This window comes from Schistocerca nitens, chromosome 12 (assembly GCF_023898315.1).
Source record: "Schistocerca nitens isolate TAMUIC-IGC-003100 chromosome 12, iqSchNite1.1, whole genome shotgun sequence".
NCBI classification, from domain to species: domain Eukaryota; kingdom Metazoa; phylum Arthropoda; class Insecta; order Orthoptera; family Acrididae; genus Schistocerca; species Schistocerca nitens.
In genome coordinates, this window is record NC_064625.1 from 35163702 (window position 1) to 35285597 (window position 121896).

General features: G+C 40.6%; 1 protein-coding gene across 5 annotated transcripts; it reads right to left on the minus strand.

Annotated features, from left to right (window-relative positions):
- Positions 1 to 21897: 21897 nt before the first annotated feature.
- LOC126214844 (uncharacterized) lies at positions 21898 to 121643 on the minus strand. 5 transcript variants are annotated; one of them, XR_007542071.1, is made up of 10 exons: positions 121520 to 121643; positions 112075 to 112558; positions 90473 to 90641; positions 75915 to 76219; positions 64734 to 64961; positions 44118 to 44297; positions 38433 to 38657; positions 33495 to 33582; positions 33119 to 33339; positions 22353 to 22491 (listed from the first exon to the last, which is right to left on the minus strand). XR_007542071.1 is itself a non-coding variant. In XM_049941475.1 (9 exons), exons 3-9 carry the CDS (start codon positions 112527 to 112529, stop codon positions 22236 to 22238), a joined length of 1818 nt encoding a protein of 605 aa, XP_049797432.1. In that variant the 5' UTR covers positions 112530 to 112558; positions 121174 to 121408; positions 121520 to 121611; the 3' UTR covers positions 21898 to 22235. The 5 variants fall into 5 exon arrangements, 4 of the variants coding, with proteins under 4 accessions (XP_049797432.1, XP_049797431.1, XP_049797434.1 ...); XM_049941475.1 differs by lacking the exons at positions 33119 to 33339; positions 33495 to 33582 and adding an exon at positions 121174 to 121408 and having other exon boundaries at positions 21898 to 22491; positions 121520 to 121611; XM_049941476.1 differs by lacking the exon at positions 33119 to 33339 and having other exon boundaries at positions 22325 to 22491.
- Between the last annotated feature and the right edge of the window lie 253 nt (positions 121644 to 121896).

Genomic DNA, 121896 nt, shown 5'->3' on the forward strand with positions numbered 1-121896 from the left:
GAAAGTGTCGCTAAAAGACAAGGTAGAAAAATGGAAATGAGAATAAATCAGGGTAAACCTTCCAAAATTTAATTTTCTGGTTCTAATGGCATCAATCCCAGGGTTCAAGGACAACTTGCTCAACAACTAACCCCTTTACATATGTACAGAAAAATGGTTCTTTGCTCTTTCTAGGAGGCTATAGCAGTAGAAACAAATAGATATGCAACAGATAACTATAAAAAATGTCCTACTTCAAAATCAAACTGTGCTTTGTTTCCTGCCATATCGGATGAAATTAAAGATATGTTTTGCTGTATTAATTCTAATGGCAGAGCTGAAGTAGCCAACATTTCAGACATACTGGTGATATATTAAAAAAAGCCATTCTTTTCTGACGTCTTGCCATGTAGAAGGTTCATACGTACTGCCAGGTTCCTACTGTTTGTAAATGATGAAAACGCTATCCTGGAAACTGTCTGAACAAATTGCAACCTTTTGTTGGCCATTTCAAACAAAATTTCCAAAGTGCTTATTATCCTGAAGAAGACATAGCAATTGATGAAAGCCTAGAAATTCAGAGGTAGACTCTGATACATACAATTCAATCCCCAAAAAAGGGAACATTTCAGAATGAAGGTCTTCAAACTTTGTGAGTCAAATAACAACTACTGTTCAGGATTTGATATGTATACAGGAAAAAACTGAGCCAAGCAATAAAGAAATCCCAATTAGTTAAGCAGTTATGCAATTTTATTTGGACAATTGCCATATAGTGTATTTTGACAACTGGTACACTTCATCGTTGTAAGGCTCAGCTGAAAGGGGCACAAATGCTGTAGGGACAGTTAGATCCATAAGGCGAAATATGCCAGACCAGTTCCAAGAACCTAAACTAAAAAAAGGAGACATGTTGTTTTCACACATGCTCCTGGCTCTGAAGTGGATGGATAAAAAAGAAGTAACTGTTCTATCCAGTATCCATACAGATATCAGTATGAGAGCTGAGGAAAAAGTGATAGGAAATCCAAAAGCTCAGTCCAGAAGCTGATCGACATCGGGATTTTCAATTCATGTAAACTACTAAACAAAGTGACAGCAATAAAATATTATTTCAATCAGTTTAGAATTCGGCTGACTGAGGATATAATAGTGGGTCACTCTTCCAAACAACCCTGGATGTGGGCAACCCTAACCTGGAATATCCCGTTAGACTGCAGGCAGCAAATTGGGCACATGCTGTTAGGGCTCTTCCCCTCCCCCTCCCCAAATCCCACGAAGAAAACACCCTACAGAAATTTTATACAGTGCAAAGCAAGGAAGAAGAAAAGTGACACACTATATGAGTGTGAGAAATGTCTAGTGGTGCTGCATGTGCCCGAATGTTTCCAGGTATACCAAACCAACAAGAACTTCTAAAACAATGTTATCTTTGCTCCTCAACACTTCAATAAATAGTAGGTAAGATTTATAAAGAATTCTTATCAAAAAATTTTATAATTTTGAGAAAATTGTGTAAGACAAAATATGCTGATTCTCATAAATGTAAATTGTAAGCATAGGGTCAACTGTGAGGCAAGTATTGGTAAGCCAACGGGTTAATAGGGCTCGGTTAGAGCGAAGAATGAGTTTTATACACTATACTATTTCAGTTTTGTGGTATGTTCAGAAATCAGATGGAAGCATAAATGACAGTGAAAGTTTGAATCAGGACCTTAAGCATCCTGATGGTAAAGACAACTGCTCCGAATAAGCAGGAATTCCAGAGTAGAGTATCGACCTGGTACAAGTTTCAAATTGTCTCTACATACCCATTAAACCAAGTCTTTTGTGTACCTGTGTACTGTTATTGTTTGTTAGAAACACAGTCAAGTCTAAATATCAAGGCAGCGCCTTCAGTGAACTACATGTTTTTTCTCCACTTGTTTGCAGCCAGAACATAACTGACCATCTAGATGGGGCTGCAGCTAATTATAAAAACATAGAACATTTGTGAATATACACACATTACAAACATGATATTGCAAGGATCTTCCAGAAATGGATACTAAGAAAGGGAGTGTCCATTAATTACATGAGGCAGTTTTGGCAGTTTTTCAAACCACCTCCTTCAGTGAGATGTTGAGAGATTTGATTTGGCTTTACCCCTCCTCCCCTAAAGTAACGTGAGATTTTTCGAAAAGCATATTTCTAGTGTAAATACATTAATCTGTACTTGATAGCATTGGATTTATTTAAAAAAATTATTTGCTTGATTATTTTTATGTAAGGCTAGTTAAGGACAGTATTTAAGACATAATCACAGTGAGCAAATCTAACAATAAAATACTTAAAAGCAACAACTAAAGTTCGTAAAACAATATTGATTCTAAACCAGTCCACAGGGACTCATGCGTAGTCTCAACATAATAATCATAATTCATTTTGAATGAGCAACAGCGATCACTGAGTCATAGAGTAGTAAAACATTTACATGCATAAACACAGCAGGTTGGGACTTGTCCACGCATCACTGCCACCCAGCTCGTATGCCGCAGCATTCGTCGAGTCGTGCTTTTGGCCAACCGGTGGAATCTAACAATAAAGGAGCTCTTGTGCTACTTTATGGCGTTTGCATAACCAAGATAAATATTATAGTGTAGGATTTGGCCCTATTTTAGTGGAGAAACACATTTTGCTTAATTTAAGCTAGTTTTCTCACAGTTTTACACTGTTTCTTATGGGAAAAATTACATGATATTTGCCAAGAATCCTCCCTCACCCCCACAAGCTTGGTTGAGATTTACCTTGACCCCTCCCCCCTAATTGCCTCATGTATGCACCCTAATAAATGCCAAACAGGGTGGCACAGTGGTTAGCAGACAGCAAAATGTGTTTCTCCACTAAAATAGGGCCAAATCCTACACTATAATATTTATCTTGGTTATGCAACCGCCATAAAGTAGCACAAGAGCTCCTTTATTGTTAGATTCCACCGGTTGGCCAAAAGCACGACTCGACGAATGCTGCGGCATACGAGCTGGTTCAAACCTGCATCCGGCCATCCTGATTTAGGTTTTCTGTGATTTCCCTAAATCACTTCAGGCAAAGGTCAGTATGGTTCTTTGGAAGGGCATGGTTAATTTCCTTCTCCAAACATCCCTAATCCGATGGGACCAATGACTTCACTGTTTGGTCCCCTCCCCCAAATAAATCGACCATCCAACCCTAACAAATAACTGCTAATGTTTGGGTTTGAACTAGTGACCCACAGCATGCCAGCTGGTGATGCTAACAACTATGCTATAATGCATGCTTCGCAGGTCATGGGATTGCTCACTATCCTGGAGAAAGAGCTACCCACCATTTCAGAAATTTTCATTGGAGCTAACTGCAAAACCGTGTATGCAGATCTTGTCAGTGGTCATCTGTATTGCGGCATTGGCAGATCCTCGCATTCTGGTTCTGTTGTTCGATCACCTTCACTGTGATGAGCATCGAAGGTAGCTTCTTCCATTGAAGATTCACAATTGTTGAGTGGGTCTTCAGTTTCCTTGAATCTCTCATTGTTGATTTGTGCCTGTGGGTGGTGGTAGGGCTTCATACAGAGGATGTTAACTGGCTGGTACTTGGCATTGTACAGAGTGAGACAAAAATAGCTTTATAATTTTGAAATTATGTAGAAATTTATTGAGATAACTTACAGAATCATTAGATGTCACTTTGTAGCAAAAAAGTCAAGTTTGCTTCTTGTAGTGGATCAGTACCCCATTCTGCCACCAGGATTGCCAATGTAGAGCACAGTTAAGGCGGCTACTTTCCTTGGTGTGGTGAGTGCTTGCCGTATGTTTTAGTTTCATTAAATGAACTCTGCAACAACTATTTGATGTAAATTTTGCACAGAATACAGAAAAGAAACTCCCGGCAGGCTTACAATTTGTTCTTGGCACAATAACTTGATTGAGAAGGGTTGTTCACTGCAACACAATAAATCATCAGGTCACCTGCATGTTGATAATTATGTCAAACGTGTTAGGGCACAGGCCACCAAAAAAAAATCAATACAATGCAAGCCTCACAGGACTAGCATTTCACAAAAGACTATTTGGTGAGTGTTGCATAGACACTTATACTTGAAACCATACAGATTCACAATGGTACAGCACAGAACATTAGTGATGATGCAGATAAGGTTCTTTGTGGGGAATTCTGTGTGGAAATGTTGCATCACATAGAGGACAATGAGACATTTATGAACACTGTAGCCTTCAGCGATGAGCCAACATTTCATATCAGTGGCATGGTGAACAGAGCCAGTCTCCCCTTACTGGATCTTTGGACTAGCCAGCCAGCGTAGAGAATAGTTGTCCATCACAGTGATGGATGTATAACAGACCTACACTTTCAGATAATTGATAACAAATGTTCCTTAATTCCCTATCGCCCAGGAAAAAAAAGTCAATTCTGAAGAATAAATTAAATAAAAAAATGTACAATCAGATATAACTGAATTGTTGTGCTGCTCCTTCTACACAGTAATGATACAAATGATAAAACCAGCTAAGTAGTTCGTGAAATTTGAGATAATGAAGTTAGATATTTCTTAGTTTAGATTGCAGTGGTTATAGAGAACGGTTGCTGGTTCACAGTGTGAGCGAACAATATTGACTAGTTGTTAATTAGTTTGGAAAAGTATTTATGTAATAATTAATGCAAGGAAATCAGGCAAGCATGAGCCCAGTAACACTGACTCAAAATCACTGTTAGCAATGTGGAAAAAAATCTAATAGTGAAATCAGTAAAGCAAATTGCGATAAACTTTTGCACTTGACTGCTAATTGTTTGGCATTCAATTTGTACAACCTACCAAAATCCCTACTGCTAATATTATTTTCCTACATATGTTTATCTTATCTACAACAACTTTTCCCAAATTCTCTCTTTCTTTCTACCAGTAATTTTTCCTTTACATCTCACTTCTCAATATGGTGAGGTAGCGTTGCTCATGTCCGTGGGTTTAACCTCAAAATACCCTACACGTGCCTCCTGGGTGGTGCTAAATGAGCAACAGTGATTACAGGCAGCCAGACTATCCAAAGGATCTTCTGGCAATGACATATCAACTAAATAGCAGAAGCAATTCTTTTCAGAGCTCATTAACATGAAACATTGGACCAACTATCAGACTCCTTCAACTGAATATCAAAAACATCAGCATGGCAAAGTGTGACTACCCATCAAAATTTTTGCTGGAGAGCAATATCGATGCCATCACCATTCAGGAAACTTTTGTTTCCTGTGAATAAATATTCCGAAGCTGAGGTCGAATTCATGGATATTCTGCACTTTGCTGTAACATAACATGAGGTGTATGGAATTGCTAGGTATATCCGTTAACAACATAAATGTAGCTTCACTGATTTCTGTAAGTGTGGAGGCAGATGCACAATATTACTATTACAAATGTTTACAAACCACCCTAAACAACATGGCCTGATTTTGTCCTACATGCAGCAGAACATCCTGCAATTTACATAGAAGACTTCAATAGTCACCATGAACTATGGGAGTGTGGTTGCAGAATGGGTTGAAGAGAATAATCTCCATCTCGTGTTTGATACGAAAGATCAAGGCACTTTCAGGTCAGCTGCTTGGGGCAAGGATTCAAATCCTGATTTATGCTTTATCTGCAATGAAAGTGGCGTTCCCATCGACGCCACAAGAAAAGTGATAGACGCCTTTTCTCAACAGACCTGTAATAATACAAATTGGCTGCACAGTTCCTGTCATACGATCAACCCCGCATGCTCGATGGAATTTCCAGAAAGCTGACTGGATGAAGTTTTCAATGGAACTGGATAAGACCATTTGCTGGGATCCTTCCATCACATAAGAACTATCAACACTTCATTGGTGCAGTAACAGCAACAGCTAAAAAGTTCATGCCAAGAGGATACGGAAAAGAATATGTTCCAGGATGGAATGATGAAAATGAAACACTGTACAAACACTTCCAACAAAGTAGTGACCCAGGGATAGCTACGGAACTATCGTCCACCTTGGACATGTCTCTGAGGCAGAAAGAGTCGAAAACATGGACCTTACCGACTCGAGCAGGGAAGCATGGAGTCTTTTGAGAAGACTGGGGGGAAGTGCACCAGCATGCAAAAAAAATTCTGAAGTAACACCAGACCAAATTGCTTCCCACATCATTACTACCTCAAGAGTGCCTCCCTACAAGAAACATACAAGACATATCAGACGACAGCTTCGTGACCTGAAAAAGACGGCATCTCTCTCATCGGAGTATGCACATCCCTTCAGTTTGACATTGACTCTGGGCTGAAGGACCTAAAACTTATTAAGGTGCCCGGATTCGATGGTATCCATCAAGAATTCCTGATCCATATGGGAGGAAAAGCTAAGAAATGGCTGGCAGAATTCTTCACTGACATCCTGCTGACTGGTCAACTTCCACTGGAGTTTAAAAAGGCAAAGATAATATCTGTTCTGAAACCTGGCAAACCCAGCAACATTGTTGAAAGCTATCACCCCGTTGCCCTACTTAGCTGCTGCTACAAGCTTTATCAAAGGCTTGTATATAACAGAATAAGTAATGCTATTCTAGAGAATGTTCCAGTTAATCAGGCAGGCTTCAGACAACAGCGTAGCTGCTGCGACAAAGTAGTGTCTCTCACATCCTGCATAGTCAGGATACTAAATAAAGCAGAAAAGATCTGTGGCATTTGTTGATCTAACTACCGCCTTCAACACACTGTGGAGGGAAGGCCTTATCTACCAATTTCTCCGCATCATACCCTGCAGAACAATGGTTCGACTGGTTAACAGCATGCTAAGCTATCGGAAGTTCCAGGTAATCACTGAAAGCAACATAAGTAAGGAGAGGAAGCTTAACAGAAGATTGCCACAATTACTGTTCAACCTGTATCTATCTGATCTACCTGACACTTCGTCCAGAAAATTCTGCTATGCCGATGACCTGGCTTTAGCTGTACAACACCAGAAGAGATTCTAACCAATGACCTGTCTGTATTAGACAATTACTTCAAAATCTGGAGACTCCAACCCAGTGTGAGTAAAACAGAAATGTGTTGCTTCCATTTAAATAATCGGCTGGCAAAGGTACAACTGTTTGAGTCAGAATTCATCATCATAATTGAAACCCAAAATATCTTGGTGTTATCCTGAACCATACACTATGCTTCAAACACCACCACCTTAACTTAGCTCAAAAGTTGATGACTCAAAACAACACCGTCCATAAGCTATGCGGAACTACGTGGGGGTCTTCAGCAACCACCCTGCGATCTTCAGCTCTGGGTTTGGTTTACTCAAGTGCTGACTATTGTGCACCTGTTTGGGTGAACAGTCATCATACAAGACCTGTTGACACCCAGCTGAATACGAAAATGCGCATAATATCTGTCAGAATCAGATCTACTCCAGTTTATTGGCTTTCACTGTTAACCGGTTTAATGCCTCCTGATCTATGCAGATGTACTGCCCGTATCAGGGAATCCCACAAGATCTCAAAGAATTCTAACCTATCCGTGCATAGCAACCTGCCACTTTTAGAATGTAAGAGACTGAAATCATGCTATCCAACTCTGTGTGATGCTGCTGACATGGTTGCTAAGGATTTCAAACCCCATGAAGAATGGAAAGTTCGGTGGGAAGCAGTGGCAGATTTATGCCTGCATAACATCTTCACAGGTGCTAAACTTCCTAGTGGATTCGACCTACCATGCAAGACCTGGGCTACCCTCAGCAGAATCCGTACTGGCCATGGCCGATGCAGGGATGCTCTTTTTAAATGGAAGAGGCTGCCTAATCCAGCTTGTGACTGTGGGGCTTCACACCAGACTCTTCACCACATTGTCAGTGAACGCAGGATTTGAGCCTATCACGGTGCTGCTGAAGAGGACTTCCTGCTAGCAACTCCAGATGCAGTGCGCTGGATTGAAAGACTGGATATTCAGTTGTAAAGCCAAACTTGTGTGTATTTTATGGTATGTCCGTATCTCCAAATAAAATCTTCACACTTTTGCCTGGTTGCCCATGTTTCTTTCTGGAGCATCTTCTTCCTTGCACTTTTCTGTTCGTCAATAGTCTTCTCGCAGCCATAATATCACCACTCATTAATCTAACTCTGTTTTCCAGCCACAGCTTTGATCCCATCACTGCCATACTATTCATTCCATTAAATGCCACCGCACTTTGGGGCTTCATGAATAATGTCCAAACTCGGTTACTAATTGTACGTGTTATCACAGTGGTCCCACTAATTATGCCTTTCAACACTGAGTCTGGTAACCGCATGCTGTTTAGTATGTATCTCAATGCATTATTATTATTATTATTATTATTATTATTATTATTTCTTTACTTTCTCAGACGTTAAGTCTGGTTAAGAATGGAAAGTGACGCAGACGTTGATCAAGCGTCACTTCCTATTAACTGTACGGTATGTGTTATATTGCATTTAGGAACTTTCGGGTAATTGAACATGTATCAATAATTACGGATTTCTGTAGTTGTATATATATGTTTGGATGTAGCTGTATTGCATTGATGTACTGGTGGATATTGTGTGGTATGACTCCTGTAGTTGATAGTATAATTGTTATGATGTCAACTTTATCCTGATGCCACATGTCTTTGACTTCCTCAGCCAATTGGATGTATTTTTCAATTTTTTCTCCTGTTTTCTTTTGTATATTTGTTGTATTGGGTATGGATATTTCGATTAGTTGTGTTAATTTCTTCTTTTTATTGGTGAGTATGATGTCAGGTTTGTTATGTGGCGTTGTTTTATCTGTTACAATGGTTCTGTTCCAGTATAATTTGTATTCATCATTCTCCAGTACATTTTGTGGTGCATACTTGTATGTAGGAACTTGTTGTTTTAAAAGTTTGTTGTAAGGCAAGCTGTTGATGTATTATTTTTGCGACATTGTCATGTCTTCTGGGGTATTCTGTATTTGCTAGTATTGTACATCCGCTTGTGATGTGATCTACTGTTTCTATTTGTTGTTTACAAAGTCTGCATTTATCTGTTGTGGTATTGGGATCTTTAATAATATGCTTGCTGTAATACCTGGTGTTTATCATTTGATCCTGTATTGCAATCATGAATCCTTCTGTCTCACTGTATATATTACCTTTTCTTAGCCATGTGTTGGATGCGTCTTGATCAATGTGTGGCTGTGTTAGATGATACGGGTGCTTGCCATGAAGTGCTTTCCCTTTCCAATTTACTTTCTTCGTATCTGTTGATGTTATATGATCTAAAGGGTTGTAGAAGTGGTTATGAAATTGCAGTGGTGTAGCCGATGTATTTATATGAGTGATTGCCTTGTGTATTTTACTAGTTTCTGCTCGTTCTAGAAAAAATTTTCTTAAATTGTCTACCTGTCCATAATGTAGGTTTTTTATGTCGATAAATCCCCTTCCTCCTTCCTTTCTGCTTAATGTGAATCTTTCTGTTGCTGAATGTATGTGATGTATTCTATATTTGTGGCATTGTGATCGTGTAAGTGTATTGAGTGCTTCTAGGTCTGTGTTACTCCATTTTACTACTCCAAATGAGTAGGTCAATATTGGTATGGCATAAGTATTTATAGCTTTTGTCTTGTTTCTTGCTGTCAATTCTGTTTTCAGTATTTTTGTTAGTCTTTGTCTATATTTTTCTTTTAGTTCTTCTTTAATATTTGTATTATCTATTCCTATTTTTTGTCTGTATCCTAGATATTTATAGGCATCCGTTTTTTCCATCGCTTCTATGCAGTCGCTGTGGTTATCCAATATGTAATCTTCTTGTTTAGTGTGTTTTCCCTTGACTATGCTATTTTTCTTACATTTGTCTGTTGCAAAAGCCATACTTATATCATTGCTGAATACTTCTGTTATCTTTAGTAATTGGTTGAGTTGTTGATTTGTTGCTGCCAGTAGTTTTAGATCATCCATGTATAGCAACTGTGTGATTTTGTGTGGGTATGTTCCAGTAATATTGTATCCATAATTTGTATTATTTAGCATGTTGGATAGTGGGTTCAGAGCAAGGCAGAACCAGAAAGGACTTAATGAGTCTCCTTGGTATATTCCACGCTTAATCTGTATTGGCTGTGATGTGATATTATTTGAATTTGTTTGGATATTAAGTGTGGTTTTCCAATTTTTCATTACTATGTTTAGGAACTGTATCAATTTAGGATCTTCTTTGTATATTTCCAATATTTGTAGTAACCATGAGTGGGGTACACTATCAAAAGCTTTTTGGTAATCAATGTATGCGTAGTGTAGCGACCTTTCTTTAGTTTTAGCTTGATATGTCACCTCTGCATCTATTATCAGTTGCTCTTTACATCCTCGTGCTCCTTTGCAACAGCCTTTTTGTTCTTCATTTATAATTTTGTTCTGTGTTGTATGTGTCATTAATTTCTGTTTAATGACTGAAGTTAATATTTTGTATATTGTTGGTAGGCATGTTATGGGGCGATATTTAGCTGGGTTCGCTGTGTCTGCTTGATCTTTAGGTTTCAGATAAGTTATTCCATGTGTAAGTGTATCAGGGAATGTGTATGGGTCTGCAATGTAACTGTTAAATAATTTAGTTAGATGTGAATGTGTTGAGGTGAACTTCTTTAACCAGAAATTTGCTATTTTATCATTTCCAGGGGCTTTCCAATTGTGAGTAGAATTAATTGCTTGGGTGACTTCATGTTGCAAAATTATCACTTCAGGCATTTGTGGTATCATCTTGTATGTGTCTGTTTCTGCTTCTATCCACCGTGCATGCCTGTTATGTTGTACCGGGTTTGACCATATGTTGCTCCAGAAGTGTTCCATGTCTGTTATGTTTGGTGGATTGTTTATTTTAATGTGTGTGTTATCTATTGTCTGGTAAAATTTCTTTTGGTTTGTGTTGAATGTTTGGTTTTGTTTCCTTCTATTTTCACTTTTTTTGTATCTTCTGAGTCGTTTGGCTAATGCTTGTAATTTCTGCTTCTTTTCGTCTAATTGCTCTGTCGCTTCTTGTTGTGAGATTTTACCTAACCTTTTTCGTTTTTTTTCCGAGATTTCATTTCTTATAAATTGTGTTAGCTGTCCGATGTCTTTTCTCAGTTTTTCTATTTTGATCTGTAGCCTGTGTTGCCATGCTGGTTTTGTGGGTTTCTTCTGTGTGTTGGTTGGTTTTGATCTCTGCCTAGTGTAGTGAGTGCTCCTATATAAACCAGTAGTTGTAACTCTTCCATAGTTGTGTTTTCATTTATTTTGTTGTGTATGATTGTGTTGATAGTTTTTATTGTTGTTTCGACTTGTGGGTTATTTGGTGGTCTATGCAAGAATGGTCTAATGTCTGTATTTGTGTCTTTGTATTCTATATATGTTAGCTGAAATTTTTCTTCTATATCTAACATCTGTGTCACTTCGTGTTCTATTTGTGCTTGTTCTGGTGGCTGTCTTAAGATTTCGTTTTCCTCTGATTGTTTAATTGGTGCGTGTTGTTCTTTGTTTGTTTGCTCTGGGATGTTTGAGTCCATTACTGTATTTTCTTCTTCTTCTGATTTAACATTATTTTGTTCCAGTATTTGTTGTACTTGTTGTTTGATGTTTTCTAATTCTGACTGGGGTATCCTGTTATTTTTTTATTATTACACGGATCTGATCAGCTAGTCGTTCCGTTAAAAATTTTAATTCTGGGTATCTGGTAATAAATGTTGTGTATACTTGTGATCTGTATCCAGTTGTGTTGGTTCCTAGGTTTGTTGCTTGGTAATAATAGAACATGAGGTGTCGATTAACTTCATCTGACCATCTCATCCTCTGTCTTTGTTTTCCTTCTAGGGTGGTTGCAGGAATCATATCCTGCAAAACACCTCTATTTGGATTTAAATCATTTTCCAGTTGGCTAGCAGTGTCGTTACCATTGTGGGCGGGCATAGGGTTCAAGCGTTGTCCCCGACCATGACGGCGCTTGTCCGAGGCTTCTTTAGTTCTGTCCTGAACCAACTAATCACACTAAAAGGGGGGTTAGCCCTATTAGTGGTTTGTTCTTTTCGTCACCTTATACGACTGGCTGAACATACCGGAGGCCTATTCTTTTCCCGGGCCTCCACGGGGATTATTATTATTATTATTATTATTATTATTATTATTATTATTATTATTCTTTCCTTTCTCAGACATTGTCTGGTTAAAAATGGAAAGTGACGCGGACCTTGATCAAGTGTGACTTTCTTTTAACTGTACGGTATATGTTACATTGCATTTAGGAACTTTCGAGTAATTGAACATGTATCAATAATTACAGATTTCTGTAGCTGTATCGCGTTGATGTACTGGTGGATATTGTGTGGTATGACTCCTGTAGTTGATAGTATAATTGGTATGATGTCAACTTTATCCTGATGCCACATGTCCTTGACTTCCTCAGCCAGTTGGATGTATTTTTCAATTTTTTCTCCTGTTTTCTTTTGTATATTTGTTGTATTGGGTATGGATATTTCGATTAGTTGTGTTAATTTCTTCTTTTTATTGGCGAGTATGATGTCAGGTTTGTTATGTGGTGTTGTTTTATCTGTTATAATGGTTCTGTTCCAGTATAATTTGTATCCATCATTCTCCAGTACATTTTGTGGTGCATACTTGTATGTGGGAAGGTGTTGTTTTATTAGTTTTTTGTATGGCAAGTTGTTGATGTATTATTTTTGCTACATTGTCATGTCTTCTGGGGTATTATTATTATTATTATTACTGTGGGTGCAGCTTTGCTATGAAGGGTCCAAGGCCGTATGATCCAGCGGGTTGCACAATGTAAAGCATCTGAGGACAACATATTCTGTTGTGAAGGTCATGCGGTCATTAATATGGACATTACTTTTGTCACTGGTGGCTAATGTGCGACATATGAGCACTCATATTACATGTAATATAAATGACAAGTAGATGTTGTGTTGTTGTACTGTGCTGTGCTATCATATTTAGCATCGTGAAACTGATATTGTTTTTGTAGTTATTCTGTGCCATGACAGGACATTAGTTTCAACTGTCTATTTCTTATTTGTCTAACCATATATTTGTTTTGTTCAGCATTACAAAATGTTGTAAATTTAGGATACATGTAACCTAAGAAATGATGTATATTACAGTATGAAATGTCAGAATCTGGACGAAATTTTGAGAGAGACATTCTTTTATCCCTGACATGTGAGGAGTTGCGAAGCCCGAGTGCGCGAATTTCGCTTCACCCTGTATAAAAGTCAGTGCAGTGAAGATGTTTACAGGTGCAATAAAAGCCTTAAAAGTTCAGAATTGTCAAGTCCTATGTTTTGTAAAATTTAAGTTATTTTACAGATAAGAATAATATTTAACAAGTCGGGGTTTCAGACTTCTATGAGCTGAAGATATAACGAAGTAACATAAAATATTAAACATACCCCACAAAGCTGCATGAGTAATTTCAGATATTCCTCTACTTTTATTATGCTAAAGTATGGTAATCCTGTGGGGAAGGCAATGAAAGATATGATCTCATTTTTAGCATTAACTTGAAATTGCAGTTCTCTCAGAGTAATCTAGTTTAGTATTAAAAGTACAAGTAATTATATGTAGGGTAGTGCTCCTGACTTTTTGGGTGCTATGCTGGTTCAGAGGTGGAAAAGGATATTTCTCCAGAGATTAGTTTGGGTCATCAGTCTTCCGATTTGTTGCAGCGTGCCACGAATTCCTCTCCTCTCATTCATCTCATCAGGGTAGCACTTGCAACCTTGGTCTTCAATTATTTGCTGGATGTATTTGGATCACTGTCTTCTACAGCTCCCTCTAGTACCATGGAAGTCATTCCCAGATGTCTTAACAGGTGTCCTATCATCCTGTCCCTTCTCCTTGTCAGTGTTTTCCACATACTTCTTTCCTTGCCGATTCTGTGCAGAACCTCCTCATTCCTCACCTTATCAGTCCACCTAATTTTCAACATCCCTCTGTAGTACCACATCTCAAATGCCTCAATTCTCTTCTGTTCTGGTTGTTCTCACAGTCCACGATTCACTACCATACAATGCTCTGCTTCACCCCAAACATACCTTCTCAGACATTTCTTCCTCAAATTAAGACCTATGTTTGATACTAGTAGGCTTGCCCTGTTTTCCAGCGCTAGTCTGCTTTTGATGTCCTCCTAGTACTGTCTGTTATTGTTTATTTTGCTGCCTAGGTACTAGAATTCCTTAACTTCATGAGCATCAATCCTGATATGTTTCTCGCTGTTCTCATTTCTGCTACTTCTCATTACTTCCGCCTTTCTTTGATTTATACTCAGTCCATATTCTGTACTCATTAGACTGTTCATTCCATTCTGCAGATAGATCATAATTCTTCTTCAGTTTCACCCAGGATAGCTAAGTCATCAACAAATTGTATGATTGATAGCCTTTCACCTTGAATTTTAGTCCCAGTCATCCAACAGTACTACAGATCAGGTAGTAACAAATATGGATAAATATTTATACAAAACTGGAAATATAAATACGGGCTTCAGTGATTATTATACACAATTTATTAAATTCCCAATAAAGACCATGGGCAATACTGAACCACAAATAAGAAAAGTTATAAATTTTAGCAAACAAAACTTAGAACACTCACTCACTTACTGAAAAAAGAAACAAGGAATGACACACACAACTGTAAGGACACATGTAAAAAACTTTGTCATGTACATGGAAAAATTTAAATAAAATATTTCTTTTCTAGTAAAAAAACAAAAATTCAAAACTAGTAAAAGAAATGTTTCTTGGCAGACAAGAGGCATTAGAATATGTTGTGCTGAAAAGGAGACATTATGAAATTTCAAAAACAGAAAATGCTACTGAATTTCTGGTATATTTCAAGAATTATAAGACAGGCAAACAAATGGCAAATGATCACCATATGATAACAGCCAGGAAGAAAATGAAAGCCATGTGGAAGGGAAGATGGTCAAACAGCCCATTGGAAATGAACCCCACCTGGCACACACGCAAAATGTAGACCTCCAGCTTGGCAAACAAGTTACAAATCTAGAATAAGTAGTCACTTTCAAATATTAGTGAATAATTACTCTGTGGTATAAGTTTTCCAATAAAAATTCTACCACATCACCAGTAAATCTAAATAGAAACTTTGACTGCCCATTTCTTCCCCCAACCAATCCTAAAGAAATACTAGCAATTAGTAAGTTCAGGACAAAATTTTCAATAGTTATGGATGAGATTCCAGATTATGTCATTAAAAATGCAGCTTACCTCATTGCAGTACCATCAGCCCACTCTTTTCAGAGTTCGTTCACAACTGGAATCTTTCCTTCCTGCTTAAAACTTAAGCCACTGTTCAAAACGAGTAAGATGACATAACAAACTACAGACCTATTGCTTTTCTGTCCGTGTTTTCAAAAATACTAGATAAAGTTTTACATAAGAGGGTGCTAGATTTTTTAGAAAAGTGCAAAATATAATCTACAGCCCAACACTGTTCCCATAAAGGCTGATCAACAGAAACAGCAATAGCAATAAAGTGGAACTTTGATTTTAAGTTTTACATGAGTCTACACCATGAATCATAGCCCCTGTAAGAAATCTATAAGATCAATGCTAGAAAGTCCCTGATTTTACAATTCTTCCTAGTGAGGTTTACCTCGATTCTAAATTCTAACTCGACGTCTCATTTGAGGGGGTTTGCACCACAGTTCATGTTGGAGTTAAGGGAATATTTTAGGCTCTGGTGGAGAAGCGAGATGAGACAGAGAAAATGCTGACATAATCCACAATTGGTGTTGCCAATGCAACTTGCAATATTTAGCTTCACTGCATGATTATGATACAAGTACTACTAGGTTGCAGCAGTAATAGAAAAACAACATAGTCAACGCGAAGTGTCCCAGACCATGCCAATACGTGATGGAAGGGCTCAGCCACCACCTATAATTTAGTTTCATCTTTTTGCATGTCTTTTATTCAGCAACAATATCAATCGCAAACCTTTTAAATTCAAACACTGGAACTTGATGCATATGCTCGGTCATGAGCTCACCTACTGGATGTGTGGAGAGGGAGGCATGGCCCTTCAACAACGGGAGTACAGTTAGTGGTGAAAGCATTTTGTGAAGTGCTGAAAATATACTTTTCGTGCAGATGATATGCTACGACAGAGATGTCGTACGGAAATAGAACAAGGTTTTGCGATAGCACATTTTAGAATTTTCTGTTCAAATCTGATGTGATAAAATTGCAACAACTACCTACACTACTCGCATATAAACTTTGCACCACATACAACACACACTGTAGATCGTAAAGATTGGCAACAGTGATAGAGGGCATGACGCGAAACTGTAGCACCTGAGCTTTCTTTCACATTTACATTTTACACAGCGTACAGAAATTCAATGGGCTGACTTCTAATAAGCTCAAAACATCAACTGAGGAAGTAAAATAATTTTATTGTGTCTTGTTTTCTCACATCAGGCCTAAAATAATGCTTTAATGGTGGTGAGCATATGAAGTGCAGCTTGTAAGAAAAGCATTAAACAATAACAGCAATGGTGACAGAGTTTGTCATTAAGCAGATATCCGCGTTTATGCTTATGGTTTAACCACTTAACTGCTGTGATGTTTTTGGTTTAATTCAACATGCCCATCAATTTTTGCTTTTTACTGGGCAAGCACAAAGGATGATCTCTCAAAAAGGTGTGTTTTGAACGTATAATTTGTAGTTGTAGCACATTGGAAAATACCTCGATTAACTTGTACCCAGTTACTAATTTCAATTTTTTGATCAGTTTTTACTAGCTGTTACACATATGTGATCTTTTTAACTGATGAAATTCATTACCACAAATTATTGTATAAACATTGCATTGTACATTTAATTTTCTTCACTTAGATTTTATACAAAGTATTGGAAAGGTTTGCGATTTTTCATCATTTAACATTTTCCTTGGTTCTGCATTTTTTAAGTCTGGACTGTGTGAAAATGTAAACTAGGGATTTCACTGTGTTTGAATTTTGTGAGTCAAATGCTCCAAAAACTTGGTAGTGGACAACAAATAACTGGCATATGTCTTGATCTATACAGGCTTTCATCATCATAGACTATATCTTCTTGTTGCATAAACTTTGATAATGTTGGTGTCAGAGGTGCACCCAACTGCCATATTTTACTGTCAGCAAACAAATAGTAGAAATACGGTTTCAATAAAATAATAAATCAACCACACCATTCTCATTACAAATAAGTATGGTGTACCACAGGGCTCAGTACTGGGTCCCATTATATTTTTGATCCATATAAATGACCTAAGCAAACAAAACAAACACTGTCCCAATAGGTCTTGACCAGCCGGTATGTCATCCTCAGCCCTCAGGCATCACCAGATGTGGATGCAGAGATGCATGTGGTCAGCACACTGCTCTCCTGGCTGTTGTCAGGTTTCACGAGTGGTGGCTGCTACTTCAGCCAAGTAGCTCCTCAATCGGCCTCACAAGGGTTGAAATTGCACCCTGCTGAGACCTGGATGCTGACCCATCCAGGTGCTAACCAAGCCCGACAGTGCTTCACTTTAGTGATTTGATGGGAACCAGTGTTACTATTGTGGCAAGGCTGTTAGCATATAAATGACCTAGCATTAACCCAACACTGACAGCACCATCCAGTTTGCGGATGACAAGCATTTTAGTCAGCATAAATGTTACAGACAACACAAAACGAGACATTAACAAAAGTTGTAAACTGGTTCAGCTAAAACAAACATAATGAAAGCACTAAATTTTCATGTCAAGAGAAAATGCAAAGAGGATATAAAAATTCAGATATCAAAGATACTGCACATCTTTGACAGCATATTTAAGAGACTAAGTACCACATGCTTTTTAATGAGAGTACTTGAAAACTGTTGTCATAAGGACTGTCTGATTGTTTACTGTGCTAATATACATTTTGTTCTGAAGAATGGGATCACTTTCTGGGGTAGCTTGCAATCTTGTCTAAGACTCTTGAAGATGCAAAAAAAAAGAATAGTGAGAATCATGGTTGGAATAAAAAGGAACAAACCCTGCAGACTATGTTTAAAAGGATGGGGAGTCTTGCTCTTCCATGTATTCACCTTTTTGAAAGTGCAATGTTTATTAAGAAATATGCAAAAATAAATCCTAGTGCCCTTCTCAAAAATTAAAATCTTCATCATTGTTGTCATCTTAATCAATATCATGATTAAAAAAGGCAAAAAAACTGACTTTTACATGCTCAAAATAATAACCAGTTTATGCTGAAAGGAACATAACACCAAAGTAAAATTATTTCCAGAAAGTTGCTAAAACAAAATAACTGATCTAAAAAATTTACAGCAATATTAAAATAATATCTATTAACATGTTGCTTCTATAATCTGGAAGAGTTCCTAGAAAATCTTTTAGAACCCAACAGAATTAATATGAAGTGTACAAACTACAATCTTCTTCACTTACAAAAATATTGTGAAACCATGACTATTTACTTGTATCATGTAAAGACTGACTTTATTAATATTAGTTTATTCATATTTTCAGTTGTAATTTTCTAGTTAACATGGTATAATTATAATCCAGAGTTGAAAAAATTGTATTTATTAATACACAGATAACATCAGGTAAACATGAAGACATACTTGCATTGGTCTGTCCAGTATCTGATGTGCTGTACTGTACATGTACAATTTAATGTACCAAATAAAAAATATCAACAAAATACATGTATATGGTGTCCACCATTTAAAGAATAGCAATTCTCTAAAAATTTACTCTTCTGTCTTTAACTGCACTTTCTATTATTTTAGATAAGACAGGTGTAATAAATACTGGTCAATAATTGTCTGGACCTTCCTTGCTGCATGCTCTGAAAATAGTGATCACTTTACTCTACTCTACCCTTTTTTTTTAAAAAAAAAAAAAAGAAAAAGGTAGAGTGCAGTTCAGGAATATTCCTTGTTCCATGGTTAAGTTTATGAGAAAAGCCAGAGGCTTCATCACCCACTGCAGGCAGCATTTAATTACTCTACTGGACATACTATCTAACCCATCAGTATTTTTTTTAATCTGTGTATTATTTTTACTAATTCTGGTTCATTTGTTGGGAGAAGGAACATGAGGAGTACTTCGTATTCATTATGTGTCATAATTTGCCCACTACCTCAAGATAATGTTGAGTTAAAATATTACCAATTTCTTTAGAGTTCGTGATTTACTTTCCACTTTTGTTGATAGTCATATTTCCACTGTTTTTCATGTCTACATCTTCCCTCTCTTTCATTGTGTGTAATCGTATGGTCTTTGTGATGTTATCAGAAGCTATAATTTTGTTTATCTGTAATTGGTTTTGGTTTCTTTTATCAACTTCTTATATGCTGCCCTATAGGCATCACATTTTGCTTGTGTTGGATTTATGAGAGATTGTACATAGTTTTTTAATGCTTCCCTCTTCCAGTTTACATTTGCTGAGACCCAATTTTTATTTTTTTTTTCACTTCTTTAGGGCCAGCAGTGTAATAAGTGTCAGATAATGACACCAGTTATTAGACAGGTGCCCCAGAATAGCTGCTTATAATAAATAATCTTTATTTTCAACAGACTGCTTTGCCATTTACCATCTTTTTCAAATACTTGTGAATAATACAATTTTGGTGAGACTGTGCATAAAAGTGAATGTCACATATATGAAAGTGACTATATTGTACTCACGTCTAGAATGATGTAATGTCCACATTACGTCATTAGCGAACTGTCTTATAACTTTTATTGCTTTGATAAGATGATAAATGACAAATATATTGAAATTAATATGTTAATTAGGGTGGGCTTATCTACTCTTAAGACATTATATGTTTAACAGATATTATACAGATGAATAGTGATATTATTTTACTAACTAAATTTTGTCTTGATTATCTTTCGTAGTTGCATATGTTATTTCCAATTTATCCATTTTCGTGTTCTAAAAGTTCAGTAAGGTATTTGAGGTAGTACTTGTGTCTACATTCCGTATGCTTGCTTAACATTTCTTGTGGAAATTCTCTCATGGGTATATAGATTTACAATTCTTCAAGACTGTTCATAGAGACAGGGAGAATAACCAGTTTAGCTTTTTTCTACATTTGAAAAATCAAGCCCAAACTGCAGATATAATTGACAATACACTCCAAATTCTGCACGGAATACCAAAAGGTTTTGCAATGAACATTCTTGAACTGGAAATCTATGTACATACGAGAAAATATCCACACGAAGTATTAAACAAGCATACAGGGTTTAGACACAAGTACTATTTCAAATACTTTTTTGAACTTGTAGAACTCTAAAATGGATAAACCGAAAGTAATGTAAGCAAATATAAACAACAACCAAAGAGAACTGTAACAAAATTTAGTTAATAAAACAATATTGCTGTTCACCTGTATAATATTTGTAAATATATAATGTTGCAAAAAATAAGTGACAGTTATAAGACAGTTCACTGATGACCTGACATGGCATCATTCTAGACATGAGTACAATATAATTACTTTAATATAAATGACATTTACATTTATACATCTTCTCAACAAAACTGTATTTGCACATACTTGATAATTGTGATAAATGCTAAAAAAGAGTCTGTCGTGAATAAAGATAATAAAGATTAGTTGTTATAAGTAGCTATTCTGGTGCATCTTTTGAACAAGCAACTTTCACTTACCATCGGTATTCCTATGTACTAATGAACATGCGACATCTAAGTAACAGATTAATGTTTTGGAGAATGTTTCCCCATTAGGTATATACCGCTCCAACCTTTAGATTGTATTTATGTTTATTGTCGCCATATGTGTGATTGCTTTTTTTGTTGCAATGCTAAAGATTTTTCCTGTCTGATACCTCTGTTAATGCCCCATGGTGTTCAGCAATGTCTGTGCTTGACCTGTAATTATTTTCTGTATTGTTGTATATTGGTAATTACATCATCAATTAATATCTCTTATCTTTACCGCTAGATTTAGACAAATGTTGTATGCATGTATGATAGAGTATGCATCATTCTAAAATGCTGTTTCCAGATGCAATTACATCAACATTAGAACTGTGATTGAATTTAACTGTCTTACCTCTTCAGCATACTGATACATGCAGAATAATATCTCTCTCTCTCTCTCTGTCTGTCTGTCTGTCTGTGTGTGTGTGTGTGTGTGTGTGTGTGTGTGTGTGTGTGTGTGTGGAGGGGGAGTGTTCCAATAGCTTATTCATTCTGCTACTCTGTATGTTTTCATCACAACCCACCTTTTATTTCATTCGGTCAAAACATTACCTGTGGTAGGGCTTATCCATCTGCTTTAGCTTACAACAGAGGTGTGACATCTTCATCTATGATCGCTAGACTTTTCCTCTAACAGTGGTGTATATAGAATAAAAGAAGCTAGAAGACCACAACAAAATACAACAAGACTGCCAATGGCATTTCGCAGTAAGGTGGTATTTATCTGGTGATCAGGACCAAAGACCATCTGCAGTCACACACATTCTTCTTAGCTGTTTCCTACACAGTTAGAGTTGCTAGATCATTAATGTTGCCATTTTATCACTTCAAATAAATAAGATATTTCAAATCCAATGTGACTAGAAGAAGGGATCGGTTGGTAGGAAATGTTCTGAGGCATCAAGGAATCACCAATTTAGTATTGGAGGGCAGCGTGGAGGGTAAAAATCGTCGAGGGAGACCAAGAGGTGAATACACTAAGCAGATTCAGAAGGATGTAGGTTGCATTAGGTACTGGGAGATGAAGAAGCTTGCACAGGATAGAGTAGCATGGAGAGTTGCATCAAACCAGTCTCTGAACTGAAGACCACAACAACAATCATTGCAACAGAAACTGAAACAACATTACTGTAAATGATTATATTCCACCTGCATGTTCCTTATACATTTTTGTAATTATCTTACTTCAAAACAGTTTTTATCATTATTAATACGATTTTACTGGAATGTCAACTTAATAACAATGTTAAAAAAAGCAATCTCGGGTTTCACAGCACTAGACAGCTTAAGAGTACACTATGACACACACAGCCCAGTAACAATAGTTGAGGAGTAATAAATTTTCATCCAGTTACACAGGTAAAGCCAAGATGTAGTTGGTATTAAGAGTTAAAGTTCCCTTTAAATATTGTATCATCAAAAAAGGGAAGAAATAGGCTGTTTTCAGCGCAAATACTGTTATTTCACTCATTATCACTGCTACTGATACTATAACCGTCACCATCTTCATCGCTCTCCAAACTGTCATTATGTGCTTCACCTACATCACCAGGTTCGGCATTCTCTTCCTCTGCAAGTTCCTCGTCACTCTCGTGATCCTCCGTGTTGTAAACTGGCTCCTCCTCTTCAATGGTGCCGTGGACTTCAAGACTGGGCATCTGCTCACTCAGACCATCAACAACTTTAGGGTCACCTCGACACCCTTTGATTATCAGCTTCCTGCGACACGAGTGGAAATACTATTGTTAATGTGACAATGATTCCATCCAACAGAAATATATCTATATGACAAATGTTTGCACAATAATATTGCTGGCAGACTGCAATTACTTATGTGCAGGATCTTATTTACACACAAAAAAAAGTGTTAGAAAATAATCTGAAAGAAGGTGCAAAAGAGAGAAACAAAAGGAAAAGGAGAGAAAGAGAGTAAACAGGGACAGAAAGAGGGTAAAAGGCTGCAAGAGATGCAAGTGTAATAATGCAAGCTAAATGATAACTTTGTGAAACTACTCTTCTGTACAATGTACATATTTGGAACACATGACTCCTTGCAAACCATTGAAATTACAGCTTCAGTTGACGGAAAAATATATATAAAAATGGTATTAGCATGGGAAATGCCATATCAGATCTTTCTAGCAGATATCTTCATCAATCATTTACAAATAAAGTGTTTTCACCAGCACCTCAATTATGCTAAGAAGATAACATATTATTACAGATATGCAGGTGATACACTCTTGCTTATCAAAGGCAATAGATCCGATATTGATGAAATTCTGAACAAATTAAATTGTCTTCATGAAAAAATCGTCTTCACAATGGGCTCTATCAGTTTTCTGCATCTAACTATAATGAATGATAATGGCAGGCATGTATTCAGAATCTTCAGAAAAGCAACATATAGAGATGTTATTCTAGACTAATTCTAATCACCACTATTCACATAAGAAAGCCTTTCTCCATTTTGCCTTTAACAGAATTTTTAAACTGCCTTTGTCAAACTCCGACTATGATTCGGAACTTAAAATAATACAGTATACTGCTGGAAAAAATAATCATCCCAATGAGCATGTACAACAAAATTGCAAAGAGCAAAAAAAGAATCCTGAAAATAATGTAGGGCAAGCTAAGAAATATCACTATGCTGTATTATGGGACTATTGGCATGAGAACAGCTTCAGTTTTTAAGAAACAAAATATAGTGGTTTTCTTTACAACAGAAACCTCTTAGTCAATAACATCCACATATTCAACTATTTGCAGGAATCGGGAGTGTATATAAGTTCTCGTGCTGAATATAATGCTATTGATATAGGACTAACAGGAAGAAAGCCAGAGGTGAGGTATTGTGAGCATGTGGCTTTAAACAGAAAAGGTACAGTGGAGGGATCTAATTTTGTGGCACATTTGGCATGCTCTCCCAGATTTAACATCACAGCTTAAATTGTTGCATACAGGGTTTAAGGGCAGATATCTAGAACCCCTCAGACATGGCGATATTCTGCAGTCAAAAACTGCCGGACAGTGTCCTCTCGGAGTTATTCATGGGCTGTCTGGCTCCTGAAGTTTAAAAATTAGAAGTCTATCAGTCTCCCAGGAAAATATTAACACATCTTTGGGTGAGTACTTCTACAGTGCCACTATAGTTGCTCACAATATGAGAAGTTTACCGTACGGATTATCTGTACACCTTTGTTTTGCTAACTTGATACACACTTTATTTCTAATGATCAGTAACATCAGTGTAGGTTACAATATTTTTCATAATTTACATTTGTTAGTATAAACAGTCAATATTAACATCACAAAAAGCAAACTGAATCAATACATCTATTGGTTAGCATCTGCAAGTAAATATTTTTGAAACAGTTCGTCCATAATGCAAATATTGGTTTACTGAAAGAATACAGGGAAGAGTTCTTGCATCTATAATTTTTTCACACTAGCATGTAAATAATTTATAAAATGAAAATGAAATTGAAATAGATTTATTTGGATTTGACACACCAGAGGGCATAGTTGTATGATCTTGTTTTGGCTTTCAGTTCCAGGTGGACAAAATATTTTAATAAGAAAGATATGTATTTTTTTAATATCTGCTACAGTGTTACTAATATCATGGTTTCGTTGACACATATTTCTAGAAAAGGCATTTGAAATTGTTTGTGTAATTTTGCACTATGTTTTTTTTTACAAGATACAATATTTTTAATTGTATAATTCTGTATTTTGATTAATATAAATCTCTGTACAACCTATTTTCTTCAGACGTACTAACAAATACTGTGTACTATAAATATATTCAATATAGAGGGCACTGATGGTGTCCTTACAAACATGGAGCTTAGCTGCATAATTTTTTGTAAGCAGCTGGCTTAATTAGAATCTTTTCACTATTAACACCTATGTTTGAAGTTATATTTGGTGCATTATTATACAAGTCCATTGGATTTAGTCTTAGTATGCATGTTCCCTTGTGAAACTCAATGTTTTCTTTTGCAAATTGACAGATGTTTGCGCATTGATTGTCTACGTTTGACTGTGTGATTTATTTCATTTTAGCACTGAAGATGAGCAGTCTGATTGAAATCAATATGCAATAATAAAAAAATAGTTTAAAATTTATACAACCAATACCGGAGTTTCCCTGGTTTGCAGTACTTGTGTGGTTGTGGTGCACAAATTTCCTAATGGAATCCAATCTCAACAAATGACACCTGTTCCCTGGGCTTCAAGGTCATACTTTAATCATTCCAATGACTAGCAGAGACAGATGAGAATATCAGCCTTGCTCACAAAGTTTCAATGAAGCTCACAATTTGCAGCATTGTCCCCAGAGATGACTGTGGACTCCTGGTTCTGAGTCGAGTAGAAGGCTTGAACCACATTCTCTGTGACAAGTTAGGCTGTGAGTTCCTAGACTTGCGCTCTAGGGTTGATAGTTGTAGGGTCTCCTTAAATGGATCAGGTGTGCACAACACATCAGAGGCTGCTAACCAGGTAGCTGACTGTGCGTGGGGTGCAACAAAAGAGCTTTTTAGATTAGGCAACTGTACATCCAATCCAGATTATGATAGCTGTAGGAAACTCAGAAGTATCAGTGCAAGATCAAAAGAAATGCCTGCCACAGTGAGAGTATTAAAATTCTAGTGGTTATCTGCCAAAGTATTTGCAATCAAGTGCCAGTTTGAAGCACTCCTAAAAAGCACTAAAGCTCATATAATATTATGCACAGAAAGCTAGTTAAAACCTGAAGTTGACAGTAGTGAGATCTTTGGAGAAAATTTATGAGTATACTGAAAGGACAGCAACATGAGTAATGGAAGTGGAGTATTTGTCAAAGTAGACAAAGTCACATCCACTGAGACAGAAACTGAAGCTGCATGTGAGGTGGCTTGGGCAGGACTCAGTGTCAAGGGTAGGCATAAAACTATAATAGGGTCCTATCAAGCACCAGACTCACCTCCTGATGTAACCAGAAGCTTTAAAGAAAACCTCAGTTCATTTGTGCATAAGTTTGCTAATTGTACTATAATCATTGGAGGAAACTTTAATCATCAAACAATCAATTGGGACAGGTATAGTTTTGTTAGAGGTGGGTGTGAGAAGACATCCAGTGAAACATTACTAAATGCTGCACACTACCTACAACAGGTAGTTCAGAATTCCGATCACGACAGATATATTTAGATCTAATGGTAGCAAACAGACCTGACCTCTTTGAGGAAGTCCACATCGAAACTGGTTTCAGTGATCGTACGGCAGTTATATCAACTATGATTACCCAAGTACAAAGGGTAACATTAAACAAGAGAGGAAAAAAGGAGTAATGTCACACCTCAATGAGAAACTTGAAGCTTTTAGCATGGGACAAGAGCACATAGAGGAACTAGGGTCCAATTTTTAAAAAAAATAATAGACCTTGCACAGGATAGATATGTACACAGCAAAACTGTTCATGGTGGGGGAGAGACACCCCCCCCCCTGCTATACAGTTATATAGTCACAGTAAAGAAACAAAGGCTACAGAAGAAAACGTGCAAAAAAATAAGTTTAGGTGTATAGACAGAGAGATGCTGAATGAAACAAGTTTGATAGTCAAGAGAGTAATGCATGAAGCCTTCAGTGACTACTGTAGCAGAATATTGTCAAAATCATGTTTCACAAAATAAGAAATTCTCGGTGTTTAAGTTAGTGGCATCAAAGTTAGCGTGGAGTCACTCATGGGCAAGACAGCAACTGAAATAGAGGGTTGCAAAGCAAAAGCAGAAATGTTAAATTCTGTTTTCAAATGTTCCTTTACAGGAGTATTGCCCCAATTTAATTCTCATACCACTAAGAAGATGAGGGAAATAGATGTTTGTCACTGACACTAACAGCTGAAATTGTTAAAACTGAACAAAGCTCCAGGGCCCCAATGGAATCCCTATCAGACTCTACACCAAAACTGTGGCTGAATTAGCCCCTCTGTTAACTAGAATCTCTTACATCCCTCAAACAATAAACCATGTCCAGTAGCTGGAGGAAAACAAAGGTCCCACCTGAATGAGATTTTCACTCTGCAGTGGAGTGTGCGCTGATATGAAACTTCGTGACAGATTAAAACTGTGCACCGGACCGAGACTCGAACTCGGGACTTTTGCCTTTCGCGGGCAAGTGCTCTGCCAACTGAGCTACCCAAGTACAACTCACGACCCATCCCCACAGCTTCAATTCTGCCAGTACCTCGTCTCCTACCTTGCAAACTTAACAGAAGCTCTTCTGCGAACCTCGCAGAAGAGCTTCCGTGAAGTAAGGCGTAAGTCAGAACACAGGTCAGGTTCAGAGATGCCCATCTCCAGAAGCAGTTTCCACATAGCCTGTTTGGCCAGCCTGTCAGCAAGTTCGTTGCCTGGGATTCAGACATGTCCTGGGGTCCACACAAACACCACTGAATAACGGGACCATTCCAGGGCATAGATGGACTCTAGAGTTTCGGTAGACATGCAGAATGTTCCCTGCTATGTTGATTTGCAGCGTGTTACCTAGTCCTACTTAGTTTCACGTGAGCTCCAGAGGCGCACCACACAGCTTCCATGGAGATGAGGCACACGCCAGAGCTTGAGTCAAGTCTTGATGTTGACTTAATGCTTATGTACCGCATTTTTAAAAAGTTTAAAATGCGTATTCAGGCTGTTTTAGTTTTATTTCTAGTCCATGCCCAAGACAAATTATAGATTCAGGTATATCTTTGGAAGAAGGCTAAATTATTTGGGATGAAACCCAGATAAAGGTCGGTTTCATTACTGCAATCGAGGCTGATAGTTTCTCATATATTAAATATGGAATAATGGAAGGATCATGAGGAGGACAAAAAGTCCCCGGAAATCCAAGAAGAGATGGCACAAATAATGATGGTCCATTAACATAGAACAGTTGTTACACCTAGTCCCATAAAAAGGAAGAAGAAGAAGAAGACAATGATACGGAACTGAGCAGCAGTTGCCAGCACTGAAATTGCAAAGGCAATAAGACAATCAAAGGGGCTTGTACAGAGACTAGCCTTACCACGCAATGGCAAACTGGATCAAAGAGACATTGCTGCTGAAACAAACATCTGGCATCTATAGTTTAGTTCGTACAAAATCAGTGCCCTAAAGGAGTTTAGGACAGTGAAACAATTTGCACTCCAAGACATGTGGTTAAAAATGTGGGAAAATTAAGCTTCCTCATACAACATGTTGTAAGCTGACATATAGGATAACAGCATTTATTTTAAGGGAGGATGTAATGGATTTTGGTCCAAAAAATCAATTTTTCAAAGATATTATTTTCTTGATCTACACAGTTTAATCTATGATGTGTGTGAATTTTATCATGATAGCAGCTTTAGAAATGCCTTTAAATTGTTACGCTGATTAGCTCTGCACTGGCAGCCAATCCCACCTTTTCCAACATTTGGGAAACTGCTTGCTTCAGCAGAATTTTTGTCAGTGTGAAGGCTATTTTCTTTCTATGTCTCTGGCCGACATCTATATCTTTGCCTGAAACCTTTCTTCCATGTGGTTTATTTATTTTTTGACAATATTAACACATTAGTAGGTGGAAGGTTGAGTTCAGAAACCTTTACCTGGAAGTCAAGATTTATGCATAATGTGTGGTGGAAAAACAGTGTTTAGGAAATGGAGGGTTTCATGGAAATCAGTTTAACAACAAAAAGGAGAAAGCAGCTCGAAATGAAGAACATAAGCTCTCAGCTTCAACATCGAAACTTGGGGCAGGAGAATTGTACAGGTGCATGAATGATGTTGATATGGATTCCACTGGATTCAGTCATTGATTTAGAGCTTCTCTGCCAAGCTATAAAGTTGTCATGTTCATCTGTTAGGTGTAAAAATACGGAATGCTTGATTGTTGTTGAAGAAAGATGAGTGGGAATAGCTTGTAATTTTAAATTAATTTGTCATTTGTGTGGCGATGAAAAAATTTTCATTTTCTTCCTCTAAAAAAAACTGACACTGACCTATGAAAGCAATTTTAGGTTAGCATATGCTATGAGATGCCTTGGACAGGGCAGGGAAGGAGGTGATTTATTGTGTTTTCTGAACATACCTCTACCCTGTACAAGGTTTGAAAAAATAATAAATGTCTGATGCTGTATGTGATACTGCCAAAGTTTCTATGAAGCAAGCAGTGGATGAAGTGGTGGAAATAAACCAAAAAGAAATAGATCCTGGGGTAGATATTCATGACAATGAATCTCCTACAAATGTTACTGACCTGTGTGTGTGTGTGTGTGTGTGTGTGTGTAGATGGGACCTGGATGAAAAGGGGTCACACATCTCTGTATGGAGTTGCATCTGTTATTGGTACTGACACAGGTAAAGTTTTAGATGTAGAAATTATGTCTAAATACTGCCACCAGTGTGCAACAAGGAAAATGTCTAACAATGAAGACAATGAGAAACTGTGGCAAGAACAGCAGGCAGTAGCATTCTCTAAAAATTATAGTGGCTCAAATGGGGGCATGGAGGCTGCTGCAGTTGTGAGGATGTTCTCCAGACCTGAGGACCATTATGGTCTTAGATATACTAAACACCTTGGTGATGGGGATTCCTCTTCATTCAAAGCTGTAATAGATAAAAAATCTGTACAATATAACAATAGAAAAGTTGGAATGTGTTGGCCACATCGAAAAGAGGCTGCTTGGTGGTAGGCCTCGTCACTTGCTGAAAGAGAAGAAAGGTGAAGTACTTGAGGCTGGAAAACTGCTAGGAGGAAAAGGCAGGCTTACTCTGAAAGAAATTTATTCTCTTTAGTTATTTTATGGGAAAGCTAACAAGAAAAAAAACTTTAGAGGCAATGAGGCATACTGTGTGGGCATTTTTTTTCCACAAACATTCCACTGACCAAACACCAATGCACAATCTGTGTCCGAAAGACGATTGGTGTATGTTCAACAACAGAAATGATATGTATTCTCATAAAAATTCGTTGCCAGAACCTGTTATGAATGCAATTAAGCCCGCATTCAGGTTTCTTGCAAACCCTGATTTACTGAGGAAGTGTCTTCACAGAATGACACAAAATGCAAATGAAAGCCTCAATAATTTAATTTGGATTAGATGATAAAAAAGGACATTCTGTGGTCTTGAAGTACTCAAAATAGGTGTCTATGGTGCAGTTTCATGTTACAATAATGGAAATAATGGCAGAACTGAAGTGCTGAAGAGAGCTGGTATAGGTCCTGGTGTGTTTACAACAAAAGCATTTTACACCATTGATGAGAGCAGGGTCAAGAAAGCCAAGAGATCAGTGTCTTACCTGCAAATACAGGCGAGGCAGATTCAAAGAGGAGAGAAGAGAAGAGAAACCTGGAGGATGAGGAGTATCAGTAAGGACGATTTTAAAATTGAGCTAAGCTTATTACATGTAGAACTATAAGAAGAAAATCTTTGAACCTATTTTTCTCTGTTTTACATTTTTTATGTTATTAGAAGCTTTTTCTCAAAAAGTATATGTGCTAGTGCTATCAAATTTTCAGAAACTGTTCACAGCATGTTGCTGTCTCCCTGGAACTATGAGATTCTGTTATCACATTCTGATTTTTAGATGACTGTATGTAGAAAAAAATAGAATTTTGGATGTGCAAAATTAAAATCTCCGTTAATGATATAATTTGTACCATAAATTAATAACTGTAGTTCAGTGGTCTTATAACCTTCTCAGGACACTACAATAAAATTTTCAAATTAATTGCATGATTAGAATTTGAGTTATGTCTTTTTATAAAAAAGACAATAAAAAAATTCAAATTTCTGCAAAATATTAATCCTGCATATTTTATAATATTTTTTCCGTCAAAACACAGCTTTTTTTTGCTTTACACAATCAAATTTTTATGTTTGTACATTAATAAATATGGCTTTAATGATTTTTGAAATAAATGTTTACATTTTCCATTACATCCCCCCTTAAGAGAGGAACCAAAAAACAGTACTACATACCTCAAGGCATTCATTCTCCAAACAGAGCTCCTATCTGAATGGAGCATGATGTGATAACAAAAAGGCACCTTCTGTGTTTTAGTGAGGGGAAAACTGAAAGCAACGAAAGAGAACCCAAGAAGACTTCTGTACAGCTGCTTGAAGTTAATGCTCAGCTAAAGTCACAGGAGGTGAAACAAATGCAAAAGTTCTCAACACAGAGAACAGGTGCACCCACCACACTCACTGATTGCACAATTCCATTAATGGCCATAAGGAATACTGTAACACTTAACAGCAATCCCTGAATTATGCTATTCTTCCGTATATGAGACAGAAAGTGCCTCTGAAATCCTAGCGACGGAGTATGGTCAAGATATGGTGATTCCAGGTGATACTGCAGCTTTATGCATGTGGAAAATTAAGAAAGACAGGGTTGTACCCTATCCCTGATGTTATTCAATGTGTATGTAGAGCAAGCTGTGAAGGAAATCAAGACACATTTGGAAATCGGGGAAGAAATAAAAATTTTGCAAATTGCTGTTGACACCACAGTAGCTCTGTCAGAGACAGCAAAAGACTGGGAAGAACAGTTGAACAGACTTGACATCACCTTGAGAAGAGGTTATAAGATGAACATCAACAAAAAATAAAACAAAGATAATGGAACACAGTTTAATTAAATCAGGCGATCTTGGGAGTATAATAACAGGAAATGAGATACTAAAAGTATCAAACAAGTTTTGCTATTTGGGCAGCAAAATAGCAGACAGTGACAGAGAGCATATAAAATGCACTTCTGCAAACAGAAATTTGAGCACTGAATACAAATATAACAGGCAGGAAATCTTTTCTGAAGGAATTTGTCTTCAGTGTAGCCTTGCACATAAGGGAAACATGGACAGTAAACAGTTGAGAGAAGAAAATAAACTTTTGGAGTGTAGTTCTGCCAAAGAATGCTGAAGATTAGATCATAAACCCAATGAAGAGGAATGGTATTGAACTGGTGGGGAAAAAAGAAAGTTATGGTAGAGCTCAACTTAAAAAAGATATTGGTTGAGAGATCACATCCTGAGCTTTTCAGGAGTTATCAGTTAGGTTATAGAGGGAAGTCTAAGACATAAAAATGGTACAGAGACACCCAGGTTCGAATAGGTGGTTGGTAAAAGCATGCCGGGCTGCCAATTCCAAAAGGACAAGGTGATCCGTTGTTGACTGACTATTCAGTAAGTCACAGTGATAGGTGGACAAAAATTTTCATGATTCATGATCCACAATTCTCTACAGTAATTTGCAAAGCAGATTAGTGAGACTGATTAGTCTACAGTGGTTAACAGAAGATGGAATTTTTGCCTGGCTTACAAACTGGGGCTGCTGCATTTTTTCCTCTATTTTAAGAAAACTGTTTGTGAAAGAATGCGATATTTCCACATCTTACAGAGTGATATCGTGGTTAAATAAAGTGCTGAATTCCTTTTTGTTATTTGCAATAGTTACTGTGGTACATCAAATTAAGTAAAGCACTGCAGAAAATTTTAAAGAGTTTGTGGTGGTAAAACCGCATTGTGTAAACTTCGTGTATGGTTAATTTTATTTAAAAGGGAGAGAAGAATGGTATTTCATTTCATTCTTGTGTTATTAGTTTTTATATTTGCCAGACGGTCATGTGCAGCAAGACAATTCTGTCCCTGCACATCGGGAATCACGTGGTCCAAACAATTGTCATTTCGTGATTGGTTGAAGATAATGAAATGAAGATTTTTGCAAATTTATGTACTGATAACTGAGGTTTACAGTAATGTGATGAATGATGCATCAGTTCAGAACTGGTGTATTATGTTTAATGGCAGACGGAAGAATTCACGACGAAAGTCGCTCGTACCAGCCCTCAATGGTGACTGACGGACTCAAAGCAAAATCGAAACAAAGAACATGCAAGAAGACAGGCATTTCACAATTAGTGGACTGCACTCATTCTTTGCAGATATTTCAAGAACTGTGTTGTAAGAGATTGTTAGTACAGATCTGGGCTATAAAAAGAAGTGTATGCCAGGTAGGTCCCTTGAATTTTGTCAACCACAAAATCTGGTATCGCAGCCTAGCAATTTTGAAAGCTCACCAGAAGACGTGGATTTTTATGACAGGAACTATGCAGCACTTCCATGAGTGTTAGTGTTGCTGCTCCAGCACAGGCCACTGCAGCGTGCCCATCTTGCCGGCTGACAAGTGCTTTCAGCTGCCGTTAAAAGCTGGCGGTGCAGAGACTCTGTCCTGTTGTGATTGCACTTCTCCCTTGTATTGTTCTCATAACTCAATGATTGTTTAATATTTGCTACACCCTAGGTTGTCAGTTTGCATTACACATTAGGACTTACTACTCTGATGTGATGTCTCTGTTGTCTGTTGTCTTGTGTTGTTTTCCTCCTGTTCAAACTCAGTGACTTGCTGTTGATGGCTGTTAGCCTGTGTCTACAGGTTCCTGAGTAGTTCTCTGTCCTGTCACAATCATTGAGTCACTATATTTATATTTTTGTTGCTCAGCCATGGCCTAGTATGCAGCTATGAAGGACTTTCTTTCTTCTTTGGGTAGTTATTGCTTTAAGCAAATATAATACAGCTATGATAATCAGTAATCAGTAAGCCAAAAATTGATTATTTTAGGACACTCCTCAGAGACATTCACTAGACTGATGTTTACAGTGCTCATGGCATGAATGAAAAATATAACATTTGTGCTAATAAAGTGCTTACCTTATTAAACACTGCTTTCCCACAAAACTTACCAAGGTTAGAACAAAGTCTACAAAGAAGCCATGGATTACTCGAGGAATAGGGGTATCTTGTAAAACAAAAAGAAAACTGTATCTGTCAATCCGAAACATTTCCAATGTTGATGCTATAGCACATTATAAGAAATACTGCAAAATATTAAAGACTGTAATACGGATGTCAAAGCAAATATATTACAAGGAAAAGATAGTCATATCAGATAACAAAATAAAGACAATATGGGATATAGTGAAGGAGGAGACCGGTAGAACCAGACATGAACAGGAACAAATAGCATTAAGAGTAAATGATACATTGGTGATAGATGTGTATAGTGTTGCAGAACTTTTTAACAAACATTTTATAACTGTTACTGACAAGATGGGGTTGTCAGGTTCTGTAGATGCTGCTATGGATTACCTTAGACCAGACATTTCAAGTAACTTCCATAATATGAATTTGACCCTCACTACCCCAACAGAAATAATGTCCATCATAAAATCTTTAAAATCAAAAACATCTAGTGGGTATGATGAAATATCAACAAAGTTAATTAAAGAATGTGATTCTGAGCTAAGTAACATATTAAGCTATCTGTGTAACCAGTCGTTCATTAGTGGAATATTTCCTGAATGGCTGAAATATGCTGAAGTTAAGCCACTGTTTAAGATGGAGATAAAGAAATAGCATCAAATTTCCGTCCAATTTCACTGTTGCCAGCATTCTCAAAAATTTTCGAAAAAGTAATGTACAGTCATCTTTATAACCATCTTATCTCAAATAACATACTGTCAAAGTCACAGTTTGGATTTCTAAAAGGTTCTCATATTGAGAAGGCTATCTACACTTACAGTGAAAATGTGCTTAATTCATTAGACAAAAAATTGCAGGCAACTGGTATATTTTGTGATCTGTCAAAGGCATTTGACTGTGTAAGTCACAATATCCTTTTAAGTTAACTAGAATATTATAGTATAACAGGAAATGCTGCAAAATGGTTCAAATCTTATATCTCTGGTAGGAAACAAAGGGTGTTATTAGGAAAGAGACATGTATCAAGCTATCAGCCATCATCCAACTGGGAACTAATTACATGTGGGGTCCCACAAGGTTCCATTTTGGGGCCCTTACTTTTTCTTGTGTATATCAATGACCTTTCATCTGTAACATTACCAGATGCCAAGTTTGTTTTGTTTGCCGATGATACAAACATTGCAATAAATAGCAAATCAAGGGTAGTCTTAGAAAGATCAGCCAATAAAATATTTGTGGACATTAATCACTGGTTCCTAGCCAATTCTTTGTCACTAAACTTTGAAAAAACACACTACATGCAGTTCAGAACTTGTAAGGGGTGTCCTACGAGTATATGCCTAACATACGATGACAAGCAGATAGAAGAAGTGGGCGGTGTTAAATTCTTAGAATTACAGCTTGATAATAAATTCAACTGGGAGGAGCACACCACAGAACTGCTGAAGCGTCTTAACAAATCTCTGTTTGCAATGCGAATTTTGTCAGACATAGGGGATATAAAAATGAAAAAGCTGGCATACTATGCTTACTTTCATTCCATAATGTCATATGGGATTATTTTTTGGGGTAATTCATCAAGCCAAGCTAAAGTTTTCCAGGCACAAAAACGTGCAGTGAGAGTTATATGTGGTGTGAACTCAAGAACATCCTGCAGAAGCCTGTTTACGGAACTAGGGATACTAACTACTGCTTCCCAATATATTTATTCCGTAATGAAATTTGTCATTAAAAATATATCACTTTTTCAAACCAACAGCTCAATTCATGGAATCAATACTAGAAATAAGAATAATCTTCACAAGGATTTAAAGTCACTTAAGTCTTGTACAAAAAGGTGTGCATTATTCAGGAACACACATTTTCAATAACTTGCCAGCAGTCATAAAAAGCTTAACAACCAATGAAATTCAGTTTAAGAGAAGCCTAAAGGATTTATTGGTGGCCAACTCCTTCTACTTCATTGATGAATTTCTTAGTAAAACCAACTGATTTGTATATAAGTACAACATAACTTCTGCACAATTTCAGTGCAGTAATGTGTTCATTGAAAATTTGTGTGTGTGTGTGTGTGTGTGTGTGTGTGTGTGTGTGTGTGTGTGTGTGTGGCGCGCGCGTGCATGCACGCACACACACACATTGTCCATAAACATATACAATATCAACTGGATAACATCAAACTTCTCACAGATTATAATATTCAACACAAAACAAAGGAAAAAATATGAATCTGAATGACATTTCATTCACCTCATCAGAGAGAGAGTGAGAGAGAGAAGCACCAAAGAAACTAAGAAATTGGTACATATGCATATTCAAATACAGAGATATGTAAACAGGCAGAATAACAGCACTGCAGTTGGTAATGCCTATATAAGATGACAAGGGTTTGGCACAGTTGTTAGATCGATTACTGCTGCTACGATGGCAGGTTATCAAGGTGTGAGCGAGTTTGAATGTGGTGTTATAGTCGATGCACAAGCGATGGGACACGGCATCTCCAAGGTAGTGATGAAGTAGGGATTTCCTGTACGACCATTTCACGAGTGTACCAGGAATCCAGTAAAATATCAGATCTCCGACATCACTGGGGGCGGTAAATGATCCTGCAAGAATGGGACCAACTACGACTGAAGAGAATCGTTCAACATGACAGAAGTGCAACCCTTCTGCAAATTGCTACAGATATCAATGCTGGGCCATCGACAAGTGTCAACGTGCAAACCATTCAACGAAACATCATCGATATGGGCGTTCGGAGCCTAAGGCCCACTCGTGAACCCTTGATGACTGCATGACACAAAGCCTTATGCCTTGCCTGGGCCTGCCATCACCGTCAATGGACTGCTGATGACTGGAAACATGTTGCCTGGTCAGACGAGTATCATTTCAGATTGTGTCAAGGGGACTGTTCAAGCTGATGGAGGCTCTGTAAGGGTGTGGGGCACATGCAGTTGGAGTAATATGGGACCCCGATATGTCTAGATAAGATTTTGACAGGTAACACATACGTAAGAACCCTGTCTGATCACCTGCATCCATTCATGTCCATTGTGCATTCCGACGGACTTGGGCAATTCCAGCAGAACCGTGCAACACCTCACATGTCCAGAACTGCTACAGAGTGGCTCCAGGAGCACTCTTCAGAGTTTAAATACTTCTGCTGGTTATCAAAAACCCCATAAATGAACATTATTGAGCATATCTGGGATGCCTTGCAACGTGCTGTTCAGAATAGATCTCCACCCCCTTGTACTCTTAACAGATTTATGGACAGCCCAGCAGGATTCATGGTATCAGTACCCTGCAGCACTACTTCAGACATCAGTCGAGTGCATGCTACATCATGTTGCGGCACTTCTGCATTCTCACAGAGGCCCTTACACTATGTTAGGCAGGTGTACCAGCTTCTTTGGCTCTTCCGTGTGTGTGTGTGTGTGTGTGTGTGTGTGTGTGTGTGTGTGTGTGTGTGTGTATTTTTTTTTCTGAGGATTTTGTGCTTCTATATTTGTGTCCCTGCAGGTATTTCCTATTGCAAAATTACTGTGGTCGTTGAAGATGTGTGTTGTCCCTTAGCATGCAATAAAATAAGAAATCTGCACAATATTTGTGCTCTCCTCTATAACAACTTGTTTTATAGTTTTCATTCACGAGCATCATTCATTGACAATGCGGTAAGTAACATGACACAGTCAGCATCCACATCTGTAGGTGGGTAATCTGAATGTCTGATTGCAATGTGGAGGATTGAAATTGCATACACAACTACCCTTGTATAAAGACATACAGAACATTGCTCACAGTTGTCACAGATACGATAAGTGAGTTGGGGGCAACAATCATTATAAAAAAAACAGGATTTTTTTCTGCAGCAAGAAGTCTTCGTGAAATTACAAACCAAATTTCTCCTCCAAATGTCAAAAACGCTTTGTGGCTCTGCCTACAGGGAGATAAATGAACACCATCGTGAAAGTGACAATCAATAAGCTTCCATTTGAGGGCACTGCTGCAGCGTACATGCAACACAGTGCAACTCTGACATGCAACCTGACACGTCCAGTCTGGAAAAAACAAGTGTGCTCTCATATATTTGGGAACACGTTGGCAGAGGAAATTTAATGACATCTAGGCAAGCGATTAATGTGGCATTCGTGTTTTTCTGATGTGTGTCGCAAATAAGGAAATGTGAGCTGTGGCAACGTTATTAACAAATGTGTCCAAACATGACCAATGTGCTATTATTCTTTTCTTGCCCGGTGAAGGACAAGTACTAGTAGACATTCATCAGAGAATGAAGAATGTTTATACGGCAGCACATCTGTCGAAAACCTCCACTGTGGAAAACTGTGACAAGGGGTGCTGCTGCATCATGATAACGTGAGTTCCCATATCACAAATGTCGCACCGCAGAAGTTATGCCGACTCAAGTGGGAGACACTCGAGCACTCGCCCTATAGTCCTGGTCTTTCTCCATGCAATTAAGACACCTCTGATCCCTCAAAAAAGAACTCAGAGGGTCAACGAATAGTGTCTGACAAGGATCTGCAGCAGGCAGTTATGTACCTTTTCGTGCAATAGGGCACAGTGTTTTACCAAGCACTTATCTCCAACACAGTGCATCGGTGGGACGATTGCCTCAATGCTCACTGTGATTCTGCCCGATTGTTGTACCGATTCTGGAGTGCGCAGCCTTCAAACAAACTTTTTAACTGTCCCTTATAAAATAAAAGAAGTCTGAACTTAAAGGGGAATGTTAAGGTGTTCATTTCTCACATGTATTACTTGAAAATGGAATGGTAGGAAAATAGTCTGACAGCAGTTCTGTCTACCCTCTACCTACCACTTATGTGTTTAATGCAAAATGCTCACGTGGATGTAGTTCCTTACCTGAGACTGACGAGCTTTCTCGGAAACTTGGCAAACGGCACTCCAGTAACAAGGGAATAGCTGAATACCAGGCAGCGCACAGTGGACAATTCGAGGATACTGCTCAGACCTGGTCGTAACTTCCGAAAATCCAACTGTTCCATCACCAATGTGCGAAGTCTCGGTAGCCTGATGAGGCAGGGGACGAAGGCTCTGCCGAGACCTATGCAACCTGACACGTCCAGTCTGGAAAAAACAAGTGTGCTATCATATATTTGGGAACACGTTGGCAGAGGAAATTTAATGAATTCTATTTCTAGTTGTAATCTGTGAAACAGAGTTACTAGAAAAAGTGTTACAAAATTAAACTCCAATCCAATGGAGATGAGGGTTGGAGGGAATGACAGATATACACGGTGGCCAAAATAAAAAGAGGCCCCACGTCTTGTAAACAACATGCAGGCAATTCACTCTTTTTTTGAAAATACAGAAAACCGGTTACTAAATTATTATTATGAAAAACAATGTACTGAACATTCCATAGGTCAACAGTTCACAGGTGGTGCTGAAAATGTTCAGCAGAAACATTGCTAAACAACTCAGCACAATTCCACACATTTGTGGAAACTTAATGCCCATTCATTTGATGTGATTTCTGCAATGGCACTGAGAATGTTTGCTTACAATTCTTCAATTGTATGTTGATTGTTACTGTAGACATTATCCTTTAAATTACTGCACAAATACAAATCATGGGTAGACAGATTGGGTGATTTGGAAGGTTATAAACCTGTGGAAACAGTACATTATTGTCTCAAAGTTTCATCAACGTATGACATTGAAAACCATGTAGTATGTGCCAAAGTGCCATCTTGCTGAAAAGGTGCATACTCTCGTTCTTCCTCAGTCAGCTGTGCTATGAATGTCTGCAACAATTCTGTTACACACATTTGAGACTGTGTTGTTAAAGAAAATGAGGTCTACAATCTACAATCCATTACTTCCAAATAATGCAGAGGCACCTAAAAGCATTCCCTGGGATTGTCTGTTTAACAATAGCATGTTGTTTGAGTGTTCATCTACCCGCTAAGGTGAAATTGTGCTTTGAGTTGAAATAGAGATTTGGATCAAGACAACCATCAGTGATCTGTAGGTTTTAATGTTAGCATCATTCTTACTTTGTATGCTCGAATATGAACAGCTTCAACATGTTCTGGCATGATGTTCGTTTGATGTTTGGTTGGGAGGACTGCATCGACTACAGGGACTTATCCCTTGCATGCTTCCTGTGAGACCCACATTCCCAACTGCCCACAATGTACCTAATAGATATTTGCCCATCCACTCATTAGTGTGCGCGAGTAGTGAGTGGATGGGCAAATACCTGTTAGGTACATTACGTATGTAGATTGTGGACAGTTGGAAATGTGGGTCTGCAGTCACGCTATTCATCTGTGCCCTCGGTGGCTCAGATGGATAGAGCGTCTGCCATGTAAGCAGGAGATCCTGGGTTTGGGTTTCAGTCGGGGCACACATTTTCAGCTGTCCCCATCGAGGTATATCGACAACACCTGTCGGCAGCTGAGGGTTTCAATTAATTATCATTTATGATTTGTATAGTTTTTCTGCATGGCAGACAAACGGCATGGATATCTGCTGAGGAGAACGTCACAGTGGTAGTTTGGCAGCTTCTGCATACAGATCCTTAACTGGGCTAGTGTAAAAGGTGTCAGTGGCTACATGGATGCCATGATGGTGGATAGTATTGAGAAGGCATAAGAGGTATGGACATGCAGATGTATAGATGAAACACCCATAGTCTAGCAGATTAAAACTGTGTGCCCGACCGAGACTCGAACTCGGGACCTTTGCCTTTTGTGGGCAAGTGCTCTGCCATCTGAGCTACCAAAGCACAACTGTGAGGACCGGGCGTGAGTCGTGCTTCGGTAGCTCAGATGGCAGAGCACTTGCCCACGAAAAGCAAAGGTCCCGAGTTCGAGTCTCGGTCGGGCACACAGTTTTAATCTGCCAGGAAGTTTCATATCAGTGCACACTCCGCTGCAGAGTGAAAATCTCATTCTGGAAACACCCCCCAGGCTGTGGCTAAGCCATGTCTCCGCAATATCCTTTCTTTCAGGAGTGCTTGTTCTGCTAGGTTCGCAGGAGAGCTTCTGTAAAGTTTGGAAGGTAGGAGATGAGATACTGGCAGAAGTAAAGTTGTGAGGACCGGGCGTGAGTCGTGCTTCGGTAGCTCAGATGGCAGAGCACTTCCCTGCGAAAGGCAAAGGTCCCGAGTTCGAGTCTCGGTCGGGCACACAGTTTTAATATGCCAGGAAGTTTCATATCAGCGCACACTCCGTTGCAGAGTGAAAATCTCATTCTGGACCCATAGTCTAGTTTCAAACGAACAAAGGATCAGTACAAATGGAGAAGGGTGGCCCAATCCACTCCCTGGGAAGTACAATTGAGGACATATAGGACATTGAGGGACAGCATACAGCTGGCGGCCAGGTAAGACACATGGGAGGACAAAGAAAGTTTCCTATTGAGCATGAGCCCCAGGAATAGCAGATATGACCGAACTGTGATAACTTCATAGCCTGCTTTGATCTTTCAAGCACTGCTCTATCGAAGGTGAGAAAAAAACTGCATGTGGGCACTAAGGATCCAGCTACCTTTTTCATCATCCAATAGATGGCAATGACACCCTGATCAGAGAGGTATGTTTGGATTTCTGCCTCAGTCAGACTATTGAGAAACCTAGTGTAAATAACACTACGGGAAGAATTCAGAGTTCTATGGGCCTCAACACGTACGGGATAGCTGTGGAGAAGCAAAGCGGCAAGTAGTTGTTGTGCATGAGAATCAGAAGTAGTCTCCAAAAGCAAAGTGCCATTGCATAAATAAGAGCAGGATTTCACAGGGTTAGCAGTTGCATTAACACCTTCCTGAATAATAAATGGATTTACCATGACAAAGGACTGACCACCTTCAGTATGTGAAACCACAAGGAACCGTGGTGAAGCTGGGAGGGTCTTTGAATCGGGAGCTTCATTCTGTTAGCATTGGTAGACTTGGACTGCGAAGATGATGATTGGCTCATTGCGAGAAAATCCACCACGATTGCCAGCTTCTCCAATGGTGTGCTCCTTCCAACTGGGAACCCACCCTCAGAGGGGGGCTCACCCACCTTAGGTGATTGTTTCATACTTCAGGTCATGCATCCTGAACACCTGACAGATGGACCAATGGGCAATTTGGAAATGTAGCAGCTCAGGCAATCACCCCTCCCTGGGACTGGCCTGTACCAGGGAGTATGTGCAAACCCTACTTGTCAACCAGGAGTCAGGAATTACATGTTACCCAGTCACCTGTTATGCGTTAGACGTGTGGGCCAACCTTCAGGAGTGCACATGGAGGAAAAAGAATAAGAAGAAGAAGATGATGAGCCTCAAATGACAAAGTGAATGAAGAAAGGAAAAAAGGAATGAAAAACAGTGGGGAGACTGTTCTCATGGCAGCTATTGAAAATGTGGAACACATTCCCAAAAACACCCCACACAATGTTCCCCAAGGAAGGGGAAAAGGAATAGCAAGAGGACAGACATGCAGCACAGAAGAGAAAACATGCTGCCCACAATAGCCAAGAACAAACCCGCCAAAGAGCAGCGACCCCCTGGGAAGGGGGAGGGGGGCCTTGTAGGCTATGTCACCAACGTGGCGATCATCTTAAAACCTGCCATCTTGGATTCAACTCAAAAATTTCCAATGGGAAGGTGGTCCTGTGACATATAAACAGCTAGAGAACTTCACCAGAAAAATGACGACGTTATTTTGAACACAGCTTTATTCATTCTGGAGTTATAACCAATTATGTGTGGCAGCAGTGATACGCTCAGCAGCATGAGTGTTATGTACTGAAAAGGCATTAAGCTGCATTACACACTCCCGAGAGAACACCAACAATTACAGAAATGGTTTTATATGCTGTCCATTATGTCTGAGTATTAATGCTATCCTCCAAGCCCAGTCCTGATGAATTCTGATCAACTTATCCGGCTGAATTTGACGACAGACATCAACAATGAGCTGCTTAAGATGAACAATAACCCATACTTTCACAGCATAAACCAGTGCTTTAACATAACACCACAGGTACAAATCCAAAGGAGTTGAACTTGGTGAATGAGGTGGCCACTCCACTGTACCCCTATAACCAATACCCTATTGGAGAAAGTGCTCATACAGGTATGCCCTCACACTGTGTCCATAACATGATGGGGCTCCAACTGCTAGAAGAATTCTGGAAATGCCCCATCCTCCATTAATAGCTAAGGAAACACCTTGATCACATAACCGTTGGCTGTTAGTGAATTTTCAATAGAAAATGGTCTCACCACTTCGGTACCCCACACACCACAATAGGCTGGCTGTCACTTTATGTGAGCCGACTGTCTTAGATCCATCAATCCAGTGCAGATTTGTGTCCGAGCAATATCTGTGATTCTGCTTTTTCACCACAACATTGATAAAGAAACTGACTTCATCACTGAATAGTACCTGATAAGGAAAACAAAGATCTATCTGCAGTTGCTGCGTCATCCATTCTGCAAATTGTACCCGACGGTCTGGGTCATTATCATTCAGTTTAATTTTGTATGGGTGCCATTTGCGCTCCAATAAAATTCACAGGATTGAGGTACAACTAACCCCACACTCTCGCGGCAGGCGGTAAGTGCTCCATTGCGGTCTCTCTCCAAACGATGCCAGCACACTCACTGCTGCTCCTTAATCTGTGGCAGATTTTGGTCTTCCTACTTTTGGTTTATCTGTGATGGAACCTGTTGCCTGGAATTTGGCAAACAGTTTGGCAACTACACTGTCTGGTCAGATGACAACTGTCAAAATCATCAGCAATGACTAATGCTCGTCTTTCTCCTGACACCAGGATGATTTCGATCCATTCTTCTTGTGTTAATGACATTTTTGTAACCTGAAAATGAGGGAATGACATTTAAAACGTGAGCAGGAGTAAATGTTACCTACCATTTAAACACATGTAACTTGTAAGGCATGGGATTTGCAATGTTTAAAACTCCCTTTGATGCCTTGTAGGTACATGACTCCCTTTGGTGCCTTGTAGGTACATGTTACACAACTCGTTATACCTTGAGAATCAATGAAGCTATGTTCAAAATAGCAACATAATTGTTTTTCTGGTGAAATTCTCTACCTGCCCGGTATGTCACACAATCACCTTCCAGTAGAAATCTTAGAGCTGAATCCAAGATGGCTGCCATGTTGGTGTCATAGCCTATTAGTTTTTGTCCCTCCCCTTCCTCATGTGTGCAGACTTTAGTTTTACTGTTTTCTACTATGTTTGGATTTTATGAGGATGTTGCCAGACTTTTGGACCATCTGTACTATGTGTGGTTGTGCTGAAATACTGATCATTTGCATATCCGAATGTTTCGTACAGTACATGCCAATCTGGTATTTGTTGGAGGCTGCCTTGATAGTGCTGCAATTTTAATGGCCACCAGTGTATTTTTATTTAATATCATGACTCAATGACTCAACACAATTTCGGTCACGGCATCAGCGACTAATTATTACAACTGTTGACTGCTTCACCAGTTTTTTTCCATTGCTCAGCCCATTACTTTGTGTGCTCTACATGGAAAAGTCAGCAACATAACTGCTCACATATCAAGATCTTCCAGATGGTAGATCTGGGAGAAGGCAGCGTCAGACAGTTGCACGACATTTCTGACAATGAGTTCCCGCAAAGCAGGGCATCCGTGGCTGATGGCAATTACTGTCTCGTTGTCCAGATAAAATGCTCCTCGCAGATCCAGCAGTCTCAGTTTTGTCAGCCCACCAGTCCTAAAAAAAAAACAATCAAGTATGTACAGTAGTTCATGTTATGGAATGTTAATTTTTCTTCTATATGTAAAAATTAGAAAAATCTCTCAAGCTCCTAACATGCACCCTGCCTACCAACTTTCACTGCTTTGGTATGCTGATAAGATACCACTCTAAAGTAATTGTTGCAAAAATATTTAGGTGACAATGCTACCATTTTTTGAAATATATAGGTCACAGATCATTTATCGCATTTGGACCAGGTAGAACTGTTAGAACACTTGTGTTCTTTACAACTGTGGTTGTACATATGAGGCGCAAAGCCTGATTGTGTATCAAATGTCAACAATGTAGGAAAAGCCAGATTGCTATTTACCATAAAGAAGACATGTTAAGTTGCACATAGGCACAACTGAAAGACACTTACACAAAGATTTCGACCACAGCCATCACCAACAAAAGAGAAACAGTGAAACACATGCCATTGATACCACAAGCAAACACACCTCACACGCACACAGCTGCCAACTATGGCAGATCAGGCCAGAATGCTTGAGCTGCCTTAGTTGGCAGTCATGTGTGTGTGAGGTGTGTTGGTGTGTGTTTCTCTATTGGTGATGAAGGCTGTGGCCTAAAGCTTTGTGTAACTGTCTTAGGCCTTGTACACATGATAGTGTTGCAACGCACGTTATGGGCAGCACGTTACAACACGCGCTGTTGAAAAACAATAAACCGTTGACTGCATACACATCCAACATGCGCTTCGAAATGACGCCGCATCGTAACACGCGTCTCGAAGGTTCCTCAAGGATCGCGCGTCCGCCGCGCGCCTCGAGTTCCTAGTAGTGGGTTTGGGTGTACACATGCATTCAGTCTAGCGCGCGCTTTAGTGCTCTCATCATGGAGGAACGTCGTTTGACACTGAGATCTTCATTGAAGAAGTGAAAAGTCGTCCTGTGATATGGGAAGTGCGGACTACAAGAACACAGTATTAAAAAGATCAGCGTGGCAGCAATTTGTTTGCTGAAGAGGGTTGTTCAGAGGAACAGAAGAAAATTCTTGGTAAGAGGCAACTTTAATATTAAGGTGAAACTACACAGTAGATTAGTACAGTTACACATAAGTAACTGTTTTACGTTTTGACTCTAAATTTAGTCGTAAGTTAAAGCAGTTACTATTTAATAGCATTACTTATAATAGAGCATAATGCGAATAATTATGTGTAAAATTGAATAATTAACATACAAATAAACATGTTATATGTAACTACTGATAAAGCCTATTTGGATGTAATATCTGTCAAAGGTAACTAAAGCTATTTATTTATGTTATCTTAATTTTATTTACAGAAAGTTGTTAACATGATGTCTATTACAAATATCTGATCAATATCTACAGAGAAATGCATGACAGAAAAATATTTAATTGTTCATAATTACACTGTATTGTTCTAATGGGCAATGTAATGTTGTATTATTAACATATACTTGTCTCATAAGTGTTCGCAATTGCACTCTTGTTTACACCATTTTATCTTGCCACGATAGCTTGCCTTCGCTGATGAAGTAACGAGCAAATCTGTCCCTTACTTCTTTTGCATACATGTTGGGCTGTGGAGAAGTTACTCCAGACAAGTCAACGAATGGCGCCTTATAAAATGTATCTTCATACCTGTACCCATCTCGTTGTCGTATATAGTTATGCAACACACAACATGCCAAAACTATACTTTCTGCAAGTTCTAAACTGACATTTAGAGGCCTATGAAATATTCTCCATTTGTTTGCCATAATACCGAAGGTACATTCAATATACCTGCGAGATCTTGACGATCGGTAGTTTAAAACTCTTTTAATATGAGAGAATAATTTTCCAATGTGTGGACACATGATATGTTTCGACAGACTGAATGCATCATCTGATACAAAAACATGAAGCAATGGTGTAATGTCCACCTTTGAAATTGGTTTTGCCTGTGGAATATTCAACGTACCTTCTATGAGTTTTTTGTAAAATATTGATTCCTGGAAAACTGATGAATCATTACTTTTGCCATAGGAACCAACATCCACAAACAAAAAACGGTAGTTAGCATCACAAACAGCCAGTAGTACAATTGAATGAAAATGTTTGTAGTTGTAAAAAAGGGACCCTGAATCATTGGGTTGCACAATACGAACATGTTTACAGTCCAGTCCTCCAAGGCAGTTAGGAAAGTTGGCATACTTTAGAAAGTCGTTACTAACTTGTTCCCACTTGTCTTCTGTCATAGGCGGTATACAAATTGTTTTCAATTTGTTCCATATTACTGCACAAACTTGACGGATCATGTTCCCTATGGTTGACTTTCCTACTCTGTAATTGTAATGAAGTTCAGCAAAAGAACATCCTGTTGCCAGATACCTGGAAAAAAACATGTTAATTTTTTACTGTGTTAATTGACTACAAAGTTTACAAACTTTTTTTTAGGAACAACTTTGCAAAAGAGATGGAAGAGTCTGCGTGACAATTTTGCCAGAGAATTAAAAAGAAGGAAGACCAAGATATCAGGATCTGGAGCAAGCAGCTCTACTCCTTATATATATTTCTCACGGCTCCAATTTTTAGAAAATAGAGTAAGTAATAAGGAGACTACCAGTAATCTTGATGACCATGGCCAGGACACAGTCATCTTGGAGGAGGAGGAAGCAGCTACCGACGATTTGAACAGGCCTGAACAAAGTACCGAAAACCCAGTAAGTAAGGAAAAAAATTAAGTTAAATCCAGTTGATAAACATTTTTCAGACATTTTAAACAAAAGTATTTTGCTAAGAGAACAAAGAGAAATGGAAAAAAATAACGAAGATGAGGACAAACTCATTTGTCTCTCTCTGTACAAGGAACTAAAGAAAGTGCCTGAACACAGTAAAATTAGAACGAAAATTCAGTTACTTGAAACAATACAAAGAGCCCTAGATTTCTACAATGCAAACTGCGATTAATGAGACACGTGGACCTGTGCACTACCAACCATTCTCCAGTATGCAACATGGCCAAGTATACCCAGGTGCTTTTCCAGCCCAAGCTTCTCAGTCTCCACAAGTACCGGTCACCTCATAAGCAGGGTCTGAACATCAACATACAATATGGCCAGGTACACTTGGGAGCTTTTCCAACACATGCAGCTCAGACCCCATGACGACCACAAGAGGCCGCCTCACCAGCAGGTAGTTGCACTTCTCTACAAAGTTCTGAAATATTGGATTTGTACTAAAACTGAAGGATTTTCTTTACTTTAAGAAAGAATAAAAATTTTAAATTGATGTCTTGTCAATTTGTTATTTTATATACAATAATTTATACCGTACATGTAATATCAGTTTATAAATAAACTTACCTCAATGTGATTACGAGTTTCTCTTCTGGTGAAATACTATCCCTAACGTAGTTCCCACTAGGTGCCAGATCATCATGAACCATGTTCAATAACTCGTCAAAGGATGCAATCGACATTCTTAAGTAATTACGAGGGCAGTTCAATAAGTAATGCAACACATTTTTTTTCTCGGCCAATTTTGGTTGAAAAAACCGGAAATTTCTTGTGGAATATTTTCAAACATTCCCGCTTCGTCTCGTATTGTTTCATTGACTTCCGACAGGTGACAGCGCTGTATGGAGCTGTTAAAATGGCGTCTGTAACGGATGTGCGTTGCAAACAACGGGCAGTGATCGAGTTTCTTTTGGCGGAAAACCAGGGCATCTCAGATATTCATAGGCGCTTGCAGAATGTCTACGGTGATCTGGCAGTGGACAAAAGCATGGTGAGTCGTTGGGCAAAGCGTGTGTAATCATCGCCGCAAGGTCAAGCAAGACTGTCTGATCTCCCGCGTGCGGGCCGGCCGTGCACAGCTGTGACTCCTGCAATGGCGGAGCGTGCGAACACACTCATTCGAGATGATCGACGGATCACCATCCAACAACTCAGTGCTCAACTTGACATCTCTGTTGGTAGTGCTGTCACAATTGTTCACCAGTTGGGATATTCAAAGGTTTGTTCCCGCCGGGTCCCTCGTTGTCTTAACTGAACACCATAAAGAGCAAAGGAGAACCATCTGTGCGGAATTGCTTGCTCGTCATGTGGCTGAGGGTGACAATTTCTTGTCAAAGATTGTTACAGGCGATGAAACATGGGTTCATCACTTTGAACCTGAAGCAAAACGGCAATCAATGGAGTGGCGCCACACCCACTCCCCTACCAAGAAGAAGTTTAAAGCCATACCCTCAGCCGGTAAAGTCATGGTTACAGTCTTCTGGGACGCTGAAGGGGTTATTCTGTTCGATGTCCTTCCCCATGGTCAAACGATCAACTCTGAAGTGTATTGTGCTACTCTTCAGAAATTGAAGAAACGACTTCAGCGTGTTCGTAGGCACAAAAATCTGAACGAACTTCTCCTTCTTCATGACAACGCAAGACCTCACACAAGTCTTCGCACCCGAGAGGAGCTCACAAAACTTCAGTGGACTGTTCTTCCTCATGCACCCTACAGCCCCGATCTCGCACCGTCGGATTTCGATATGTTTGGCCCAATGAAGGACGCAATCCGTGGGAGGCACTACGCGGATGATGAAGAAGTTATTGATGCAGTACGACGTTGGCTCCGACATCGACCAGTGGAATGGTACCGTGCAGGCATACAGGCCCTCATTTCAAGGTGGCGTAAGGCCGTAGCATTGAATGGAGATTACGTTGAAAAATAGTGTTGTGTAGCTAAAAGATTAGGGAATAACCTGGTGTATTTCAATGCTGAATAAAACAACCCCTGTTTCAGAAAAAAAATGTGTTGCATTACTTATTGAACTGCCCTCGTAAAAAACTTTGGCCCATGTTTTCATAGATTTAGGTGCAGAGTTACAAAAGATCCACGAGTTAATTTGTCATGTAAAATCGGATGTACCCAGTACTGTCTTTGCCTTCGTCTCCATTCTTTAAGCCTGCGATGCGTAATCCAAAGACATGCTGCCTCTTCAACTTCCATGGCTAAACTGGAGTTCAACGCTATCATGTGTACATAGCCTTAACTGTGCCTGTCTGCAACGTAATGTGTCTTCCTTATGGTAAGTGGCCATATGTCTTTTCCTACATTGTTGATTTTCCTACCTGGGGTTTCCACTGTTTGAATGTATCAAATATTGAATACTTAGTGTAGATTGGTTTTAGACATACCTGACCGATTACCAATTGTGTATACTGAGAGTGAAAAAGATAATTATAAAGGGTGCTAAAAAAGAAGCTGATCATTAGGTCAGAGAAGGGTAGACAATATCAAACTGAACAAAGTTCCTAATAATCACAGGTCAGAAAATGGCAGCCAATCAGTGACAGGCATGCATAAGTTTTTCAGTATGGGCATGTGTTTGGGTGTGCCTCACAGTGAAAATTTGTCATAAGAAAGCTGTTACTGTGATTGTTAGGATAGAAGTTCATTCAGACTCTCTGTACACTAGCAAAAAAAAAAAAAAAAAAAAAAAAAAAAAAAAAAAAAAAAAAAAAAAAAAAGTTGCCTTAGGTACCATTATTAACGAACATCATCCCTTACATCCACCATATTAGGGCAATGCCAATTCTCCAATAATGACAGTCATCTTAACAAATTAATGCCACTACAGGACTGTTAGCCGAGTCTCTTTAGTAGTGAAGCTTTATTCAACAAATTCCACAGAAAATGTGTGTCTAATGTAATTAGACCTGGATAGTAATTTAATGTTTACCTAGTAAATATGGTAGTGAAAGCTCTGGCAGAATGTAAATAATTTATGAGTAAAGAACAGAAGCCACTGGATAGTAGATGTATTGAGTTCTCTACAGAAGGGGGGAAAATTAATTAATTGATTAATTTAAAGCTTTGCTAGCTTTCAGGTCAATCTTGAGAGCTGGAGTACAAATACACTCTCTGATCAATACTATTCAGACACCCCTATGTAACGCAGAATCTACATCTGCATCCATAGCCCGCAACTCACTAAAGTGCATGGCAGAGGGTACATGCCATTTACCAATTATTAGGGTTTCTTCCTGTTCCACTGATGTATGGCGCACAGAAAGAATGAGTCTTTAAATGCCTCTGTTGCCTCTGTCCATGTCTTAATCTAATCTTGTCCTCACAATCCCTATGTGGGTGATACATGGTGGTGGTGGTGGTGGTGGTGGTGGGGGAGGGGGGGGGTGCAGTATATTCCTTGAGTCATCAATTAAAGCCAGTTCTTGAAACTTGAGGCAGTTTAGGTGCATATTCCAGAGTCTGTCAGTTCATTTTCTTCAGCAACTCCGTGACATTCTCTCATGGACCAAACAAACCTGTGCCATTCATGCTGCCTCTCTCTGTATACATACAATAGGACCCCATTAGTCCTATTTGGTATGGGTCCCACACACCTGAGCAATATTCTAGAACAGGTTGCATGAAGGACTTGTACACTCTCTCCTTTGTAGCCTAATTGCATTTTCTCAGTATTGTATCAATAAACTTAAGTCCACTGCCTGCTGTACCCTAAACTGAGCCTATGTGGTCATTCCGTTTCATTCCCTACAAATCACTAAGTCCAGGTATTTGTACAGGTTGGCGAATTCAAACTGTGAGTCACTGATACTATGGAAATAGGACCCTACTTTTTTTTGTTTCGTTTTGTGAAGTGCATAATTTTACATTTCTGAACATTTAAAACAAGTTGCCAATCATTACACCAGTTTGAAATCTTATCAAGATCTTATTGAATATCTATGTCTCCTTTGAGACAGTGGTTTATTACAGATAACTGCATCAACTGCAAAATTTCTGAGATTTCTATTAATATTGTTCACAAGGTCATTGCTATACAACATGCACAGCAAGGGTCCCAACACACTTCCTTAGGACAAATCTGAAGTTACTTATACATCTGACGACATCACTATGTCCAAGGTAACCTGCTGAATCATCCCCACCCAAAAATTCAATCCAGCAACAAATTTTGCTTCATACACCATACGATCATACTTTTACAATAAGTTTGATGTGGTACTGAGTCAGATGCTTTTCAGAAATCAAGACATACTGAATCTATCTTACTGCCTGGCAAAAAGGTTTCATTATGTCATGTGAGAACAGCGTGAGTTGAGTTTTGGGTCACTGATATTTCCGTGATACACACTGGTTGGCTTGGAGGAGGTCAATGTGTTCAAGATACCTCAGTATTTTTGAGCTCAGAATACATTCCAAGATTCTACAACAAATTGATGTCAAGGATATTGGACAGTAGTTTACTTCTACAATCCTTCTTGTGGACAGGTGTGACCTGTGTTTTTCCAAGAACTGTGCTTGTTTTTTTGTTGGAGGGATCTACAATAATTATAGTTAGAAGAGAAGCTAACTAGATTGCAAATTCAGTACAGAATCTGACAGGGATTCCATTGGGCACTGGAGCTTTGTTCAGTTTCAATGATTTCAGTTGTTTCTCAACACCACTGACAACTAACACTTATTTCACTCAACTTTTCAGAGTGAAGTGGTTTAAACTGTGGCAATTCTTCTTGGCGTTCCTTAGTACAGGAACATTTGAAAATGATGTCATGTATTTCAGCTTGTGCTTTGGTGCCCTCAATTTCAGTTCCTGTCTTATTTGTGAGTGACTGGATGCTACCTTTACATATGACCAGAATTTCCTTGGGTTTTGCAAAAGATCATTTAACAATATTCTGCTAAGGTATCCACTGAGGGCTTTGTGCATTGCTCTCTTGATAACCAAACCTGTTTCATTCAGAATCTCTATCATCTCTAGTCCTATTATGCAGTAGTTGCTGTTTCTTTAGAGGAACTGACCACTAGATGTCACAAAGTGGATGCACCTGTACACAAGGTGACAGGGATTATTTCATTGTGATACGGCTCAGTGAATTTGAACATGGACTAGGCACTGGATGTCAGCTTAGTGACAAACCCATCAGAGACATTTTCAACCAGTCTAACGCTTCCCCAGCCGACTTTTGGCAATGTGATTGTGAACTGGAAACATGACAGAACAACCTCAACTAAACTAACATAAGGCGTACCTCACATACTGGGACTGCCGAGCGGTATGGAGGGTGGTTATAAGAAAATCTATGAAATTAGTGGATCACTTGTGAGTTTCAAAGTGCTACCAACAGATTGGATGGCAGAATCAGTATGAATATGGAGTTAAAAAGAATGGGATACAGTTATTTAGCAACTCCTCACAAGCCACAATTTTCTGTAACCAGCGCTAACAAGGGAAACTACCCATCCCACCCCCTCAGATTTACTGGTAAAATGGCCCAGTGGATAGTCCATCACAAACCAAACATGGAAACATCCATGTCAGCACTGCCGCTATCAGTGAATGCCTGCGTTTACCAGAAATCCTCTGGATGGCTTCCCACACTTTCATAGAACCAGTGGTACGGTTGATGGGGTCGAGGAATGCTTGCCATGACTGCTTTTGCTCTCCTTAATGATGCGTCGAGCATTGGCTCTTTTAAGTCGAAAGGCTATGAGGTTGTCTGCTGTCGGACAGCATTTAAACGGTCAAAGAGCCGCACATGTGTCCTGGATGGCTGAGCAATACACACCTGTCCACCAAGGTACAGGTCACCTTCTAAGATGACCTAATGACTACTGTGGATATGTCAGCGGCATGATGGATCATACACTTTATGTGGTCCACCCATTCCTAGCTGAAGAGCACCCAGTTAGCCCTACTGATCATCTATTTTGGTGGCGTCTGGTCCAGCAGTCTTCCATCCAGTGGATGGATCCACAGCAGGAAGGGGTCACTTGAATGGAGTTCTTCAGTTGCTTCCCACTATGCTGAGTGTGCTAGGGCTGGAGATCAGAAAGAGAGGTCAGTGGCAGAGGATAACCCAGTAGCAGCTGAGAAATGTGTGGGGCTGCCTGTGCTGAGGATGCACAGATCCTGAGACATCATGAGGTTTTCCAACACTCGACCCCTGGGGAAGTATCGTGTGAGCCCCGTACTACATTATGGGCATTGAAATCACCCAATAGGAGAAACATGTAGGGAAGTTGTTCAATAAGTGCTGTGAGAGCCTCAGAATCTATTGCATCCTGCGGAGGTAGGTACAGGAAGCAGACGATGATCACAGGACTCGCATGGACTGCAACGGCTACTATTTGTAGGTCAGTAACTAAGGGGAGAGCAGAGGAGTAGTGTGAGTTATTGAGAAACACAACACCACCTCCCTTGGTTTGTTCCCCAGTCAGGTCATCCTTACGGTGGAGGGTATTGCCCCACAGCAAAGGCGCATCACTAGCTTTAATATGTGGTTCCTGCAAACAAAAGCACAAGCACAAGAGTTGCAGCTGTGCCAAGAGTTTCACTTCTTCCACACGAGTCCTGAACCCATTCATGTTCTACTGTAGTACGGGAGCCATTTATCATGGTGGTTGGACTTTCACCAGAGTGAGAAGCCCACAACGGTTGGAGTTTCAGCTTTGGGGCAAGATCATTGCCCAGACAGACTTTGCAGTCCATTAGCTCTGAAGCAGAAGCAGCAGAGCCATCAAACTGAATGACATTGATATGGTCTGACTGTCTGCCACCTATTTTTGCTCGTGACAGAAGCTTCTCATTTCCTTTCTTGGGTTGGGATGGCCTTGTGGGAACTACTGCAACAGTGGCAGAGGCAGCATGTGGTATTCATTTCAAAGTCTTCATCTCCTGTATCTCCCAATCTTCAGAGAAGACACTGCAATCTCTATCCCAGACAGCGTGATCCTCAGAGCAGTTTACACACTTGGGACAGGAGGAGCAGCCAACACAGTCATGGGCAGCCTTGCCACATAATGCTTCAGCCTTACATCCTAAGGTGGAGGTCCCAAAGTGCTGGCGCTTAAAACAGTGCATTGTGTTAGGGACATATGGCCATACACTTAAGACGGAGAAAACCAGCCTTTATATGCTCTGGGAGTTTCATGCTATTGAAGACAAGGATGAAGGAATTAGATTTTATGAGATCCCCCATCTACCCTTTTCAATATATTTTGCACATCAACGATCCCCTCCTGAGCCCACTCATTCTTCAATTCCTCCTCAGGAATGTCAACAAGATCTTTACAGGTCACAACCCCTATTTATGGTTCAAGGAGTTGTGGAGCTCTGTGTTGATGGCATATTCTCCAAGGCCCAACAATGTGCCATTACGCAGTTGGTTGACAGATTACGGTGAACCTATGATGCCCTCCAAACCTTTGTGATTATAAAAGGTGAAACCTTTTTGAAACTGCCCTCTTCCTGTTTCATAATTAAAAACACATTTGACTGGTGGCATGTGTTCTGTTACTATTCTTGGACAAATTCTGTATAACCCTTGAGTCGGGAGGACTGGCTACATAAGCCCTTGTATTTGACTGGGTGTTAGTACCTGCCAGCAGCTCACCCATTCACTTACCAGTTCCCAGCTCAGGAACCCCGGAGTGGCCAAGCCCACACCCAGCAAACGACAATAGCAATTATACAAAGAGCAAAAGTAGCGGAATATAATTGTTTGATAAGCTCAATAATATGCTTCTTCCACTTCACTGTGAGTTTTCATTAACATGTATGCCCAAAAATTTGGAGCATTCCACACTATTTATTGACTCCTGCTCCCATGCTAGGCAACTCAGCAATAGAAGGGTAGAAAATTTTAGTGACTTGAGATTGTGGTTGTAATCCTTGATCAGGGCTGCCATTGTGGGAGATGGATCACTGTGTTTGGAAAGATGAGATGGAAGTTCGGATGGTTAGGGGAGCTGTGAACGTGGGCAGCATAATTGACAAGCTGTTGTTGGCACCTGATTCGCAATGGAGGGACCCCAGCCTCCATGAGTAAGCTGTTCACGGGGCTAGTTTGAAAGGCTCCTGTCGCATATTGAACCCCACAGTGAGGTATCGGATCCAGTAACTGCAAAGATGAGGGCAATGCCGAAACATATGCCAGACTCCCATGATCAAGACAGGATTGTATTAGGACTTTGTAAAGCTGCAGAAAGGTAATGCGATCTGCTCTCCAGCTGGTGTTACTCAGGCAGCGAAATGTATTAAGGTGCAGCCAGCACTTTTGCTTAAGATGGCAAAGATGGGGAAACCATGTCAACTGAGAATCGAAGACCAGTCCTAAAAAGCGGTAAGTCTCCACCACATTAAATAGTTGATCGTCAAGGTAAAGTTCTGGTTGTGGGTACAATGTTGACAGGAGTATATGAAGCAAGTCTTGGCGGCAGAAAACCGAAAGCCATGGATGAGGGCCCATGCTTGCACCATTCATTTTGTGCCTTGCAGTGACACCAACACTAGAGGAGGAATAGTAAGAGGCAAAAGTTGTCAGCATACAAGGAAGATGATACTTATGACCCCACAGCTGCTGTTATACCATTGATGGCTACTAGAAAGAGAGGAACACACTGTACAGAGCCCTGTGGGACCCCTTGCTCTTGGATATGTGGGGGAGAGGGGTGAGGGGTACTGTGGGGAGCATCAACTCAAACCTGGAAAGTATGGTGTGACAGAAAGTGCTGGATGAAAATCTCAAGCGGGCCCCGGAGACCCCACTCCTGCAAGGTATCTAGTATACAGTGTCGCCATGTAGTGTCATAAGGCTTTTGGAGGTCGAAGAAGACAGCTATAAGATGTTGACATCAGGCAAAAGCCATCTGGATGGCAGAATCCAGGTAAATCAGATTATCAGTAGTGGAAAACCCTTGACAAAAACCACCATGGGATGGAGCCACAAGACACCAAGACTCAAGGAGCCAACACAGCTGCCGTCTCACCATACATTCAAGCAACTTGCAGAGAACATCGGTGATAACTGCCCATCTCTAGATGGTGCTTACCTGGTTTCAGTATTAGGACAATGATGTTTTCTCAGCATTGCGATGGGAACTCACAGTCACTCCATATGCGGTTAAAGATGGCAAGGATATGATGCTGACAATCCACTGGTAGGTGCTTCATCTTATTGTTGTGGATGTGGTGTGGCCCTATGGCTGTATCAAGACAGTGGGTGAGGAAACTGATGAATTACCACTCACTGAATGAGGCATTGTATGGCTTCAGGTGGCATTATTAAAACCACTGTTTTTAGGGCATGAAAGGCAGGTTGATAATTCTCAGATGCTGATGGTTGAGCATAGTGCAGAGCAAAATGCTGGCGAAGCGTCTCGGTCAGTGTAGATAGTGCCATTCAAGGTAATACCAGGTACACATGCAGGTGTCTCATATCTGTAGAGATGCCTGATCTTAGCCCAAACCTGCAATGGTTGAAACATACCGTTCTCAGCATTCTCACTTCCGTCTTTTTATTAGGTGGCGGACCTGGGCACGGAGCCGCTTAAAGACTATGGGTGCTCCATCAATGGGTGCCACTTATTGTATTGGAGAGCCTGCCTAAGATATTGAATGGCCTATGATTCCCAAGGATCACCAAGGTACTATCTTCCATCAGGGCAGGCCCTAAGAACAGGGGATAACTAAATCAGCTGCTGAAAGAATGGCTGTAGTTTTATTCTGAACTGCCTCACTGGTTTCTCCAAGCAACAGGGGGACAAGATCGACAGCAGAGGTGAAAGCATCTCAGTCAGCACTGTTGAGAGTCCATCTGGGCAGGTGTCCAGGGGAGTGACAATGAGGGAGGGCCAGGAATATCGGAAAGTGGTCACTATCACTGAGGTCGTCATGGACCCTCCAGTGGAAGGATGGGAGAAGACAAGAGCTGCAAATGGAAAGGTCTATGACAGTACCGGTATTCAAGAGGCAAAGGCCAAGTTGCGCCGGTATTTTTTTGAGGTTGTTACTGTGGCAAGTGACCATGGTTCCATCCCAAAAAGGATTATGGGTGTCTAAAGGTGGCATGGGAGGTGAGAAACAAATGCAAACAGTATGTTCCGAGACACTTCACCATTGGGAGGAAAGAAAGCATTCCAGATGGTAATATCCTGAAATGCCCTTACCAAGCAGCCACAGCCTTCAAAGGGGTATTAAGAGACATGAGTTTGCTAATAGAGTACCTAGAACATAAGTGCCAACTCTACCTGACACTCTGTCATAGGCAGTACGCTGCTTCTAATATTTCCGGTATCCGTGAAGGGACGGGGCCTGTATTGCTGGAAACCAAGTCTCCTGAAGGGCAGTGCAGAAGATAGGTGACGTGCTTAACAGATGTCGTTGCTCAGACACATAGTGGAAAAAACTGCTACAATTCCACTGGACGATAATGTTGTCGACATACAGTGAGGTCATGAAGGGACAAAGGGTGTAGGTTATGCCTTAGGGTCACCTGTTGCAATTGGTTGAGTGGTTATGGCACCAGTATACATAGGTTCTGCATTCTGTTGTGTGGTGACACCATCAATCCCTGAGTAGGTGTGGGGGGAATAAGCTTGAGGGGAGCTGCCAACCATCACAGCGACAGGTGTGGTTGAGCAGCCCTGAGAACCATCACAGCGACAGGTGTGGTTGAGCAGCCCTGAGGACTCACTGCAGGAGGTGTAACAAGTGGGAGTACTGAGACTGACGAGGGTGACGTCATTGCAGTTGTAGCATACAACATGAGTTGACAGGCTCGTTCTTCTTGTCCTCTTGGTAACCGAGTTTGTCCACAGTCTCATATTTTTGAATTTTCTTTTCTTGCTCAAAAACAGCTCAGTCTGGTGAGGCATGAGAATGGAGCTTTCCACAGATGACACAGATAGCAGGAGGTGTACAGCGAGCAGTTGCATGCAGCATTCGTCCACAATCTCTACAGTTGGGGCTGGCATTGCAGTGCGAAGACACGTCCCAAATTTCAAGCACTTTAAGCACCACATGGAGGGGGGGGGGGGGACATATAGTTTGACACTGCATTGGTATTCCAACACCTTGACCTTTTCAGGCAATGAATTGCCCTCAAAGGCCAAGATGAAGGCACCTTAGCAATCCTATTGTCCTTCAGCCCGCATGTACATGACAGACAAAGTGTACACCGTCGCTCAAAGTTGGCCCGTAGCTCCTCATCAGATTGTATGAGCAGATCTCCGTGGAAAATGATGCCCTGAACTAAATTTAGACTGTTACGGGGAGTGATAGTCATTAGTATATCACTCAGCTTGTTACAAGAGGGCAGTGCCCGTGATACGGCAGGGGATGCCATTTTGATCAGAATTGACCCACTATTCATTTTAGAGATGGCTGCCACTTCCCCAAACTTGTCTTCCAAGTTCTCCACAAAGAACAAGGGCTTTGTGGCTAAAAAGGAATCACCATCAGTCCGTGTACAAACTAAGTATTGCTGGGGATATTGCTCTGCTTGCCGCTTAGCCCTACATTCCTCCCATGGCATAGCCAGGGAAGAGAACATTTTAGGGTGTATCTCAATGCATTGAAAGAGGACCATCCTTTTATAGAGACTGGGCCCAATCATAAACCAGGTCCAAGCAAGGTTGGCACCAAGAAAACCATCCAACAGAAAGGCAGAGGGAGAAAGGGATAGTGGACATATAAGCATGCAGAACAAAAAGCAACTAATGTTGCCAAAGCCAGGGCCCCATGAAAGCCAAGCACCTACTCAAAAGAGTAGTGAGCTGCCTTGGGGGCCCAATTGGTCCACTCCTATTCCTTATATATGTGAATGACCTTCCACGTTGAATTAAACATGTGGAATTGGGCCTTTTACAGATGATACTAGGCTTATAATAAAGCCCATTAGAACAAAAGCAACAGAAGAGATTGTTAATGATGTTTCTCAAAGAATTGGCAAGTGGTTCTCTGACAATGAACTCCCTTAATTCTAAAAAAAAAAAAATAAAAAAAAACAACATAATATTCAATTCTGCACAACAAACAGTCATACAATAGGTGTTTATTGCAGATGTAGGGAAAGCAGAGAAATCTGCTGCACAGTGGATGACAGCTATTTCCCAGCACCCAATAAGCATAGGAAAACTAAGTCATTTTTCATTTAAGAAGTCACTACGCTTGGAGGCTAGGTTCATAATGTACCCTGCCCACTAATATACAAGGGTGAGTCAGATAAAAACCTTAAAAGTTCTGTACAATTCTGAAAAGTTGTCAGATAAGAGTTGTTAGTTGGCAGTAGTGTTCCTTGGGGTTCAGAAAGTGTGACAGCTGGCAGAGCGATGCTATGATACAGGAGAATGCAGCAACGTCCGCAACAAAATGGCCATCCCGTTCCCAACATGCACCACAACTGAGCAGTGATCTGCAATGCATTTTTTGTATAGTAAAAGTGTCAAAAACAAATCGAAATTCATTGCAGAATGACAGTACCAGGGTGTATACGTGGACAAGCAAAAAAAATTCCTGGATTTCCCATTTCAAAATACCCGGGCTTACATATACTTTTTCCATGTTAAGTGACAGTATATTTTCCCTTGGAACTGTAAAACTTACCAATCCTTTCAATGGTTAAGGTTTTATACACCAGCATAAAGCTTCCTGGCATTCTAGAAAATGACACCTCCCCCCAGAAAGAAGGAAAAAAAAAAAAAAAAAAAAGAAAGAAGGTGTTTTGGAAAGATCTTTGATGTGCAGCAACATGTACACTGCACATCTTCGTATTACAAAAGTATAAAGTCGAATCCCACCAAATGTAGCACATTAGTTTCCAAAGCATTGAAACAAAGATTTCGATGCATTTTGTAAGCCAATCACAGCTCATGTCACGTGATCTCGCCAGCCAATGGCAGCAGATATTCAGAGTATAGGACAGAGTAAGCCAATAGCAATACCATTGTTAAGTAGTGTGAACACACAAATTAATATTCATAGTGCAGCTACTGGAAAAGCTAAGCTTTCACATATAATTTTTTTTGTGTGTTACACTTTAAATTACACCACACAAATGTTCCAGCAAAATTTTAAATAATGTCAGAAATGTCTTGTCTTCTGTGCCCAAAGTTCTTTTAAGTGGCTAGTCCTCGAAGTATAAAGTTATAAATGAGAGTCAAACGCTATGTGATTCAAGACATTCGAACATTCACACACGTAACATAATTCATCTTGCATAAAAGGAAATTCACTTTGAGGGGTAACTCTTTTCAAACCACCATTTGCAATATTTTCCAGCTACATGTTAGAAATAGGTGCGTTCAGCAGTTGCCAGAGAGCACCAGAAAACAGTTGTTACTGCATGTGCGCAGCTACGATAACGCAGGAAGCCCGTATGTTTGTATGGATATAGCATTAACACGTATTACATTACGTCACAAATGAAACAGGACATATCAGAATACTCCAAGAGCATCAGAATTTCTTAAACTATACTAAAATGCATAATTCGGCTTAAAATTCTAATTCATATGTTGAGATTCATAGAGCTTACTTTTAAGAAAGTTAGCAAGTACCTACAATTTCCTTCTATTATCACACATTTTAATTCCTTGCTCACTTCATATAAATATTACAAAAAACATAAATTTTATTATAAAATTTATATAAAATTAAGAGAAAATAAAAAAGGTAAATGGAGATAAATTGTTACAGTAAATTCACATAATTACAGTAATTTGCATTTACCTAAAATTTTAATACAAAGTATGTAGAAAATTAAGAGAAAAATGAATATGTTTGTTTTCTGACATTACCTTTTTCAGAAAAAAAAACAAGTCTGAAGAAAAAAGGTAAACAGAGCTAAATAAAACAGCAAAATAAAATTATTCACTTTTACTTAAAATTTTTCGTTTAACAAGATTTCAAAAAAGTGGAAAACAATCCCCACATTACCCACAACACAACTTCTGTTTGTTTTGGACTCCTCTGACCCTATGGACACAGCAGTACGCAGAGACTAACTTCTGAGTTACCAGAAGTGCTCCATTTATTCGGGAGACTTAAGTACATGAGCGAGTGTGTTGGATGTTTTAGACAAATGGAAGCTCCAACCTGATATTAAGTTTTTCAGTGCGGTTTTTGGGATTCAAATTTTCTTTATTATGACATAATGCCATACGTGCCAAAGGATGAAAACATGCACTTGAAATTCAGCAAACAGTTGAAACTAGCCAAGAGTGTGGAATGAAACACTTCATTTCAAATAAATTGACTGCCTCCACAGAAAAAATTAATAATGTTCAAAGTTCTTTAGCAAACCAACAAAAATAACTTCATTTACCTGCAAGGCAATTAATGCTTGACTGCTAGAAACATGGAAATAAAATAAAATCAGAAAACTGCAAGTAATAACATATTTTAGCCTTCTGTAATTACGTGAATGTATTTTAATTCAGTTGATAACTTCCAGCCATAGAAATCTGTTCTATTTTCATTTGATGTGAGAGCTCTAAACAAGCAAAAATGGCAAATCGTGAAACATAAACATGGGTCACATGGAGAAGATTGGGTGAATAAGAAAAATTTTTCTGGGTACCATCTGACAGCTTGTTGCTACTACTGATACAGCTAACAGCCCACTTCAAGTAGCAAGAAACAGAAGGTACCACTCATACGCGACTCAATTGCTCAATTGCATGGGCCCGCTGGCAACCGCTCAAACGAACCTAAAGTAAATAGTTTTGATGTCAAGCTTATCGAAAGCAGTTTGTTGTTATGAAGTATTGCATAGTCTTCGTTCTTTAAGCCTTTGACACATTCTGCTGTTTGCAGACACTTGTGTGCAATCAGGAATAAAAAAATCAAGAATAAAAAAACGAGGGCTGCTGGCATCATTGTGTATCGCTACAGCATGACAATACCCGACTGCATACAGCCTGCAAGACAGCTGAGACTATTCAGGAAATTAAATCTGAATGTCTGGTACATCATCCTCATTCACCAGACCTTGCTCCTAGCAGCTCATCTGTTTGGTGCATTCAAAGAAGCAGTCATTTTAGAAGAGACAAAGAGGTGAAAACTACAGTGCACGACTGGTTATACAAATGACCAAAGGAATTCTTGCAGCATGGTAGCAATGTGCTTCTGAAGTGGTGGAATATGTGGATTCAGGGAGACTGTCAAAAAATGACATGTATGTTTTTGTTCATTGTTACAATTAAAAATATTATAGGACTTTTAAGGTTTTCATTTGGATCACCCTCATAGTTTGAAATATTAGTATTTTAAATTGATAACATACAATACTATGGGTTTTAATGAAACTGGGCTTTGTATCATATTTATTTTTGTGTATTTTATGATACATTTTTTATGTTTGTTACAAATTAATCATTTGGACTGAAATTTAATCTCTGCAGACCCCAAGTGCTATTACAATATTTGTACATTCCACTGAATTACTATTGTGTATTCACACACATTATTCATTTAATGTGAAAATTATGGTAATTTAAAGTTTTACTTCATATACTTCAATAACAATCGTTCTGAGCTCAGTGCTTTTATATTTGATCAATCATAACTTCATCAAGAGATGTAACATTTTCTCTAAATTAAGATACCATCTGAACCTGAATGTACTTTTAATAGTCTTCTCTCATACCAACATTTATTTCATATTTTGTACTTAAAAGATTTGTGTTCTTCAAAAATTAGCTTTTCATTGGCTATTTATCACCTCTTCAAAATGTCGTACGAGAGTGAGTCCAATGAAAACCTTAAATTTGTAATAACAAATTGAAATTTCATGCCATTATCCTGTAAGTTGGTAAGCGTGATACAAACAGCATGCAGAATAGCCTGTAGGTGGCAGCATAGTGCAGATGCACACATACCGTCACAGTATCAGTATAAAGATGGCCGCCCCACTTGCGACTTGCACCAGGGAAGAACAGCGTTCTGTTATTTGGTTTTTGCGTAGTGAAGGTGTGAAACTTATTGCAATTCAGTGACGAATGAAGGTTCAGTACGGTGATGCATGTTTGTCACAATAGCAAGTCTACGAATGGAGTAGGAAGTTCGCAAATGGTGTGACTTCAGTGGAAGATGCTCCTCGTCCAGGTCAGGCACAACGAGTTGTGACTTCGCAGAACACTGCAGCAGTTGAAGCCATAGAGAAGGAAAACCGCCGAGTGACACTGAATGACATTGCAGCATGTTTACAAATTAGTCATGGGTCAGCACACCACATTGTGCATGATGTGCTCCAGTTTCATAAAGTGTCTGCAAGATAGGTGCCACGGGAGCTGCCTCCTGAAACGAGAGAACGACGTATTGATGCTTGTGAAGAACTACTTCGGCACTTTGAACGAGAAGGTGGTGGCTTCCTTGCAAGAATTGTTACTGGGGATGAAACCTGGGTTCACTTCCATCAACCGGAAATGAAGAGAGTGAACAAGGAATGGTGCCATTCATCATCACCAAAACCAAAGAAGTTTCGAACAGAACGATCAGCAGGGAAGATTATGCCTGACTCTCTTTTGGGACGAAAAAGACATCATTTTGAGCATTACCTGCCTAGAGGGACCACTGTCAACAGTGCATCATACACAGATCTTCTAAAAAATCATCTGCGGCCTGCAATCAAATCAAAGCAATGTGGATTGCTGTCAGCAGGTGCCCTTTTGCAACATGACAATGCTAGGCCCCACACTGCCCGTACAACAGTTGCAACAATCACAGACCTGCATTTTGAGTGTCTTCCTCATCCACCATACTCATCTGACCTTGCCCCAAGTGATTTCCATATGTTTGGACCACTCAAAGACGCAATGGGAGGAAAGAAGTTCCGTTCTGATGAAGAGGTACGCCACGCGGTGCATGAATGGTTGCGCGGACTACTAAAAGAATTTTTTTCTAAAGGAATTTGTGCACTCTGTAAGCGCTGGAGGACTTGCAATGAGCGTGGGGGAGATTATGTTGAAAAGTGATACAGCTTTGCACCACCTCTGCACAATAAATAATATCTAAAAAATATTTAACGTTTTCATTTGACTCACCCTCGTATTTTGGCAAGTTAATATATATAAACATTAAAATGATTATTTCTGTACGTCTGGAAACAGTCACGATTAATTATTACAGGCTGTTGCACAATATACTTCAATGCTACAAAATAAACTTTGCAAAAGGTATGCCTCAATTTGACTTGGTCTCCATTTATGGCGTTCAACACTACCCCAGCAGATAGGACAGCACTCAGAGACTTGAGGGAAGACAAAGATATTGCCTCTGACACAGGAACACCACCGCCGTTTAATCACATAGTAAATACAATATTGAGGTTGTGAAATATTTTGATAGGTACCGTGCTCCTGAAAACGGGCACTGAATTATATTCAATAAAAATCCCTTGTTAGAGGATTAAGTGACTACTCGGATTATAACAGAAGCTATGTCCATTAAAACAACCTCATGCTGGCAGTTGTTGTCAGTCCAATACAGCATGCGACCCAACCAACAAAGCAGACAGGGTGAAGAGACTGTCCATTAAGAGAACAGCTCTACAGGGACGATGCTGTAGAAACTTCACTACATTGCATTTCCCAATAGACTATACATTCATGAAAAATTGTGTGTTCACCATGTTAACTTACTTAAATGCTGGAGCAGCTGCACCAGGCTGTACTAGTTTGAGGATTGGCATCCTAAGTTCCTGCAAGTTCTTCAGGCTTCCCAGGGCAGTAAATGCCTCCCTTGCATCATTGCCGAGTATGCAGTACTCGTAAAGTTCCAGACATTCCAAGCTGTCAGCACAGACTGTCAGCAACGGCAGGACAAACCAGTAAAGAGACAGAACTGGCGTTCGTGGAAATCTATCCCTCCTGTCACATATCAGAAGTCCAAAGAAATAATGCACCATTTATTATAACTCTAATTATTAATATCTAGGAACAGGAAAATTTCTCAGTAACGTAAGGTGCAAAATAACACAAAAAGTAAAACGGCCATTTTTATGAAGTATCATGAAAATTGCAATTTCGCTGTAAAAATTTTTGTAACTCTGAATTGCCCTTTATTAATATTTGTAACTGGTAGTTACTAAATATTAACACTGCGTTTTGACCTCTAATCTCCTCAAGACTTTGGTTCGTGTATAACCTTAAAATGACAGTTAATTTTCCATTTAACAAAATTTGATAATTGAAAATGGCACAGAAATTTGTCAAAAACTTAACACCCGATTTGTGAAAAATAAATAAATAAATAAATAAATAAATAGAGACCCTTTCGGCTTTTAAAAGGAGGACCACCGAAATAGGGGAAAAATCCAAATTTGGCAAAAATGGCATGAATATGGCAAAAAACAAAATGAACTTGACAAAAAAACCTCTGAATTTTGAAAAAAAAAATTACTCTGACAAAAAATGACACTGAATGTGGCAAAAACACCAAATATGGTAAAAATAACAATTTGGTAATAATAACTAATTTGGTAAAAATAACAACTAATTTGCCAAAAAATAACATGATATTTGGTACAAAACAGCACATAATTTGACAAAAAATAAAGCCAAATGTGGCCATAAAATAAAACATTAATTTTCCATCAGAAGTATAGCCATCGTTAAGAAATTATATAATAATAATAATAATAATAATAATAATAATGTATTGTTAAAGTCTTGGTACAAGTCCTTCAATAGGATGCCCTTCTGGTAACTTTGTGTCTGGAAAGGCTGAACGCATGTGAAGCATTCTCATAAGCCAAACAATAACTATCAAAAATAGACATGATTGTCTTATTGGGATTGCTGTGATCGTTCTTTGAATAAAAATTTGGCATTTCAGTCTCTGATCGCTATTTTTTATTTTCAATAACCGGTTTCAGGCTAGCTGCCCATCTTCAGATCTGTTAGATAAAGTTAAAAATATAATTAACAAGAGAGATATAGTTGCTGATAGAACTATCTTAGTTTACAAAAAGAAATTTTGGAATGTATTAATTGCCAACGTACCATATATTGCAGTTACAGAGTAACCTGTCAGTACATAACTATTGGTTCACTGTCATAACTAAAGTAATTTTTAATCTATTAAAACCTTATATCACAGTGTGGAGAAACCTGACTGGTAAAAGTTAAAAGTTCCCTCTATCTGTAAGAATTGTGCATATGTACTAAGATGTTATTTTTTCGCCATACATATTAATGGCAAATATACTTTTTAATAATAAGACAATTTTTAAAGAAATAACATTTAAATAATCTTTTTTGAGTGGACCATGAACTGAAATAATTTACAGTAATTTGTGTCTGTGTGTGTGTGTGTGTGTGTGTGTGTGTGTGTGTGTGTGTGTGTGCGTGAGTGTATCTTTATCTTTAAATATGTCTGCTTGTGTCTGTATATGTGTGGATGGATATGTGTGTGTGTGCGCGCGAGTGTATACCCGTCCTTTTTTCCCCCTAAGGTAAGTCTTTCCGCTCCCGGGATTGGAATGACTCCTTACCCTCTCCCTTAAAACCCACATCCTTTCGTCTTTCCCTCTCCTTCCCTCTTTCCTGATGAGGCAACAGTTTGTTGCGAAAGCTTGAATTTTGTGTGTATGTTTGTGTGTCTGTCAACCTGCCAGCACTTTCATTTGGTAAGTCACATCATCTAAAACAAAGATGATGTGACTTACCGAACGAAAGCGCTGGCAGGTCGATAGACACACAAACAAACACAAACACACATACAAAATTCAAGCTTTCGCAACAAACTGTTGCCTCATCAGGAAAGACGGGAAGGAGAGGGAAAGACGAAAGGATGTGGGTTTTAAGGGAGAGGATAAGGAGTCATTCCAATCCCGGGAGCGGAAAGACTTACCTTAGGGGGAAAAAAGGACAGGTATACACTCGCACACACACACATATCCATCCACACATATACAGACACAAGCAGACATATTTAAAGACAGAGAGTTTGGGCAGAGATGTCAGTCGAGGCGGAAGTGAAGAGGCAAAGATGATGTTGAATGACAGGTGAGGTATGAGTGGCGGCAACTTGAAATTAGCGGAGATTGAGGCCTGGTGGGTAACGGGAAGAGAGGATATATTGAAGAGCAAGTTCCCATCTCCGGAGCTCGGATAGGTTGGTGTTGGTGGGAAGTATCCAGATAACCCGGACAGTGTAACACTGTGCCAAGATGTGCTGGCTGTGCACCAAGGCATGTTTAGCCACAGGGTGATCCTCATTACCAACAAACACTGTCTGCCTGTGTCCATTCATGCGAATGGACAGTTTGTTGCTGGTCATTCCCACATAGAATACATCACAGTGTAGGCAGGTCAGTTGGTAAATCACGTGGGTGCTTTCACATGTGGCTCTGCCTTTGATCGTGTACACCTTCCGGGTTACAGGACTGGAGTAGGTGGTGGTGGGAGGGTGCATGGGACAGGTTTTACACCGGGGGCGGTTACAAGGATAGGAGCCAGAGGGTAGGGAAGGTGGTTTGGGGGTTTCATAGGGATGAACTAACAGGTTATGAAGGTTAGGTGGACGGCGGAAAGACACTCTTGGTGGAGTGGGGAGGATTTAATGAAGGATGGATCTCATTTCAGGGCAGGATTTGAGGAAGTCGTATCCCTGCTGGAGAGCCACATTCAGAGTCTGGTCCAGTCCCGGAAAGTATCCTGTCACAAGTGGGGCACTTTTGTGGTTCTTCTGTGGGGGATTCTGGGTTCGAGGGGATGAGGAAGTGGCTCTGGTTATTTGCTTCTGTACCAGGGCGGGAGGGTAGTTGCGAGATGCGAAAGCTGTTGTCAGGTTGTTGGTGTAATGGTTCAGGGATTCCGGACTGGAGCAGATTCGTTTGCCACAAAGACCTAGGCTGTAGGGAAGGGACCGTTTGATGTGGAATGGGTGGCAGCTGTCGTAATGCAGGTACTGTTGCTTGTTGGTGGGTTTGATGTGGAAGGATGTGTGAAGCTGGCCATTGGACAGGTGGAGGTCAACGTCAAGGAAAGTGGCATGGGATTTGGAGTAGGACCAGGTGAATCTGATGGAACCAAAGGAGTTGAGGTTGGAGAGGAAATTCTGAAGTTCTTCTTCACTGTGAGTCCAGATCATGAAGATGTCATCAATAAATCTGTACCAAACTTTGGGTTGGCAGGCCTGGGTAACCAAGAAGGCTTCCTCTAAGCGACCCATGAATAGGTTGGCGTACGAGGGGGCCATCCTGGTACCCATAGCTGTTCCCTTTAATTGTTGGTATGTCTGGCCTTCAAAAGTGAAGAAGTTGTGGGTCAGGAAAGAGATTTTAGGTAGGGTGGCAGGTGATCGGCGTGAAAGGAAGTGCTCCATCGCAGCGAGGCCCTGGACGTGCGGAATATTTGTGTATAAGGAAGTGGCATCAATGGTTACAAGGATGGTTTCCGGGGGTAACAGATTGGGTAAGGATTCCAGGTGTTCGAGAAAGTGGTTGGTGTCTTTGATGAAGGATGGGAGACTGCATGTAACGGGTTGAAGGTGTTGATCTACGTAGGCAGAGATCCGTTCTGTGGGGGCTTGGTAACCAGCTACAATGGGGCGGCCGGGATGATTGGGTTTGTGGATTTTAGGAAGAAGGTAGAAGGTAGGGGTGCGGGGTGCGGGGTGTCGGTGGGGTCAGGAGGTTGATGGAGTCAGGTGAAAGGTTTTGCAGGGGGCCTAAGGTTCTGAGGATTCCTTGTAACTCCGCCTGGACATCGGGAATGGGGTTACCTTGGCAAACTTTGTATGTGGTGTTGTCTGAAAGCTGACGCAGTCCCTCAGCCACATACTCCCGACGATCAAGTACCAAGGTCGTGGAACCCTTGTCCGCCGGAAGAATGACGATGGATCGGTCAGCCTTCAGATCACGGATAGCCTGGGCTTCAGGAGTGGTGATGTTGGGAGTAGGATTAAGGTTTTTTAAGAAGGATTGAGATGCAAGGCTGGAAGTCAGAAATTCCTGGAAGGTTTGGAGAGGGTGATTTTGAGGAAGAGGAGGTGGGTCCCGCTGCGACGGAAGACGTAACTGTTCCAGGCAAGGTTCAATTTGGATGGTGTCTTGGGGAGTTGGATCATTAGGAGTAGGATTAGGATCATTTTTCTTCGTGGCAAAGTGATATTTCCAGCAGAGAGTACGAGTGTAGGACAGCAAATCTTTGACGAGGGCTGTTTGGTTGAATCTGGGAGTGGGGCTGAAGGTGAGGCCTTTGGATAGGACAGAGGTTTCGGATTGGGAGAGAGGTTTGGAGGAAAGGTTAACTACTGAATTAGGGTGTTGTGGTTCCAGGTTGTGTTGATTGGAATTTTGAGGTTTTGGAGGGAGTGCAGCTGGAAGTGGGAGATTGAGTAGATGGGAGAGACTGGGTTGGTGTGCAATGAGAGGAGGTTGAGGTTTGCTGGAAAGGTTGTGAAGGGTGAGTGAGTTGCCTTTCCGGAGGTGGGAAACCAGGAGATTGGATAGTTTTTTGAGGTGGAGGGTGGCATGCTGTTCTAATTTACGGTTGGCCTGTAGGAGGATGCTCTGAACAGCCGGTGTGGATGTGGGAGAGGAATGATTAAGGACTTTCATTAAGGATAGGAGTTGACGGGTGTGTTCATTGGCTGAGTTGATGTGTAGGTGAAGGATTAGGTGGGTGAGGGCAATGGATTGTTCAGTTTGCAACTGGTATAGGGACTGATGGAAAGAAGGGTTACAGCCAGAGATGGGAACTTTAAGTGTGAGGCCTTTGGGGGTAATGCCAAATGTCAGACAAGCCTGAGAAAATAGAATATGGGAGCGTAATCTGGCTAGGGCAAAGGCATGTTTGCGGAGGGAATGTAAATAAAACTTAATGGGGTCGTTGTGGGGGTGTTGTGAGGGTGACATGGTATTAGAAGGTGGAAAGTGTAACATGAGGCTGAAGTGAAAATGAAAATAAAAATATATGGGGAGAGATAAAGGTGGACTGGAAAGTAACTGGAGATCTGGTGTGAAAAAAGGTGAGAAGGTGTTGGTTACAGCTGGGCTATGTTGGACTTGGCTTGGTAGACAACGATGTGCACAAAGGTTAGGTGGTTGTGTTGCCGCCAAAACACCTGGTCCTACTCCAAATCCCATGCCACTTTCCTTGACGTTGACCTCCACCTGTCCAATGGCCAGCTTCACACATCCGTCCACATCAAACCCACCAACAAGCAACAGTACCTGCATTACAACAGCTGCCACCCATTCCACATCAAACGGTCCCTTCCCTACAGCCTAGGTCTTCGTGGCAAACGAATCTGCTCCAGTCCGGAATCCCTGAACCATTACACCAACAACCTGACAACAGCTTTCGCATCTCGCAACTACCCTCCCGCCCTGGTACAGAAACAAATAACCAGAGCCACTTCCTCATCCCCTCGAACCCAGATTCCCCCACAGAAGAACCACAAAAGTGCCCCACTTGTGACAGGATACTTTCCGGGACTGGACCAGACTCTGAATGTGGCTCTCCAGCAGGGATACGACTTCCTCAAATCCTGCCCTGAAATGAGATCCATCCTTCATTAAATCCTCCCCACTCCACCAAGAGTGTCTTTCCGCCGTCCACCTAACCTTCATAACCTGTTAGTTCATCCCTATGAAACCCCCAAACCACCTTCCCTACCCTCTGGCTCCTATCCTTGTAACTGCCCCCGGTGTAAAACCTGTCCCATGCACCCTCCCACCACCACCTACTCCAGTCCTGTAACCCGGAAGGTGTACACGATCAAAGGCAGAGCCACATGTGAAAGCACCCACGTGATTTACCAACTGACCTGCCTACACTGTGATGTATTCTATGTGGGAATGACCAGCAACAAACTGTCCATTCGCATGAATGGACACAGGCAGACAGTGTTTGTTGGTAATGAGGATCACCCTGTGGCTAAACATGCCTTGGTGCACGGCCAGCACATCTTGGCACAGTGTTACACCGTCCAGGTTATCTGGATACTTCTCACCAACACCAACCTATCCGAGCTCCGGAGATGGGAACTTGCTCTTCAATATATCCTCTCTTCCCGTTACCCACCAGGCCTCAATCTCCGCCAATTTCAAGTTGCTGCCACTCATACCTCACCTGTCATTCAACATCATCTTTGCCTCTTCACTTCCGCCTCGACTGACATCTCTGCCCAAACCCTTTGTCTTTAAATATGTCTGCTTGTGTCTGTGTATGTGCGGATGGATGTGTGTGTGCGTGCGAGTGTATACCCGTCCTTTTTACCCCCTAAGGTAAGTCTTTCCGCTCCCGGGATTGGAATGACTCCTTACACTCTCCCTTAAAACCCACATCCTTTCGTCTTTCCCTCTCCTTCCCTCTTTCCTGATGAGGCAACAGTTTGTTGCGAAAGCTTGAATTTTGTGTGTGTGTTTGTGTGTCTATCGACCTGCCAGCGCTTTCGTTCGGTAAGTCACATCATCTTTGATGTGACTTACCAAATGAAAGCGCTGGCACGTCGATAGACACACAAACAAACACAAACATACAAAATTCAAGTTTTCACAACAAACTGTTGCCTCATCAGGAAAGAGGGAAGGAGAGGGAAAGACGAAAGGATGTGGGTTTTAAGGGAGAGGGTAAGGAGTCATTCCAATCCTGGGAGCGGAAAGACTTACCTTAGGGGGAAAAAAAAGGACAGGTGTACACTCGCGCACACACACATATCCATCCGCACATATACAAGCAGACATATATCGGCACGCCACACCGACGCGGCCCTGCCCAACAGCGCTGTGTGCTCCCTGCACGCAACGTGCTTTGATGTCTGCTTGTGTCTGTATATGTGCGGGTGGATATGTATGTGTCCTCGAGTGTATACCTGTCCTTTTTTCCCCCTGTTGTTGTTGTTGTGGTCTTCAGTCCTGAGACTGGTTTGATGCAGCTCTCCATGCTACTCTACCCTGTGCAAGCTTCTTCATCTCCCAGTACCTACTGCAACCTACATCCTTCTGAATCTGCTTAGTGTATTCATCTCTTGGTCTCCCTCTACGATTTTTACCCTCCACGCTGCCCTCCAATGCTAAATTCGTGATCCCTTGATGCCTCAAAACATGTCCTACCAACCGATCCCTTCTTCTAGTCAAGTTGTGCCACAAACTTCTCTTATCCCCAATCCTACTGTAGGGAAGCAGCCTACTCACGCTGTAGTAAATTCACATCAGTTTCCATTGTGTGCCAGCCAGTCTGCTGTAACTAGCTCTGACGTCATAAATGTTGCGCAATACCTTAAAAATCAAGCAAATGACCTAAAACTTTTATAGCATGTCAGGAATAATGATAAATTAATGTGTGTTAAATATCAGTTCGATAACTTAAGCCATTTCCGAAATTTGGACGTTTTTCTGCAAAAATAATTGGCGCAACAGAAATGAGCTAGAGACTTCAAAATTTATATTTAGATTCACCTTTCATAATGATTTAATAAAAACTGTACTTTGGATTTCACAGATTAAGATTCTAGTGTAGATTCACGATTTTCTGGTTTTCATCTCAAAACTGAAGGAAGCAAGATAGATTCAGTAGGCTAAGAAATAAGGCTAGGATGTTTAGATTTAAATAGGTTGGAGGTCCGCTATGACTAGGAAGATGTGTGAAGTTTTTTTTTGAATACCTATAAAATTATAGCGATAGCGGATCTCAGAGGGGACAGTTCAGAGCTCATCTGCTGCGTGCAGTGCAATTAAATTAATTCTCTCGCCCACAATGCCTAACTTAGCCACGTCAAAATTTTATTATCAATACTTACCTGCGTGCTGAATGCACAGTTAAATTAAGAGCTTCATCGGCCATCAGCAAGAGAAGCTATAATTTATTATGTGACTTGAAGTGGTGCGTTACTAGCACAGCGGCTAGTCGGGACAGCCGATTTGATCAGGCGTTCCCTCAGCCGTCCGCACCGCGGCTTTATATAAAAGAGCGCTGCGCGAGGAAGCAAGGCCCCAGTTCTCTCCAGACGCTGAATGACACGCCATCTGTGTCGGCAGTCGCGCCGCGTCGGTATCACTGCTACTAACAGCCTCGGGTGCCGTATTAAGTTACTAGAGATGCTCGTAACCATGAAATCATTTCAAGTGATTTTCATTATCTAGCTTCAGTTTGCGTAGTGTCGTATTTTCACGTGCCGTCGCGGGACAGACATTCTACCTATTATTTAGCGTGGCGTTTGATGAAATACTCTCATCAAATTATGGCGAGCATTCTTTTTAACATTTAATTCGGACATTTATAGTTGCATCAGCGCATTAGACTCTGAACTGCTCTGTTAGTTAGGTTGTAGGGATATTGGTGTTTTTCATATGTGAATTTGAGAATATACTCAACTATTTTGGAAAATCGTTTTTGATTGGAAATCGCGGACAATCTCCTAATTCTTCAGAGTTATAAGCTGCAGCTATAATATTCTTCTCAGGTGAAATGGGCACTAGGAACTCTTTTTACAAGCTTCACGTTTTGTTAAATCGCTTTCTGGGGGCTAACACGTAAATAGTGAGCCAGTGTTGAGAACGGCGAAAGACAGCTTTAACAATATTCTAATAGCCAGAAGCTGATCCAACATTGCAAACATTTTGTACTGCAATCACATATTTCCAATTCTTACTCGCCGCCCCACACTACTCAATACCTCCTCATTAGTTACGTGATCTACCCACCTTATCTTCAGCATTCTTCTGTAGCACCACATTTCAAAAGCTTCTATTCTCCTCCTCTCTGAACTATTTATCGTCCGTGTTTCAGTTCCATACATGGCTACACTCCATACAAATACTTTCAGAAACGACTTCCTGACACTTAAATCTATACTCGATGTTAACAAATTTCTCTTCTTCAGAAACGATTTCCTTGCCATTGCCAGTCTACATTTTATATCCTCTCTACTTCGACCATCATCAGTTATTTTACTCCCTAAATAGCAAAACTCCTTTACTACTGTAAGTGTCTCATTTCCTAATCTAATCCCCTCAGCATCACCCGATTTAATTTGACTACATTCCATTATCCTCGTTTTGCTTTTGTTGATGTTCATCTTATATCCTCCTTTCAAGACACTGTCCATTCTGTTCAACTGCTCTTCCAAGTCCTTTGCTGTCTCTGACAGAATTACAATGTCATCGGCGAACCTCAAAGTTTTTACTTCTTCTCCATGAATTTTAATACCTACTCCGAATTTTTCTTTTGTTTCCTTTACTGCTTGCTCAATATACAGATTGAATAACATCGGGGAGAGGCTACAACCCTGTCTCACTCCTTTCCCAACCACTGCTTCCCTTTCATGCCCCTCGACTCTTATAACTGCCATCTGGTTCCTGTACAAATTGTAAATAGCCTTTCGCTCCCTGTATTTTACTCACATTCAGAATTTGAAAGAGAGTATTCCAGTTAACGTTGTCAAAAGCTTTCTCTAAGTCTACAAATGCTAGAAACGTAGGTTTGCCTTTTCTTAATCTTTCTTCTAAGATAAGTCGTAAGGTTAGTATTGCCTCACGTGTTCCAACATTTCTACGGAATCCAAACTGATCTTCCCCGAGGTCCGCTTCTACCAGTTTTTCCATTCGTCTGTAAAGAATTCGCGTTAGTATTTTGCAGCTGTGACTTATTAAACTGATAGTTCGGTAATTTTCACATCTGTCAACACCTGCTTTCTTTGGGATTGGAATTATTATATTCTTCTTGAAGTCTGTGGGTATTTCGCCTGTCTCATACATCTTGCTCACCAGATGGTAGAGTTTTGTCATGACTGGTTCTCCCAAGGCCATCAGTAGTTCTAATGGAATGTTGTCTACTCCCGGGGCCTTGTTTCGACTCAGGTCTTTCAGTGCTCTGTCAAACTCTTCACGCAGTATCTTATCTCCCATTTCATCTTCATCTACATCCCTAAGGTAAGTCTTTCCGCTCCCGGGATCGGAATGACTCCTTACCCTCTCCCTTAAAATCCACATCCTTTCGTCTTTCCCTCTCCTTCCCTCTTTCCTGATGAAGCAACCGTTGGTTGCGAAAGCTTGAATTTTGTGTGTGTGTTTGTGTGTCTATCAACATACCAACGCTTTCGTTTGGTAAGTTACATCATCTTTGTTTTTAGATATATTTTTCCCACGTGGAATGTTTCCCTATATCCTACGTTAGAACGTATACAGCGCCACATCAAGCTTCGGCCGCGCCCAATTGACCTAGCCACCAGTAGGCTGAGGGCCGTTCTGCTGCAGCTGGTTCTTACTGGAGTGTGCTATTGCATTCAAGAGTAAGCCTAAAACATGTCTTTAAAAATCTCATAACAACTCCTGTGCATAAAATCACTTTGTTCATTAAGCAGTAGGTCTGAGTTTTTCATTTGATGAGCGTATATTTCAATCTGTTTGAGCACGTTTAGATAGAGACTTTTTGGAGCTTTATGTAGGACCTCCATTTGTTCATTTATTTTGCTCACTTCTTGTTTACTATCCTTTACATCCGCCCTGTCTGCCCTATTCTTACAGATAGAGGGCACTTTTTACTTTTACCAATCAGGTTTCTCCAAACTGTGATATAAGGTTTTAATAGATTAATCATTATTTTAGTTATGACAGCGAACCAATAGTTTTGTACTGACAGGTTACTCTGTAACTGCAATATATGGTATGTTGACAATTAATACATTCCAAAATTTCTTTTTGTAAACTAAGATAGTTCTATCAGCAACTATGTCTCTCTTGTTAATTATACTTTTAACTTTATCTAACAGATCTGAAGATGGGCAGCTAGCCTGAAACTGGTTATTGAAAATAAAAAATAGTGATCAAGGACTGAGATGCCATATTTTTAAACAATTATTCTCCAACTCACCTTTCAACAACCATTGTCCATTTTATATGTAAGGACTTAAGGGTGTTCCTCTTGGCATTCAGGAAATACTTCAGATCATACATATCGACAGCTGTGAATCCAAAGTCAACCTCTGCCAGTTGTGGGCACCCATCAGCCAAAGGTCGCAGCGCAGGAGGGCTTTCTGTGGAATATCCTTCCAGAATCAGTACATGGAGGTTTTGCATATGTGACACTGCCTCCGAAAATTTCTCAGATACCAGCAGTCTACTGGATATCCTCAGTGTGTGTATTCTGGAGCACTTCTCTACCAAGTTCTTTAGCACCTGCAACCAAACAACAGTTCCCCTTCTACACAAGCACCTGTTTAAAAGATTTTTTGTGTGTTCTGAAGCATACAATTAATTGCCAGCCATAAAAGTTGCACAGCAACATTACAGGTGGAGCACTCTGTAAAGGCAAGTAAGTCAGTATTAGTTGCGAATAAAAGAGATGCAGCTACACCATCCACACTCACCAGACTGACTTCTTGTCTGGTAAGAAATGTCCAGTATTCGCTAGAAACCTATTTTAATCTCATCTGGCGAATATAGAGAGTTCCAACTGTGAATGTCATAGCTGCTTCCTCCCCACCCATCTTTGGTCAATGCCTGGTTACTGAATGGTTTTTATTAAGTTGTCTTAAGCTTCATCATTAAATCAATAGCAAAGACACAACACAAGCAGCTAAAGTTCTAACATTTTCACAAGTACAGCAGGCTACATATATGTGTAATGGGCCACCCCTAAACTAAGGATTGCAAAAACTGACTGGTTAAAACAAATTCCAGTTTTTAGTTCTGAATAGCCCATATTTTTTTAGGTTTGTTTGGTCTTAGTTATAACAAGATTTTTTTAATTATTAACCAGGTAAAAAACTAATGTATCAGTTATACAAGCAGCACAAAAATTTTTGTTTTTTAAATAAATCTTTTTAAAAACAAGTAACTTATTTGCAAAATATCCACTGCTTTGAAATATTGCATTACCACAGAAAATGAGAAAAGTGATCAGTGGTATTTTAATAGAAACACCGAAAGAAACAAGAAACAAACGCAAGACATGGGAACTGGTGTAGCATTGGTGAGACAATAAGGTAGTTGTAACCATGTGGCATGGCCTATTACAGGGCTTCCCAACGTGTGGTCCGTGGACTCTTTCTAGGGGGCTGGCTCTTTCTAGGGGGTCCGCGGCCACCTTTCACCAAATCATGTAAAATAGTGAGTAAAATTATTGAATAAAAATGTGAAAATCAAATTTATCACTGTGAAAAACATGTGTACTTTTACTTCAGGTCGTATTCCCAAGCAGCCTTTGTGGTTCTTAAGTGAGACCGCATACACAGTTTAGTGCTGGAGAATGCGGCTTCTCTGATCAACTGTTTGGCAACAATACGGGGGTCGTTTGTACGCCGACTCATGGCGCTAGATGCGCTGAAACCTTTTACGCATGCGCGGAGCGAGCTTAGTCGACCAATCACAGTGCTCGCTGGCATGTATGCAGCTCAAGGCATCATTAAGTGTTAAACTTGCTTTGTCAGTGCACTACCTATTTCATGAGTCAATTTTTGACCAGTTTATTACTTCTAACATGGATCAGTGGCTGAAGTCAGGATCATTGAAGAAGGGTGCAGTTGCTGCATCGCCTTCACAAGGGAAGTTTCCAGTTGAAATGAATGAGGAGGGAGGACGACCAAAGGAAGAACAATCACAAGAAGCTCCACAGCCGGATTTATTATGTGAAAACGCTGCAAGTACTTCATTGGTTGCAATATCCTGTGGAAGTGTGAAATATGCTCACTATTTTTTATTTACTTAAATTTGGCATATTTCGTGACAGTACCTTTTCCGTAAAATGTTTACAAGGCGATATTTGTCTTGGTTTCAGTTGTCTAGTGGAAGTATGATTCCACAATGCAGTTTTGTCGGCTGCAGAAATGACCTGGTTCAATGCGTTTGCCTCATTTTTGGTGCTTCAAATACCATTTCTTCGAATGTGGTTTCTTCTTAAAGTTTATATAAAAAAATAGTAACACAATTCATTTTTTCCTGTTCACTAGCAACTTATTTATGACGGCGACCTGCACATTGTTCTACCGTCAACACACACCAAGAGTTCAGTGCCGACTGATTACAGTCAAAGACGACTCCAGTGTCAAAGACATTTTACGCAACACACAAGCTTCCACTTGTAACCAGTCTCTTTGAAAGGCAAATTACAATAAAAAAAATTCTGACAAAAATATAAGAAAACATTTACAATTTGGTATCGACAAATCCGGTAGAAAATAACACATCTCCCAGATCCATTACAAGTGGAATAACCAAGAAGCGTAAGTACAACGAAAGCTATTTATAAATGGGCTTCATGGAGACAAAGGAGGGTAAAACTCAGTGTGTAATTTGTGCACGAGTCCTTCCGAGCAGTTCAATGCTTCCAGTTAAATTGCGGCGTCATTTTGAAGGTACTCACCTGGATTTCCAGGCTAAAGACAACGATTTTTTCAAAAGGAAGAGTGCTGAACTAGCTGCTTCTCAGCATTGCATGAAAACTCATGCAAAAACAATTAATGAAAATTCATTAAAAGCTTCTTTCTTGGTTAGTTATACCATTGCAGAAAATCTCATAAAGCAGTGTTTTAATGATATTGTTTCTTACATGCTAGACGAAAAGGCAGTAAAGCTTGTATCTTCGGTGCCATTATCAAACAATACCGTCAAGAGACACATTGTTGACATGTCAAATGATGTGGAAGACACTCTTGTTTCTCGCATCCAACACAATTCATTTTCTCTGCAGATAGGACCTCTTATTGTGCAGACCACTAACTGCCAACACAATTGGTGCTGAAATTCCGTCTATTGGATGATTTTTTAAGGACTAACGAAGTTTCATGGTCTAATTGCATAGATGTGTGCACAGATGGTGCAAAAGCTATGACGGGTCCTAAAAGCTATGACGGGTCCTACAGTCGGAGCAATAACAAAAATAAAAGAAAACGCCAAGAATTACAGAAGTAGTCATTGTGCTCTCCACAGAAATGCTTTAGCTACAAAACGAATCCATTCAAATCATTAACTACATAAAATCAAGGCCATTTAAGTATGTGTGAAGATATGGGAAACCTTCATCGTTCCCTGCTTCTCCACACAGAAGGGAGGTGGCACTCACATGGGAATGCACTCTCTTGGTTGTACGAATTAAGATTGGAAGTCTTAGCTTTCCTTTTGGAGCATAACACCAAATTAGCAGACCTTATTAATAACGAAAATTGGCAGTGTATACTTGCCTATTTGTCAGATATTTTCTCCAAAATGAACTAAATGAATATTTCACTCCAAGGGCAAAGTGAAACAAAGGTCACTGCTATCGACAATGTGCGAGCATTCAAGAGGAATATCAATTTTTGGGCAGAGAGTGTCGAGGAGGGGGAGGTCGAGTGTTTTCCTCCTCTCAAGGAGTTTATGATAAACAAAACATTGGCACTTGGGAAGAATTTGTTTCATCAAATCCTGGAACATCTCCGAAGCTTGATGTCATTGTTGGAGCATTATTTCGCAACAGCTGAAGATGAGAAGCTGCAGAAAATACAAATGGGTGGTCAACTCATTCACTGTATCCAAAAATCCGAACATTCTATCATCAAATGAATATGAGTTGTTGATATAAATTGCCACAGACCCTACCTTGAAATCAAGTTTTGACATTGACGGTTACTCACAATTTTGGATCCGTTTGGATAACAAGAAATACTACCCCCTTGTTGAAAAGGCAAAATGTGTACTACTTCCGATTGCCACAACATACATGTGTGAATCTGGATTCTCGATCTATGCTGCCCACAAAACTAAGTACCGAAGCTGTCTAGATGCGGAACCAGACATTCGTCTCCAGTTGTCACGAACTGAACCTAACTTTTCAAAATTGTCAGCAGAAGCACCCTCAACCATCACATTAGGATTCCATTATTATTCCTACAGATTCGTCTATAGTAAAGAAGAAAGCATTTTTCTTCGTAGATGCTCAGTGAACGCACCTGAACTATAACTCTATAGGATTTTTTTTTCTATCTTCTATAATGTACAAAATAATTATTCATTGAATTCTGTTGGCACAGATATTTTTGTTGCGAAAATTAAAATGATCTCTAAAGCTAATTTATTTTCTTTATAATATATTCTGTCCTCTCAGTTAAAAATAAAGCCTGCCTATACTTCAATTACAATTACTTGCTATTACTCTGACACTATTGTGACAACTGGCAACGAGCGTAAACAAATGAGGACTTTTCACGTGCCACCTTGTAAAAGGTAAACCTCCTCTACCAGAATTTGAGAAAAAAAAGTCTTATGTTCTGTGAAATGCTTTGTCTTCTTATATAGAAATAAGAGTCTGTTTGTTTGTTTGTTTGTTTGTTTTCCTAATTTGTTTACAGTCGAGGCTGACTGCTACGATATAATGTCCAAGTAGTAGTTGAAGTTGTCTGCTGTGGCTAAACTGTAGCCACGGTGCCTGCCAGTTGCCAGCTACCAACTGACAGTACACTGTTGCAACACCGCCTGCTAGCTGCCGGCTATGGTCTGACAGCTGCCGTTCAGTAGATATGCAACAAAAAACAGACCACAAGTGGCAGCTTGTCAACACCGAACAGTTTGGACGTGACGTTGATTGCTCTTGGAGTAAGGCAGCTCCAACATGTGAAATGTCAGTTACCAAGTAATTTTAATCAGGCTATAGTGTGTTGAACAGAGGGAGTAAATCCACTAGTAAGTGTCTGGATACAGTGGGAATTCAAATTGGATCATTAATTTCAAGTTGTTTTCATTCATCTCTAAACGAAAGACTATTGATACTTTGGGGGGAGGGGGGTCGTTGGTAACATGGCACTTGCATTAAGAAGCTTTCAGTTCCCATGGGTTTTGCTCTGAAACTTAAAGTTACAGTGCTATTGACTGACTAGTGGTCCACCATGGATTTTCGACTGAAGAAGGGGTCTGCCAGCTGAAAAGGTTGGGAAGCCCTGGCCTATTAGATTGTTCGCTTGTACATGCGGTGTGTGACACTTGTTCCGTCTGGTCTATACATTGGTTTCTCAGTGTCATCATCAGATGTCAGCACTACAGAATGGCACTATCTTTAGTCTGGAAGTATTTTACTAAGTGTGGTTTCAATGAAGTACAATGCTCCATTTACTTTGAAAGATTAAAAACGGGAGGAAGCCACAACCAACTTGTGAAATAACATAAGGAGAAAGCATAAAACTTAACAATTCATTTATAGTTTACAATAAAAATAGAAAGCAGCTAATCTGCTGTCTGATGTCTTCATAACATGCTTTTATCTGCCTGTAGCCCTGATGGACAAATTAACACGAGAAATAGAGTTCTGCAACCATAGTTTTTACACTTTATCACCGACTATTCGTAATGTACAAATAATAGCGTGATCCCAATTACAACTTGTTTTTGAGCAGATGTTTCAAAAAATTAGAATCAACAGGAGAACATTGGTGATTTTTCGTAGTATTACCACTTACCACTTTTTGAGAAAAGCAGATAACGTGGGGGGACTAATTTTTCTTTTACTTGCTTATTTAATTCAATATTTTGATTCTATGTATCTTGAAACAAAGGGACTCAAAATTTTTCAGACTTTGTTCGATTTCCATGTTCATTACACGAAAGAGGCCAACAGGAATTTAAAAAAAGTAAGGGATGATGTAAACAGAAAACCAGGTTGTTTCAGCGATAATTGCCATTCCTCCTCTAAATTAAAATGGAGACCAGATGGCAAACAGATTTTTGTAATGTTTTTTATCTACAGTACGTGAAATCCAGTACACAATTATCAGCATTCCAAAGTACATCAATGCAACTGTCAAAAATTATCAAAAAATTTGACTTTTTAAGTTTTCCAATTCACTTTAAGTTACCAGAAATTAGGACAATTTTTTGATGCTAGCTAGCGCGCCAAGCACATGGCTGGAGTTCATGTCCCTACCAATTCAACTTTTAAATAAAGGAGCATGTTCTACAAGAATTTCTGTGAAATATAAAATATATAAAGATGAGAGAAAAAAAAAATCTCTAGCAGTCAAGATCCTTAATCGCTGGTTTGTGGCTCCTTTTGGTATTTTTTTTCCCCTCCTTCTTTCAGCTGGAATACCTATGTAATTTAAATCTGTACTGCTATATGACTAAGTTTACCAAAATCTAGAAAAGTTACCAAGTGATTTACTTTAATTTTTTACATGGTATAAACTTTCAAATGAACATAGAATACATCCAGGGTAGAGTGCAGTAAATTGCTTTTCTATAATTCATACTGTGGTGGCACTGTTGATCGAATAGAGGGGAGAGTAGGCATGGTTTAAAATGACCAATGGGAGGTTGTACTCAATTGTTGTTCAGCCGGGATAATACATTGGGCACATGAGAAGCACTCATTTTGTGTTTAAGTGTGTTTCTCGAATTCCAACTCTATCATTGCAATGCTGTGTGCTTTTCATTTGTGATTTGCAGTACCCCCACATGGATGTGTTCCTGGATGGCAATCAATTTTAAATTGGATAAATACATTCAGAACAACAGTGAATGTGTCATCGTTATGAAGATGCCCTGATAGAAGCGTTACAACACCACAAAATGTCTAACGAGTTAGAGCATCAGTACTGCAATCTCCGAAATGCTCAGCTCAGAAACAAGCACTTGCTCATCGCATTTCAAGATGTTCTCTGCACCGGATTCTTCTTAATAAACTGAATTTTCACCCGCATAAAATGTGAATGGTTCAGCAATTGTCAGAACGGGATTATGTAACATGAAGAACAGCTTGTGGAGACATGCTTGCAACCATACCCCGTGACGCAAATGTGTTATTTTCTGACGAGGTACATTTTCACCTCGGTGGGTCTGTAATCAAACAGAATATGCGGTACTGGAGCGACAAGAACCCCAGGCAAATTCACCAGAGACCCCTGCACTCAGACCGCACCACTGTGTGGTGCGCCATATCACGAGTAGGCATCACTGGACCTTTTCCAGGAAAAGCATCGTGCTGCAACTGTGAATTCGGATCGTTACTTAACTATGCTGCAAGAGTTTTTCCAACCGGCTTTCTAGGTGATGCAATTACAAGATACCTGGTTTCAACAAGACTGTGTCAATGCACACACAGCGGGCATTACCATGAATTTTTTTGAGGCAAACGTTTCCTGGAAGACTTGTCTCTCAGATGGGGGATCTCAACTGGCCAGCACGATCATTGGACTTTGCCCCATGAGACTTTTTTTCTTTGGGGTTACTTGAAGTCAAAGGTGTATTGCAACTGTACCAACACTCTGGAAGACCTACAGAACAATATTAAGGCTGAAACTGCAAGAATACCAGAAGACATGTTTGAAAGAGTGCATGAGAATTTTGAAAAACGACTGTGGCAGTGTGTGGATTGTGAAGTAGACATTTGCCAGATATAGTGTTTAAACAATGGGGTTAGAAACTTCCATTATTGTCCAATATGAGAAAAATAAAAATGTAAATTTCTAAGTGTTCATTATTTTTTATTTCATTCCTAAATCAGCAAGTTATCGCGTTCCACCCTGTATTTTTTTTAAATATATAAGGTAACTACATATACATGCAACACGTAAAGGGGAAAAATTAGCAAAACTCTCAAAAAAAGTCCTTGGCTGTTTTATTTCATGTTGTTACACAATATTCTACTAACATTCAGAGGAACATAGGCTATGTATTTCTTTTAAACACACACATACATATTTTCTATTAAATCAGGCTATGAGAAAGAAAGCGCTGTACTGTGAAAATGTGTGGTTTCATTTTCTTCCTCACAGTCAGTTTTAACTTATATATCAGGGTATTTAAACCATTTGACAACTGTCTATTTGACATATATTCTTTGTCTTTATACATAATTTTAAACAAAAATTGTATACATAAGAGTGTGCCATTTTGTTTTCTACATCAGTCAGCCTCAAGACAAAAGAGGAATGTTGTATTTGTGGGTTATCAACTTATAATTATGATAATACTATGGAATCTGAATCATCCAAAACTTTGTAATCCTACCCGTTCACGCATTAAAACTGTGAGAAATATTGTCACTGAAGCTACTATCCTCGCAGATCCAGCAGCTGGTAAGATCTCTCCAATAATCCTTATGTTAATGATTCCAGCAGATTTACCCATTCATTTTCAGTGACTTCTTTTCCCAATTGAGGTATCGTTTGCAAAAACAGTACATGAGGCTCATGGTCCGAGAGAGGGGGGAAGAGGAGATGGACAGAGAGAGGGAGAAGGAGATGGACAGAGAGTGTTGGGAGGGATTGGACAAAGGGAGGGCAGAAGACCTGGTGTTGAACACAGAGCTGGGGGAAGAGAGGAAGGGGGGTGGACATAGACAAAGAGAGAGAAGAAGAGAGGAGGGGGTGGACAAGGACAGAGAAGAGTGGGAAGAAGATTAGGACATATAAGCAATCCTTATACATATTTAGCAATTGCAAAGCATTCCAAGGTTTGCTACAACAAAATCAATGCTATTTAACTCATATCTAATTGTAATTTTTATGACAATATTATGAGAAGGAAAGTTGCTACCCACCATACAGCAGAGATGCTGAGTCACATATAGGCACAACAAAAAGACTCTCACAATTAAAGCTTTCAGCCATTGGACTCCATCAACAATAGACATACATAATCACACGCGCGCGTGCGCTCACCCCACACACATGCGCGCGCGCGTCCACACACACACACACACACACACACACACACACACACACACACACACACACACACGACTAGTATGGTGGGGGCGGCGGACAGTGAAGTACTGCAGGTTAGACTGAGGGCAGGGGAGAGATGGGGGAGGGGAGGGGAGGGGGAAATAGCGGAAAAGAAGAGAAATAAAAAGATTGGGTGTGGTGGTGGACAGCTGTGTAGTGCTGGAATGAGAACAGGGAAGGGGCTGGATGAGTTAGGACAGTGGCTAAAGATGGTTGAGGCCAGGAGGGTTACAGGAATGTAGGATGCATTGCAGGGAAAGTTCCCACCTGCGCAATTCAAAAAAGCTGCTGTTGGTGAGAATGATCCATATGGTCCAGGCTGTGAAGCAGTCACTGAAATGAAGGATGTTGTGTCTGGCACCGTGTTCAGCAACAAGGTTGTCCACTTGTTTCTTGGCCACCGTTTATCAGTGGCCATTCATGTGGACAGACAGCTTGTTGGTTGTCATGCCTACATAGAATGTAGCACAGTGGTTGCAGCTTAGGTTGTAGACCACATTAATGTTTTCACAGGTAGCCCTGATGGGATAGGTGATATTAGTGACCGAACTGGAGTAGGTGGTGGTGGGCATCATGTGTGGGACAAGTCTTGCAACTAGATCTATTACAGGGGTGTGAGCCATGAGGTAAGTGACTGGGAGCAGGTGTTGTGTAAGGATGGGCAAGTATGTTGTATAGGTTCAGTGGACAGCATAATACCACTGTGGGAGGGGTGGGAAGGATAGTGGCCAGGACATTTCTCATTTCAGGGCATGACGAGAGGTAGTCAAAACCCTGGTGGAGAATGTAATTCAGTTGCTCCAGTCCTTGGTGATATTGAGTTACGAGGGGAATGCTGCTTTGTTGCTGGATGGTGTGACTTTAGGAGGTGGTGGGAGACTGGAAAAATTAGGCGCAGGAGATTTGTTTTTGTACAAGGTTGGGCAGATAATTATGGTTTATGGAAAACTGATGTCTCCTTATTTCTAGTTGCATATTACATGCTAAGTTCCAGTTTTCATTCAAACTATAAATTCTAAATTACTGATCTTTTTAAAATATCGTTAAATATCCTTTAAATTAAAAAAAATGAGAGACCGCCTGAACTGCAATCATTGTTTTAATACCAAAGACGTGATCTCACTTGAGCCAGAGTGATAAGCATTATTAAACTCTGAAAACAATAACTTACATCACAGTGAAGCACACTATACTAATGCGTTTCCCCTCAACTCATTTGCAATTTTCATAAAAACTACAGATGTGTTAATTGGCATATATTTCATAATTTTATATTTAAATCATTTATTCGAAATGAACTGAGGCAGTGGGGGGAGGGGGGGAGCGGTGTTACCTGACTAGAAGCAGTAATTATCAGTCTTGCGCAGTCCCAACTTGTTTTTTTTTTTTTTTTTTTTTTTTCTTTTTCCATCTTTATGTACTTTATACATGCTCCATGGAATATGCGCCATTGATTAAATATTCTCATCAGCTGGGGATTGAATCCTTGCTGCCTGCAGACAGGCATTCTACCACAAAGCTATTTGGTCCATCGAAAAATTGTCGTCCTTTTTGGGAAATTAAAGACACTCAGAAAACTTCAAATGCAATTTTCACGCGAATTTTTGAGAGTTGCTTCAAACTGCTTTGGGAAATTAGTATTAGAGTTCTGGACTTAATGTATCATAAATATAAAAAACTACAAAAATCCGGTTGCCACATGGTCTCTCTGTCAATTTTACAAAATCTGCAACACAATAACCAGTTTGATTATGCTCAAACACGCAGGTGTTTGCTGTTTAATCTACAATCTTTTTTATTAGTTTGCAGCCTCATAATGCCCAAGAACAATTTAACAACAATGAATTTCAGCAGTGAGAAATTCCTCCAACATTGTAAGGAGCTGATCTGGTGGTCCACAATATACAGCTCCATTGAGCGTCATCTCCATAAAGAAGTGAAATAAATCGTAGATTGGGTTGATCGTGGGTAACATGTTTATGCGATTGTTTACAAAACTGGTCCTACACTATACCTGAAATGTGACGTCACATGTGTAGAAAAACTAGTGGAAGAAACCTGAATGTGAAATTATGCTGTATTATTTCCTTGTCAATCTCGTTTTTCGGAATTTGGAACATAATTTGAGGCACAATTTTCCATCTACTGTTGTGTCTTCTACTGTCATAAGTGCAGCGGCTACTACAGACGAGGGGCTTTGCTCCTCTGAGGACAGACAATTTTAAAACAAAAAATGTTAATAATTTATGCATAGATACTCTTAAGTATTCCATCTTGAAGTCAATAATTACTGGAGAATTTACACACTTATATCCAAAGCCTCTCAACATACCTTGTAGTGCTATGAATATTTTGTTTCATTGCCAAAAAGGTGAATGTGTAATACTGAGGCTATTGATAAATATACAGGGCAAGTCAAAATGGACTTTACCACTTTGGAATGATATAGAAATTTATTGAGATAACTTACAGAATTGATAGATTTGTTACTTTGTAACAAACGACTTAGAGTTTGATTCACGTAGTGCATCAGTACCTCATTCCATCAACAGGAGCGACAGCATGGTGCACATTTAAAATGGCTACTTTCACTGGCGTGGAGTATGCTCGTTGTGTGTTTTGGTTTCATGAATTCTGCAACAACCGTTCCACATAAATTTGGCACCAAATATGCTAAAGAACCTCCAAACAGGCCTACAATGTATTCCTGTCACAAGAACTTTATTGAGATGGGTTGTATACTGGAAATGATAAATCATCAGGTCACCTGCGTGTTGTTGATTATGTCAAACAGGTTAGGGAGAGTTATGCCAGTCCAGAAAAATCAATGCGATGTGCATCTTGTGAGACTGGAATTCCAAAAAAGACTGGTGAACACGGATTCACAATGGCACAGCACGATGGTGATGCAGATAAGGATGCTCGTGAAGAATTCTGTGCAGAATTGCTGCAATGGTTAGAGAATGACAAGAGATTCCTGAACACAATAATTTTCAGCAATGACTCAACATTTCGTATCATTGACATGGTGAACACCCACAACTGCAGAATATGGGACAGCAAAAATCCAGATGCAACCCTGGAACATGTTCATGACAACCCCACAGCCAATGTGTTTTGCGCCCTTAGCAAGTAGAAAGTGTACAAACTGCCAGTGGTATTGTGAATCTGAATATACTTGAAAACTTTTTAATTCCACAGATCAATGAAGATGACTTAGATGGGGTAGTTTACTATCAGCAAGACAGTGCACCACCTCATTTCCTCCCAGAAGTTTTGAGGTACCAATAATCACTTCATAGGTCAGTGGATTGGCCATGAAAGACTAACCACATGATGCCTGACTTGACACCACTGGATTTCTTTCTCTGGTGTTTCATTAACGACCATATGTATGTTCCTCCCCTACCAAAAATCAGTTCTATGCTAACATTGCACAAGTTATGCTCAATATGTTGCAACGAGTGTGGGAGGAAATTGATTACTGGCACGATGTTTGTTGCATCACAAATGGTAGTCACATCACATCAAAATGACATTTGACACTTTTAACTGAAATGTGAGGTTATTTTCTGCAAAATGACATATCTCTAAATCAGTAAGTTATCTCAATAAATTTCTATATCATTCCAAAGTTGTACAGTCATTTTGACTAACTTTGCATTTTTTTAAAAACTGTCAATGATGTGAGCAAGGGAGATAACAGAGAAATGGTATATGGTGCATACCTGGTGACATAAAGCTCTTGGTTGCATATTATAAACAATTTTGAACAATGGTCATTTCTTGCGACAGAAAGTGAGAGCAAAGCCATTAAGTTCAATCTTGGTGGAGAAGATAGAGATAATGTCAGTCTTGGGCTTCGTGCAAAATCAAACTGACCAGGGAAACATTCTCCTGTCATTCCTAGTTGGTTGTTGGAGTTAAGGGACCAAACAGAGAGGAGTGTGCCTCCAGAGCCAACTAGGTTGACAACCCGGAAGCTAGCATATCGGCACATTCTCTGAAGTCAACCGCCAAAGAAGGGTCAAGATAGAAGAAGTGCTCTCTTTTAAATGGATACCGTTGAAGACGAGACGTGTCTTGTGGCAAACTATTAAGGATGACCCCCTGTTTATGGCACCAAATCTGTGTACTGTTGATCTCAACTGTTGCCACAGCAATCCATATTGCAGTATGAAGGTAAAGTCTTTGTGCACAGCTCTGATTTCGATTACACTTGTTGGATTTATGTTTTTTTTTTATCATTAAAGCTTGCGCATTTTGGGGGAGTAAGAATTAAAGTTCAGCAAGAAGAAATAAAATTGCTGAGGTTTGTCGATGACATTGTAATTCCATCAGAGACAGCAAAGGACTTCACAGAACAGCTGAACGGAATGGACCGTGTCTTGAAAGGAGGATATAAGAAGAACATTATCAAAAGTAAAACAAGAATAATGGAATGTAGTCTAAGTAAAATAGATGGTGCTGAGGAAATTACACTAGGAAATGAGGCACTGAAAGTAGTAGATGAGTTTTACCATCTGACAGCAAAATAAACTGATGATGGCCAAAGTAGAGAGGATATAAAATGCAGACTGGCAATGAGAAGACATTTGATATCATCAAATACAGACTTACATGTTATAAAGTCTTTTCTGAAGGTATCTGGAGTGTAGCCATGTATGGAAGTGGAACAGGGATAGTAAACAGTTTACACAAGAAGACAATAGACAATTGAAATGTGGTGCTGCAGGAGAGTGCTGAAGATCAAGTAACTAATGAGGGGGGTCTGAACAAAATTGGGGAGAAAAGAAATTTGAGGCACAACTTGACTAAAAGAAGGGGCCAGTTGATACAATATTTTCTGAGACAACACAGGATCACTAATTGAGTTGAGGGAAGTGTGTGTGTGTGGGGGGGGGGGGGGGGGAGGGGCGAGAGAGAGAGAGAGAGAGAGAGAGAGAGAGAGAGAGAGAGAGGAGGTAAAACTCACAGAGGGAGACCAAGAAATGAATACAGCAGTAAGCAGATTCAGAAGGATGTAGGTTGAACTTGAAGGTGAAGAGGCTTGAGTAGCATGGAGAGCTACATCAAACCAGTCTTTGGACTGAAGACCACCACAACAACAACAGCTTGTGCATTGAGGATATATGCAGTTTTTACCTGGATTCTTGAATTTAGAAAATATTTTGCACACCAAGTCTAAATTATAATAAACTGTGTGTTGCTGCTGACACCTCTCCCCCTCCCCCTCCCCATCCACCAAACATCTCTGGAATTAATCCACAATCACAATATTACTGTTAAACCCTGTGACCAAAATGAAAGTAATACCTCTTGTTCTGGAGCATTTCTATTCTGAAAATTTGCATATATCTCTTCCAGAGCAATCACTGAGTAACATTAATCTGACAAAATTACTTTGTACAATTATTGGATCTAACCATTCAGGCACAGTCAATTAAAGTAATGAGCCATGGGCAATTAATAAATCTCAAGCATAGAAAGACAGCAGGTTACTACCACAGCCTCTTTCTACAGGTGACCAGATTTTAGACAGAAAGTTATGGTTCTAACAAAGTTCTGGCAAAAAATTGTGTATCAGCTAAGAAGCTAGTAGAGGCCAGGAATGGTTGGAACTTTGTAACCATTGGCATGTTGAAAACCTAAGAATATTTGAAGGTAAAAATTGGCAGCAAAAGATAACCTTCAGTATAAAGCATCAACACTTTAATCTAAAGAATGTAACACTTACCGAGTAGCTGAGCTTCTGTGTGTAATGGAGGCGTAGTTCTAAGAGTCGGTGGCACTTATCGTAGAGTGCACGGAAGAAAAGGGATGAGGCACTGCGCAGCATACAAATTTTCTGCAGGTTTGGGGCATAACAGAAAGTCTGTATTGCCTCCTGGTCGCTTGTGTGAGAGCTAAAAAATAACAAACATAGGCACAAAAATGGTGGGAATTGGCAACAACATTAACATTCAGAACTCAAGGTTACTTCAAATGGCAACAGAAAGAAATCACTCGTAGGAAGTGAGAAATAAACACATTCAATTTGGCAGTACAGAAACAGTAACAGGATTAATCAAAAATTTAAAATGCAAATAAAATAATAGCAAACAGAAGTTATTTGCAAAATTCTTAAGATTTTTTATGGCCGACAGCAACCAACACCTCGTGCAGAGCAACAATAAAATTTAAATGTGGAGCAAGGCAATGAGCTCAAATTATGCAACCAGTCTTACTGTCAAGCACTTCTTCCCTCTGTCTCACAACCTTCCCCCTCATTACTGTTGTTATTTTGGTTTTTCATTATTTTAATTTTGTCACTACATTTTGCAGGTATTTTGAATAACCACCTTATTCATTGCACCCACCACCTTAACAGAATATCATTTATTGTGACTTTATTTATTTATTTATTGTATCTCCAACTCACCGTTTAGGTTGTAGTTGTTGGAAATACGGGAAATGCAACTGCTACTGCAACAACTGATGTAGGAATATGAAGAATCACAAATGACAATTAACATCCAGAATCAATTTTCACTCTGCAGCAGAGTGTGCACTAATTTTAAAACTTCCTGTTGTTGTTGTTGTTGTTGTGGTCTTCAGTCCTGAGACTGGTTTGATGCAGCTCTCCATGCTACCCTATCCTGTGCAAGCTGCTTCATCTCCTAGTACGTACTGCAACCTACATCCTTCTGGATCTGCTTAGTGTATTCATCTCTTGGTCTCCCTCTATGATTTTTACTCTCCACGCTGTCCTGCCAACCGGTCCCTTCTTCTTGTCAAGTTGTGCCACAAACTCCTCTTCTCCCCAATTCTATTCAATACCTCCTCATTAGTTATGTGATCTACCCATCTAATCTTCAGCATTCTTCTGTAGCACCACATTTCGAAAGCCTCTATTCTCTTCTTGTCCAAACTAATTATCGTCCATCTTTCACTTCCATACATGGCTACACTCCACACAAATACTTTCAGAAAGGACTTCCTGACACTTAAATCTATACTCAATATTCACAAATTTCTCTTCTTCAGAAACGCTTTCCTCGCCATTGCCAGTCTACATTTTATATCTTCTCTACTTCGACCATCATCAGTTGTTTTGCTCCCCAAATAGCAAAACTCCTTTCCTACTTTAAGTATCTCATTTCCCAATCTAATTCCCTCAGCATCACTCGACTTAATTCGACTACATTCCATTATCCTCGTTTTGCTTTTGTTGATGTTCATCTTATATCCTGCTTTCAAGACACTGTCTATTCCATTCAACTGCTCTTCTAAGTCCTTTGCTGTCTCTGACAGAATTACAATGTCATCGGCGAACTTCAAAGTTTTTCTTTCTTCTCCATAGATTTTAATACCTACTCCGAATTTTTCTTTTGTTTTCTTTACTGCTTGCTCAAAATACAGATCGAATAACATCAGGGAGAGGCTACAACCCTGTCTCACTCCTTTCCCAACCACTGCTTCCCTTTCATGCCCCTCGACTCTTATAACTGCCATCTGGTTTCTGTACAAATTGTAAATAGCCTTTCGCTCCCTGTATTTTACCCCTGCCACCTTCAGAATTTGAAAGAGAGTATTCCAGTCAACACTGTCAAAAGCTTTCTCTAGGTCTACAAATGTTAGAAGAAATGTAGGTTAGCCTTTCCTTAATCTTTCTTCTAAGATAAGTCGTAAGGTCAGTATTGCCTCATGTGTTCTAATATTTCTATGGAATCCAAACTGATCTTCCCCGAGGTCCGCTTCTACCAGTTTTTCCATTCGTCTGTAAAGAATTCGTGTAAGTATTTTGCAGCTGTGACTTATTAAACTGATAGTTCGGTAATTTTCACATCTGTCAACACCTGTTTTCTTTGGGATTGGAATTATTATATTCTTCTTGAAGTCTGAGGGTATTTCGCCTGTATCATACATCTTGCTCACCAGATGGTAGAGTTTTGTCAGGGCTGGCTCTCCCAAGGCTATCAGTAGTTCTAATGGAATGTTGTCTACACCTGGGGCCCTGTTTTGACATAGGTCTTTCAGTACTTTGTCAAACCCTTCACACAGAATTGTATCTCCCATTTTATCTTCATCTACATTCTCTTCCATTTCCATAATATTGTCCTCAAGTACATCGCCCTTGTATAGACCCTCTACATACTCCTTCCACCTTTCTGCTTTCCCTGATTTGCTTAGAACTGGTTTTCCATCTGAGCTCTTGATATTCATACAAGTGGTTCTCTTTTCTCCAAAGGTCTCTTTAATTTTCCTGTAGGTAGTATCTATCTTACCCCTAGTGAGATAAGCCTCTACTTCCTTACATTCGTCCTCTAGCCATCCCTGCTTAGCCATTTTGCACTTCCTGTCAATCTCATTTTTGAGACGTTTGTATTCCTTTATGCCTGCATTTTTATATATTCTCCTTTCATCAATTAAATTCAATATTTCTTCTGTTACCCAAGGATTTCTACTAGCCCTCGTCTTTTTACCTACTTGATCCTCTGCTGCCTTCACTACTTCATCCCTCAAAGTTACCCATTCTTCTTCTACTGTATTTCTTTCCCCCATTTCTGTCAATTGTTCCCTTATGCTCTCCCTGAAACTCTGTACAACCTCTGGTTCTTTCAGTTTATCCAGGTCCCATCTCCTTAAATTCCCACCTTTTTGCAGTTTCTTCAGTTTTAATCTACAGTTCATAACCAATAGATTGTGGTCAGAGTCCACATCTGCCCCTGGAAATGACTTACAATTTAAAACCTGGTTCCTAAATCTCTGTCTTACCATTATGTAATCTATCTGATACCTTCCAGTATCTCCAGGATTCTTCCATGTATACAATCTTCTTTTATGATTCTTGAACCAAGTCTTAGCTATAATTAAGTTATGCTCTGTACAAAATTCTACCAGATGGCTTCCTCTTTCATTTCTTACCCCCAACCCATATTCACCTACTATGTTTCCTTCTCTCCCTTTTCCTCTCGAATTCCAGTCACCCATGACCATTAAATTTTCGTCTCCCTTCACTACCTGAATAATTTCTTTTATCTCTTCATACATTTCATCAATTTCTTCATCATCTGCAGAGCTAGTTGGCATAGATACTTGTACTACTGTAGTAGGTGTGGGCTTCATGTCTATCTTGGCCACAATAATGCATTCACTATGCTGTTTGTAGTAGGTTACCTGCACTCCTATTTTTTATTCATTATTAAACCTACTCCTGCATTACCCCTATTTGATTTTGTGTTTCCTAACACATTAAAATTGTGTGCTGTACTGGGAGTCTGAGGATATACCTTAACATTCAGAGAATAAAATATAATGCTTTGCAACAAAAATTTAGTAGATCCAATCATGAATTGACGTAAATCAAAGGATGCATCGGAGTCACATACTTGAGAGTACTACTGTCATCCAATAGCAGAAGAACTTTTGATATAAACAGAAATACTGCAACAGTTAATTGTAACAAAAAAGAGCACTTTTCTGGAATAGCAATATAACAAAAAGTATGAAGAAAATCATTGTTGATAGTACTGCTACATATGTATGTAAACACACTGCATTTCAAGGAAAGAGCATATGAAGAGTAATGAAATAAGAGAATATGGGATCAAGCAAGATGATAACTGATCTAATAAAACCAAAGCTCGACCATCTAATAATAATGGCTAATGACAGGTGGCTAAAATTAATTTGGAAACTTAGTCAACAAGGGAAAGGAAAGAGAGGTTGCTATTGAGACATGCTTAAGCAGCACATTTGATCCAAGAACAGCATCATCCAGAATGACAAATTCTCAGCGAGATTAAAGTTCAGAACTGAAGAACTGCAGAAGAAAAGCACTTTGAAAAATATCTGTATTAAATTTCAGATTGTCTGCAATATCATAAAACTTATAACAAGAATGTAACACCCCATCAAGCCTGGATCTGGGAGGAGGCAAACCGGGGTATCTGCCCCGAGCAGTAATTTCAGGGGGTGCCAGATTCATATTCTTGAAGAGAATAACCTTGTTTCACAAAGCACCTAGCATCCATCACACGTTGGTATATTGATTATTCATATGATTTTGAAACAAATCCCTGTTGGTTTTTCAACATTTCTGATCACATTCTAAGTTGATTTCTGAACAAATCATAAGTTGCCTTTTGAATGCATGCATAGTGTACATGATGTGTCTGCTAAGGGAATCCCCATCGCATCTAGAAATAATAATAATAATAATAATAATAATGTTGTTGTTATAATTATTGGCAAAATCCATAGAGTCAGACTATCAGAGTGGAAATAAATGACTAACGGGAATTACAAGTAAGAAAGATTACGGTGTATCCAAGAAAACGAAATTTTGATGGAAAATTTTTCCCAGATCATTACATTACCAAGGGCCAGTTGTACATTCCCCAGTTAGCAGCTGTTTAAATTCTGCTCTCGGAATAGTGCAGAAAATGCGTTGTATGAACATGTCATAATGCCTAACCGGAGAATAAATGCTTGATAACTAAACTGGAACTGGCAAGATTAGTGAAGCTAACCAGAGAATAAGTTTTAACAGTGTCAGGAACAGTTACAAAATTAGTGATGACAAGATTGTTAGAATGAGGAAGGAAAAGAAACGGGGACATCACACAAATTATAAGGAAGAATATGATGAGTCCAAATTTATATAAAGATTCCATACTACTACTTTCAGATCTCATGCTTGAGAACTGGAATGTATGAATGAAATGTGAAACTATTTCCTAACATTAAACCTTTTGCTTATAGTATGCCTAATAGGCATTTGATATTGATACTTTGTGAATTATATTCTGTCTTGTTATTTATGTAAATGAGGTAGATAAAAATGATCATCTGGGCCAAAACAATCTAACTTATTTGGTGTGTGCTACAACCGCTGCAATATTAGAAAGGCCTATTTCATTTTATCTAGCAGACAGTGACAAAATAGACGTAATCAAATCGAGAAACCACACATTCAAATTAACAGCTTTTTCAGTATTAGACTACAAGATTTTGATTTTTCATGTAGTAAAATCTTTGACGAACTGTGATAAGGTAATAGACTTTTGCAGAAAGGAAAGCATGCTATGTAAAGCTGTAGCAAGATTAGAGAGAAAAAAATGCTGGGACCCAAGGACTGAAAAAACTGTGTGCTGTCTTGCTTGTCTCTTGTCTTACTGGTTTTATGTTTCCTATATTTAATTTTATGTCACACGAAAGAGAAAGTTACTAACTAATAGCCAATAAAGAGTGCAAATTTTCTGAATAGCTCTTTTTACCACAGTTACAAATAATCCCACCCAGTATTAACTGTCAATTTTTTTAAGGTGGATAGGATGTCAAATTGGTCAACTGGGATCAGGAAAGAAGCCACAAGAGCAAATAAGGTCTTATATTTCCTCAAATACATGTGTTTTATATGTCCAACTCTTCAGAAAGATTTGTGCTACAAAATGCACGTATTTATTTTTTTATTCATTTATTTTTTTTTTTCCCCCGAAGTAGACAAAAGCTTTCCAACACCTATTCTGCAGGTACCCTGTAATTACTTCATTAATTACTAGCTAATTTCCCATGGTTTCACCCGCAAACACACTTGACATATATATTGCCCATCTCCCCCCCCCCCTCTCCACCATTTCTCTGTCCTTCCTTTCCCCCTCCCACTGTTCATTTCCTCTTTCCCCCTTACCCCTGTGTCTGCCCATTCCTTCCCGCCACCACTTTCCCTATCTCCCCATCTCCTCCTGACTCCCTATCATCACTGCGTATCTGCTTATCTCTTCCACCCATCTCTCTGCCCACCTCCTCCTGATCCCATTCTCCCCATCACCTCTGCACCTCCCTCCCTCCCTAACCTTGCCTCTTATCTGCTAGCCCTGTATCGCCGCCCATCTGCCCCTCCACCATCTATATACTCCTTCCAATCTCCCTATGTCCATTTCCCACCACATCTCTGGCCATCCCCTCCTCCCACCTACCTCGACCCACCTCCTGCTCCTCCCCCCTCCATCTCTCTGGCCGTCTCCTCATCCTGCTTTTCTACATCCATTGCCTCCTCTCATCAAATCTCTGACATCGCTGCGGACGGAAAAAGATCCTGCAAGAAAGGGACCAATGATGACTGAAGAGAATCATTCAATGTGACATAAGTGTAACCCTTCCCAAATTGCTGCAGATTTCGATGTTGGGCCATCAATAAGCGTCAGTGTGAACCATTCAATGAAACATCATCGATATGGGCTTTTGGAACTGAAGGCCCACCTGTGTACCCTTGACGACTGCACAACACAAAGCTTTATGCCTCGCCTGGGCCCATCGACACTGCCATTGGACTGTTGATGACTAGAAACATGTTGCCTGGTCGGTCAAGTCTCTTTTTCAAATGTTATCGAGCAAATGGATGTGTACGGGTATAGAGACAACCTCAAGAATCCATGGAACCTGCATGTCAGCAGGGGACTATTCAAGCTGGTGGAGGCTCTGTAATGGTTTGGGCATGTGCAGTTGGAATGGTATGGGACCCCTGGTAAGTCTAGATATGACTGACATGTGACATGTATGTAAGCATCCTATCTGATCATCTGCATCCATTCATGTCCAATGTGCATTCCTGCGGACACAATTCTGAGTTAAATACTTCCACTGGCCTCCAGACTCCCCAGACACGAACACTACTGACCATATCTGGGATGCCTTGCAACATACTGTTTATAAGAGATCTCTACCCCCTCGTACTCTTCCGGATTTATGATCAGCCCTGCTGGATTCATGGTGTCAATTGCCTCCAGCACTACTTCACACATTAGTCGAGTCCATGCCAGGTCATGTTGCAGCACTTCTGTGTGCCTGAGGGGCCTTGCATGATATTAGGCAGGTGTAGCAGTTTCTTTGGCTCTTCAGTGTAGTATAAGGCTTGCTTTGCTGTCTTCTCATGATTGTCCTATGAGTGATGTCAGTCTCCTACTCTACATTAACAGAATCAAACACTTACTAAATCCTCCCTCAATACAGACTTTTCTTCCAATGTTTTGTAGAGAAATTCCAACTGCTAAGCAAAATTTTTCACCTGGCGTGGGTTGAAGACATCTGTTTATAACACTGCAAGCATCATTTAGTACAATGAAAATCTTCTCTGCACATACTGAATTAACCCACAAGGGGCAAGCAAATTCAGCTGCAGATTAGCACAGTCCAACACCATGACTCCACACCACTGTGAGGCCAGCTTCCCACATGGAACTGCCAAGTTTACAAAGTAATTTTTTCTTGCCTGAATCTGTTGTATCCAGTTCTCATAGTGGTTCTCGAAGGTGCGTCACCAGCTAAAGATGGTATATAGCTGCTAAGTCTGTAATCAGCGGTGTCAGTCAATTTATGGTGATGTTTAGTTTGCCCTCCACCAACACTTATTTAACAGATGTACACTGTCAAGTGCAATGGATTGAGTGTCAACTGATTGTTTTTATTTAGTATTCCTGGAAATCGCAAAGCATGAGCATCAGTGTACAGAAAACGTTCAGTGTTTTGAGGATGAGGTTGGTCATTGGTATACACATTGAGACATATGGGAAATAGAACACTATCCTAAAGTACACAGTTCCTCAAGTCTCTCCATCTCTGAAACTCAAAGTAAAATTTTCTGTTATCTTTTAATATAGATATGATTTCGGTAAGAACAGCCTTCTTTGTTATTATGAAATGCACACTGACAAATATTTCATGTTGTACTGTGTCCTAAGAGGCTGTTAAGCCAAGAGATACCTACAATTATTCACATCTGCCTGTACCTGTTAGCTACATTTAGGATATGATTAACTATATGTCCTGAAGAATATTACACCTCCTTCACTTACTGCATCATCAGATGCAGTAAGTGAAAGAGGGTCCACGGTAGGCACCCATGTAGCAGCTCCATCGGGCTCATTGTCCCCCATCAGAGTTAAACAGTATGAACTCAAAAAACAGTCTAGAGCAACTTCAGGGTACCTGCCAGGTACACACTTCCACATCCGAGCTTTAAGCTCCAAACTATGCGTTAGGCCTCACCTTTTGACTGAGGATGAAACGGGGTGTTGTGAGATGGCTAACACCATTAACCTGACAAAAAGGTACAAATGCTTGAGAAAAACTGAGGGTTGTTATCAGTAACCACGGTATACGGATGTCCCTCAAATGCGAACATCTCAGACGGGACCGAAATAGTGGCTGCTGCATATGCAGATGGACAACGTGCTACATAGGGTAAGTTTGAAGAAGTGTCCACTGCAATGAGCCAATAGTGATTTAGAAAGGGCCCAGCAAAATTGACATGTAGATGCTGCCGCAGGTGCTGCAACACTGGCCAGCAGGAAAAACACGCCTGTGGGGCCGTCTGTTGCTGAACGCAGTGAATGCAAATGGTGATAAGCTGTGTAATTTCCCCATCTATGCCTGGCCAATACACATGCTGGCGGGCCAGACTTTTGGTGTGAGAGATCCCCCAATGACCGACATGCCGAAGCCACAGTACAACACGGGGAGCTGCGTCCTCCATAGCTAGCAAAAGAACCCCATGAAACACAGCAAGGTGGTACTGGAGAGAGAAGTAATTATGCAAGGGATTCTAGATACTGCCTGGGTGTTTTTCTGACCAACCATGTTACACAAAAGAGACGACCCAACTAAGTACAAGACCCGCAGCAATGGCCGATGCTGTCATGACACTAGTGATGGGAAAACCATCATCCATGCTCAGGTTCTCAGTATCTAAATAGAAACAAAGCAATTCGTCCTGACTGAATGCTGGGTCCAGCCTGATTAGAAGGTGAGATAAGGCATTTGTGTTAGTGTACTGCACTGTCTGCCGGAAATGGATCTGATAATGATAACGGGAGTGGAAGAGAGCCCACCACAGCAAACGATGCACTGTCTTGTCTGGCACAGAAGCTGAAAGGTTAAAAAGAGCGACCAATGGCTTCTGATCCATGATTAAATGGAACTTAGAACCATACAAGAACACGTGAAATTTCTTGAAGACGAAATACAATCGCTAAATTCTCCTTTCCAATATAAGAATACTGTTGCTAGGCAGGAATTAAAGTCTTAGAAGCACAAGCAATGGGTCATTCAGACCTATCCACATATTTGTGTGCCTACATCATGCCAAGGCCTTGCTGAGAGGCATCTGTAGCCAATGCAAGATGCTGACCTGGCTGAAAAGTGGCCAGACACAGGACTGATTGAAGCTTAGATTTAAGCAAAGCAAACACTGCTTCACAAATGGGGGACCAGAAAAAAGGCATATTTTTGGGCAACAGTAGATGCATAGGGCAAAAACTTACAGTAGTATGCAATTTTACCTAGAAACATCTGCAGTTTCTTAATGGAGGCTGACCGCAGCAAAGCCGTAATTATGTCAATATGGTGACTCAAAGGCTTCACTCCTGTTCGAGAAACCTCAAAACCTATGTACTCAATTGATGGCTGAAAAAATTGAGATTTGGCGAGATTGCACTTCAGAACCACAGACTACAAACAGAAAACAACGATCTGAGATTTCTAAGGTGGTCTTCAATGGAAAAACGTGAAACAACAATGTTGTTGAAGTAACTGATGCAGTCCGACACATAGGCTGTCAGCTGTTCTAAAAAATGCTAAAAAATTGCAGGCACACTAGCAGCACCAGAAGGCAAGCATTGATATTGGTATAGGCAGAAATATGTATTGACAATGAGAAGACGCCGGGTGGCCTCATCCAAGGGGAGCTGGAGGCAAGCTTCTGACAAATCGGTCTTGGAAAAGTAGTGGCCGCCTGACAATTTTGTGAGCAACTCATTAGGGTAGGGCAAAGGGTGTGTATCTATCAAGGACTCAGCATTAATCAGGCACAGAAGTAGCTGCAGAGGCGAAGCTTATCCATCCGTTATTTAACAATGACCAGTGGTATAACCAATTCACTGGAAGAACTAGGTCAAATTACATCAAGCAACATCACACAGTCTACTTCAGCACTGACAGAGTCACACAACGCGACAGGCAACTGACGCGCCTGAAAAAAACTAGGACGGACGAACTCTTATGGAAATGTAGGCTGAAAACTGCTAGCACAACCAGGAAAAAACCGAGATGTGAACTCCGAGCTGGGGGAATCTGATTGCTGATACAGAACTCGATCCGGCACTAAATTTACCTCATTGGCAATGGAGAAACAGAAAGCATTAAATGCATCTAACCCGAAAAGATCTGAGGTATGTGAGATTATCCACAACGTAGGTGAAAGGGTGAACAACAAATTTGCAAGAGACAGGAGCGGAGAAGTGACATAGAGCCGGAATCTGCTGTTTATTGTAGCTAACCAACTTCCGTGAAACCTGTGGGAGGGGAGGGGAGACCAAGTCCATGTACGTTTATGCATTCACTAAGGTCACTGCAGCTCTGTGTCTACTTGCATTTTCTGCAGTTTATTAAACACACACAAGTCAATAAACTATGGAAAATCCAGGATGTAATGTAACAATACGAAAGAAGGAAAGTTGCTACTCACCATATAGCGGAGATGATGAGCCGTGATAGCCACAATAAAAAGATCACACAATCATAGCTTTTGGCCATTAAGGCCTTTGTCAGCAGTAGACACACACACACACACACACACACACACACACACACACACACACACACACACACAAGTGCAACTTGCACACACATCTGCAGTCAGAGAGCTGAAACTACACTGCGAGCGGCAGCACCAGTGCATGATGGGAGTGGCGACTGGGTGGGGGTAAGGAGGAGGCTGGGGCGGGGAGGGGGAGGGATAGTATGGTGGGAGTGGCGGACAGTGAAGTGTTGCAGTTTAGATGGAGGGTAGGAGAGAAGATGCGGAGGGGGGGAGGGGGTAAGTAACAGAAAGGAGGGACATAAAAATAAAAGAAATTAAAAGACTCGATGTGGCAGTGAAATGACGGCTGTGTAGTGCTGGAATGGATACAGGGAGGGGGCTGGATGGGTGAGGACAGTGATTAACAAAGGTTGACCCCAGGAGGGTTACAGGGACGTAGGATGTATTGCAGGGAAAGTTCCCACCTGCGCAATTCAGAAAAGCTGGTTTTGGTGGGAAGGATCCATATGGCACAGGCTGGAAGCAGTCACTGAGATGAGGGGTATCATGTTTGGCAGCATTTTCAGCTACAGGGTGGTCCACTTGGTTTTTGGCCACAGTTTGTCGGAGGCCGTTCATGCGGACAGACAGCTTGTTGGTTGTCGTGCCTACATAGAATGCTGCAGCTTAGCTTGTAGATCACATGACTGGTTTCACAAGTAGCCCTGCCCTTGATGTGATAGGTAATGTTAGTGACCGGACTGGAGTAGGTGGTGGTAGAAGGATGTATGGGACAGGTCTTGCATCTAGGTCTATTACAGGGGTGTGAGCCATGAGGTTAGGGATTGGGAGCAGGGGTTGTGTAAGGATGGACGAGTATATTTTGCAGGTTCGGTGGACAGCGGTATACCACGGTAGGAGGGGTGGCAAGGATAGTGGGCAGGACATTTCTCATTTCAGGGCATGACGAGAGGTAGTCAAAACCCTGGCGGAGAGTGTAATTCTGTTGCTCCAGTCCTGGATGGTACTGAGCTACGAGGGGAATGCCCCTCTGTGGCCAGACTGTGGGACTTTGGGAGGTGGTGGGAGACTGGAGACTGGGAAGATAAGGCACGGGAGATTTGTTTTTGTACAAGGATGGGAGGATAATTATGGTCAGTGAAGGCTTCAGTGAGACACTCGGTATATTTAGAGGGGGACTGCTTGTCACTGCAGATGCGACGACCATGTGTGGCTAGTCTGTACGGAAGGGACTTCTTGGTATGAAACCAGTGGCAGCTGTCGAAGTGGAGTTATTGCTGGTGGTTAGTAGGTTTGATATGGACGGAGGTACTGATGTGGCCATCTCTGAGGCGGAGGTCAACATCTAGCAAGGTGGCTTGTTGGGTTGAGTAGGACCAGGTGAAGCAAATGGGGGAGAAGTTGTTGAGGTTCTGGAGGAATGTGAATAAGGTGTCCTCACCTTCAATCCAGATAGCAAAGATGTCATCAATGAATCTGAACCAGGTGAGGGGTTTAGGATTCTGGGTTTTTAGGAAGAATTCCTCTAGATGGCCCATGAATGGGTTAGCATATGATGGTGCCATGTGGGTGCCCATAGCCATACCGCGGATTTGTTTGTACGTAATGCCTTCAAAGGAGAAGTAATTGTGGGTGAGGATATAGTTGGTCATGGAGACTAGGAAGGAGATTGTTGGTTTGGAATTCATAGGGCATCTGGAAAGGTAGTGTTCGATAGCAGTAAGGCCATGGGCATTAGGAATGTTAGTGTACAGGGAGGTGGCATGAATAGTGATGAGTAGGGTACCTGTGATAAAGGGAGAGGAACTGTGGAGAGTCGGTTGAGGAAATGGTTGGTATCTTTTATATAGGAGGTTAGGTTCCAGGTAATAGGTTGAAGGTGTTGGTCTACGAGAGCAGAGAGTCTCTCAGTGGGGGCACAGTAACTGGCCACAATGGGGCGTCCTGGGTGGTTGGGTTTATGCACTTTAGGAAGCATGTAGGTGGGAGTGCAGGGAGTGGTAGGGTTAAGTAGAGAGATGGACTCTGGGGAGAGGTTCTGGGATGGGCCCAAGGATTTGAGTAGTGACTGGAGATCCTGCTGGAATGGGATCACTGTGCCAAATACTGATACCCTCATCTCAATGACTGCTTCACCGCCTGTGCCATATGGATCCTTCCCACCAACACCAGCTTTTCTGAATTGCACAGGTGGGAACTTTCCCTGCAATAAATCCTACGTTCCCGTAACCCTCCTGGCCACAACCTTCGTTAGTCACTGTCCTCACCCATCCAGCCCCCTCCCTGTTCCCATTCCAGCACTACACAGCCGTCATTTCACTGCCACATCCAGTCTTTTAATTTCTTTTATTTTTGTTTCTCTCCTTTCCGTTACCTACCCCCTCCCCCCTCCCCAGCTTTTCTCCTGCCCTCCGTCTAAACAGCAACACTTCACTGTCCGCCACTCCCACCATACTATCCCTCCCCCTCCCCGCCCCAGCCTCCTCCTTACCCCCACCCAGTCACCACTCCCATCATGCACTGGTACTGCCGCTTGCAGTGTAGTTTCAGCTCTCTCAGACTGCAGATGTGTGTGCAAGTTGCACTTGTGTGAGTGAGTGTGTGTGTGCGTGTGTGTGTATGTGTGTCTACTGCTGACAATGACATTAATGGCCGAAAGCTATGACTGTGTGAATCTTTTTATTGTGCCTATCGCGGTTCAGCATCTCCGCTATATGGTGAGTAGCAACTTTCCTTCTCTCATACTGTTATAAGTCAATAAACAATTTGTTCAGGGAGAAAGCCATTGTAGAGATAATGTTCATGTCCGTTGGTACTAGTGCGTCCACTACATTTTAAGCGGAGTTACACAGCATTGTAATGTGGCCTTTCTTTCGACACTTGTTGCAAACATCCCAGTGCGTAGGGCATGCAGCACACTCATGTCGGATGAAGCAGTACAAGCAAGACAGATGGGGGCATGCAGCTGTAGTTGTGACATGGCCTGTTGCTGTGGCTGTAACCAACGCTGCCCTATGTGATGCTGAGTCAAAGGTTGTACTGCTGCAGCAGCTTTCCTATCATCCTGAAAACTCAGTGTGCCTAAGAGGCGTTGACTGAGCAACTTCCAATACCTCCCCCCATGTAACAATCTCATTGCCCGCAGCCCGTGACACTTCAAAGAACTGTGTAATATTGAGCACATCTGCAAGTGTTGGATTCTCATACTTAAGTGTTTTTTCAGGGACTTCCCTATTGGGGCCAGATGAATAATAACATCACACATTAGCTATGTGATCAGCATTGGATTTGTAATGGGTACTAGTGACAAATTTACAGCTACTCCTCAATCCGTCTAATGCTGCAGCCTAGGTGTTTCGTTTTTTTTTTTTTTAGTGCGCAGAAAAACTAGGGTCATATGCATCCATGTCAGAACCATAGAACACAAAGACAAAAAAAAGGAGTGTGCCAGCACACCATTAGTCATAGAGGTTACAAGAGTATCGACAGAGGCCAACGACAAGACTCACTGGAAACACGCCGCCAACGCCCTCTCAGCTGCCAGTACTTAGGATCGCTGCCGCAGACTGGATGGCCAGTTTAGCCAGTTAGTTTGAGTGTGCTAAGTCAGTTAGTTTGAGTCTGTATGCCGTGAGAGTTCCAGTGTGTCACCGAGATGGAGCCGCAGACTTAGCCTCTAATACAAAGACAGGCAGCACATAGCAACCCTATAGTGATCATAATGGACTTCTACTTCAACAGCATTGAGGCTACATGGACTTTACAGAAGAGGGCTTGTACCACAGCACACAGAAACTTAAGTTAAGTAGCTCTTTGTCTATGAATAAAGAACCCAGTTATTAATTGCACACAGTTCGTGTTACAGAACCGGGATAACTGACCTCCTCTCCTTGCTTCCCATTGTACAGCTATACAGAGACAACAAGACGAGATACAAGCAGCTACAGAGAATACAACAAAAAAAGCTACACATTAAGTCCAGTTGACGGAAGGGAAGACAGCTAAACCAGGGGCTTGAAGAAAGGTCCACAAAATATGCCATAGAGACAACAGAGGTCCTGAACTAAAGATTAAATGTCCTGCACCATATTGCTTTGATGGATAGAAAGTAAAATGTGGTCGACAGACTGCATGTCATTCACTAAAATGGCTGATAACTCAGATGGCAAACATAAATGAGATCGTAAGTAGTATAAAGGGCATTTCATCAGAAAATAGCAAACCGTCCAAGGTTGAGGGCAATGAGCAAAAGATGGTGGGGGATCATCACTTAACAAATGGCGACAGCTAAAAAAAGACAGTGCCCAATACACTATCTAGCTAAAATGATCTCGGGGTGAGAGGACCAAGAAGAGGTCGTTGAAGCTGTTGGGAGAGGTTTAATTGTTTAATTCCACGGAGCTTGTTCCCATGAAGGAAGGACCAGTGGTGTTGCCAAAGTGACAGCTCCTGCTGACAGACAGCAACACAGAGATCATCGGAGGATGGAAGAACTAGCAGGCCGAGGTACAAAGACTGCAGCCTTGGCAGCAGTGTAGGCAACCCAGTTACCTGTCAGACAGACGTGAACAGGGACCCACATAAACATCACAGTAGCTCCATCAAGAGTGAGTAAGTGACGCATTCCTGGTTCTGTTACACTAAGGGATGGAGAGTGTACAGTGCACAGAGGCTCTGAAGGGCACTGAGAGAGTCAGAGCAGATGACAATTGAAAAGCCTATCTCCAGATGTACTGCATGGCCTAATACAGGGCAAAGAACTTTGCTGGAAATACTGAGCAGTGGTCCAGAAGCAGATACTCAAAAATGTTGGTGCAATGAAGAAGGCACACCCAACGCCATTGTCAGTCCGAGAACCATCATCAGTGCTATCGTGAAGTTCCATGCGTAGATCGAGAAACTTAAGGCGATAGAGCGAGGCTTGAGTAGCATCCTTAGGAACAAATGAAGACAAGGGAAACATCAGCTGCCACACCAAGCCAAGGTAGTAAAGAGTTCACACCAATTGGGAAAGTGGCAGGTAGCGTGAAGTTAAACTGCTGGAGCAATGCTGAAGGAGAACTCCAGGAGGTAACAGAGAATGGGGCGTGCCCTACACTGGTGATCAAAGGAATCATTGAAGGCGGAGGCATAGCACGGGTGGCCAGGCACGGCAGACAAACGGCAAGTGTATCTGCTGAGGAGAAAATCACAGCAGTCGTTCGATGGCTTCTGGATACACACACTCAGCCAGGCTAGTGTAAAAGGCACCAGTGGCTAAACGGATGCCACGATGGTGGATAGTATTGAGACAGCATAAGAGGGACGGACACGAAGACGCATAAACGAAACACACAGTCTAGTTTCGAACAGACAAGGGAACAGTACAAACAGAGGAGGGTGGTCCGATCCACTCCGCAGGAAGTGCCACTGAGGACATGTAGGAGATTGAGGGTATAGCAGGTGGCCAGGTAAGACATGTGGGAGGACCAAGAAAGTTTTGTCTCAAGCATGAGCCCCATGAATTTCGTAGTTTCAATGAATGGAAGAGCAACAGGCCCAAGATGTAAAAATGGTGGAACAAAGCAAATGTGCCGGCAGAAATTAATACAAACGATTTTGTCAGAGGAAAAGCAAAAATCACTGTCGGTACTCCATGACTGAAGACGACTGAGACAACACTGAAGACATTGCTCAAGAAGACAAATCTGTGGAGAACACAGTTAACTGTGATAGCACATAGGACATCGCTCAGGAAAGGACCCTGAGGCACACCATTTCCCTCGATAAATGTGTCTGTCAAGGCAGAACCCAAACCTACCTTAAAAACTCCGTCTATTAAAAATTCCTGGAGGGATTGGGGCATCCAGCTACAGAAGCTCCATACATTGAGAGTACAGAAGATATCAGTCTCCAGCAGGTACCATAGGCTTTTTCCAAATCGAAAAACATGGCCACAGTTTGGTAGGTCCGCAGAAAAACATTTATGAAATGAGTTCACAAAGTGATGAGACAGTCAAATGCTGAGCGGCGTAATCGAAATCCACACTGCAGAGTGATTAGTAAATTGTGAGGTTCGGGCCGAGACACCATCCAGCTGGGCATGAACCATACGTTCCATCACCTTGCAAACACAGCAGGTGAGAGAAATGGGGCGATAACTAGAAGGAAGGTGTTGGTCTTACCTGGCTTGGGTAGGGGTATGACAGTGGCTTCACAATAGCAGCTGGGAAACAGGCCTTCAGCTCAGATGCGATTTTACTTATGAAGGAGAAAGAGCTTGGCCACAGGAGAGAGGTGCTACAAAATCTGAATGTGAACGTCGTCTGGCCCTGGGGCGGAGGGCCGGAATGAAGTGAGAGCATGATTTAGCTCCCTCATAGTAAGGTGGGGTTGTGGCACTCACAATTCTGGGAAGAGCATAGTGTCGCCTGAACCTCCTCTACTTGTTTCCTATGGAGGAAGGAAGGATGATAGTAGGTGGAGCTCGAAATCTCCACAAAATAGCAACCCAAGGTGTTGGAGATAGCAATAGGGTCCACTATGACAGCATCCACTGCACCCGGCTAGAAATTGGATGATTGACCTCGGCCTCAGAGATCTGTTTGAAGTCAGCTCACACGACAGACGAGTGAGCAGAACTGTTGAAAGAAGTAGTAAGCAAAATCCAGCTAGCTTCTCTGCCATCCTGAAGAACGTGACGATACTGTGCACCCAACTGTTTATAACGAATGCAGTTTGCCATTGTGGGATGACAGTTAAAAACATGGAGAGCATGTCTTCGAGAGAAAATTTCGTCACAAACACCTCAGTCTACCAATGGACCAGGACATGGCATGGTAAAGAGGAAGTGTGATGAACGGAATGTTCCGTGGTGGTAAGGGTAACATTTGTAAGATATTCTACCTGGTCATCACAAATGGGGAAAAGCTGTTCATCAAAGGACACCAGAGAGGAGTAAACCCTGCAGTCAGCCTTAGAAAGCTGCCATTTGGTGTGAACATAGGTTGTGTAGGAGTCGGCAAATGAATAGCACACGGGGACTGGGCGCTCGAATGTGTGTCAGAGAGAACAGACCGCTCGAGACAGTGGGAAATCTGGGCAGTGCAGAAGGAGAGGTCCACACGGGAATGGTTTGTGTGGAGTCTGAAAGGAATGTGCATGCTCCCATGTTAAGGCAGATGAGGTTAAGGTGATTGAGAAGGTCAACCGAAAGGGCACCTCTCTGACAGGTTCTGTGAGAGCCCCAAAGGGGACAGTATGCATTAAAGTTACTGAGCAGCAGAAAGGGGTGAGGGAGTTGTCCAATAAGCTGCAGGAGGTCTGCCCTGGTGACACCAAATGATGGAGGGATGTAAACGGTACAAGGGGAAGATGTCAAGTGAGGAAAGAAAATGTAGGCTGCAACAGCCTGAAGCTGGGTAGTCAGGTAGATGGTTTGATTATGAAGGTCATCTTGGATGAGCAGAAGGTCAAAGCGGACTAGAAAGAAATGCAAGAATTTTGGTTCCTGGAGGCAGACAACAAGTGGACGCTGTGATTCCATGAGTGGCCGTAAGTCCTCTTCATTGGATCTAAGCCATGAATGCTCCATTGGATGGGAGTCATGATGAGGAAAGGGGAGGAGAGAAAAAAATGAAGGGATGTCACCTCAGTGGTTGCCGAGTGCCAGCCTCCAAAGACTCACTGCTACAGGACACAGAGGCTGGAGGACCCTGCTCCATGAAACCTACAGAGGCGTTGGCATTCTCCCTCTGTCGGTCTGCAGAGTCCAGAGCAGAAAAACGGTTCGCGTTGCGCACTGGCGACACAGAGGTCAGCTGGGTGAGCGTATGATGTGGCGACACCATCGAAGAGGATCTCCGAATCTGTGAAGGAGAAGACCATCTGCCTTTGTCTGATTTCCTGGAACCTTTCTGGTTGACAGAGGAAGACTCGGATGTTTGTTGGCTGGAGGGACGTAAGAAGTCTTCGTGTGGGAGTTCCTTCTGTCCCTTCTGGCCTGCCAGCTGTGTAGCAGGTGACTGCACCCTGGGAGGTGAAAGTTTGGTGACTTGTTGCACTGCTGGTGGAAGTGATGGGGATGCTACCGTGACACTGGGCGATCAACCGCAGTGCTGAATCTGAGATCTCATATCTGCCTGGCCATGTCCTTCATGGAGTGAGATGAAGCAAGAACAGTACTTTAAGTGCCAGACAGTAGAATGCAGGGTTTCTGACTAGCCAACTTTATCCTTCACCCAGATCTCCTGGACAGCCTGCTCACTGAGATACATGAGACAATCTCAGGAGGAGGATGTATGGTCGCCATTGCAATTGAACAGTGGGGAGAAGAAGGTGGGCAATCGCCTTCTTGGGGGGATCCCTACCACAGGCTACACATTTGGCCGGACATTCAAGTGTGATTGTAACGCTGACACTGGTAGCAGCTATGGTCGGGCTGTGATAATTTCATAGCCTGCTTTGATCTTTGACGGAAGCACCACTCTATCAAAAGTGAGAAAAAGACAGTGTATGGGCATTAAGGATGCATTTACCTTTCTCATCACCCAATGGACTGGAATGACACCCCAATGCGAGAGGTACGTTTGAATTTCTGCCTCAGTCAGACTATTGAGCAGCCTAGTGTAAATAACGCCATGTGAAGAATTCAGCAGTTGATGAGCCTCGACACAAACAGGATAGCCATGGAGGAATGAAGTTGAAGCAGTTGTTGTGCTTGAGTATCAGTAGTTTCCAAAAGCAAAGTGCCATTGCATAAAGAAGAGCAGGATTTCACAGGGCCAGCAACTGCATCAACACCATTCTGAATAATAAATGGATTTGCCATAGCAAGGGACTGACCATCTTCAGTACATGAAACCACGGCTGGGAGTGTCTTTGAATTGTGAGCTTCACTCCATTTACATTTGGTAGACGTTGACTGTGAAGAAGATGATGGGCTCATCACGAGAAAATCCCTCACGACTGCCAGCGTCTCTGATGGTGCACTCTTTTGAACTCGCCTTAGGTGATAGTTCACACCTCCCTAATACCTAACAGAGGGACCAATCAGCAATGTGGGAGGGTAGCAGCTTGGGCAATCACCTCTCTCATGTCCTAGCCTGTACTAGGGGTACATGCAAACCCTACTTCCCTACTTGTCAACCCGGGTTGGGAATTACACATTACCCAGTCACCTGTTATGCATCAGACACATGGGCCGGCCTTCAGGAGCACAAAGGAAGGAAGGAGGAGGAGGAAGAAGAAGAAGAAGAAGAAGAAGAAGAAAATGAGGAACCTCAAATGCTGAAGCAGAGGAAGGATAGGAGAAGGGGAACAAAGAAAGGAAAAAAACTAAAAACAGTGGAGCGACTGTTCTGATGTCGGCAACTGAAAATGCAGAACACATTCCCAAACACATCCCAGACATGTTATCCAAGGGAGGGGAAAAAGAACTGCAAGAGGATAGACACACAAAAGGGAAAAGATGCTGCAAAGACTGGGGACCCATGGTTGCCAACCATGAACCTGCCGAAGAGTGGCAAGCCCCCTGGGAGCTGCAGCATTAGCTTTGTAAGATTGGTTTGGGCATTTCTGACAATGGTAAAATTCTACACATGTTGCAATGAAATGCATTCCGTCACAGTAATAGGTTGGGAGAAGCTTGAACATTTCATCACATGACAAGGCACAAGTTGGTCCAAGAACTGACATGTGTGGCGAAAGCAAGGAAAGAAAGAAATACAGGTTTGCATCGCCTGTGCAAAAAATCCTGGAAATGTTGGCATAACAGTGTCTCTTAAGAGTCCCAATCTTTAGCCAATTCATTATATGCTGGGAAGGGAGACTGTTACACCAATCGGGAGAGTAACCTAGCATGAGCACACATATGCCACTTGATAGAGGGCCGTGGTGAGAACCTGCTGATCTTCCACAAAAGCTTGCTGCTGGGCAATGATACATTGGAGTGTATCTTCCATCGATATGTCGGTTGGGTGACTTTGCACTGGCACTAATATGCAGAGGAAACTTAACCCTCACTCGTCACCAAGTTTGTTATGGCAAGAATGAACACTATTTATGGAACATAGTACTTTATAGAGCAACACGCACGAGACAATGAAGTGCAGGTTGTTCATAGCACTGAACGCATTGACTGGGCAACAACAATTCAGGTTACAAAATAGGCCAAGCACTCATATTCAATCCCTGTTTCTTTGGCAGCTCACTAGAGAACACCAGGAGGCTTTTGTAAGCAGGCCTGTGAACTGCTCGGACAAGCAACCACTGAAATCGCCCATGTCAAAAGTGAAGATACATCACAGCTAATCCCCAGTCCTTCAGAATTTTCTAGAATTTCATCACGATAAAAAAAGAGGGCAAGAAAAAAATGAATGTGTACATCCTCACATGCAGAAGTAAAGGAGAAAACACATAAAGAAGAAAAAAAATCACTATAGACCGTGGTTTAGAAGTGACACATGGGGATACTGGAAAGGATACAGTAGATTTTTGTATTACAGCATCTACACACCACATGCAACAATCGAATTTACCAAACACATCAATATAAAAGAAATATACGGTGTGCAAAATACGTTATATTCTAAATTTGGAATGCATTTTGAATACAAAATAGTACACTAGAATGATCTAAACTAATCTGACATTACTTTTGGATCCCAAGTTTCCCACATTCATAAAACAATATAAGAAATAAAGACACTATCATACAATATTTCTTCAATGCGGAATGACTGCGTAACTTATATTTTATGTAAGAGTAGATTTCTTACCCAATACGGTATTCCTTGTCAGCCCACAACTCCAAATCTTGCGATACATTTTTCCAACGAGGGCACACTTTCTGCACCACATATACTAGCTCACTAAAAGACATGTGAGAGAAGATCTTTATCAGTACCTCATCAGGCAAGTCGTCAATGCTCACACGCCAGGTGCCCACGTTGGCCACTGTGCTACCAGACAAGTCAGAAAACGCAATTTCTGACTGCTGTGGGTGCAAACTAACTGCACTCACACCTGACTCACAATGCACACTGTTGGCACTGCCTGCAGCAGAAGTGACTGTGGACTGAGGAGCTCCAGATGGTGCACTGCTCCAACACGCTGCGATGTCTTCACCAGCCGTGTGGCATTCTCCACTGTGCACAGATTCTGCAGCCATTTCAATGACAAATCTGTCTTCAGACCTCTTTGTGTCGGAAGGTGCCGGGGAAGGGGTTGTCATATGGAATCGATCAGATATACTTCCGGGCACTGAAAGAAACACAGAAGAAAATTAATGTCCAAACCCGTATTATTATAAACATAGCAATTATATAACAACTGATGTAGACACTTGCACACACAATGTAATACTACTGTAACAAAAAGTGATGTCATTATAGCCTGTTGGAAACTGAAGAACAAGCAATGCCAGTGGAGGTGAAAAAAGTGTCCTTTTTTGAAAGACAACTACAACTGTTGTACAGGGCAATTAATAATGATTTTACCATCTAGTAGTGTAGTGTGGCTTGCAGTGATTTATATATATTCTGTTTGTGTTCCTTTATTCCCTTAATTACACTGAGGTGACAAGTCACGGGCTACCTCTTAATATCATGTTGGACCTTCTTTTGCCATCTTAGTTCAGCAACTCACCCGAAGTCTCCTGCTAAAATACTGAGTCGTGCTGCTTCTATAGCTGTCCGTAGTTACGAAAGCGTTGCTGGCGCAGGATTTTGTTCGCGAACTGACCTACATAAATGTTCAATAGGATTCGTGTCAGGGATGTGTGTGGCCAAATCATTCACTCAAACTGTCCACAACGTTCTTCAAACCAATCGTGAACAGTTGTGGCTCGGCCCATTGTCATCCATAAAAACTCCATCGTTGTTTGGGAGCATGAAATTCATGAACGGCTGCAAATGGCCTCAATGTAGCCAAACATAACCATTTCTAATCCGTGATCAGTCCATTCTATATAAACACAGCCCACACCATTATGGAACCACCACAAGCTTACACAGTGCCTTGTTGGCAGCTTGGGGTCATGTCTGTGGGGTCTGCATCACACTAACCCTACTAACACCTCGTACCAATTGAAATCGGGACTCATCTAACCAGGCCACGGTTTTCCTGTCATGTAGTGTCCAGCTGATATGGTCACAAGCCCAGGAGAGCTGCTGCAGGTGATATGCTGTTAGCAAAGGCACTTTTAAGGCGTTTGCTGCCATTCCCAATTGACAACCAATTTCACCACGTACATTCATCGTACGTCCCGTACCGAGTTCTGTGGTTATTTCACGCTTTGCTGCTTGTCTGTTAGCACTGACAGCTCTAAGCTAACACCACTGCTCTCGGTTGTTAAGTGAAGGCCGTCAGCCACTGTGTTGTCCGAGGTGAGGGGTATTGCCTGAAATTTGATACTCTTGGAACATGCTTGACACTGGTGACTCTCAGAACATTTAATTCCCTAATGATTTCCAAAATGGAATGTCCTGTGCATCTAGCTTCAACCTCCATTCTGCATTCAAATCCGTTAATTCCCATTGTGTGGCCATAATTGCACTGGAAACATTTTCACATGAACCACCTGAGTACAAAAGCTCTGTCAATGCACTGCCCTTTTATATCTTGTGCCATCTGTGAAAGTGCATATTGCTGTCCCATGAATTTTGTCACCTTAGTGTATATGAGTTACTAATTTCCATATTCCGTGTATATGCCAATCAAAATTACTTTGCAATTAACAGATTGCAGTGGTGGTCAGAGGAGGGACGGTGTTGCTGGCATGGAGTGTCAACTAGCAGAAAAATGCCTCTACTTAAAAGACTGACATTCTTCAGCACCTTTAAAAATATTCCCAAAAATTTTGGCATGCGAACATATTCACACCATTTTCAACGTGTTTCTCATCTCTCACTCCCACAAGCTTCTCTAACAGTTACTTGCTCACATCCTCCAGTCCATCACTACATCACTCAATACCCATCCACTCTCATTTGTCTATTCTCACGCCGAACGCATTGTCATTATCTGTCTGTGTCTCTCTGTCACAGTCTCCTCTCACTGTCAATGTCACTGTCTCCCTCTTGCTCTTTCTTACTGCTAATATTTCATTTCTTCCTTCCCACTATTGCTGCCTCCTCTCACTGTCACTATTTCTCTCTTCATCACTGTCACTGTAATAGACTGGCTCTTACCCACTTCCACTTTCTCCTCCTCCATTCCTCTCCCAGTGGCATTGTCTCCTACACTTTTTTCCTGGCACTGTTCTGTCACTGTCTACTATGTTAAACTGTCACTGTATCCCCTCTTTCTCTCATGCTGCCATCATATCCTTCACTCTTTCTATACCACAACCACTTTTACTACCTTGCAGTATTTATTACTTTTCTTTTCCACTGAAACTGTATTCTTCTCTCTCAGTAAAAAAATGTTTGAACTGTCCCCACACCTCTTTGACATCTTTTTTTTTTTTTTTTTTAAGGTGCTGAGGAAGGTACAATGAGGCAGCTGATACCTCAATTTTCAATCAGGGTCTTTTAAACAGGAGCAAAGCAACTATTTTTGTGCCCCTGACAGGAGCATTTTTCTGTTTGTTCCTTCACATGTAAATGACACCATCGGCCAGCAAAATTTTGTTAGTTTACTTGTGTGAAATTGAAATGCATAAAAACTAATTTTATACTTCAGACTAGATTTTACATGCACAAAAATTTTGCATGTGATTCAGTGCTACAACATGGGGTCCCAGAATCCTTCCAATGATAACAGGTACATTTTACAGCATGAGTTTTTCTCACACGGTATTCTTTTCATTACACATGTGACGTCCAAAAGTTAAAGTTACCATTGCTCCTGCAATTTAACAGTTATCACATACTTTTTTCGTTATAAATTATTATAGCAGTTAATACAGTCAGGATAACAAACAACAACAAGTGAAAACTTTTAATTTTGCCATGTAAAATATATTAGTTTACATCTGTTACCTCTGTAACAAAAGACATGGAAGAAAAGTCTTCCTAATTTGGGAAAATCCCCTGAAGTTTTGTTACCAGTGTGAAATATAATATTTCATTATGATTGCATGGTAATGAGACTTTATATTTCTATTACCTGTTACACATTATTGTGGGTAATAGTGCATGTTAGGCATGTGACTGTCAGGAACACTATGTGATCAAACGTATCTGGACACCTGCAAAAACATATGTGTTTCATATTGAGTGCATTGTGCTGCCGCCTACTGCCAAGTACTCCATATCAGCGACCTCAGTAGTCATTAGACATCATGAGAGAGCAGAATGGGGGCTCCGCGGAACTCAACGGACTTCAAACATGATAAGGTGATTGGGTGCCACTTAAGTCATATGTCTATATGCGAGATTTCCCCACTCCTAAACATAACTAGGTCCACGTAGAGCACAAAGGCATACAGGCCGACCTCATCTGTTAACTGACAGAGACCACCAACAGTTGAAGAGGTTCATAATGTGTAATAGGCAGACATCTATCCAGACCATCACACAGGGATTCCAAACTGCATCAGGATCCACTGCAAGTACTATGACAGTTACAAGGGAGGGGAGAAAACTTGGATTTCATGGTCGAGCAGCTGCTCATAAGCCACACATCACGGTGTGTGTAGTGCCAGCAGTAAAATTTGGAGGTGGTGGTGTTGTTATGGTGTGGTCGTGTTTTTAATTGAAGGGGGCTTGCACCCCTTGTTGTTTTGCATGGCACTATCACAGCACAGGCCTACATTGATGTTTTAAGCACCTTCTTGCTTGCCACTGTTGAAGAGCAATTTGGGGATGGCGATTTCATCTTTCAACACAATCATGCACCTGTTCACAATGCACGCCCTGTGGCAGATTGGTTAATGACAATAACATCCCTGTAATGGACTGGCCTGCACAGAGTTCTGACCTGAATCCTATAGAACACCTTTGGGAACACTGACTTAGTGCCAGGCCTCACCGACTGACATTGATACCTCTCCTCAGTGCAGCACTCCATGAAGAATGGGTTGCCATTCCCCAAGAAACCTTCCAGCACATGACTGAGCGTATGCCTGCGTGAGTGGAAGCTGCCATCAAGGCTAAGGGTGGGCCAACACCATATTGAATTTCAGCATTACCGATGGAGGGCATCACGAACTTTTAAGTCATTTTCAGCCAGGTGTCTGGATACTTTTGATCGCATAGTGTACGTGCAATCAAACAATGGAAAATCCAGGATGGAATGTAACAATAGCGACTCAGCATCTCCGCCATACGGTGAGTAGCAGTATTATTAGTGTGTGTGACACTTTGTCTATAAGAAATTTCATAGCCAAAGAGCTTAAAAATAGTTTAAATATAGGCCTACCCTCAAAACAATATAAAACAAAGCAATATTTAAAAAAAAAAACAGTAAAGGCTTATTTATTCTATGAATTTATTAAGAAACTACACTTCATGAAAAGACATTGGACCGAGGCTCTAATTACTCTGTAAGATTACCTTCATAAAAAGACACAACAGCATACTTAAGGCTACAGTTATAAACAGACATTAAATATCAAACAAGACAACAGTATACTTAAACCAACTACTACACACATATTATACCCAAAAACCCCAAGAACAAACATCAGTTCAGTCCTCCTATCAAGTGTTGGGTCAGGTAAAACAGACACTTATGTCAATATCATCAGATAGAACATATTCATCCTTGTCATTTGGTCACACAAAGGTGACTTTGTTAGTTTTTACAAAATTAGTCTCATCAGTTTCATCATCTACATTTGACATAATGGAGATATCATGTATGCCTATATTAGATTGAGAATTGATAACTGCTTGTATCTTGAATATAGAAAGTCTCAGTCACCATATAATGGAGATGCTAAGTCACAGATGGGCACAACAAAAAGACTCACACTCTTTTTGTTGTGCCTATCTGCGACTCAGCATCTGCACTATATGGTGAGTAGCAACTTTCCTTTTCATAATATTGTTACATTCCATCCTCAATTTTCCATTGTTCGAAAGTCTCGATCACATCACAGATATTTACAATGTCATCATCATTCTCCTTGCATGATGTTTCACCAACGAGTACGTCTATTTTTGTTGGTGACAGTGTGCAGTAATGCTTTTATATTGCATGACTTCGAGAGTGCTTTTTTTGCTCTGCAAACTGCTTTTCCCAATGGTTGAGAAGAAATTTTATGAAAATATGTGTCTTGTTGCTGCTTTTTAAGTTTTTCTCACTTTCAGTGACAACATTTCCTTTCTGCAGCACTTTTGCATTGCTCTTTCTTTTCGGCAGGTGTTGCATTACTCTTCTTCCTTTTGTGATACTCTCTGCATCTCTCTTACTGCTCCACTTTAAAATGTTTTTCTTCTTCACCTGTTAACTTTTTACTCCAGTTTTGCCAGTGTACTTTCCCAGGTGTATGAGGTATGGTTTCTAGATTTGGCCAATGTTATGGAGTAAGAACAGGCTTGTCACATGCCTAACAAAATGAAATTTACAGAATGCTACACCTCACTGAACATAATTAGATGCAAACTAATTGTATAAGTAGACTCACTTGATGAATAAAAGTTCTCAATCCAGAAGGCACTGTTTCACAGCTTCAGCACAGAAAAATTAGCTTAGATTGTTTGGCATGTGACTAGAATCACATGTCGAAACAGATAGTTGGCAGCCATGTTGAATAATTTGGGCAATATTGCCATATAAGGTTCACGAATACTAGGTCCAACTACCAATGGTATCAATTTTCTAAAACACTTTTTTCTTGCACTGAGGAGAAAAAAAAATTAATGTCACATGCCTACCAGGAATTTTAGTTTTCATCTTCACTGTCACACCAGCCTTGGTACATGAATTTCTGATGATTAATTTTGTTATATTTGCAAAATACACATAATTGCTTTTCATTTCATATGCTACTTTTATTAGTTTCTTTAAACTTGAAATACACATACCTTGTCCAAAATACTGTGAAATGCTCTGAATATTTCTCTGTGCTACATCACTGTATAAACCACATTTCACCTGCACACCGGATTTTAAATGTGTCTTTTATGTGTAGAGGTAGCTTAATTTTGAACCTCTGTGTTTCGGAAATGGATAAAGATATCAGCAAAGCTTTCAAGGCTGAAGATCAGGGTCTTAGGAACAGATCATAAAAATTACACCCACTTGCTGTGCATAGCCATCTTGTAATATGTGGCTCGTTTTTATGTGCGAGGGAGGGGGGGGGGGGGGGAATTCAAAGGAACCGCTCTCGAACTAATGGTGCTTGCATAAGCCCCTTAACGCACATTGTACACCACATCAAATGCAAAAATAACCAACCGATTTGCTCCATTTACCTAAGTAGCAGGAAGTGTGTAACATTCATACTTTGAACCTGTACTGGAGGATAGTGACACTAAGGTGATCCTTCTGTTGCATATACAGATGGTCCCTAGCCCAAGGGCTATTCAAACCCCTTATCCCTACCTTTCTGTTACCAATAGAACACGAAGTATGAGCCCCAGAAGTATCCTCTTTTTTATGCAGGGCGTTTGGAGCATATTTTAATGCATTTAGTCAAAAGTAACACTCCTCAACAATGTCTGCGCACTGTGTCACTACTGATTCAAAAGGCAAGCTGCAGAAGGACTAGCCTAATCTGGCGTAACAGCCTCTGGGTGCTCCTAGTGGCATTATGGGGTAGAGAGTGGGGATTCGCCTGCTTGCTCTTCACTTTACCAACAGACTACGCATGGCCAAGATAAAAGTGTAAAGAGATAACAACGGTTGAAGTTACTGAGAACATGAAATCTTAGAAAAATAAAATCTAACAAATTAATGGGACCTCCATGGGAATAGCAGCTGGTTTTGGGCCAGGAAAGACTATCTTATTAATGTCTTAAAATGCTAAAAACTTGAAAATATCAGACACAGTGGAAAAACAGATCTTTTGATCAGAGATGCAGATGTAACTATGGAATGCACAATGTATAAAAAATTGTCTTGGCACAGTCAGACTTCACTAACTAAATTCTGACCCTCCAACCTAACTTGGACCTCTGGTACACTACAGTTCAGTTTGTCACTGCAACCTCATCCAAATGATTGTTCCTCCCTTTATATCAGCACCACCAACAGATCTACTTAGTTCTAGTAAAATGATGTAAGCTGCCATGCACACGAAGTGAACAACATAAGGTATGCAGGACTTCTGTGAAGTTTTGAATGTAAGGGAAGTGATACTGGTAGAAGTAAAGCTGTGAGGCCAGGCTGTGAATCTCTCTTGGACAGCCCAGTCAGTTAAGTGCTTGCCCACAAAATGCAGTGGTTCAAATCACAGCCAGGCACATTTTTATCAGACCCTTGCACTAAGTTTCTTCGCAGCACAAATTTGTGCATCTAAATAAAGATTACAGAAATGGGTGGGGAAAATTGTCTCCCTCTGCTAAACATACACACATTTTTCACAGCAAATATGTGCCTTCTAGGCAAGATTCACACTTCATGACAAATGTTAAATTCAAATGTTTATCCATGAACACCATCATTCCATCAAAAATTCTGAGGACAACTGTACAGTACCAGTAAAAGTTACATATTGGAGCTCCCCTCTATTTTTCCAATACGGTGTGGATGTAAACATTAGGGCCGGCCGCAGTGGCCTAGTGGTTCTAGGCGCTTCAGTCCGGAACCGCGCGACTGCTGCGGTTGCAGGTTCGAATCCTGCCTCGGGCATGGTTGTGTGTGATGTACTTAGGTTTAAGTAGTTCTAAGTTCTAGGGGACTGATGACCTCAGATGTTAAGTCCCATAGTGCTCAGAGCCATTTGAGCCATAAACATTAGGCTTCCCTACCTGCCAATTTGTTACCACACTCAGGTTTTCTGCTTTCACATTCCAACCTAACATAGGCCTCGGGCTGCAGTACAGTTCAGTGTCACCACAACCAAGATTTTAAGGGGGGCAGATACGTAACGAGCTATCCAGTAGCTACTAAGAAAACTTCCAAGTGCTATGACACATATCAGAGCAAGAAACTTGTGCTAAAAGTCAGGTAACAAAGTTATTTTGTGCTTAAATTTGTTTGAATCTTTCTTAAGGGCAAATGCAGTTGATAAAATTCTCATGATGAGAGGAAACCATGATACTTAATAAATACACCAAGTACCCAGATTATTATTGTTATTTTAACCTTCTTTGCCATGTGACAAACACATATTGAAACAAGCTGCATGTCTCTTTTAGAAGCTATTTACTAACCAAAATTGTGGAAAATTTACTGATACCAATTTTTGTATTGCAGGTATGGGTTAAAAGCAGCTGTGATTTACTACTTAGCTTTTTCACTGAAGAAGGATTTCAAATGTGGCAAGCAAAAAACTGGAAAAGCATTTCACTATGTACGCTTACACTACCTATTACACTCGCACTACAAACAAGGGGATTATATGCTACTGTAATTCCGTAAACAGCGCCCTCTCAGGCACCTCAGAAACTAACGTATGAGGAGCCACAATGTTGAATTAACAGTAACCTGTAGCCGCGGTGATGTGAAACAAGGGTTACTATCAATAACACAAAATGTCACCGAAATTCCGGGACGAAACGGTAAACAAATCACATCCGATGACATTCTGGCGAAGTTACAGGCGGTGACATTCAAATTATGATTTATTTGCAAAATTACTCTTTCACACAGAAACTCATTTGCAATGTGAACAGCTGTCTTGTTGCTTTCACTACACCCACGACGGGGCTATTGTCTTGAGAGCCATACGTACAAAATAAAATCAGAAACAGAAAGTAAACCATACTGATCGAAGAGAAGTGTTAACATGCAATGATGAAAATGTGTAATCATAATACTAGTACCTTACATCCTGTTATGCTCGCGTCACCGCTATTGTTAAACGATCGACAGATCGAAGATGCATTTTCTTGTATTCTTCCGGTGAGCCAGCTATTCTTGGATGTGCAACTTGCCGCATAGAGACATCATTCCCTCCGACACCTATTCTACGAACTCGACTGATCAAACCACATTTTTCCTGTAGTTCTAAGTGGAAAGCTGAAGAACGTAACCATACGCCATTCCCACCACGTTCATCTAGCAAGGAATAGATTGTATTTTAACACTGCGAAATAAGCGCTCGTTTTAATAACAGAGCGACTGATATCAATTTATGGGCAGCAAATATGCATATCGCTAATTGCGTACCTTCGCCAGACACTCCCACATGACATGTCGAAGAATTTAAATCGCGGAATTTAGCCAGACATCGCACAGTGACAAAACAATTGAGTACTGATAATAGAACAGCCAACATAAATTAACACAAAAGTACTGTAACATTTGTTAATTATGCAAATTTTACTTGAAATCTCGTATTTAAATACCGAGTAAATGGGTTAATATGTGTGTAGTTGACATGTATTGCAGAACGTCTTCAAGAAGACCGTAATGCAATGTGTTGTTTCAAATTTGGCTGTTGTTTGTTTGGCGACTTTGTGCATGTCATGACGCGACAGTAGATGGTTTTGGGGGCGTTCAAAAGAATTTGCACTTGCTTCTAGTTTTAATTTCTGTGCAAGGTT

Coding starts and splice junctions, on each gene's coding strand:
- LOC126214844 (XM_049941474.1), bottom strand. CDS start 121,628: ATGTTGGCTGTTCTATTATCAGTACTCAATTGTTTTGTCACTGTGCGA. Junction 44,298..64,733: donor GCAGCTGCTCCAGCATTTAA/GTAAGTTAACAT, acceptor TTTTTTTTTTAG/GACTGGTGGGCTGACAAAAC. Junction 38,658..44,117: donor CATCTGGAAGATCTTGATAT/GTGAGCAGTTAT, acceptor TGTTTTTTCCAG/ACTGGACGTGTCAGGTTGCA.